Source organism: Anomaloglossus baeobatrachus, chromosome 2 (genome assembly GCF_048569485.1).
Source record: "Anomaloglossus baeobatrachus isolate aAnoBae1 chromosome 2, aAnoBae1.hap1, whole genome shotgun sequence".
Taxonomy (NCBI): domain Eukaryota; kingdom Metazoa; phylum Chordata; class Amphibia; order Anura; family Aromobatidae; genus Anomaloglossus; species Anomaloglossus baeobatrachus.
In genome coordinates, this window is record NC_134354.1 from 189,988,877 (window position 1) to 190,114,908 (window position 126,032).

Consider the following 126,032-nt stretch of genomic DNA (forward strand, 5'->3'; position numbering starts at 1 on the left):
CCGATACTGCTGTGTACGCTCTATACACAGTGCTATACAGAATAGGGATAGAAGTTTCTATTAGTGCTTGTAAAGGCTAATACCGGCAGGGTCAGAGCCATAGGTGACAGTCAGGTCCGTGAAAACAGATTTTAACAGCTACACAAGATGACAGCGTCTGTGTAGCTAAGGTCAGGGATTTCCTCGCTGCATTTCCCCATTAGGAGGGATAGAAAGGGAGGCTTCCTTTCCTCTACCCAGACCCACAACCCTGCCACTGTACCCTCCTGCCCTTTGCACACTCAAACTCATTGTTACTAAGCCATTATACTAGCAAACACTGAGGAAACTTGGTCGCATACAAAAAGTGGCTGTTGGACTTCCATTAGTATCCCACTGGTGCAAAGCTATTTGCAGCATCACTGCATTGCACACTCAAGCTCATTGTTACTATGCCATTATACTAGCAAACATTGAGGAAACTTAGTGGCATCCTAAAAGTGGCTGTTGGACTTCCATTAGTGCCCCACTGGTGAAAAGCTATTTGCAGCACCTCTGCACGACACCCTCATGCACATTTTGCTACGCTAATTTTATAGCAAACTCAGGGAATTCCTTGCTGCATTTGATCATTCGGAGGGATAAAAAGTGAGGCTTCCTTTACTGTCCTGGTACCCACAGAACACGGCCACTGTACCCACCTGTCCACTTTTGCCACGCTATTTAATTTGCCCAAAGAGCTGACTCTTTTTCTGCCTTACTAAAATTGTTTGTAATACTAAGTTAGTGTTCCTTTGCTGCCAAGCAAGGTACAACACATGTGCATTCTACACTCCTTTCCATTTCTGGAATGCAATTATTAACTGCAGGTAGTCCAGCCAATCTGTGACGAAGGTGCAGGTGTGGATATAATGTAGCCTGCATCCAATGTTGGTTTTCTCGATGTCTGACAGCTCAACAATACCATCTGTTTCCACTTCCAAAACAAGTGATGACCTGCCAATCACACTCCCTGTTGCGTGTAAAGGGGTGGAAGTTCAGTGTGAAAAACCATGTGAGACTGCTGTCCCCACAGTCACAGAGGATGAAGAGCACGCAGATGCACTTGATGGGGCAGGCGGTGGTTGCACAGGCACGCTAGGCCGCATTGTAGCACAGTGAAATTCACATTGCGACTTATGCTTCATTTTAAGTCGTATACAGGGTGGGCTCCCCAGTATGCAGCAAAACCAGGCAAAAGGAAAAGGACACTAGTCAGTTGGGTTGATAAATGATTGTTTAACTTTACCAAAACAAACAATAAGAACCATGCATACAATTTAAATAATTGAACAATCTATTCTGTTGCCTACTACCTGCTAATCCCTCTGCGTAGCAGTAATTGTGTGTGTGTGTGTGTGTGCGAACACGACTTACCAGTGGCACATCACAAGAGCTTCCCAGTTATCTACCTAAACATAGACAAAACACATTACCCCCCCTGAATACCCTTGTTAGCTGAAGCCTCACAGATAAGGCAGATAACAGTGTGAATGCAAACCACACAGCTCTGCAAAACAGTCATGGAAATCTTGAAAAGCAACAGTCAATGCAAACATGTGTCGCTATCCCTCTATGATTTAAACTGTACGTGACAATTTGACAGTGCAGAGGCAGCAAGTCTTATTGTCTGTAAATAGTCGGCCTACCCAGAACAGATATGTGTTTTGCTAATAAAACAAAGTGTTGCGTGCCCGTATTATTGTCTGGGCACAGCCTACCATACCTGGGTACTGTGATGTCCAGTTGCCAGAAATACAGACTTTACGCTCCTCTTACGGTAAGCAGTATAGACAGCACCGTAAGAATGTTGGTCTGTGGCACAGGATGCTGCTCACTGCCGTTACGGTACTCCTCACCAAACTCCAAAATAACTCCCCTCACAATTGAACGAAGTGTTTCCGTGGTGGCTCCTTGCTGTAACACACACCTTTAGCTTTTCCTTCTGTTCATAGACAGCATCTCCAAGTCCACACCCGAAGAGCAATTTCTCCTCCACGTCTAAGTGTGGAGAGGCAGCTAGTGCGCATGCGTGTGCCGATTTACCCCAGCCGCAGCCTAACTACAGTGTTTCGCCTAGTGAGTATGCTCAGCCTGACTGTGCCATTCCTGAGGCTAAGTCTTAATTTCGGGATACAGCGCATGCTCCCACACTTAGTGCGAAAAGCCTCTTTGCACAAGTACTTGCACTCCGTGCCGGGTCTAAGTCCTGTGTTGTGCCTAGACACCATGCTAAAGCTGATAGTCTTTTTTCAGAGACTGTATTTCATGCTACTGAGCATGCTCAGGCACTTACTGCATCAGAGACTAGGTCCGGTAATGAACTCTTTGGCCCTGCCCCTGATGTGGGGGGCCCATATAGACCACAGGGCATCAGGTGTCCTGACGATGTGGCCAGGCCACTCCCAAATGGCTTGCAGAGGCCCGCCCCTATGACTTGTCACCTCATTATTGATGGTCAGACGATGACTGGTGAGGTGTTTGTGTCGTGGCAGCCATGAGGTCATTATTGAAGTTGCGGTTCCAAATAGGACGCTAGTTATGCCACTCATGACGTGTCACTCTGCTTTTGTCTCCAGGAGGTGCATTGTGGTCCACCCTGGTTTGGGGCGGACCCAGGTTATAAAACGGGCTGGAGCCAACAAGGAGGTGCGCAGTCTTCTATTATGCTCCGAAAGAGCACACCTCCATGTGTTGAACCCATTGCGGCTTTAGGCCAGAGGTAGGCAGGGATAGGGCGTCGATGCAGGCTGCCACCACAGTTGGTAACGCAGAACGGTTAAGACCAGCTCCTGTCCTACCAGTCCTGCTTGTGCAGCCCAGTGGCATTAACAGGCCTGCTGCTGCTGATGCGCCTGCTGTTCACAGGTGTGGCCCCAATGCACATGGTCAGCGTACTCAATGGTCCCTGTGATGTTAACAGGGAGTTCCTGGGCTGGGTGGGCGTGTGGACCCTGTGATGGTAACAGGGCTCCCAGTCTCCAGATCCGAGTGGCGTCTAACTCGGTTCAGGCTACTATTAGTTTCATAGCCACACAGCTCTGTATCCTCCACCTAACCTTCCAGTTGCCAACCTCTCCTTTTCCATCTGGGAGCACGGTGGACACTGACTGCTGATGGGGATAAATACCTTTCTCTTTCTTTTCTTATTAATTTTCATTATATAGCGGTAACATAGTATATACCACCTTATCCAAATCTGCCAGTCCCACCGTAACAGATGGTGTTTCTTCAGCAAATGTTACTTTTGCTTAACCACCAAACCCACGGACAAAAACTTTTTTCCCCTTTCCAACACACCTGTTCCCCTTTCCACCAGCATCTGTACTTTTTCAACTCATTTTGTATATGACCAAAAGTGCAACTCTGCAGGGACACCGTACTCAATGCCATCTCAGCACAGCAGCCAGCCCTCGGTCCCTCAGATGTGGACACGTAAAAGACCATTTCCTCCTATCCATGACAAGGCGTTGAGATTCACTCTGTGCAGCACTGGTGTTTAGTGGAAAAGCAGATCTAAGATTGCGTACCACCTTCTGCAGATACTCCTGTATACGTGCGTCCCTTTCTATGGCAGGAATTATTTCGCCAAATTTTGTCTTGTACCGGGGATCTGACAGTGTGACAACCCAGTAGATAGCATTAATTCGAATTCGTACAATCCGAGGGTCATGTTGTAGGTAGTGCAGCAAGAACGCGCTCATGTGTCTTGTGCATCCAGGAGGACCAAGTCCTTGGTGTGCTTGTGGCAGAGAGGTGAGAATCGTGCCTCCTTCCTCTGCCCTCTCCCCCCAACCTCACACAACCGAAATGTGAGCAAGCTCTCACTCATCTGCTGAGTCTTCCATGCCCATCGCCAGTTTGTCCTCCATTTCTTCATGGGCTCCTGCACCTTCCTCAACACTTTTTGCTGATACTATGCGCCCTTGTTAATCCCTCGCCCCCACCATGGCTGCCGCCTAGGTGCCGCTGACCATCTGGACCTCGTAGGTCTTGTTATCCCTTCTGCATATGACTCCTCCTGTACTTCCTCCCCTTCCTCTTGTCCCAACACCTGACTCCGAATAATGCTTACAGTGTGCTCCATCATGTAGATGACCAGAATTGTCACGCTGAGAATAGCATTGCCAGTGCTAAACATCTTCGTCGACATTTGTAAACTGTGTAGAACAGTGCATAGGTCCTTGATCTGACACCACTCCAGCAGCGTGATCTGCACCACCTCTGGATCAAGTTAGGCCAGGCTATATGTCATAACGTATTGCAGCAGGGTTCGGCGGTGCTGCCACAAACGCTGCAACATGTGCAGATTCAAATTCCTGCGTGTCGGCACATTGCATTTCAGGCGTTTAACTGTGGCGCCCTGGGCAAGCCAGGACGTCACAAGCACAACACCTACACACCCCACACTCCCGGTCAGGCACACCGAAGTCAGACAAAAACCCTTGTTGCCTTCCTCCAGTGGCTGATGTCCACACCAGGGGGTGGGCCAGGCGGTTGGCCCCGCCCACCGAGGAGTTCACAGTCCTGGAGGCGGGAAAAGCAGGCAGATGAGTTGAGGAGTGGAGAGAGATTAGTTTTGGAAGTGGAAGTAGGAAAGTGGCATTTAAGCAGCCTGAAGTTGGTCCGGGTGTGTGGCCCAGACAGATCAGCAAGGTTGGCAGACGGTGGTGACCGTCTGCAGGAGTGGCCTATTGGAGCTAGCCGTAAGGACCGTGGACGGGCGGTGGCCCGGTGGTACCGGACCGGTACGCAAAGAGAAGCCAGCACCACTTGGCAGGGGCTTACGGACCCCGGCAAGGCTAGGAGTCACCGTGAATTTGCCAAATCCATTAGCGAAGGTGACCTCCTGGGTTTCCCAGCAGCCAAGTCCCGTCAGAAGGCAACCGTCCAACCGAGAGAGGGAAACACAGTCACCGCCAAGGCTAAACTTCCCAGGGCCAGAGCCTGCGGGCAAAAGGGGCTCCTTCAGCACTCATCCAAGCTGGGGAGCGGGTTACCGGTGGGAACCCATTGGAACCGTTACACTACATAGGTGCAGGGAAAGGCAGTCACCATCAACCTGCCGGGAGGAGAAACACCGCAGCCGTCTGTGGGACCCATCCATCCAGTCGTGTGTTTTACCGAGAACTGTGTCCTCCTCATTGGCTGAGTGAGTACCACCGTGCCGTGCGGCACAGCGCTGCCCCCACGACCCTGCACCTCGCCAGGCCCCGTAACCCGCCTGCCATCCATCCCTACCCCATCACCGGGCCCCGGGACAACCAACCCCCCTACCCACGGAGGGAAGAACTAACAACCAGGCTGCTCCCAGTCATCGCTCCCGGGATCCCCGTCCAGAGCAGCGGTGGTGTCACCAATATCACCACAACCGTGGGTGGCGTCACGGACAATAACCAAATCCCCACAATCCAATCCCCACCCTTTTCACTCACGGGCAAGGAGCTCCGCTCAAGTCCCCGGGATCCGGCCCACTGCTCGAGCCACCACCGAGCAGAAGCAGCCGCAGCAGCAGCGGCCGGACCCGAGCAGTGGGAGAGCGCAGTGTCCCCTTCTCCGCCCGCGACAACTTGGCGTCACGAACAGGATCTTACCACTCTGCCATCTGGTAGAGGTGCGCCTTGTTACCGCCGGAGGTGTCCGGCCGGAAAATTTGAGAAGCCGCCATCTTGGGCGCGAAAAATTCCCGCTCGAGCGTCTCCTCGAGTAGTGGAGGTGCGAAGGACAAAACCCCGCCCCTGTAGAGGAGGAGCCGGAAAGAGACTAAGGGGGACTGATGGCGTCTGGCCGCATGTAGCTCGCGGCTATACAAGCAAGGACGCCGGGACCCCGCGACCTGCTGAGCCCTGCAAAAGATGTCTGCCCCACCTAGCTATGCAGAGGTTACCGAGCCAGTGCCTGGAACAGCGGCATGGCTGAGGGCCCGAACGGCAGGGATCTGACGACACTACCGGAGTCAGCTATGTAGGCTGATGGAGCAGTGGACCGCGGAGGTGGAGGAGGAAGCTGCAGTCGCCCGGGTGTATGGAATGGAGGCCATGATGGAGGAGCTGGTGAGTGACCCATGCCCCTGTGTCCCCGAGGGACCAGCCGTTGCGGCTGAGGGACCCGGTCTACCCCTGGCCCCCATGCCGCCTCCGTCTTCCTTGCCCGTGCACTGTGCTGTGCCTGGTCCGTCTGGCGTACACCCCTTTGTGGCAGTGGCTGAGAGAGTGGCGAGCCCAGAAGCTGCGGCAGCTGGCGGCGGCCCGACTGGTTCAGGAACGGATGATAGCGACTCCGGACCGGAAACAGAGACTGTTTCCGAGGAAGACGAAGGGGTCGTTGCCCTGTGTGACATGGAGGCCACTTACATCCCCCGGAGCGGAAATAATGGGTACCGTGCGGCCCTTCCCCGTTGCGCCTGCTATGCACTGGAGGGTCTGATCCCCATGTTCCTCCACCCGGAACCGGCTGAGGATGATGAAAGCGAGCAGTGAAGTCGGCGGTCCTTCGCCTAAAAGTTGTCCCCGTTGGGACCACCAATGTGTGTGTTAAAAGTACCGTTTAAATGTTTTGAAAGAATGATAAGTAAATAATTGATGAGAAGTTACCTGATTTGAAGCCTTGATTTAAACCGGTCGTTGTCGGCAACTGGTCCCCGTTGGGACCCCTCACAAACCACTGCGTAGAAACTGCTATGGACAAGCCTGAGAACTTGCAGGGCAACCACGAACTTGTATCTTGTAAATAATTATGTTTGTGGCTTTCACTGTTGCCGCCTCCGGAGAGGCAGATTGGAGGAAGGGCCCGCAGTGGAGCAGGCTGGGGCCCAGCCACCACTGGAACCGGTGGCGATCCTCTGGGGGTTTCAGGGGTTCCCCATGGACGTGGGTCCCCTGAAAAGGACAGAACCCGCTCGGGTAACTTGTGCTGGACTGGGGTCAAGGGGTGCTGCCTGTTTGCTTAGGGGCAGCATCAGGGCCAGATTACTTGGGTGGGCGAGAGCGGAAGCCGTAACTGTTTTAGCAACGTTTAAGTAAGAGTACTTCCCGATGTGGGAAGATGTTATTATACTTGTAATATGTTTACCGTTTTATCTTTTCCAGTTTGTGAAAATAAAACTGGTGATGGACGGGCAGCCCGCGGACGGTCTGCATTTTACTAAGGGGGAATGTGGCGCCCTGGGCAAGCCAGGACATCACAAGCACAACACCTACACACCCCACACTCCCGGTCAGGCACACCGAAGTCAGACAAAAACCCTTGTTGCCTTCATCCAGGGGCTGATGTCCACACCAGGGGGTGGGCCAGGCAGTTGGTCCCGCCCACCGAGGAGTTCACAGTCTTGGAGGCGGGAAAAGCAGGCAGATGAGTTGAGGAGTGGAGAGAGATTAGTTTTGGAAGTGGAAGTGGAAGGAGGAAAGTGGCAGTTAGGCAGCCTGAAGTTGGTCCGGGTGTGTGGCCCGGACAGATCAGCAAGGTTGGCAGACGGTGGTGACCGTCTGCAGGAGTGGCCTATTGGAGCTAGCCGTAAGGACCATGGATGGGCGGTGGCCCGGCGGTACCGGACCGGTACGCAAAGAGAAGCCAGCACCACCCGGCAGGGGCTTACGGACCCCGGCAAGGCTAGGAGTCGCCGTGAATTTGCGAACTCCGTTAGCGAAGGGAACCTCCTGGGTTTCCCAGCAGCCAAGTCCCGTCAGAAGGCAACCGTCCAACCGAGAGAGGGAAACACAGTCACCGCCAAGGCTAAAGTTCCCAGGGCCAGAGCCTGTGGGCAAAAGGGGTTCCTTCAGCACTCATCCAAGCTGGGGAGCGGGTTACCGGTGGGAACCCATTGGAACCATTACACTACATAGGTGCAGGGAAAGGCAGTCACCATAAACCTGCCGGGAGGAGAAACACCGCAGCCGTCTGTGGGACCCATCCATCCAGCCGTGTGTTTTACCGAGAACTGTGTCCTCATCATTGGCTGAGTGAGTACCACCGTGCCATGCGGCACTGCGCTGCCCCCGTGACCCTGCACCTCGTCAGGCCCCGTAATCCGCCTGCCATCTATCCCTACCCCATCACCGGGCCCCGGGACAACCAACCCCCTTACCCACGGAGGGGAGAACTAACAACCAGGCTGCTCCCAGTCATCGCTCCCGGGATCCCCGTCCAGAGCAGCGGTGGTGTCACCAATATCACCACAACCGTGGGTGGCGTCACGGACAATAACCAAATCCCCACAATCCAATCCCCACCCTTTTCACTCACGGGTAAGGAGCGCCGCTCGAGTCCCCGGGATCCGGCCCACCGCTCGAGCCACCACCGAGCAGCAGCAGCAGCAGCGGCCGGACCCAAGCAGTGGGAGAGCGCAGCGTCCCCTCCTCCGCCCGCGACATAACCACCAGACCTAAAGACTTCTGTAGCGACGAAAGTTGTTGAGCTGCTGTGTGCGAACGATGGAAGTGAGCACATAGCGAGCGTGCCCGCTGCACAAGGCCATGTAGGCCGGGATGGTGTTTTAAAAATTGCTGGAGAATTAGATTCAAAACGTGAGCCATACAAGGCACGTGTGTCACATTGCTCTGACGATGGCCCGCAGCCAGGTTTGCATCATTGCCGCACACTGCGGTTAAGTCATCAACGGAGTACGCTCCGTCAATTTGTACTCCGGTCGCCAGGTGACAACGTGTTCCTTTCATGCATAGTGCTGATGATGGGAGAGAAGTTGATGCCAGCGGCGCAGGTGGACGCAGGTTATGCTCACCCACAGGGCTGCATTACCTTTACAGATGCAGAATCTCTGGCTGAATGTAGGTGGTGGGTATCTCACAGATGAAGTACAATCATTCAGCTACAACCAATGGGAAGACACCACACCCTTTTTTATGCCCATCCTGTCTGCAGACCACTGCCAGACATAGCTAGAACCTCTGGTTACTTTTACCCCCAGTTCAGTTTTATGATTTTGTGTGCTTGTTACCTGACTACTTTTCCTGCTTGCTGTTTATGTACCTTGTTGGCCGATCCGCATTTCACCTCTGCTTGTTTTCTGATTAAGTCCTGGCCGTCCCATTCTGTTCCTGTTCCTCAATTAATGTTTTGTCCCTGCCTGACTACTATTCTCTGGAACTGCAGCCTTCCACAGGTATTGATCACCTTGGGTCCTGTGTAATTCCTAATCCCTGTATAGGGGTTAAAGGGTTTCAGGGTTCTGGAGGTCCTGCTTGGTGAGTGGCTTCCCTCTAGCCTATCCTTTACAGCCCATCTGAGTGTGTGGATTAAGGAAGGCGTTACACCGTGCCCTCTGCAGAAGGCAATGTAGGCCAGGATAGTGCTTTAAAAATTGCTGGACAACCAGGTTCAACACTTGAGCCACACAAGGCACGTGTGTCACATTGTCACGGCGAAGGGCCGCACCCATGTTTGCATCATTGTCACACCCGGCCTTCCCTGGCTGCTGGTTGAGTGGAGACAACCGTTGATGAAACTTGGTCTCCAGAGCTAACCGTCCACAACTTCTCAGCGGTGTGACTCACATTTCCCATACATTTCAAAGTAAACATTTGACCGCATGATGGCATTGAGCTCTGCTGCCAGCATAGTAAGGAGGTGTGTGGTATTCCTTGTGCACAGTTACAAGGAAGGGTGCCCTGACCACACAGGGTTTGGGCCGAGGTTAAGGACCCACACGAGGTTGAGGAGGCAGAAGCAGTGTATTAACTTCTACATACAGAGGAAGGATTGATACAACTCGTGGGGACAGCAAGACTTGTACAGCAGACCCTTCTCCATCTCTCCCCATAGTAACCCATTGCCCAGACAGCGACATGTAACGCCCCTGTCCATGCTTACTGGGCCAAGTATCTGTGGTGAAATGCACCCTGTCACCCAGAAACTTTTTTTCAAAGAAGCGGTGATGTTTGGTGCGACATGCTGGTGTAGCGCGTGCACGCCTTTGTTGGAGAAGGAGTGGCGCCTGGGCATCGGCTCTTGGGGCACTGCGATGGGCATAAGGTCTCGAAAAGCCTCGGTTAAAAAGGTTGGAAAGGAAGCATTTTGGTAGCCAACAGTTTGCAGATGCTGAAAGTCAAGCTCTAAGCCATGTCATGCCCTTCTAAAAGCATGTAAAACACAGCAAGGGGACTCCAACCACAGTCTCCCTTGTTTCCAAAAATTGGTTCACACACACCCCACTTGATTGGCATCAGTTGACTCCCATTTTCAAGATGAAAAAGATGCTTTGCATGAAGCACTCTCAAAAATACACGTGCCTTTCACCTCCCCTGGATGACCCAGGGGAAGAAAAGTCCTCTGAGAGCCATGACTTGTTCATCTTGGTTCTTTTTTCAAAAGCGAGGGGACTCCAACCACAGTCTCCCTCGTTTCCACTAATTGGGCCACACACACCCCACTTGACTGGCATCAGTTGACCCCCATTTTCAAGATGAAAAAGATGCTTTGCATGAAGCACTCTCAAAAATACATGTGCCTTTCGCCTCCCCTGGCTGAGCCAGGGGAAGAAAAGTCCTCTGAGAGCCATGACTTGTTCATCTTGGTGAACGTTAGTCTGTCCACATTGTCAGTGGACAGATGCGTGTGCTTAGCTGTCAGCACACCCCCAGCAGCACTGAGGACACGTTCCGAGAAAACGCATTCTGCGTGGACACAACAAGATCCCCAAGGCATATGTGGTGAGCTCAGGCAATTTATCCAGATTGGAAGCCTAAAATGAGCAGGGCTCAAGTTGCACAGTAATGGCATCGACGTTCCCTTGCATATACTCATATCTGTGTCTCCTCCTCTTTTTCCTTGTCCAGCTCCTTTGTTTTCGCATGAGTATATGTCCTTGTCACTTTCCCATGTGTTTGTGTTGTGTTGTGAGTTGTTTGTCACCTTTTGGACAGCTTTGAGGGTGTTTTCTAGGTGTTTTTATGTGTTTGTGATTGCCTGCCATTGTTTCCTATGCGGTTCGAGTGGTTCGTCGAACATTTGCCGAACCGAACTCGAACGGGACCTCCGTTCGACGAACCGAACTCGAGCCGAACCACGGCCGGTTCGCTCATCTCTAGTTAGGAGTTAACTCCTATCCTGAAAAATAAGCAACAGCTCATACTCAGCTAGGGTCAGGATTAAGATCTTCTTGGGAACAAGCTGTACACTATATACTGTAAGATAAAATCTCTCATATCAGGAAAACCAGAGCAGATAGAAAAAGCAAGTAAAGGGAAAAACTTCTTATTTTCAAACTATTTATCTAACTAAAGCAATTTAATACATGATAACATCCCTTTATTGCAAATGGTAGTAGGACTCCCATGAGGCCTTGAGAAAGCATATGTCCAAAACTGTATTTGCCAGGTGGATGTGCCAGTCCTCTCATTCTCAACACTGGAAAGTACAATGAAGATCAAAATTAAAGAACAACACACAATTTCTTAAATGTTAAGGACATTGTGTAGTCCTATGTGGTTATCACCTAACATGAGTAAACTAGCAGTATTTTAAGCTTATTTCATAAATTGAGTTTTTTAAAAAAACCACATAATACAAATGTAAATGAGATAACTGTAAAAGAACACTGATCAAAATTAGAGAACACTTTCAGATACCTGCAAGTTAGCAGCCTAACTTTCCAGTTTGCACTGACTGCAAAAATGGTGTGTTGTTCCAAAGTGACTGAAACTCTCCGGCAGCAGGCTGTCCAGATGAAGGCCAAAGGGGTCACCCTATTAGTCATAGCAAGAGAAGTTGGTCATTCCAAGTCTGTGATTTTGAAAATATTGTATCTTTACAACATCACAAAGTCTTTCAAGTCCCTCAAGAAGGCTGGTCACCCTCGAAAGACAAATGCAAGAGAACACAGGATAATGTGGAGAATCTCCATAGGTAATCGTTTCAACACTGCAGCTGGAATTTCTCACCAGTTCAGCATTGAACAAGGTAAGGATCTGTCTCGTCATACAGCTTCACAACATTTAAGAGCATTTGGACTGAAAGCCACTCTGCAATGACCAAACCTCTCATTAGCAAGAAGAATCAAAAGGCTAGACTCACCTTTGGTGAGAAGCATGCTTTGTGGACAGAGGAGAAGTGCTCCACAGTTCAGTTTAGTGATAAAAGATTATTAAGAAAAGATAATTTTTTTTGGGTCTGATGGTAAACATTATATTCATCGACAAACTGGGGAAAGACTGAACCTAAAGTGTATTAAGAAGTCAGTGAAAGGTGGTGGAGGAAGTGTTATGCGTTGGCAATGTTTTGTGCAGCAGGAGTTGGACCTCTCATACAGCTACATGGCAAAGTGAATGCAAGTGTGTATCAGAATCTTCTTCAACAACACATGGTTGCTTACTTGTATTCACCACTCATATCAGAATCTTCTTCAACAACACATGGTTCCTTACTTGTATTCACCACTCAATCAGCTAGCAATTTTCATGCAGGACAATGCCCCCTGTCACACAGCAAAACGGGTATGTCACGCTGTATAAAGGCTAGTAAGACGCAATACAGCATAATCCCCACTAGGTGGCAGCAGAGTAGTGCAGGAGAGACAAAGAAACACTGTACCGGAAAGGCAGCTGAAGTATAGCAGAGTAACTTCAGCAATATTAACAGGTGAATCACCAGGGGGCAAAAGAGTAGTCAAACAATCAGTGTCTAGCCAGGAAAGTCGAGTCACTGCAAAGTGAGGATCAATATCAAAGTCAGAAAACAGAACTGAGTCAGAAGCCGGGAGATCAGGTACGCAGAGGAAAACACAAACAACAGACAGGAGAGGGAAGTCAGGGGCTAGGACAGGCAGACAAACGGGGGAGGGTCAAAGTTAGGACACAGTAGCAGGGAAGCAGAACAGATCAGGAACACTCATCAGAGCCAGTATACACACTGCAAGACAGAAATATCACTGATACTGAGCCATAGGTAGAGAGGCAATATATAGCGTCCTGGGATCCAGAACGAGGCAAGGGAAGTTAACCCATGACATGACCAGGCCAGGGCTGGGTGTAACCAGCAGCAGGGAATAGCCGGCCTAGATCATGACAGGGTAGAGAAGTTCCTTGAAACAGAAAATATTGAAACAATGAAATGACCAGCCTAGAGTCTTGATCTAAACCCAATAGAAAACCTCTGGAAAGTACTTGGTGACAAAGTTAAGAAACCCACAGCAGTCACTGTGGAAGAGACTGGAAAAGAGTGGACAAAATTACACCAGAGCAGTGTGAGAGACTAGTGATGTCCTTTGGCCGCAGATGTGCTGAACACATTCAAAGAAAAGGCCTGTACACTACCTACTGAGTGATGCCTGTTGTTACCTTCAGAAATTTTACTTATAACCTTTCTCTGTGCTACAATCATTGCTATTCTCTAATTATGAAGATAACATTTTAGGCCAAATAAAGGTTTTATGTTGATAAACTTTGGATCTTTTGTAAAACCATGTTCGAGTGGCATGGTGTACCTCTTACAAAAAAACCTTCAAATGTTTATCAATGTAGATTACATCATTTCTGAAAAAAGCAAGTGATCGTACGTTGTTCTCTAATTTTGATCTCCGGTGTATTTGTACTAGCTCTTGAGCTGAGCACTATCTTTTTTCAAAGGAACTAGCCAACAAAATTAATGTACAGATCGTTACGAAAAACGATACCATACCATTATATACCAATTAAGACTGTGGAACAGAAGTGCCAGTGACTTTTTTTCCTTATCTTAAGACTTTATATTTGTGTTCATCATCATGCTATTGGTTCAAGCTAGAGTAATAATCATCTTATTAGACCCACAAATTTCCTAGTCACTGGCATTTTTTCAATCAGGTGCCCAAAGAGAATAGTGAAAAAGAAATATCAATTCTTTAACCCTTGAATCTAATTGAGCCTAGATTTCCAAACAACAACTAGTGATAGGACTACGAAAAAAGATAACTATGTGGTGATATTATTTATTATCAAATATTGCCAACATTAGCATATTGTAACCAAGAGGACTATGCCTGCATAGGAACACAAATTTTGCATTATCACTTTGTACGGCTACACAGAGGACGCTTACTTTGTGGGAACATAGCGGGGGTACTATTACTGTTGAAGCACAACGTGGACATACTCGTGGTGGGCATTATTACTTTCTGGAGGTTAAAAGATTTTGCTGTCACTATGTAAAACACGGGTGGGGTATTATTACTGTGTAGGACATTATGGATAGCTATATCACTATGGAGATTGTGTACAATTGTGGAAATTGTGAGGATGCTGGAAAAGGAATCACTCAAAAATGTATGTGAATTAAATTCTTGAATATGGACATGCATTACTGCTAAGGGAATACATTTAAAAAATTGACACACTTAGTACATAACAAAGGCCAGTTTTATGTGTGTCCAGCAGCCAGTGTCAAGGCGTATCTCAATTTGCCGGGCCGCTACCTAAATGCCTCTACTCGGGCTGAACAGCCTACAATTTTATGGGCGTGCAGGAATCTGCTGATAGAAAATTAAAAATTGCATTAAGCTGGAGGGCTCAGTTAGAAGGCATAACCCTCTAATCTAAAATAGGAAAAATGACAGCACTTCTTAACAGACAAATTTGAACAGGTGCAAACTGAACATGAAATATACTCTAACAAATATACAGCCACACTCTGAGGCGCTAAGGTATGCAAACATTGAATATAGAAATCTGAACATGCATTACTGCTAAGGAAATACATTTAAAAAATTGAGACATTTAGCACATAAACAAGGCCAGTTTTATGTGAGCCCAGCAACCAGCATCAAGGTGTATCTCACTTTGCCTGTCCCTACCTAAATGCCTCTACCCGGGCTGAACATCCTAAAATTTTATGGGAAGGCAGGAACCTGCTGATAGAAAATTAAAAATCACCTTAAGATGATCGAAAGGAGTGCTCAGTCAAAAGGCATAACCCCCTAATCTAAAATAAGAAAAATGACAGCACTTCCTCACAGATAAATGTAACACTTATCGCTTAAAGTCAGTTTTACGTGAGCCCAGCATCCAGGGTCAAAGGCATATCTCACTTTGCTGGGTCCATACCTTAAATTCTGAAAAGACAAGTAGTGGCAATAAATGGCAATCATGATGTTCTTATCCAGATGTAAATAAAATGGGGACATCATCAAATATTACAATTACAAAGCATGTTAGCAGTGAGACCTTGGCTTTATCTGTTCTGTATGCACCTGCACAGCATGCTAATTGCCTGTGTACAACTAGAAATAGTATACTGATAAGTGGAGTCTCTAGTGTTTTTTGACGATATATGGTTTTTGGTAATTTCAGAATTGGTATACCAGGCTGGTATACTGGCTTTTGTTCAATTAGGTGATAATATTTGTTAACTGTATGATTTTATCATTTAGGAGTATATGATCATAACTTATTAAATCAACTTTCTGTTACATTTTCTGTAAAATTTATAAATTATACTTGTATCTTTTTTTGAAGCGTTGGTCGTATATCTTTATAGACCCAAGCAATACTACTATGAATCCATATATTCAAGTGTCCTGCTAGTTGAGCGGGGAGGGGGGCAGGTTCACAGCTTGTCTGGGGCCTATAGGCTCATAGGGCTCTAGTTACAAACTTGTCTAAATTCTATTGAAAAGAACCCCGTAAGGTGAGGATGATATAGGCACTAATATGTGGACCTAAAATAGTCGTTACTTAAAATGTTGAGGTCTTTAATATGCCATAAAGCTCAATAGAACCACTTAGGCAGCAGGGCTATGGGGCAACTTCTACCTCTACACTTTTATAACTATCCCCCTAAACACTTTTATAATTTGCCTTTTCTCCTTCATGTCTAAATTCTAGATTTTTGAGGTGTGGGTAGCAGCAAATGGTGCCATTTGTTTCTACACATTAGTGAAAGACCTCTGTGGTCCCAGTAATGTGTTCAGGCGCCTTCTGATGTGCCTGTTCATTGGCTGAGGTACTGCCTAGATATTATAAAATTATTTAGTAAGAGGTCTGTGGCAATATTCTCTTTTCCAGTTGTAAATGGCACAAGATTGCTGAGGCCAGCACTAAAGCAGAAGATCGTTGAGCCCATCACTAGAACACAAGATCGCTGAACCCAGCAATAGAGCACAAGATCGCTGAGCCCAGCACTAGAGCACAAGATCGCTGAACCCAGCAATAGAGCACAAGATCGCTGAGCCCAGCACTAGAGCACAAGATCGCTGAACCCAGCAATAGAGCACAAGATCGCTGAGCCCAGCAATAGAGCACAAGATTGCTGAGAGCAGCACTAGAGCACAAGATCGCTGAACCCAGCAATAGAGCACAAGATCGCTGAACCCAGCAATAGAGCACAAGATCGCTGAACCCAGCAATAGAGCACAAGATCGCTGAGCCCAGCACTAGAGCACAAGATCGCTGAACCCAGCAATAGAGCACAAGATCGCTGAGCCCAGCACTAGAGCACAAGATCGCTGAACCCAGCAATAGAGCACAAGATCGCTGAGCCCAGCAATAGAGCACAAGATCGCTGAGCGCAGCACTAGAGCACAAGATCGCTGAACCCAGCAATAGAGCACAAGATCGCTGAACCCAGCAATAGAGCACAAGATCGCTGAGCGCAGCACTAGAGCACAAGATCGCTGAACCCTGCAATAGAGCACAAGATCGCTGAACCCAGCAATAGAACACAAGATCGCTGAGCACAGCACTAGAACACAAGATCACTGAACTGAGTAATAGAGCACAAGATTTCTGAGCCCAGCACTAGAACACAAGATCGCTGAGCCCATCACTAGAGCACAAGATTGCTGAACCCAGCAATAGAGCACAAGACCGCTGACGCAGCACTAGAACACAAGATCGCTGAACCAAGTAATAGAGCACAAGATCTCTAAGCCCAGCACTAGAACACAAGATCGCTGAACCCAGTAATAGAGCACAAGATCTGAGCCCAGCACTAGAACACAAGATCGCTGAGACCAGCACTAGAGCACAAGATTGCTGAGCTCAGCACTAGAGCAAATGAAAGCTGATAGCAGCACTAGAGCACAAGGTCGCTGAGCCCAGCATTAGAGCAGAAGATCGCGGAGCCCAACAGTAGTGCAAAAGATCCCTGAGACCAGCACTAGAGCTCAAGATCACTGAGACCAGCACTAGAGCTCAAGATCACTGAGACCAGCACTAGAGCAGAAGATCTCTGAGATCAACACTAGAGCTCAAGATTGCTAAGGCCAGGACTAGAGCAAAAGATGGCTGAGACCAGCACTAACTATAGCAATGTTAACAAAGACCAGTGGCAGTGATAACAAATCAGCACTGGGACAGAGAGGGTTGATTTTCCTATTTTTAGAGCTTGAAAGCCTTTTTTTGAAGCACTTAAACTTGAAAAACTCCTATAAGTCACTGCTCGGGTCTTTGCTTAGAAATCAGCATATATGTTGGCATTAGCAAACAATATGCATCGCTAAATAAAAATATTAGTTCCACCAATTAATATCCAGCATTTACATTAAAACATTTAATGCCTAATGATAATGAGTTTTCAATATTAATGTATTACAGTAGTTTGCAAGTTTGCAGGCTTATAGCTGTGCAGAGTTTATTGGATGGATACAGTATCACGGTTGTATCCTCTTTAGTTTCATGCAGTAACTGGGTTTAGGGAGTATTTAGGATGCTAGTTAAGAAAGAATGATATGGAATATTTGTGGCATTGCCACGTAAAGCCATAAGTATGGCAGCACTGGCATCTAGAGATGCTGTCCAGTGCCTTTGTATATTATTGAAGAAGCTGACTTGAACATGTCAACTTCAGGGTAAAGGCCCAGTCACACTAAACAACTTACCAGCGATCCCAACAACGATACAACCTGATAGGGATCGCTGGTAAGTTGCTAGGAGGTCGCTGGTGAGATGTCACACTAAGCGACGCTCCAGCGATCTCACCAGCAACCTGACCTGGCAGGGATCGCTGGAGCGTCGCTACACATGGAAGCATGCTGCGCTTGGTAACTAAGGTAAATATCGGGTAACCAACCCGATATTTACCTTGGTTACCAGCGCACACCACTTAGCGCTGGCTCCCTGCACTCCTAGCCAGAGTACACATCGGGTTAATTACCCGATGTGTAGTCTTGCTATGTGTGCAGGGAGCCGGCACTGACAGCGTGAGAGCAGCGTACGCTGGTAACGAAGGTAAATATCGGGTAACCAAGGAAAGGGCTTCTTGATTACCCGATATTTACATTGGTTACCAGTGTCCGCAGAAGCCGGCTCACTGCACATTTAGTTGTTGCTGTCTCGCTGTCACACACAGCGATGTGTGCTTCACAGCGGGAGAGCAACAACTAAAAAATGGTCCAGGACATTCAGCAACAACCAGCGACCTCACAGCAGGGGCCAGGTTGTTGCTGGATGTCACACACAGCAACATCGCTAGCAAGTTGTGCCTCAGCAGCGATATTGCTAGCGATGTTGCTTAGTGTGACGGTACCTTAAGGGTGGCTATACATGCTGCGATATCCGGCCCGATATCGCTAGCATGACACCCGCCCCCATCGTTTGTGCGCGACTGGCATATCGCTGCCTGTCGCGCACAAAATCGCGCACCCCCGTCACACATACCTGTCCTTCGACGTCGCTGTGACCGGCGAACCGCCTCCTTTCTAAGGGGTGGTCCGTTTGGCATCACAGTGACGTCACTAAGCGGCCGGCCAATGTAAGCGGAGGGGCGGAGATGACAAAACCACAGTTTTCCACCAATTTGAGTGAAAGTTTGCCTGACCCGTCCTTAACACCAGACTAAAAATACTGCGAACATTAAAACTCAAAATCTCCCCCCATTCAGGAGATTTGGCCCCCTGAACTTAGGCTCTATAGAAATAAAGGAGAAAATTGGTGTCTGTGTGTTGAATGCAAAACCACAGGTTTTCCCTAAAGGGTCTTAAAAAATTCAAGCGACGGCGCCCAAAGAAACGCTCCTAAAGGTGCAGCAACCATATAGTCGCTAAGGTGGGGAAACCTGATAACTTGCTCTAAAGTCTGTAACCATAGCAATGGATGTCAACAACCAGTGCACAAGTAACTGGGGACTCATTTATGAGAATTACCTCACAGTAAAATCATTCTCATTGACTATAGACACTGCAGAAATAGTTGAGGTCTCATTTATGAGAATTGCGTCACAGTAAGATCATTCTGGTTGCCAATAGTAACTAAAGTGCAGTTTTCAGCATTGAAGGTGCTGACCTAGTTTTTGCCCAAAGGGTCTTAAAGAATTAAGGCCAGGGTGCCCAAATAGTTGCTCTTAAAGAGGTAACAACTACATAGTTGCTAAGGTTGTGCAACCTGATATGTCACTCTAAAGTCTTTAATTAAAGCATTGGCTGTCAACAATCAGTGCAGAAGTAACTGGGGCCTCATTTTTGAGAATTGCCTCACAGTAAAATTGTTCTGGCTGCCTATAGCCACTGCAGAAGTAACTGGGGCCTCATTTATGAAAATTGCCTTACAGTAAGATTGTTCTGGTTGCCTATAGCCACTGCAGAAGTAACTGGGGCCTCATTTATAAAAAATTGCCTCATAGTAAGATCATTCTGGTTGCCTATAGCAACAAGAGTGCAATTTTCAGCATTGAAACTGCTGAGGGTAAAGTGAAAGCTGAGCTCTGATTGGTTGCAATGGACAGCTAGAACAGTCTGACTGTGAGGCAGTTTTCATAACTAAGATTTGAGATCCTTCAGGACGCACATTTTCTGTTTATATATAGATTTGCCTACTAGATCTCTGATCAGTGTGAGGTGATGATCACTAAGGGTCTTAATGCTAATAACTGGTTTCTGTTTGTCTCAGTCTTACGACAAATTTGTAAAAGTAAAAAAGGAGAGTTGAAAAAAGTTTTAAACGATGAAGATGTCAATGTCAGGGTGAAACTGAAAATTTAACCTTAGCAAATGTACCCAAATAAATTAACATATAATTTTCCGTGAGCGAAGTTATCAAAGGTACTCTTTCTGTCATCGGTGATGTGTGTTGTTTAATACTAAAGGCCCCGTTACACGCAACGACATCGCTAACGAAATGTCGTTGGGGTCACGGAATTCGTGACGCACATCTGGCCTCGTTAGCGACGTCGTTGGGTGTAAAGCCCCCTTAATTCTTGCCTCAAAGAGACTGTTTCATTTAGACCACCTGTTTTCATATATAATTTAAAGGCCTTGTGAAGGTAATATGAGGGTTCCCAGCTCCAGATTTTCACCATTTTCTGAGCAGAGAATTTTTTATGGGCACCATGTAATACTTTAGTGTGGGACCCAGTGGTCCAAGCTGAGCAACTTGAAATGAAAGTAAAATGTAGAATAATTTTCATTTTTTTCACGAGACCATTTAAGTGTTTAAAAATGTAAACCAATGTTCCTTTTATATTAGACAATAAAAATATGTAAAAATGTAAGACAATATTCGTAAAATGTAAAACAATTTTCTTGCATATTATTAGTCTGGGAATTTAACAAAACAATAATTTTCAATCTTGCAGTATACAACATTGCTTGAACGTAAAAAATTCAACATGTTTTGAAATTCAGCCAAGATATTACTAGAAGCCATCTGGAGAACTCAACTTTATAGTCGAAAAATATATTGAGTACATATTTCTTTGCTCAGGCAACAATTTTATGATGCTGACAAAATAAGTGAATTCCATTTAACCCCTTTGCAACCTATAATGTACCCATACGTCATGATTTGGAAGGAGATTTTGACCCATGACGTATAGGGTACGTACGTCATGGCGATTGCCTGGGCACAGGACCTGTGCACTTGTGATTGCTGCCAGGAACTCGGCTTGTATGACAGACGTGCCCTGTCTCTTACAGCCAAAAGCAGTCTCCGTGTCATCCCTGGATGTTCAGCCCCCTAAATTCTATGATCAGTAGCGATTGCAGCATTTAGGAGGCTGGGAGATTGAGGCAGGTATTCTCCAAAGAGATAGGGACCTCAGCAAAGGGATCACATGGGCCTGATCATTGTTATGGCAACCCAAGGTCATCATGACAATGTCATGATGACCTCCCAGTCACGTAGCTACGGCAAGCCTATTAGACCATGCCAGAAATGTGGTCTAAGAGGCTTGTGTCAGTGTAAAACTGACTGGCGCATTGCCATGGATTATTCCATTGACCACAGGAAAAAAATTAAATGTTTAATTAATGTTAATTAAAATTTAAAGGGACAAAATAAAAAAGTAATAAAATTATAAAAATATTTTTTTAAACACAAAATAAAGAGCAAAAAAATGAAGAAAAAAAATGCTACCAATATATGTATATTTATGTAAAAAAACAAACAAACAAAAATGTACACATATTTGATATCACCGTGTCCAGAATGAACCGATCTATAAAACTGTCTATTTAATTTAATTGTCTATTTAACCCCTACAGTGAACACCTTAAAAATAAAAATGCAGCACAAGAAACTATGCCTTTCCTCATACTGCCAAAAAAAGTGGAATAAAACGCAATCAAAAAGTCGCATGTAAATAAAAATGGTATAGCTGACAACGACCCTGCCCGCAAGGGCTGACAGTCTACAGGGGATGTTTGAGGGTACAGTAGGTGAGGACAGAGCTGGTTGCACAGTGGTGTACTGGTCTTAGAATTAGTACAGGTTGTTGACTTGTCGGAAGAGCTGGGTCTTCAGGTTCCGTTTGAAGCTTTTCACGGTAGGTAAGAGTCTGAAATGATGGGGTAGGGCGTCCCAGAGTATGGGGGAAGCGTGAAAAAAATCTTGTATGTGATTGTGGGAAGAGGCGATAAGAGAGGAGGAGAGAAGGAGGTCTTGTGAGGATCTGAGGTTGCCTGCAGGTAGATACCTGGAGACTAGTTCACAGATGTATGGTACAATATTGTTGCAAGACAGCAGAGCTGTGATAGCTACAGCAAATGTGTTTATAAGTAGACATAAGGTTCAGTCTACCGTTCTGTGTTAATTACATGTCTCACATCAGTTATGGCCAATTTTATTTAAAATAAGCCCTAGAGGAAAATTCTCAGAGAGATCAGTACCTGGCCTACAGCCTGTAATAGCTCATATTTACATATATGTAAAAAGTAGATTTCGCTAGAATAAGACATTGGATCTCAGATATCAAGGAATTATTTTATTCAACTTCCTATGGCCTGCATGCCCATATAGATGGTTTAGGAGGGTTAATCCTACTTATCAAGTGTATGTAAATCCAAACTAAATATGCACTGCTCCCCACACCCAAATCACCTGATAGATTCCCTTTAAACAAGAGGTTAACTATAATGACACATTTAAAGGGTATTTAGCTCTTACAAGCTGCCCGATCCACGCTGGCTGCATGATATCTAATATGTAAAGCTGAATGTGTGTGTGTGTGTGTATGTGTGTATGTCCGGGATTGGCATCTGCACCGTCGCAGCTACAGCCACAAAATTTTGCACACTCACACGTCTTGACCCCGAGAGCATCATAGGCTATGTTTTGAGGGGAAATTTTAACCCCGCGCTTTAGTTATTCGCCAAAAACCTGCCTCCATTAAAGCGAATGGAGCTGGGAGCCACAGTGCAGCCAGAACTTCAGAAGAATGCGCAGCCACGCCCTTATATGGAATGTTGGTGTGTCACAATGCAGCCAGGGAAAGAGACAGACACAGACGGGGAAAGAGGCAGACACAGACAGGGCAAGAAACAGACATAGACAGGGTAAGAGACAGACACAAAGAGACAGGCACAGACAAAGAGACAGACTGACAGGGAAAGAGACAGACACAGACAAAGAGACAGACACAGGGAAACAGACAGACAGAGAAAGAAAGGGAAAGAGACAGACAGGGTAAGAGACAGACAAAAACAGGTAAAAAGACACACAAAGAGACAGACACAGGGAAAGAGACAGACAGGGAAAGAGAGGGAAAGAGACAGACAGGGAAAGAGAGGGAAAGAGACAGACAGGGAGAGTGACAGAGATAGACAGACAGGGAAAGAGAGACAGACAGGGAAAGAGATTGAGACATACGGAGAAAGAGACAGAGACAGTCAGAGACAGACAGGGAAAGAGACAGACAAAGAGATAGAGAGAGAGACAGAGAGATATATACAGAGGGGGAGACAGACAGAAAATGGGAGAGAAACAGAGAGACAGTTACTATCCCGGGCGTTAATACATTCTATCTATACATTCTATCCCAGGAATGTTAATACATTCTGTTTTGTTAACAATAGTTATTAACCCGGGCAAAGCCGGGAAGTACAGCTAGTCAGCTATATATGTCTTTCTCTGAGACACTGAAGCATTAAAGAACAACATAGTGTGCCGCCCCTGTGGCAGCAGCTGGTACTGCTCAGATCCGAATCCACAGTGGCTCGAGGGGTTCTCCGGACCCGAGGGTCCTGCGGCCACTCAAAACAAAAAGGGGGGTATTTATAGGGGACTGTATATTGAAAGTTCGTGATGCCACCCACAGTGTGTGGTAAGGTGGAGTACCACTGCTGCCGTTGGGAGCACCCGGTGGTGGTGGGATGGCAGCCAGGTGTTTAACCCCTCCGTGGGTAGGGGGATGCCACGGGGCTCGGTGATGCTGGCAGAGGGATACCATTAGGGCGGTAAGGGTCACTGCGTACTCACTCAGTCCAATAACGCTGACACCGACAACTTGTAAACCAAAGTTCTGAGCACCACTGCAGCAGGGAGGGAGCACGCCTGGATCCCGTGCCCTTTGGTGTTGCTTGTGTGCCTGTGACCTTTTCCTTGGCACCTTTCTACTGATTGGCCCCTGTAGTGTAAAACTAGTCAGGTCCCGCTCACCAATGTAGCTAACTGGGTGAGCTTGCTCTCAGGGTTCACACTTGGGATTTTCTAGACTGCGGATTGGGAAAGTTCTATCCCCCTCGTTGTGCTAGTACCCCGATTTTGGAGCGGGTGGAGAACGGATCTTGAAGACTCCGTCTTCCTCGGGTGAATTACCAGGATGCCTGAAGCTACTTCCCGGCCTAGGGTGCACGTACCCCGTCGTGCCCTAGCCCCAGCCCAGAGATGGCACAAGGCCGCCGGCTGCTCTCCTCGGCAGTTCCGTGCCGCTTGTCACGATCCCCTGCGACCGGGGTTACAGCTCCTACCAGGCCCAGACCAACATCTGCCACCTAGTAGTCTCCAGGAGCCCTGCTCCCAACCTCCTCCAACGCTACACCTCTCTCAACAGACTCTCTTACCAACCCCCCAAATGGGCGGCCCTATTCCCTTCAGGCTGCCCATAGGTGTGTGTGGTGGGTGTGGTGCAGAGTGTTTCTAGGATTTTGATTAGCTTGTTCTTAGCAACACCAAAGGTCAGGGACCCGTAACCAAGGAGGATGTGGATACTGTGCAGGAGGGCAGATTGCACAATACCCTGTGACGACCTGATAGGCCAGGGCGTCTGTTACGGGGGGCTGTCTGATAACCTAAAGGAGTATCAGACAGTCAGGGTCCACCGTGCAAAGACTCTGCTGCAGACTATGGCAGAGTGCAATACCTCTGTTAACTCACAGAAGGATATAATAAGTAAGTAAAGCAATTACTCCCTTACTTGGAGGGTGTGTGGAATGATCTCTGTTAATAATCACAGAGACAAAGGCAATGTGTGCGAAATGGCACCTACCTAGGTCCGCTCTTCTAGTGGTGCAAAAGAGACGAACAGCAGCGTAAGCCACACAAAGCTCCTACCTGCGTTCGCTCCACTAGTGTGCGAGGACACGAACCACTAGATATGGCACCTGCCTAGGTCCGCTCTTCTAGTGGTGCAAAAGAGACGAACAGCAGCGTAAGCCGCACAAAGCTCCTACCTCTGTTCGCTCCCCTAGTGTGCGAGGATACGAACAACTGCCAGACGCAGTATAAGGAACGTTACCCTAGCGGCAACGTCCACCTACGAGTCGAACCACAAGGCCCAGCCAGACCATGTGCCTCAGGCACCTGCCTATGTCCGCTCCCCTAAGAGGTAAGGATACGGACAGCAGCCGAAGCTGTAAGGTATAAGAACGCTACCCTGCCGGTAGCGCTCACCTAGCATAGACAGAGGAATGCCTAGAGGAACGCGCACAGAGCGTCTACTCTTATGCATGAACCAAGAGGACTGAGCGCCATGCGGCGTGTGTCAGGGTCTTATATAGACTCTGTGCCTCATCCAAGATGGCGGACACCAGAGCCAATCCGCTGCCAGAACGACAGGAGTGACGTCATGCTGGCCTATCACCGAGCAAGGCATCACAAGCACATGACCAGCGACCAATCGGCATAGAAGGTGTCAGAGACATGTAACCTCGTGTCAGCGATGATGTCACCCGCACATGTGCAATGGCTCCAAGATAGGACTTAGTCTCCGGCGCTCGCACATGTGCAGTAGCAAGAAATCTGGACTTAGTCTCCAGCGCTCGCACATGTGCAGTAGCAAGAAATCTGGACTTAGTCTCCAGTGCTCGCAGCAACCGTAACAGCGTCACAATAGTTTAACAGTGACAGATCTTTGCCTACGTGCGTAAATAGTGAGAGGCCTATCATTCAAGGACAGAGGGCAGGGAGAAGGCACCAGGGACCCTCCTTACTGACTAGTCTGATGTAGCCAGTGGCTATTTAACTATGTTTTTCCTCAGCATTTCAGAACTAAGCATACATGGCTGAACTCATGCAGTGCATCAGGCAGCCTGTATCAGCTATCAGGTTTCCTTTAAGATGTGATACTTATTATAACACTAGAAGGTGGCCCGATTCTACGCATCGGGTATTCTAGAATTTATGTATTGTGTAGTTCATGTATGATTTTTGTTATATATATATAGATGTTGTTGTGTGTAGTTACCAAGTGTTTGTGTACGGCGCTGTACATGTTCTGGGTGTTGTCTGGGTGTGGCGGGGGGTGAGAGCGGTGTTGTTTGTGTGTTGCGTTGTGTGTTGCGTGTGTTGAGTTGTTTGTGGAGCGCTGTGTGTCTGTAGCATTGTGTGTGTGTTGCGTGGTTTGTGTGTGTTTTGGGGGGAGGTATGTTTTGTGCAGTGTGTGTGTTGCGCGGTATGTGCGTATATTTATGTATGCCGCGGTGTTTGTGTATTGGGTGTTGTGTGTGTGCAGCGTTGTCTGTGTGTGGGGGTGTCTGTGTAGGGCGGTGTTTGTGTTTCCCAGTGTGTGTGTGTTGTGCAGTGCGCGTGTGTGTGTGTGTTGGGGGGAGGTGTGCACCTCCCATCGTGCTCCATCCCCCATGCTGCGCATCCCCCATCGTGCTCAATCCCCCAAGCTGCGCACCCCCCATCGTGCTTCATCCCCTAAGCTGCGCACCCCCCATCGTGCTCCATCCCCCATGCTGCGCACCCCCCATCGTGCTCCATCTCCCATGCTGCGCACCCCCCATCGTGCTCCATCTCCCATGCTGCGCACTCCCCATCGTGCTCCATCCGCCATGCTGCGCACTCCCAAACGTGCTCCATCTCCCATGCTGCGCACTCCCCATCGTGCTCCATCCGCCATGCTGCGCACTCCCAAACGTGCTCCATCCGCCATGCTGCGCACTCCCAAACGTGCTCCATCCGCCATGCTGCGCACTCCCAAACGTGCTCCATCCGCCATGCTGCGCACTCCCAAACGTGCTCCATCCGCCATGCTGCGCACTCCCAAACGTGCTCCATCCGCCATGCTGCGCACTCCCAAACGTGCTCCATCCGCCATGCTGCGCACTCCCAAACGTGCTCCATCCGCCATGCTGCGCACTCCCAAACGTGGTCCATCCGCCATGCTGCGCACTCCCAAACGTGGTCCATCTGCCATGCTGCGCACTCCCAAACGTGGTCCATCCGCCATGCTGCGCACTCCCAAACGTGCTCCATCCGCCATGCTGCGTACTCCCAAACGTGCTCCATCCCCCATGCTGGCCGCAGCATCAGCCTCTGTGGCCGCAGCATCAGCCTCTGTGCCCGCAGCATCAGCCTCTGTGCCCGCAGCATCAGCCTCTATGCCCGCAGCATCAGCCTCTATGCCCGCAGCATCAGCCTCTCTGCCCGCAGCATCAGCCTCTGTGCCCGCAGCATCAGCCTCTCTGCCCGCAGCATCAGCCTCTGTGCCCGCAGCATCAGCCTCTGTGCCCGCAGCATCAGCCTCTGTGCCCGCAGCATCAGCCTCTCTGCCCGCAGCATCAGCCTCTGTGCCCGCAGCATCAGCCTCTCTGCCCGTAGCATCAGCCTCTGTGCCCGCAGCATCAGCCTCTCTGCCTGCAGCATCAGCCTCTATGCCTGGAGCATCAGCCTTTTCTGTCCCCAGCATCAGCCTCTCTCCTCCCAGCCTACCCCAGCCTCAGCCTCCCCCAACATCAGCCTCTCTTTTCTCAGCCTCCACCCTCCCAGCCTTTCCCAGGATCAGCCTCTCTCCTCCCAGCCTCCTCCAGCACGCCGTGCTCCTCTGCCGACACTCACAGATCCGATCGTATACACTCACACACACCCACCCGATCGCATACACTCACACCCACCCGATCGCATACACTCACGCACACACACACTGACGATATTACACATACGCGCTCATACTCACAACATCCGGAGATACCACATGCTTCTGGCCATGTGATCCTCCGGCAGGTCCTGAAAGCTCACAGCACAGTATCGCGGCCGAGAAGCAAGCGATATCCCAGGATGTTGTGAGTGTGTGGATGTGATGTGTGTGTGAGGTGTGTGTGAGAGTGAGTGTGATGTGTGTGTGTGTGTACTCACCTGGGGCTCCGTGTCAGTTGGGGGAATGCGTGCGGGGGGCGGGGCCAGAGCGAGCGTGCATTGCGTGAGGGGGGCGGGGCCTGCAGAGAGCCGGGGCGACAGGCCAATCCGTGGGGGGGCGGGGCCATGGCGAACCCAGCGGCCAATCAGCTTTGTGTCACCGTAAGGACACAATTTTGGAGCATGACAGACAGACAGACAGAATAAGGCAATTATATATATATAGATTTCTATTTAAAGGGAATTTGTCACCACAGAAAATGATAGTTAATTGCAGATATATCGTTAATCTGCAGGTAAATTGTGTAACAATGGTACCTGCTCAACTTCCTGGAATCACAGTTACTGGAAGAAAATAAAGTTACTTCCTACCATGAGCTGCAAGCTTTTTGACATAAGTGTGGGCACGTTGCTCACAGCAATGCTCACTATATTGTGAGTGGCAGCTGTAAGACCAAAGCACTCTGATTGTCAGCTGGCTCTGCAGCGCAGCTATGTAGAATGAGCTGTCAATCAAAGTTCTGGGGTGTGCTTACAGTCACTGTTCACAGTATAGTACAGTCACTGTTTCACTTGTAAAGCGCCATAGAATAAATGGCACTATAATACTAATTATTAATAATAATGTAATCGCTCCAGCATGCCACAAAAAGCCAGCGGCTACGTAGAAGAAATAATCTCATTTTCTCCTGGTAACCGCACTGACAGTAGGCGGCAAGGCAGCATTGTAATGCTATTTTCCTGAAAAATAACCCGATATCTGAAGGTAAACAGATTTTTCCGAGGTGACTGGCTTCCTTTAAAAAAGTGATTGTGGTGTGTGTGTGTGTGTGTGTGTGTGTGTGCTTGGGCCTATGTTAGACTGTAGCAGGTGAGAGATGTCAAGTGGTAATATCTAGTGACAGAGCACTGGAATAAATTAAGAATTGTTTACTGTGTACAGTCATTTCTGATGTGATGTTTAAAAGGCGAGCCATGAACAGCATAGCAATGTACCTTCAGTAGCAATTTTCATAGCAATACATACAACTACAGACACATGACTCCAGGGCAAATATATGAAATAGAGTAAAGGGCTGTAATATGGGATTGGATGCAAATTGTTGAGTTGGCAGGAGTTAATGCAGGTTACGTGAATCGAACATGTGGAACTGGTCTGTGCGTTTTATGTCTTTTGATCTTAAGTCGCTTTGGGTTATGCGCGGAATTAACTACAAATGCAGAACAAGATAAAAGTATAAATATGGTTGTGATATGTTTCTTATAAGGAAACTCTATCAAAATAATCTGAGTTTAAACATGTAAGTTCTTTCAATAGGTTTTCTTATTTATTTAATTTTTATTGCTTTACTGCCTATTACACTAAAGCAAAGTAAGAAAATGGGAAAAGTCAGACTTCCCCACTCACCAAACCTGGGAAATACATATTCACAACAGAACACTATTATAAACATTTTATATACTACTACATGTGTCGCGCCCAAGGAAGGGGGTACTTGGTCCCGAGCGGTTGCAAATGGGAATGTCACTCTGGTGGCCGTTGCCCGGTCCCATGCCCTGGGGCTTCTTTTGTAAAAGGGGCATTTACAGGGGAGATAAGAGTTAATGTTTGTGACGCCACCTGCGAGTTGCAGTTAATGATGGAGAACCGCCGCTGCTAAATGTGGGTACTCCCAGAGCTGGTGGTGGTTGCAGCAATGGTTTTAGGCCCTCCACAGGTAGGGCCGTGCCTGGGAGATGTGATGGAGTAATAATAGAGACCCACACCAGGTTATCTTGAACAGTCTCTACTCACTCAGGCCCTTGGATTACTGGTTCAGGTCCCTTGGAGTATTAGTGCCAATGTAGTGACCCAGGTTGCTCTGTCCCCGACACTCTCTGTTGGTTGGGTAGCCATAGCGTGAAGCATTTGGGGCCCGACTATCCCTTTTGGGGTACAGTCTCCTCCATATGGCAGGCAATGCAGACCCTGTGGGGAGGTAAGTGTCTGAACCCCGAACCTAGTTTACTGCTGATGCCCCCAGATTATTTGGTTCGGTGAAGTCCATGAAGGTGTCCTCACCGGGCAGGTATTTATCAAGCCGTGTAGGAATGGCGCCTGATCTAGGGCCCTGTGCCCCGTGCGTGCTCCGGTCCCAACGATATCTCCGGTACCCGACCTGGTGACCTCTCTCCCGTACTCTGCACGGACCCAGCTCCAGCACGTCTGCACACCTCTCCGTGCGCCTCGCTTCCCTAGACTGACTGCTGACCCCTCCCACCAGGCTGGCTAATCCTGGGACTTGTTCCTTTCCATGGCGACCATCCCCTTACATGGTTAGCCCTCTATGCCCGGTGTGGAGTGGAGAACTAGGATTTTGGTTATGCTTTGGTGGTATTGGCACTGGTACTCCAGGTCTCAGGGGGTAGGTCCTGCATCCCCAAGAGGATGCAGTTCCTTGTAGTACCCTGAGTGGCTCAGGGGCGCTATACATGGACCAGTATCTATTAGAGATTGGGATTGGGAACTTGACGCTCCCTAGGGCTATGAGGTACTTGGTCCTGGGCCTGGTTACGTTGAGACAGTTCACTGGGTGGCCATTGCCCGATTCCGTGACCCTAGGGGTCACTTTAAAAAGGCGGTTATATACAGGGGAATTGTAATAAAGGTTTTTGTCGTGATGCCACTTGCGGGTTGCGGCTATTTTAGTGGAGCCGCCGCTGCACAGTTCTCACTATTGGGGCTGGTGTTAGGGCGGCGTTACGCTGTACGATATATCGTGCGATCGCATGAGAGATCGCACCCGCCACCATCATTTGTGCTTCACGGGCAATTTGTTGCCCGTGGTGAACAAAGTCGTTTACCCCCGTCACGGGTACTTACCTCCTGAATGACCTCGCTGTGGGCGGCAAACATTCTCTTCCTGAAGGGGGAGGGACGTTTTGCATCACAGCGACGTCACACAGCGGCCGCCCAATAGAAGCGGAGAGGTGGAGATGAGCGGGGCGTAACATCCTGCCCACCTCCATCCTTCCACATTGCCGGCGGGACGCAGGTAAGCTGTGTTCATCGTTCCCGGGGTGTCACATGGAGCGATGTGCGCTGCCTCGGGAATGACGAATAACCGGCGCGTAGAAAGAGGAACGACTTTATGAAAATGAACGACGTGTCAACGAGCAACAATAAGGTGAGTATTTTTGTTCTTTCACAGTCGTTCGTAGCTGTCACATGCTACAATATCTCTAACAATGCCGGCTGTGCGTCACGGAATCTGTGACCCCGAGGACATATCGCCCTATATATCGTAGCGTGTGACGCCGCCCTTAGTGGCAGCCTGGATGTTGGACCCTCCACAAGTAGGGCCAGGCCCCAGGGGATAGATGATGCTGTTGGGCACGGAAAGAATGTAGGCCACACAATATATTGCAGTGTAACTGGTTCCTTTTACTCACAGCGTTGTTATGGCTGGCAAACCGATGAAGGCTGGTCCTCACCACTGGTCCCCTTACTTCCACTGTCGGTGTGACGACCTGGTGGATGTCTTCCCCTGCACCTGTCTCTGGTTGGTGGGTCCCCGTGGCTTGAAGCATCTGGGGGTCCCCTCCTGGTTCTCTTTCAGTCTTAGTCCGTATAACTGGTAGCTTGAACCCTGTGGGGTCAGTTCCTGTGGTCCAGTTCCCAGGTTCCCCCGTTGCTACTTTGTCCTGAACTTTACGGTTAATGAGGTCCTGGATGGTCCCCTCACTGTGCAGATTTTATCAGGTCTGCCTGGAGCGTTTGCCTGACGTAGGATTCTGTACCCCGTTGGTGCTATGGGCCCTCAGGTCACCGTTATACTCTCCTGTTAGTGCAGTTACGTCCGTCTTCTCTCACTTCCACTTACTGACTGTCTGACTCCTCCCCTCTGGTAGTAGTCTAGTGGACTGGATTGGCTCCACCTCTAGGTGACCATCCATTTGGTCCAACCCTAGTCTGTCACCAGTCTTTGGAAATGGGGAAAAACAGGGATTAAAATGAATATTTTTTTATTTTGCTGTTACCGGCACTGGTCTTCTGGATATCTAAGGGTTTGCCCTGCATCATTGACAGGATGCAGTACCTTGTAGCTCCTGATGGCTTCAGGGGCGCTACAAACTCAATACAAGATATGAGGAATGCAATAGTGGCTGCACATGCACAGCTCTATCTGTTCTCTTACATGGGAGCCTCTAAAACTGCTGAGCTCTTTTGCACAGTTATTTTCAAGATAGAATTCTTATCTCTCAACGTGGATATGCCATAAACGTTCATGATATTATAATATTGGTGGTGAAGATTCTACTTTATATTTGCATCTAAATAAAGATCATAAATGGATATATTTAATAACATACTATTGTATAAACAGTCTAAAAATGACTCCTTTTGGTGGAGGCATTGCGGTTATTTAGAGTCAGGGTGCCAGCAGAAGAAGCCTTCACTTATTCCCATTTTTTAGTACAAAAGTTATCCCTGTTTGTAGTGAATAAAGAGTTTTATGTTTAGCTAAATTTGTCATCAGCTGACTCCTGGCTGTCATGACAATCCATTGGCGCCCTGTGATCGCGATCCCTGCCAGTGTGTGTTTGACAGCACAATCTAACTCGCTAACTGGCACAGGTGGAATTCCGATCTACCCGTGCCTGTTAGGCTGCTTTCACACTACGTCTTTTTAACATGCGTCCTGAACGTTTTTTTAACGCAGAAACGGATCCAGTGCAAATGCGTTTTTGATTTCAATGCATTTGCAATGGACTCGCGTTAACATGCGTTCACATGCGTTTGCGTGTGTTATAGTGAGGATCCAGCGACTTGCAGTTTTTTTAACATCTCTCAAAAACGCTACTTGTAGCGTTTTTGAGCTGCGTCCAACTTCTGCAAATTGCTGGATCCTGACTAAACAGCATGCAAACGCATGTGAACGCTGGCATGCTGATAGACAGGATCCTGCTTGCTCTACTGAGCATGCCCAGAAGCCAGCCTCCGTGATCAGTCTGTGGCGCCCTAGGACCTGGTCGCCACAACGGCATTGCCCTCCTGAGGGTTAATGCTGAGCCTGGAGGTAATGGGGAAATCTACTGGCCAGTAAGTTAACATCCACCGCAGTTTCTCCCTCAGGCCAGTAGGGGGAGCTCTGAACCTGAAGTTTCAGGGAGCTTCCTTAAGCCTGACCTGGGGGAGGAGTTAGTTAGTCTGTAGGGAGCAGCAGAAGTGAACAGACACAGAGTGAGCTGTCCTGTGAATCTGGGGCCTAGAGCTGGAGCAGTTTGGCCCAGAGAAGCAGGAGTAGCTGAGAGGCAGCAGAGAGACTCGGACATCGGAGTCTGTGGTTGCCAGGGTATAAAATCCGTCCCTGGTAGCCGAATCCGAAGGGCAGGGGAGCTGCAAGCCCCTGGCCCAGACACATCCAAGGTACAGCTGCAGCATCAGGGCCCGGTGTGGACCCCAGCAGAGAAGCGCCAGGGAGTGGGCCTGCGCAGCCACCTACAGAGGGAAGGGACGTGCTATTGGTCCCAGCAGCGAAGAGGGCCATTGCTGGATTCAGAGAAGCAGGGTCCTATCATCACCAAGAAAGGTACAGGAGTAGGCCTCATACTCAGCTGGCCAGAAAGATCACCCCAAGTACTTCCAGGCCGACCGGATCCCCATCACCACCTGTAACGGTCTCCCAGGACTGGACTGTTCCCAGAGTAAAAGAGGAAAAGGTAAAGAGACTGTTGTTTGTGCCTGGTTCTTTCCTCGCCTGTCGGCCCTGCACCGTGTTAGTCACACAGCACCATAGACTTTCACAAGCACCAACTGTGCCCCGGGCATTGCTCCACCTGTGGGGAGCAGTACTACCATAGCTGCTATATCATCATCCCGGAGGCCTCACACAGCAGCGGCGGCTTAATAGCCGCATGCCACAGGTGGCGTCACGAACGCAACCATTAACAAGCAAGCCACATATTCAACTGACACCCACCAGGGCCACGGAGCCGGGCCCAGCCACCACTGACTACCACCGGACTAGTCCGGTCCGGCACCGGGTGTCCCATAGCCCTGGGGTGGGCGAGTCAATTTTGGCGTCACGAACAGGATTTCGTGCCCGGTCCCACCGGGTACTGTGCGCCTGCCGGAATTGTGCTTAAAAGACTGTGTACTGGCTGCAGACCACCGCCGCCATTAGCCTCGCCGAGCGCAGGAAGAAGGGGGGCGTGCCTGACAAAGAGCGCGAAGGGAGCGCGCCATCAGAGCAGAGCGCTGTTAACCCCGCGCGACCCGGAAGAAAATTTGAAAAGTGAACGGAGCCTGGTAAGGTTCACTAAGGGGGAGGAAGATGTCCGACTCAGAGGGAGGGCAGGTGGCTGCCATAGCCCGAGACGCCGCAGCACCAGCAGAAGCAATCCCAGTCGCCGTCGCCCCGGCCCCCACTGTAGCGCCGGTAATGCCGATCACCATGCCATACATACCGGGAGCAGAATGGCTGCCGCAATACTCCGGGGAGTCCCATACCTTGAGTGACTTCAGAGAAAGCCTGCACAGCTTATTCCGGGTGTATCCGCTGACTGAGAGCCAGAAGGTGGGCATATTAATGGGACAGCTAGCCGGCGCAGCCCAGCGTGAAGCGAAGTCATGGCCTGATACAGATAAAGGGACAGCAGCCCAGATACTGGCCAAGCTAAAGAGTACGTTTGACACTCGCACCGCAGCAGAGATAAAGATGAGATTCTTTGGGTGCAAGCAGCGGGCCACAGACAGCATAAGGGACTATGCCCTAAACCTGCAAGAGGCCCTGAAAGCAGTTAAACAGGTGGACCCAGAGAGTGTACGTGAAGAAGACAAACTCCTAACTGAGCAGTTCATAGAGGGGCTCCTGTCAGATGCCCACAGGACCCAGCTGCGTATCCTGGTCCTGCAGAACCCTGCTCTGGACTTTGCCAAGTTTAAGGACCAGGCCATCAGGGTACTGAGAGAATCTACGCCGAATGACCCAGTACCCCTCCGGCCTCCTGCTATCACGTACCCCGGGGTGGTGCCTGCAACACGAGCCACTGCAGGGGCTGAGGCGCAGTCCCTGGATAAGGATCCCACTGCGGAGCTCAGACAACAGGTCCAGGAGCTGACCAAGACTGTGGCTGCCCTTGCCAAGACCGTGCAGTCTCTACAAATGACCCCCTCGCCTGCGAAAATAGAGTTGGCCTCCAGCCCAGAGGACGTCCCATGGATGCGACAGAGAAGAATTCCGCCGACCCGAGGCAGAGACACAGACTGGTACGATTCAACAGGACAACCGATCTGCCGCAACTGCAACCAGGCGGGCCACATTGCACGACGCTGTCCTTTAAATGGGCCGAGCCTGGGGCCAGGAGCCGACCCCCAGGTGTAAGGAAGCCCGGCTCAACCCCCAGCCGCAGCAAGTATGTGGGAGGACGACCGGTCCTTCCTATTGTGCTGGATGGGATCCCTTTGAATGCCCTCCTGGATACGGGGTCCCAGGTAACAACCATCCCCCACAAACTGTACAAAAGATATTGGGCCGATTCAGACATTGACCATGGCCCAGATGATGATTTAACAATTGTGGCCAGTAATGGTCAGCCCTTACCTCAGATTGGGTACAAAGAAGTAACCATTAAAGTGGGGCGGGTGGAATTGCCATGTCAGGGGATGATAATTGTAGATATTGATCGCAAAGAATCTGACCCACTGCTAACTCTTGGTACAAATGTGATAGAAAATTGTATTGCCGAAGTGATAATTTTGTTACAACAGGCGTCTGAAACTGCCAGCTCCGGGCAGCAGCGTGTCCTACAGAGGAAGATCAGAGCCCTGATGAGGAGGCAGCAGGTAGAGCTGGCCGGAGGAGAAATTGGCAGTGTGAGGGTAAGTGACCCCCTCCCCATTGTAATACCCCCAAGAAGTGAAATGTTGATATGGTGTCGGGCAGCAATAGGCCTCAAGGGTCAGGATTACCATGCCTTGGTAGAACCAATGTATTCAGACAGTAGGCCTGGAGTCCTGATAGCCAGAGGGGTAGCGGACGTCCGCAAGGGGAGAGTGCCCGTCCGTGTCCTGAATTGTGGGGAGGAGGAGGCCAAATTGCCCCGGTATGCCACTGTGGCAAAATTGTACACTGTCAGCAACAATACCATTAAAGCAGTGGAACCCTTGATCCCGTCCGACCAGGCGGAAGACAATGGCTCCATGGGGCAGCCGGAAGACTGGTGCCAAAAATTACATGTGGGCACCGACTCCACCCCCTCACACCAAAAGCATGGGGTTTACCGGGTGGTACAGGAGTACGAGCGGGTCTTCAGCAAACACCCCCTAGATTTTGGGCAGGTGAAAGGGGTTCAACATCAAATCCCCACGGGTGATCATCATCCCATTAAAGAAAGATACCGCCCTGTACCCCCCGCACAGTATCAGTGTGCCAAGGAAATGTTACGGGAAATGAAGGAGGCTGGGGTTATCAGAGATAGTTGTAGCCCCTGGGCAGCTCCACTAGTGCTCGTAAAGAAAAAAGATGGTACAATGAGAATGTGTGTCGATTACAGGCAAATTAACCGCATTACACATAAAGATGCCTATCCACTACCCAGAATAGAGGAGTCACTAACAGCCTTAAAGTCAGCTAACTATTTCTCCACCTTGGATCTCACCAGTGGGTATTGGCAGGTTCCCGTGGCAGAGGCGGACAAGGAGAAGACTGCATTCACGACACCAATGGGTCTCTGTGAGTTCAATTGTATGCCATTCGGGCTCTGCAACGCCCCAGGGACATTCCAAAGGTTGATGGAGTGCTGCTTGGGCCACCACAACTTCGAAACCGTGCTGCTGTACCTGGATGACGTAATAGTCTACTCCAAGACTTATGAGGACCACCTGAAGCACTTAGCAGAAGTGTTTGAGTCCTTGTCGAAATATGGCCTGAAGATCAAGCCGTCCAAATGTCACCTCTTGAAGCCAAAGGTACAGTACCTGGGTCATGTGGTCAGCGCAGAAGGCGTGGCACCTGATCCGGAGAAAGTCACGGTAATTAAGGACTGGCCAAGACCCACCACGGTGAAGGAGGTGCGGCAGTTCCTTGGACTGGTGGGCTACTACCGAAGGTTCATTGATGGGTTCACCAAGATAGCAGCGCCCCTTCAAGATCTCCTGGTGGGCCAGCCGAAGCAGGCTAAGAAGCAGAGCCCTCCATTTGAATGGGGCAGCCAACTGGAAACATCCTTTGTCCGGCTGAAAGGGGCTCTCACGGGAGAAGAAATTCTGGCCTACCCTGACTACAGCCAACCGTTTATACTGTACACAGACGCCAGCAACGTGGGACTGGGAGCAGTTCTGTCCCAGGTACAGGGAGGCAGAGAGAGGGTAATAGCGTACGCCAGTAGGAAGCTTCGGCCCACGGAAAGGAATCCAGAAAACTACAGTTCCTTCAAGCTGGAGTTCCTCGCTATTGTGTGGGCAGTGACTGAACGCTTCAAGCACTATCTGGCATCGGCCAAGTTTACCATCTTCACGGACAACAATGCGTTGACACACCTGGCAACAGCCAAGTTAGGTGCGATGGAACAGCGATGGATGGCCCGGCTGTCTAACTTTGACTTTACCATCAAGTATCGGGCTGGCAAGAAGAATAACAATGCTGATGCGCTGTCCAGAATGCCTCACTTACCCGAGTCTGGAGAAGACCTGGATGAACTCGAAGAGATAGAGTTACCGGCTTTCCATCACCAGGGTGTTTCACAGTGTGAGCATGCTGTGGGAGTGAAGCGCTTAAACCAGCACGAGGTCTCGGTCAATCCATTACTCCACCATAATTGGGAAGAAACACAGAATGGTGACCCGGCCGTGCGATTGGTCAAAGAGAAGCTAGCGCAAGCTGAGACCCATCTTGGCCCAGACGCTCCAGAGGAAGCCCAGCAGCTGTGGAAGGAGAGGGGACGACTGTTCACCTACCAGGGCAAGCTCTGTAAGAGATATGTCAACTATCGAACAAATGAACTTGTCTGGCAGATAGTGGTTCCGCAGAGGGATGCTCCAATGGTCCTAGCAGCGTATCATGATAACGCAGGGCACTTCGGGTGGAAGAAGTTGGAGGCCTTACTCCGTGATCGGTTCTACTGGGTGCACATGAGAAAGATGATCGAGAAATGGTGCCGAGACTGTGGCCCGTGTAACTTGAGGCGGAAGGATGATGCCAGCCAAAGGTCTCCCCTACAGCCAATTGTCACGAAGCAGCCCCTGGAGTTGGTGGCCCTGGACCACGTGAAGTTAACACCAAGCCGGTCAGGCTATGTGTACGCCCTCACCATTGTGGACCATTACTCTCGTTTCCTGGTAGTAGTGCCTGTGAAGGACCAGACAGCCAGGACGGCAGCTAGAGCGTTCCAGGCATCCTTTTGTCGACCGCACGGCTATCCGGAAAGGGTACTGACGGATCAGGGTCCTGCATTCGAGGCTGAAGTGTTCCAAGAGTTCTGTAACATGTACGGTTGTAAGAAAATTCGAACCACACCGTACCACCCCCAGACCAATGGACTGTGCGAGAAAATGAACCATGTGGTTATTGATATGCTGAAGACCCTACCGCTGGAAGAGAGGAACCAATGGCCAGAAAAGTTGCCAGATCTGGTAGACTTGTACAACCACATCCCAGTGAATTCGACCAACTGCAGCCCCGCTTACCTGATGCGAGCCAGACCAGGCAAGTTGCCTGTAGACTTTGAGATGGGGACTGTGTCGCCTGAGGCGGTTCAAGAAATAGAGGATTGGGATGCAGAACGGCAGCAGCGGTACCGTAAGGTCCAGGAGTGCGTGGAAAGGAGCCTGTCTCAAGCAAGAACGAGACAAGAACAGCATTACAATCAAACAGCCCCAGCAACTCCCTTAGCACCTGGAGAACAAGTCCTCAAGAAGAAGCGGAAGACGCATAAGTTGGATGATCAGTGGGAAAACGAGCCCTACACCATTATCCCCTCCAACTTTGACAATAGTAAGGTATGCCTCATAAGCAAAGATGAAGGCAAGACCTGTCAAGCAATTTCCCGAGACCGCCTGAAAGCGTGCCCTGAACGGTGCCGAATCCAAAGAGAAATGGAAGGAGTACAAGGAAGTCCCCAAAGTCAAGAGAAAGAAGGGGAGATGATTCAAACCATCCTTGGGAAGTTCCCCAAAACTTGGACCCGAATCAACAATGCCATAGTGGTACCAGTTTTGGCGTTTCCGCAGTTGGTCGAGCCAGAAACAGAAAAGGTTCCGGATCCACCTAAAGAATCGTCCGCTCCAGCACGAGATGACACGCCAGCAGTGGAACAGGAGGATCAACCCCCTGTCAGTGGTGAACCTGTCATACCCTTGGCGACTCCTAGACCACAAAGGCAACCATCACGCTTACCTATTGGGGTTAGGCCCACCTGTAGTGCTGAGATAGAAGACGCACCACGTAGTCAGGGGCAAACACCAGAGCTACGTAGGTCCCAGCGCAGCACTCGGGGACAACCCCCTCTAAGGTATAGGGAGTCTACTGTATAAAGTAAAGAGTACTTATTAGAGTGTAAATAGTTATGCAAAATGTCTGTCATGTTGTGCACAAAATGTTTTCTTTTTCTTTGATTGCGAAAATGGACAATTGGGCCACTGGACTATGGGTGGCCAACACCTAAATTGTTCATAGTTAGCACCAGTGTGCTCAATCACCCCTGAAGAAAAACCCGTCCGGCGTGCATAGAGTGGGGTCATCAATGCTCTGACGCACGCCCAGAGCCTACGTTGGGGGTTTGAACGCGGCGGGTCCCCCATGGAGCAGTGTAATGGACCCCGGCAGGGAGCCACACTGGACTCTTATAGAAATGTTTAAGATTGTAACGTTAAAGAGAATGTGCCTCCCATATTGGGATGAAATGTATGACATGTTATGTTTTGTTTCTACAGTCCGGGAGTACTGAATTTAACTAAGGGGGAGTGTGGCGCCCTAGGACCTGGTCGCCACAACGGCATTGCCCTCCTGAGGGTTAATGCTGAGCCTGGAGGTAATGGGGAAATCTACTGGCCAGTAAGTTAACATCCACCGCAGTTTCTCCCTCAGGCCAGTAGGGGGAGCTCTGAACCTGAAGTTTCAGGGAGCTTCCTTAAGCCTGACCTGGGGGAGGAGTTAGTTAGTCTGTAGGGAGCAGCAGAAGTGAACAGACACAGAGTGAGCTGTCCTGTGAATCTGGGGCCTAGAGCTGGAGCAGTTTGGCCCAGAGAAGCAGGAGTAGCTGAGAGGCAGCAGAGAGACTCGGACATCGGAGTCTGTGGTTGCCAGGGTATAAAATCCGTCCCTGGTAGCCGAATCCGAAGGGCAGGGGAGCTGCAAGCCCCTGGCCCAGACACATCCAAGGTACAGCTGCAGCATCAGGGCCCGGTGTGGACCCCAGCAGAGAAGCGCCAGGGAGTGGGCCTGCGCAGCCACCTACAGAGGGAAGGGACGTGCTATTGGTCCCAGCAGCGAAGAGGGCCATTGCTGGATTCAGAGAAGCAGGGTCCTATCATCACCAAGAAAGGTACAGGAGTAGGCCTCATACTCAGCTGGCCAGAAAGATCACCCCAAGTACTTCCAGGCCGACCGGATCCCCATCACCACCTGTAACGGTCTCCCAGGACTGGACTGTTCCCAGAGTAAAAGAGGAAAAGGTAAAGAGACTGTTGTTTGTGCCTGGTTCTTTCCTCGCCTGTCGGCCCTGCACCGTGTTAGTCACACAGCACCATAGACTTTCACAAGCACCAACTGTGCCCCGGGTATTGCTCCACCTGTGGGGAGCAGTACTACCATAGCTGCTATATCATCATCCCGGAGGCCTCACACAGCAGCGGCGGCTTAATAGCCGCATGCCACAGGTGGCGTCACGAACGCAACCATTAACAAGCAAGCCACATATTCAACTGACACCCACCAGGGCCACGGAGCCGGGCCCAGCCACCACTGACTACCACCGGACTAGTCCGGTCCGGCACCGGGTGTCCCATAGCCCTGGGGTGGGCGAGTCAAGTCTCTCCCTCTCTATCCCTCCCTCTCTCTCCTCTCTCTCTGTCTCTCCCCCTCCCTCTCCTGTCTCTCTCTCCCACCTGAGAGCTGCGGACACTCGTAACCAAGGTAAATATCGGGTAACCACTTCTCTTAGTTACCCGATGTTTACGTTGGTAACGTGTGCAGGGAGCCCGGCTCCTAGCAGCTGCAGACGCTTGTAACCAAAGTAAATATCGGGTATCCAAGCAAGTATACCCGATGTTTACCTTGGTTACGAGCCTCGCAGCTGTCAGATGCCGGCTCCCAGTCTGGCACGTTTAGTTACCATCACTCCCGATCACATGACTCCAATGCCCGCCCCTAAACATCCAGTGACAGGATCCTGCAAAGTAACACATGCGTTTGCATGCATTTTTTGCTGTAAAAGCAGGATCCGCTTTTGCAGCAAAAAAACGTTCAGGACGCATGTTAAAAAGACGTAGTGTGAAAGCAGCCTTAGCTGCACATGTCGACTGATCAGATCAGACTACTTGGTGTATTTTTATATATTCCTTGTTTTCTGTACTATATACAGTCATGGCCAAAAGTTTTGAGAATGACACCAAAATTATATTTTCACATGATCTGTTGCCCTCTGGTTTTTAATTGTGTTTGTCTGATGTTTACATTACATACAGAAATATAATTGCAATCATATTATGAGCACCAAAAGGTTATATTGACAGTTAGAATGAGTTAATGCAGCAAGTCAATATTTGCAGTGTTGACCCTTCTTCTTCAGGACCTCTGCAATTCTCCCTGGCATGCTCTCAATCAACTTCTGGATCAAATCCTGACTGATAGCTGTCCATTCTTGCATAAGCAATGCTTGCATTTTGCCAGAATTTGTTGGTTTTTGTTTGTCCACCCGTCTCTTGATGATTGCCCACAAGTTCTCAATGGGATTAAGATCTGGGGAGTTTCCAGGCCATGGACCCAAAATCTCTATGTTTTGCTCCATGAGCCATTTAGTGATCACCTTTGCTTTATGGCAAGGTGCTCCATCATGCTGGAAAAGGCATTGTTGGGCGCCAAACTGCTCTTGGACGGTTAGGAAAAGTTGTTCTTGGAGGACATTCAGGTACCATTCTTTATTCATGGCTGTGTTTTTAGGCAAGACTGTGAGTGAGCCGATTCCCTTGGCTGAGAAGCAACCCCACACATGAATCGTTTCAGGATGCTTAACAGTTGGCATGAGACAAGACTGGTGGTAGCGCTCACCTCTTCTTCTAATAAGCTGTGTTCCAGATGTCCCAAACAATCGAAAAGGGGATTCATCTGAGAAAATGACTTTACCCCAATCCTCAGCAGTCCACTCCCTGTACCTTTTGCAGAATATCAGTCAGTCCCTGATGTTTTTTCTGGAGAGAAGTGGCTTCTTTGCTGCCCTCCTTGAAACCAGGCCTTGCTCAAGCAGTCTCCGCCTCACAGTGCGTGCAGAAGCACTCACACCAGCCTGCTGCCATTGCTGAGCTAGCTTGGCACTGCTGGTAGTCCGATCCCGCAGCTGAAACAGTTTTAAGATACGGTCCTGGCATTTGCTGGTCCTTCTTGGGCGCCCTGGAGCCTTTTTGGCAACAATGGAAGCTCTCTCCTTGAAGTTCTTGATGATGCGATAGATTGTTGACTGAGGTGCAATCTTTGTAGCTACGATACTCTTCCCTGTTAGGCCATTTTTGTGCAGAGCAATGATGGCTGCACGTGTTTCTTTAGAGATAACCATGGTTAACTGAAGAGAAACAATGATACCAAGCACCAGCCTCCTTTTAAAGTGTCCAGTGGTGTCATTCTTACTTAATCATGACTGATTGATCTCCAGCCCTGTCCTCATCAACACCCACACCTGTGTTAATGGAACAATCACTAAAACAATGTTAGCTGCTCCTTTTAAGGCAGGAATGCAATGATGTTGAAATGTGTTTTGGGGGTTGAAGTTCATTTTCTTAGCCAATATTGACTTTGCAAGTAATTGCTGTTAAGCTGATCACTCTTTATGACATTCTGGAGTATATGCAAATTGCCATTAGAAAAACTTAAGCAATAGACTTTGTAAAAATTAATATTTGTAGCATTCTCAAAACTTTTGGCCATGACTGTATATAGCAATAATTATAATGCTGAACTGTGTATAACCCCACCTACACCACTAATTGGCAGCTTTCTGGTAACACTGTACATTGTCATCAAGCTGACAATCAGTGGTGAGGGCAGGGTTACACAGATGGACAGGACTGGCTTGCATAAGACACCAAGTCCTCTGATAACAATATCTTCTGTTTTAAAACTACAGCACACAGCTTGATAAGTGATACATCCCTGGAATCAGGGTCTCTGCCCCTACACTGTGCTACTTAGATTATATAGCAAATGACTACTGATAGATTCCCTTTAATATATTTGGTCACCTTGTTTACATGAGCTATAGGTTATAAACTGGAGAATGAAACATCAGTCTTGGTAAAGTTTCTCCCATTAATGTCTTTGTCCCATGATATGTTTTATTATAAGCAGTGTATTTTGAGAGAAAACATTGGAGAAGACAATATGTGTTTGTTAGAGGGTCTGTGCAGAGGAACATCTGCGGCAGAATCCGCAGTGGCCTAGTGTGACATGCTGTGAATGTCAGATCCAAAGCATTGGAGAATGTGAATGGAGAAATCTGCTGTATTTATGCCCCGTTTACACATACAGAAATTTATATTGGAGGTTTGTTTTCTTGTGAGAAATATTGAATAAATCTTCTTCAATTCCCAGACTAGGTGAATGGATGGATGGGGTGGTGTTTTCTCATGTTCTTGCTTTGCTTTATTTCTGTAATATAAATAGAAGTTTTTAAAAAACAAATCATTAAAAATGGAATAAATGAGATAAAACTTATCGAAAGAACTTTTTAAACTTTTTGAGTTAAATAGAACCTGCTATCATGTTTTTATACCTGACATTAATGCCATCAATGTAATGTTGATTACATCCATATCTTTATTTTAGAAAACTAAGTTTGTTTCATAGATAAATGTAATGGTGAATTATTATGCAAATGAGCTGCAAGTGCAGTGGGCGGGGTTAGCTGCCTCTATCCTCTATTGCCTGTGTGGCGCCCTTGACAAGCCAGGTCGTCACAGGTACTGCAACAACACACCCCACACCCCGGCTAGGCACATCGAGGTCAAACAAAAATCCTTGTTGCCTCCCTCCAGGGGCTGATGTCCACACAAGGGGGTGGAGCCAGGCGGTTGGCCCCACCCACCGAGGAGTACACAGTCCTGGAGGCGGGAAAAGGAAGGGAGTCGAGAGAACAGTTTTGGAGTTTGAGGAGTGAAGTGGTAGTGGAGGAGACTGACCGTGTCCGGGTGCGTGGCCCGGGCACTTGACAGAAACGTTGGCAGACGGTGGTGACCGTCTGCAGGAGAGGCTGATTGACGTGAACTGTAAGGACCGGGGACAGGCAGTGGCCCGCCGGTACCGGATCGGGGAGCGAAGAGAAGCCAGCACCATTCGGCAGGGCCTAAGGACCCCGACCAGGCTTGGAGTCGCCATAAAACCGGTCAAATCCGTTAGCGAAGGGAACCTCCGGGGTTTCCCAGCAGTCAAGACCCGATTGAAGGCAACAGCTCAAACTGTGAAGGGAAATACAGTCACCGCCAAGGCTACAGTTCCCAGGGCCAGAGCCTGCGGGCAAAAGGGGCTCCCTCAGCATCCATCCAAGCTGGGGAGCGGGTTACCGGTGGGAAGCCACCAGAACCGAGAACATAACACAGGTGCAGGGAAAGGCAGTCACTGCCAACCTACCGGGAGAAGAATCACCGCAGCCGTCTGTGGGACCCGTCCATCCAGCCATTTGTTTTACCGGAGACTTTGCATTCATCATTGGCTGAGTGAGTACCACTGTGCCGTGCGGCACCGCGCTGCCCCCGCGACCCTGCACCTCACCAGGCCTCGTAACCCACCTGCCATTCCTCCCTCACCGGGCCCCGGGACAACCAACCCCCCTACCCACGGAGGGGAAAAACAACATCCAAGCTGCTCCCTGTCATCGCTCCCGGGATCCCCTTCCAGAGCAGCGGTGGTGTCACAACCTCACCACAACCGTGGGTGGTGTCACGGACAATAAATCCCCAAAACCATTCCCCTTTTCACTCACGGGTGAGGAGCGCCGCTCGAGTCCCCGGATCCGTCCCACCGCTCGAGCCACCGAACAGCAAGCGAAGCAGCAGCAGTGCCGGACCCGAGCGTGGTGAGCGCAGCGTCGCCTCCCCACCCGCGACACCTGCACACCACCTGTCTCCTGTCAGTGATTGACATGTCACTCTCGTTTCAGTGATGCGTCCCTCCTGCCTGAGATCTACTGCAAGTGTCATCATTCACAGGGACAGTTTCATTACAGTCACACATGTTGTTGGTGGCGGAGGCTCTACAGCACATGAAATGTCTGGTCGCGGTGGTGGCGAGTCATACATGGAGGCTTCTCGTTTGTCGCAATTGTCTTGAATATTGCCACAAGATGATTCTTTAGCACTCTGCAGGCTCTGCAAAAGGGAAAAATCTCAATCAAGTCACTGCTCATATAGACTAGGAACTATGGCTCTCCATCAGCATATGAAGCAATATCATCTATTCATTTGGCAAAGTCAAGCTGGCCATCAAAGCTCAAGTCATCTTCCTCTACCTTCTCGGCGCGCTTGTCTTTCCATGAGCTAAGTCATACCCTAAAGCCCGCTTTACACGCTACAATATATCTTACGATGTGTCGGCGGGGTCACGACGTAAATGACGCACATCCGGCATTGTAAGGTACATTGTAGTGTGTGACAGGTACGTGCGATTGCGATTGAACGTTAAAACGTTCATCGCATACACGTCGTTGAATCCTGATGACTTGCACGTCAGGTTGTTCAATGTTCCCGAGGCAGCACACATCGCAGTGTGTGACACCCTGGGAACATTGAACAGATCTTACCTGCATCCCGCGGCTCCCGCCGACAATGCGGAGGGGCGCTCATATCCGCCCCTCCGCTTCTATTGGTCGGCTGCCACATGACGTCAATGTGACGCCGAACGTCCCTCTCACTCCAGGAAGTGGACATTCGCCGCCCACATCGAGGTCGTATGGACGGGTAAGTACGTGTGACGGGGGTTAATCGTTTGTGTGGCACGTTCAACAAATTGAACATACCACACATACGATGGGGGCATTGCAAATCGCATACGATATCGTATGAGAAATTGCAACGTGTAAAGCAGGCTTTAGATATAATGTGTTTGATGATATCACCACCATCATCATTGTCACCGTCCTTTACAATACGTCATACTTACAGTATGCCTGCTCCTCCGAATGAGTAGGAGAATGTATGCCACTCTCTGAACTTGTCATTGAACTCCAATGTGCATTACACTTTATATACCTAGAACAACAATTAAGGCCCGTTTCACATGTCAGTGAAAAACACAGACGTTTTTTACTGGCGTGTAAAACACGCACATGTCCCTGCGTGTGCCGAAAATTATGGCACACGTGGGTTGTCTAAGTGCAATCCGGGCTCCGTTCTTCGTGGCCCGTGATTGCACTTAGAGATTCACTCACCTGCGCCCGCTCCCGCTGTCCGTGGTGCTGAATCCTCCCGCGACGCAGCATCCGGCCGGCGGTGACCCCTGCAGGAGCTGCTTCCGGGTCGGCTGTGTCGCGCATAATGAATATGCGCGACAGTAATCAGCCGGCTTAGAAGGAGCAGGGAGGACGGGCTGCAGAGGACATCGCTGGACGCCGGGTGAGTTAAAATGTTTATTATTTTAAAAGCACGTTTTTTTCTGGCACGTGTTTCACGGACCACACCACTGCGTGGTCTGTGGAACATCAGTGATGCCAGAAAAAAATGGACATGTCTCCGTGCAGCAATCACGCACACGCGGGTACGCCGCACGGAGACACGTGCAGTGAAAAATCACTGACGTGTGAGCAGACCCATTCATTAGAATGGGTCTGCGTATGTCAGTGATTTCAGTTACTGGGAGCTATGTCTGTTTCCAAAGCCAGGTTGTCTGTTTCCTCCTAGAATTCCTCCGAATCCTGCTCAACTGCCATGATGACCTTATCTCCAACAAGCAAAAGACAAACCGTTGATGTAACACTCCATCCTTCTTTTTGTTAAGCAAGGCTTAGCACTGCCAAGCAGTTTATAGCTTGAAATCGTGGGGTAGAAAAGCCACCTGGTGGTGGAGTTGCTAATGTGCATTAAGAGGCAACTCATCCCTCTGGCTAACTCTATGTGAACTTGAACTTGGAATTGTCATGAGCAATAATTCCCGAAACGTTCTGGCACACTTCAGCAAACACAGGCACACCATCTGAGCAGCCAGGCTTAGTCATGCCTAAATTATGTCCTTTCTCAGGCAGATACAATGAGCTCCAATCCCGTGGATTTCTGGGTCAACAAATTGGACCAGTGGCAAGACCTGACCCAGCTTGCTATGGTATATTGTTGTGTCCAGCCTCCAGTGTCTTGTTGAGGATATTCAGCGTGGCCAGTGGATTTGTCACACCAAAGCAGACAAGATTATCTGCCACAAGAATGGAATACCGAAAATTTGTCAATGAATCAGCATTGATCAGTGCAGCCTTTCATTCACCGATGTCTGATGTAACTTTTGAAATCTGCCATACCATCCATCTGTCTGCCTGTCCATTGACTGTTGTCTACACCGTTCTGTTGCTGCCAGTGCTATTGGACCACACTTTACCTGTCATCTACTCCCTGTCCATTGTGTTTTCTATCCTCTAGTACTTCTGCTGCCAAGCTGCTGTTGTTGGCCCTAGACTTCCAAGCATGTCCTTTCCTGCCCCTTTTTAACTTTCTACCATGGAACAGCCACAACAAATCCACACCAGCCACACACCTCCTGGCTACCAGCTGTGTTTGGGGTACATTTTTAACAGCTTGATAAAAAGATTTTGTAATTACCTAATCATTTTGGGATTAGCAATCCAGTTGTGGACCCCAAAAGGGGTATTTTTTTAACTTCCATTTGAAAGCCCAGTTTTTTGTTCCCATTTAAAACAGTATAGCTCACCTGTTTTGTGTCACAAATTAAATGGATAATTTTTGGATGTCTTATTAAAAGACTATAGCGGGCTTCACACGCTGCGATTTTGCTAGTGAGATCGCAAGCAATCGTACCCGCCCCCGTCGGTTGTGCGACACAGGCATACCGCTGCCCGTGTCGCTCAACCTCGCTTGCCCCCGTCACACGGACTTACCTGCCCTGCGACATCGCTCTGACCGGCGATCCGCCTCCTTTCTAAGGGGGTGGGTCATGCGGCGTCACAGCAAAGTCACATGGCAGGCGTCCAAGAGAAGTGGAGGGGCGGAGATGAGCGGGACGTAAACATCCCACCCACCTCCTTCCTTCCGCATTGCCGATGGAGGCAGGTAAGGAGATGTACTCGCTCCTGCGGTGTCATACACAGCGATCTGTGCTGCCGTAGGAACGAGGAACAACATCGCTAACATCCTGAAAACTATATTTTGCTTCAGGACAATCTCTCCACGAAAACGATTTTGCCCTCTTTTGCGATCGTTTAAGATCGCTCTTAAGTGTTACACGCTGCGATAATCTCATTAATGACGCTGGGTGTGCGTCACAAACAATGTGACCCTGACGATAATTCATTAACGATATCGTAGTGTGTAAAGCCCGCTTATCACTTCTAAATTTATGAATGTGATAATCAATAACCTAGGTAAACAAATAGTGCGACTTTATAGAATTAGGTAGTGGGGTGTGTTTCCAAAAGGGTTAATGTTTGAAATGTTGTTAATTATCACATTCAGGTGTGTTTTGTATTAGGCTGGTTTTATGCATGGATTTGTTTTTATTCATCTATATACAGTGCCTACAAGTAGTATTCAACCCCCTGCAGATTTAGCAGATTTACACATTCGGAATTAACTTGGCATTGTGACATTTGGACTGTAGATCAGCCTGGAAGTGTGAAATGCACTGCAGCAAAAAAGAATGTTATTTCTTTTTTTTTTTTTTTTTTTTAAATTGTGAAAAGTTTATTCAGAGGGTCATTTATTATTCAACCCCTCAAACCACCAGAATTCTGTTTGGTTCCCCTAAAGTATTAAGAAGTATTTCAGGCACAAAGAACAATGAGCTTCACATGTTTGGATTAATTATCTCTTTTTCCAGCCTTTTCTGACTAATTAAGACCCTCCCCAAACTTGTGAACAGCACTCATACTTGGTCAACATGGGAAAGACAAAGGAGCTTCCAAGGCCATCAGAGACAAGATCGTGGAGGGTCACAAGGCTGGCAAGGGGTACAAAACCCTTTCCAAGGAGTTGGGCCTACCTGTCTCCACTGTTGGGAGCATCATCCGGAAGTGGAAGGCTTATGGAACTACTGTTAGCCTTCCACGGCCTGGACAGCCTTTGAAAGTTTCCACCTGTGCTGAGGCCAGGCTTGTCAAAGAGTCAAGGCTAACCCAAGGACAACAAGGAAGGAGCTCCGGGAAGATCTCATGGCAGTGGGGACATTGGTTTCAGTCAATACCATAAGTAACGTACTCCACCGCAATAGTCTCTGTTCCAGACGAGCCCGTAAGGTACCTTTCTACAGTTTGCTCATGATCACTTGGAGGACTCTGAGACAGACTGGTTCAAGGTTCTCTGGTCTGATGAGACCAAGATCGAGATCTTTGGTGCCAACCACACACGTGACGTTTGGAGACTGGATGGCACTGCATACGACCCCAAGAATACCATCCCTACAGTCAAGCATGGTGGTGGCAGCATCATGCTGTGAGTCTGTTTCTCAGCCAAGGAGCCTGGCCATCTGGTCCGCATCCATGGGAAGATGGATAGCACGGCCTACCTGGAGATTTTGGCCAAGAACCTCCGCTCCTCCATCAAGGATCTTAAGATGGGTCGTCATTTCATCTTCCAACAAGACAACGACCCAAAGCACACAGCCAAGAAAACCAAGGCCTGGTTCAAGAGGGAAAAAAAATCAAGGTGTTGCAGTGGCCTAGTCAGTCTCCTGACCTTAACCCAATTGAAAACTTGTGGAAGGAGCTCAAGATTAAAGTCCACATGAGACACCCAAAGAACCTAGATAACTTGGAGAAGATTGAAATGGAGGAGTGGGCCAAGATAACTCCAGAGACCTGTGCCGGCCTGATCAGGTCTTATAAAAGACAATTATTAGCTGTAATTGCAAACAAGGGTTATTCCACAAAATATTAAACCTAGGGGTTGAATAATAATTGACCCACACTTTTATGTTGAAAATTTATTAAAATTTAACTGAGCAACATACCTTGTTGGTTTGTAAGATTTATGCATCTGTTAATAAATCCTGCTCTTGTTTGAAGTTTGCAGACTCTAACTTATTTGCATCTTATCAAACCTGCTAAATCTGCAGGGGGTTGAATACTACTTGTAGGCACTGTATGCCTGTGATTAGGAGTCATCCCCAAAACGCATAAGGTGGGGGCCTTATTAGGTCCATATCATGGGACATTTTTTATTTTATCATGAATGTGATTTCTCAATAAAGCAGACAGATCTTTTATGGTAAATTCTGGTGCTGGACTTTTCCTTTTTTTTCTAATCAAAAGAAGAGCTGCGAATGGCAGGAAGTAAAGAGTCACAGGCCTCCCGTCTATTGGAGTCCTGAGACTATATTCTCCCCTCTTTCCCAATAAGTAAACATTTAATGGGGTATTTATATTTTTATTAGTATACATTTTATATGGAAAAATGGAAATATGACAAACATAGAGTCAATGCGGGATGTGTTACTAATTTTCCATTATGCAACAAAATACGAAATTTTCCATACTTCGATCATTGTATATGTTCTGTTTTATACTTAAGCTAATTTCACACATCAGTTTTTTGGCATCAGGCACAATCCGGCGTGTGCCTGATGCAACGGATCCGGCGCAGAATATGCAAAAACTGATGTGCCTGATTCTTTTATTTGACGGTTCCAATATACCTGATCCGTCAAAAAAAGGATCCGTTTTTGCGTCCTTTTCATCCGTTTTTTTTTTTGCTGGATCCGTTTTTTTAAATACATTGGAGCATGCTCAGTTTACAAAAACGGATCCAGCGGCCACATCCGTTTTTTACCGCATTACGCCGGATCCGGTGTCCATAGGCTTCCATTGTAAAACACGCCGTATTGCGCCGGATTCGGCGCGGTGCGTTTTTTTGCCGGACAAAAAAACGTTACAAGATACGTTCCCTCCGGCCGCCGCTTTAAGCAATTATGACGGATCCGGCAAAAGCCGGATGCAACGCAAGGCCATCAGGCACAATCCGGCGCTAATACAAATCAATGGGGATAAAACGGATCCGGTGCCGGATCCGTTTTACCCGTTTTTTTCTGGATTGTGCCTGATGGAAAAAAACTGATGTGTGAAATTAGCCTTACAGTTGCAGACCCAGTGCATACATAGCAACAGCTTACTCCATATATATAAGTTTTAAACCATGAATATACAGTGATGAGATTGTAAAAAAAAAAGTGTATTTTTTTGTGATGGGAAATTAGTATTAAATAATAGAATTACTACCCCACGCCCTCCTGAGGGTCTTTTCTCTCACATGTGTGATGTGCACCTAACTGTACAACAGCTGTGAATAGTGATAATAATGGAAAACAGACAGGTCTCTAGCTTCAATTAGTGCCACATCAGCAATAAGCCATGAAAAGGCAGCACTTCACCACTGCAGAAAAGCATCTTCTGTATCACCTTACGTCAAATAAAATCACTGCACACATACATACGTACTTCAACTGGCTTTTTAGTACACAGCACCACACCTGTACATAGGATGTATCAGGTACTGCAGCTCAGCTTAATTCAAAGGAATAAAACATTTTTCATTTCATTTTACAAGTCATAAAGAAGCAATCAATGTAGTGCAAAAGGTGCAGTTATTACTGTTATATATATATATATATACCATATATATATATATATGCTGTGTGTATTTATATTTATAGTATATAGGGATGCAATGTGAGAAAATATTGCATTGCACTCGGACCAATGTTATTCAATGAAGCAGAGCAGATCTCCAATTTGTTCTCTCATGCCAAATCAGCATCGGCATGAGAAAAAAAAGAGCGGCATTCTGCATTTGGCAGCGTATCTCAGATCACTCACACCCATGCAAGTCTATGGGTGCATGTAAAACATTGTGCTGCACTCAGATTTCATTTGAGTACAGCTTGTTATACCACTGGCAGACACAGATGGTAGACGGCCCCTGGACAAGGACAGCATATGGGCCCTTTTTAGTCCAACAACTCATCAAAATTCACAATTCCACCTGTTTTGGAAGTTGATATGGGCCCCCCAACCTCTTGGGCCCCTGTGTGGCTGCACAGGTTGCACCAATGATATGTCCGTCCCTACGATATACGCCAACACAGGCAATGCAGAAGATGAAGAGAATAATCTCTCCTACTTCTTATCACATGTGCTCCGATTCTCGCATGACAGTCGTCTCACACTGGTAGCACAGATTGAATCGAGCATATCACATTGGATGATGTACGCTAATGAACCTGGCTTAAGTTTCATTCTCAGCTCTGCTCCACCTTACCCCCAAGTGTGACTAACAGACAGACTGACAGTGTGTACTGACCAGTGGGTGATTTTAGCAGCAGCATGGTGGACAGATATTGAAGGTCTTGTCAATCAGGCTAGGTAGGCATTGAGTTTAGCTTAACACTACACTCATGGGCTCTCGTAAAGGGAGTCTGTCAGCAGGTTGTTTTTTTTTTTTGCTTTGCTATCTGTAGACAGCATACTGTAGGGATTAACACATAGATTTAAGCTATGCATCTCTTTTTACATTGTGTGTAGTTTACCTGCAATGTTTGTTTTAACTTCAGGAGATTATGATTGCTGGACTGGGTCAGCTAGAGGTCAGCTAGTTCAGCACGCCCATGCTGTGATTAGCACCTCATTTACTACATTTACTATGCACATTGTATACCGAGAATCTGGTGTGGGTGGGGACAGCTTTCTGTGCTCTGCTACATACTAAATCTAAAAACTCTAAATGTGTCAAAACACTACAGTCAGTAAACTAAGTGATACATCTTTTGATTTAGGGTCTTTTTGCCTATATACACATGCTGAAAACCTTAACGCTAACCCAATGGCAGACCCAATTTGAGTTGACATTCAAATGCCTAAAGTCATGGGGTATATACATATTAAGGAGAAGCTGCATGTGAAAGAAACAGACCCGACTTGCATTTCACCATGCTTCTTCAGGGGTGTATGTTTGGGGTAAGGAGACTCCTTGTGACTATTTATAGCCAATGGGATGAAGTGGTAAGAAGACATGTTGGTATCCACACCACCTCTGCTGCTTCTGGCAAGTTTTCAGATCACATATGAGACTCTTAAAATACTCCTTTCATTGTTTGTCAGGAAAACTGTAAAAAAAAGTTGACATAACTATTCTAACATGGATTTTCAAAGTAAATACACAAATCTCATAAGGTCTAAGAGATCTTTTTAATATTGTGTATAGTTTGTATTGTGCAATACATTTCCATTAATTCTCTTGTTGGAGTGGTTTCTTCCTGTTTATTTCATTTACAGATTTACACGTGATGACCTCCACATTTTTGGTCTTTTGGCCATTCTTGAACGGTATACTATTCTCCTGTGAATTAAAGTGATGCCCCACCCCATGACTTAAAAGTGACTATACATTTCTTATATATAGTCACCATAATTGAGATGCATCATGGGCCTCCTGTTGCCTCCTTTGCTCAGAAAAATATTAATTTCCTTCTGCTTCCAAGATGGCCCCCAAAACGTCACGGCCAGTGCAGAGATAAGTCTAAGCCACTGCTTCCCTACCTTTCCTGTGAGATGGGAAGGACAGGGGAGGCGTGGTTTAGACTTATCACTGCACTCCCCATGTCAAAGCAAGCAGTGACCACTATATACACACGCTGAAAACCTTAACGCTAACCCAATGGCAGACCCAATTTGAGTTGACATTCAAATACCTAAAGTCATGGGGTATATACATATTAAGGAGAAGCTGCATGTGAAAGAAACAGACCCAACTCGCATTTCACCATGCTTCTTCAGGGGTGTATGTTTGGGGTAAGGAGACTCCTTGTGACTATTTATAGCCAATGGGATGAAGTGGTAAGAAGACATGTTGGTATCCACACCACCTCTGCTGCTTCAGCAGGAGGAATGGGACACCAAGAAGAGGAGGTAACAGGTGGGCAGCAGGTGAGGTTAATATACATGTAGACACTTTCAAGTACAAAGATAAAGATTCGCAACCTTTAATTATGCTGAACCCACTGAAATCAGCAGGATCATCCAATTGTGAATATATGTCTCAACAGTCAACCAATGGCCAATATCAGGGAAAAGAAAGGTTGGACATTGGATTTCAACATGTCCTATCATTTGTTCTTGTAGATAAATCATTGGCAGAGGTGTCCGGTATCTACTTATTCACCTGTCTCCACTGAAAATATATGCACTCCCACTTAGTTCAGTGTATGGTGAATTCAGAACTCTCCACGTCTTCTCTTGCTTCTGCTGTCTTGTATGATCCTGGTAACACTATCCAAAGAATTAAGCCTCAGAGAAGCCCTTTTCCTGGTGCCACCAGAGTGCTGAGATCCAACCAAATCTGAGGGAAAAAAGTTCTATAAAAGACCTTGCTCAGATTCTTTCTCGGTATATCAGTAGGAACTGAAGGGATTTCTAAAGGGAATTCAGAGGCAGAAGTTATTTGCTGAGCAAGAAGCTAATTTCCATGTAAAAGAAACTTAACATCTTCTCTTGCTTCTGCTGTCCTGTATGTTCCTGGTAACATTCTGCGAAGAATTAAGCCTCAGAGAAGCCCTTTTCCTGATGCCACCAGTGCTAAGATCCAACGAAAGTTGAGGGAAAAAAGTTCTATAACATACTTTGTGTCATCTGTTTGGATTCTTTCTCGGAATATCAGTAGGAACTAAAGGGTTTTCTACAGGGAATTCAGAAGGAGAAGCTATTTGCTGAGCAAGAAGCTAATTTCCATGTACAAAAAGCTTAACTCTCCAGTCTTCTTGCTTCTGCTGTCTTGTATGATCCTGGTAACATTCTGCAAAGAATGAAGCCTCAGAGAAGCCCTTTCCCTGATGCCACCAAAGAGCTGACACTAGAGTTGATCGAACCCGCCAAAAACCGGGACCGGTGGATCACTGACAGATTTTAAAAAGTGTCCGATCCGCTCCGAAATCCGGTGCCCATATAAGACAATGGGGACCGGAATCCGGAGATTAAAAATGTTTGTGGAGGGGATAGGGGTATGTGAGCGAGTCCAGCATACTCACAGAGGCGCTGTCATGGTGGCAAACTCCTTCCGGGTCACGCTATTCTCTTCTGGAGCCGACAATTCAATATTCACTATTTTGCCCATTGACCGGCGCGTGTAATTGGTTGCAGTTAGATGCGCCCCCACCCTGAGTGTCAGCGTGTCAGCTGAATGCAACCAATCACAGGCGCCAGGATGGCCGGTGTGTGGAGAAAGCAGTGTATCCCTTGCAAGTGTGACTCCGACTTTTTTTTTTTTAATTTAATAATTAAAAAAAACGATGTGCGGTCCTCCCTAATTTTGATCCCCAGAATAATAACACCGGCTGGAGGCTGGTAGTCTCAGCCCACAGTCGCCCGGTATTGCCGCATGTATTAGATGTGACAATCCCACTGCATTACCAACCCTTCCCGTTGGCCTGATGCGGCAAATGGCAATTGTGGTAATAAGGGGTTAATAGCAGCGCACAGCTGCTACTAAGCCTTAGGTTGTAATGGCACAGGCGTCTATCAGATACCTGCATCACAAACCTGTAAGTGAATGTAAATAATCACACACACAGAGAAAAATCCTTTATTTGGAATAAAGAACAAAACGCACCCTCCTTCATCACGTTATTAACCCCCAACACCCTGCAGCTACGGCGTAATCCACACGAGGTCCCACGATGACACATCCAGCTCTGCTACATCTCACAGCTAGCAGCCATAGACAAGACTGCAGCTACAAGTGTAGCTTATTACGGAGCCACGATGAGCGATGACTGCAGCAGAGACTGTCACAGGTTGCAACCAATCACAGACTAGAGGACGGCCAGTGGGCAGGGAAAGTAGTGCAAGTGTCTGCAGGTCAGTATGGTGAGTGTGCATGTAAACAGAAACACATTGCACGCTCCTGTCAGAAGTGTACAGCTGTGCCGCTGATGTCAGACTCGTGTGGATTCTGACATGACATCACCTGGCACAGCCTGCCACTGTCTGAACATGAGCGTACATGTACCTAAAAACACATGCACGCTAGTCCTGTCAGAAGTGTGTGGCTGTGCCGGTGATGCGCTCTCAGACTCTTTCGGGTCTGCCATGACATCACCCGGCACAGCCTGCCACTGTCTGAACATGAGCGTGCATGTACCTAGAAATGCATGCACGCTCCTGTCAGAAGTGCGCAGCTGTGCTGCAATGTCAGACTTGTGTGGGTCTGCCATGACATCACCTGGCACAGCCTGCTGCTGTCTGAGCATGAGCGTGTATGTACCTAGAAACACATGCATGCACCTGTCAGAAGTGTGCGCGGCTGTGCTGCGATGTCAGACTCGCGGGAGTCCCTCGCAAGTGTGACTGCAACCTAAAAAAAACTGCATGCGGCTTTTTTTTTTATTATTTAAATAAATAATTAAAAAAGAACGGATGTGCGGTCCCCCCCAATTTTCATCCCCAGCCATGATAACGCCAGCTGGGGGCTGGTATATTCTCAGCCCGCAGCCACCCGGTATTGCTGCATCTATTAGATGTGACAATCCCGGTGCGATACCAGCCCTTCCCATTGCCTTAGTGTGGTGGCAATTGGCGTAATAAGGGGTTAATAGCAGCGCACAGCTGCTACTAAGCCCTAGGTTTGTGATGGCACAGGTGTCTATGAGATACCTGCATCACACAAACCTGTAAGTGAATGTAAATAAGCAAAGACACAGAGAAAAATCCTTTATTTGGAATAAAGTACGAAACACACCCTCCTTCACCTGTTTATTAAGCCCAAACACAGCCCTCTAGCTCTGACGTAATCCACACGAGGTCTCATGACGAAACATCCAGCTCTGCTACATCTCAGAGTGAGCAGCCATAGAGAAGACTGCCAGCTCTGAGTGTAGCCTATTTCTGAGCCGCTATGAGCTATGACTGCAGCAGTCACAGGCTGGGGGCGCGTCAGCCTGTAACCAATCACAGACGAGAGGACAGCCAGTGGGTGGGGACAACACGGAAAGCTGTGTGTATGCGATGGACAGTACAGGAAGTGAATGCGCGACCTGGAAGCAGTGTGCAGCCATGACACTGAGTCTCGGTAAGTATGAACCTCTCACTTATTTCTTCTTTTGTTTATTTTTACTTGAATTGCCAAATCCGGATCATGCACCCGGAATCCCGGGTCCTGGTCTGGCACCCAAATATCGTTGAAACCGCATGGATCCGGACTTTTACAATCCGGATCCGCTCAGCCCTAGCTGACACCCAACCAAAGTTGAGGGAAAAAGTTCTATAAAATAATTTGTGTCATCTGTTTGGGTTCTTTCTATCAGTATATCAGAATATCAGTAGGAACTAAAGGGATTACAGATACACTATTAGAAAATATGCACCAGTGAGAGCTAGATATGAAAAGAGATGATTTTTATTCTTCTAAAACAATATTCCTAGTTTTGATGCTAACCAAAGATTTTGGCCAATATAGTCAGAATCTCTTCACGTTTGTGAATTATAAAACTATTTGACTATATATATAAATATATGTTTCAACTTTCCACCTTAAAAACCTAACATCCATTTAGAGTTCGCTTACATTTTTTCCCTCTGTTAAGCTATGACATACTGCACTTGGCTCAAGACACCAAACATCTGGAAACCAAATGTTCTTTTGTATAAAAAAGAGCAAGATCAGAAAGCGAGTCCCATAGTCTGTTCCAGGATCACAGGCAGCATGATGCGGATCCTGCTTGGTGTGCTGCTACAGATAGTGGTCTCAACCTGGGCACAATATGATTATTATTACCCCCAACACGATTACGGAAATAGCGACCAATGGGTTAATCTTTTTAGGCAAGGATTTAATTTCCAGTGTCCACCTGGACAAGTAGTGGTTGCCATAAGAAGCACATTCAGCAAAAAAGAAGGCTCAGACAGAAGATGGAATTACGGATGTATGCCAACAGCTCATGAACTTGGAGAAGCTACAGAATGTTGGTGGGAAGACATCAACAGAGCTGGACTGGAATGGTAAGGAATCATCATACGGTACATATTCTAGGATTTATTTTGTAGGGTTTATTACATTTAGGGGCAAACTTAATGGTAACGAGAAATCTGCTTTCATTGTCCATCCAGTAAGAAGGTAGTCATTAATAGGTATATATATAAAAAAAAACAAATACAAAACCGCAGAAAAAAAACACACATTTACACTATAGAGCATGGAGCAAATGGCATATCATCACCAAAACACACAATTAAGCAGTGTAGCCTATCTACAATAACAATAATCCATGTTTTATGGTGGAATTTGAAAGTATTTCTTTTGTCCATATTAGTTAGATATTAAGAAATGGGCAAGATGATTTACATACTATGCTCAGGATTCTTACAGAGGTTTTATAGTACAGAATACATAACATTTTAGATTAACACTGATAAATCCAATAATTTAAATAGATGTTTGTGACTTACAACGTGATATTAACAACATATACAAATGATATATGCTTAATTGTGCCTCGCTCAGCTATACAGTCACAGAAGAGAGCAAGCTCCATATAAATCTTTAACCCTAAAACGCGCAACCATAGAAATCAACCATAGAAAACATGTAACTTAGCAGGCCTGCGAGGCCCAAGGTATGCATTGTAGGGTTAAAATGGACCTCCTATTATGGTCCAGTATATCTCCGCCAAGGACAGAAGGGCCTGCTGTTCTTCTCCACCATAGTCTGTATTCTAATCCCAAAACCTTCCTAGCAATGCATTATTACTACTGTGTGGGGGCATAATGGGGGGCAGGGTTGCCAACTTGACATTTTATTTTTTTCTGGAAAAAGTCACGGACAAACTATATTTTTCACGGACACATTGGAAAACTATAATAAATCATTATGGCTATAGGCGATCCATATCTACAGCTCAGAATTCTGATATGAAAACATCAGCTGCATTCACTAAAAACTGTAAATTATGATAATTACAGTCAAAATAATCCATATAAGTTCCTTCAGGTTAAAAAAAAAATGTGGACACCTTACAATTTTTAAGGACAAGGCAAAAAAGTGCCCTATTTTTTTTGGACTGTCCTGGAATTTCTGGACTGTTGGCTGCCCAGATGGGGGGCGCTATAACACTGTAAAGGGCATCAGAGAAGCCTTCTTATAGCAGCAGCATGGGGAAATGAATGACTCGTGGCTAGAAGAAATAGTGTGCTTGTCATGAATAGAGAAGAAAAGGGAAAGTAGACCACTACAATCAGAGAGGACTGGATGGAACTGTATAGTATTCACTTTTCCTTGAGTACAACCGGTATTTGAGCATTACTTGATGACTCCATTATTTATTTGGTGTAACTAAGCCATGTTGTAAAAAATGTGTTACATATAGTATATGTTGTATCCAATATACCGTATATACTTTTATTGAATTGTAAAGCACTGCGGAATATGTTGGTGCTATAGAAATAAAAATTATTATTATTTAAGGGGGAAATGTTGCCAAAACATATATCTTGCATTTTGCACTGCTTATACTTTAAATCGGGACTTTTTAAACTATTTTTTTCACTGAAGCCTCACCAGACTGATTAAGATAACGCCGGGACCCTACCAAACAGACCAAGATGACAAATGGACTTCATAAGCGGTACTAGAAGTTCATGCTTAAATTTAAAATGTTCTTAGTTTTACTTTTATTGTCTTATGAATTTAGTATAACGTTAAATTGGTTGTCAGCTACTTTGATATTGCTGACCTATTCTCAGGATAGGTCATTAAGCCCTTTACAATATCCGCCGTATATGCAAGGCTGCTATCAGCATGACTGCCCTTACTGGTATATGGGGCCCGGAGAACAAAAGCAAAGAGGGGGGCCAGGCCACTCACAGAGAGCTGCCCTCTCCCTCCTGCTCTTCTCTGATCTATGTGATTGGTGCAGTGCAGGAGAAGAAGCTTACCAGACTGGAGGCTGTAGGAGCCGTGCAGCTGAAGGACCTTCTGCACTAGGAATTTCAGGACCTTTCAGGTCATGTGACTGATCATGTGCCTGATGACATGACTGGAAATGTGAATTGGAAGGTCCTGCAGCTGCTCAACTGCTGCAGCCTTGGTACAGGTCCCAGTGGCTTCTCTCATGTTCTGTACCAATCAGGAACTGCACTGATGTGATCATACATGGTGTCTGTGTATAAGTAAATGTGTCTGAAGCAGAGCTGTGTGTATCTATATATGCATGCAGTGCGCATGTAGCAGAACTCTGTGTCTATACAGTTGAAAGAAGAAGCTTACATACACTATCTAAAAAGACACATATCCATGTTTCTCATGATCGGACATTAAATCAGAATAAACCTTTCCCGTTTTAGGTCAATTATTACCAAAATTATTTATATTTGTCAGATGCCAACAACTGTCTCACTGGTTGTTAAAACTGACTTGACTGCAAATAATAATAGAATAATTTTTGCTTAATATTATATCACATTTTCTTGACAAATAATAGTAACAATTTTTTTGTGCTGTCTGGAATTATTTAACATTCACTATTTTGGACTTGCCTAGTCCCATAGTAGCAACGTTTATAGGAACACGGCCTACATCTGATCGGTTTACCACTCTTCTCTTGTACTGGTTGCTTCCAATGTGTCCACGACAATGAACAACAAGTAAACAATTAGCATAAAGGTCATGCTCCCCATGACCTATAGGTTATGTCATTTTAATTGTGGTCGGAGGGGCGGGAAAAAATCAGCAGTGTAAAACAGTACCAGGGAAGCGAGAAAGATTTTACCAAATCTCATACACTAATGGGATAAAAAAAATAGCTTGGAGTCTGCATGCAAATTGCCATGCAGTACTGCTTTTACATCAGGTGTATTGTAATTCATGCTGCAAATATGCATCCAAAATTTCAAAGACTTCTATGCATAGTCACAAGTGTGTCATGGCCTGATGTGATCTCAGGGGGATCTGGGATAATTAGGTCACAGCATATTGTTGATCACAGATCATTTTTAGTGCCCACTCGCTTAACCTGAATTGGAGCTTATATAAGTCCATCCAGTGCTGAAAGAGTTAATGTTCTTTTTTATCCTGCTGAAATTCTAACAGGTAGTTGTAATCTCAGCTCCAGCTATTCCTTTCTGCTATAAATCTGTCCTCACCTATTGTACCATCACCCATTCCCTGTAGACTGTGAGCCCTCGCGGGCAGGGTCCTCTCTCCTTCTATACCAGTCTGTTTTGTACTGTTAATGATTGTTGTACGTATACCCTCTTTCACTTGTAAAGCGCCATGGAATAAATGGCGCTATAATAATAAATAATAATAATAAATAATATAAATATCTGCTCTTCACTCCTCCCTATGCCAGCTATAGCTTAATCTATGCTGTGCACTTTGAAGGAGCCAGTTTCTTTAGAAGCTGATGTGTTGCTCTTGTTGCTGTGGAGAAGTTTCCTGCCTATGGCCGTCCATGGCAGGTTGGCTCTCACCAAATCCCTCTTCCACCAGCTGCGACTTAAGATCTCGTACACACATAGGCACAAATCCGCCTTAAAGAGATTAAGGCCCAGATCTTCTATCAAACCTTCCTAGGGGAGGGAGGGCGGGAGATGCTCACCCTGAGGGCAGTATGATAAGAGGGAGGATGGATTCCGGGCGCTGCTTATAATGCCCGGGGGAGGGCCTTCGGAGTACCCCTGGGAGGTGGCCTAAGGGACAGGGAAGGGGGGCAGCGGGGACACTGCACGGCAGGGGGAGAGGGGAACATGGGAGGCTGTCTCAGGAGCAGAGTCTCCGCAGTCAGAGGTAGCATCATCTGCCGCAGTGCTCTGCATAAGATCAGATGACCAAATGGATTTGGATCAGGAGACAGAAGCCAGTGGTTTTGAAGACCTGCAGTCACATGATAAGCCCTTTGGTCACCTGATGTGATGACATAATGACACAAAAAAGAGGGAGAGCAGTGGCTAAAATATCGGCTTAAAAAACACAGGAAAAAAGTAATAGATCAAAATGCGTTATGGATAGAGTATACACGTATATTTCACAACGAACATTCTACATTATACAAACATTTTGTTTCAAGCTGGTCAATTCCTTTAATTAAAGCAAAGTGCATTGAAAATGCTACTTTTCGCTATGAGCTTTACTCCACTTTACATTATTTACTTTTTCTTGTTTTTACATCCTCTTTTTGCCACTTTTTTGCCTCCGGATTCACAGTAATAACATTATTTGCGCCTCCTTTGTTATAGTACTTATATCTCTGACTTCACTGCTAATGCTGTTTACACAAATAGCAAACATTTTACAACAGGCATCACATTATGAGCCATTGCCGATAATTTAATGTATGATAAATTATACATTCTGTCAACGCTGAAGAGTTCGCTTTCCGCCACTCACCCCATTATACATAAATTATGGATGCCAATCAAACCATGCATTATTATACTGACATCTTTTTGTATATCGTGTGCTTATATAAACCTTTGTAGCTGCAGCTATTGATTAATACAGGATTTTGTTCCATTTATCACTATATCAACTACCGTATTTTTTCCGATTAATGTCAGATTATTTTAATTTCATGGTTGTAGATTGTTATAGAGATTAATCTCTGTGTACAAATGCATTTTATGCCTTGATACTATTTTCACCAGCTTCTTTTTTCTTAAGTGTTTTGTATTCAGGCTGCTGGAGAGATGTAGAGAAAGATTACAAGGGTATGATGGAATCTACAAGAACTCACAGCAGTATTATCAGGCATATCAAATATGCAATTTTTTCAGGAGATCTTCAGACCTCCCTCTGTGATTGAAAGGCATGGCAGTCTCTAAAATATTCTTGGGGCCACTGTGCAAGAGAAGATATAGTGAGACATGAGTATATAATTTTTTTTGTGCAAGTCTTTTGGGTACTGACATAAGCTATTACCCCTGAAAGTATGCTGGGCATATTGCTGTAGGAGGTGGTCTATCCCCCCTATTATTTTATACTAAAGGCTGCTTTACACGCAGTGACATTGCGAAAGCGATGTCGTTGGGGTCCCGGAATTCGTGACGCACATCCGGGACCCCAACAAAAATACTTACCTTATCGTTGCTCGTTGACATGGTGCTCCATTCCCAATTATCGTTGCTGTTGCAGGACGCAGGTTGTTCGTCGTTCCTGCGGCAGCACACATCGCTATGTGTGACACCGCAGGAACCTCACCTTAACTGCGGCCGCCGGCAATGAGGAAGGAAGGAGGTGGGCGGGATGTTCGTCCCGCTCATCTCCGCCCCTCCGCTTCGATTGGGCGGCCGCTTAGTGACGTCGCTGTGATGCCGAACGAACCACCCCCTTAGAAAGGAGGCGGTTCGCCGGTCACAGAGACGTCGCTAGGCAGGTAAATAGTGGGACGGGTCCGAGCGATGTTGTGCACCACGGAAAGCGATTTGCCCGTGATGCACAACCGACGGGGGCGGGTAAACTCGCTAGCGATCTCGCTAGCGAGATCGCAGCGTGTAAAGTGGCCTTTAATGTCTGTCTTGTAAAGATAATGTATTTGATAAAATGACTACTGCTGCTAGTGAAGTGTGGGTCCCTGATGTAGCAAAGCTTGGATCATGTAGCGGGTAGAACCACCTAGCAGTAGGGCAAGAGCAGCGGTGGATTGGATGTTAGATAAGAGAGAGGAGGAGTGACAGATGGCCAGTGAGTTGGTTAGAGAGATGGGCCTCATGAAAAGAGTTCTGCAGAAGGGTCCAAGGAGTAAAGACATGGCACAATGACAGGAGCCAGTTAGGGAACTCTGAGGTAACCTCTTAAAGGTCCGGAGCCTACACCTACCCCGGCGGGCTCAGGGAAGCCTTATGTCTATACAGCCATTGATGCCCAGAAGTGGACAGCAGTGAGAAAAACTGTGGGTTAATAGAGACGCAGATGCCCAGCAGCTTGGAGACTGGATCCAAGCGGGGATAGGTTGAGTGAGAGTACCCCAAAAACACAGTAATGGCAGAACAATCAAGAGTCAGGCCATGTCTGTCATAGTGTGGAAAGAATAAACTGTTCAAGTTTTGGTTTAACAAGAGTACGTCGGTGTCACATGTTTGTCTACTGTGTCTACGACGAGGATCGGCTGCGGGGTGATGATCACCAGCCCGAAGAGGATAGTAAGTGTCACACACTCGGCCTGAAGTCATACACACACACACACTGAGTCTCCCTGGTGAAGGAGTGTGGAGCCCCCATGACCCGGCGTTCGTACCATCCTTCATTGCCACTGTGCTTTTTTATTTGTCATGATTTTGCAAGAAAACCTCTCTTTCAGCCCCAAACCTTTGCAAGATGATATTGACGTTTGTTTTCTACCAAAATTAAATGGCCACTTAATAATCAATAAAAGCTTCAGTAGTTGCATGCCATTGTGTTTTGTTTTTTTTTTGTTTTTGACCACATGACTGCTACATCATTTCTGACCCATGTGGACCTAACCTTAGGTATTCTCAAGGAAGCCTTTCAACAGAACAGATACTCTTTTAATTAGATGTAGAAACTTAGCACTCAAGATCAATGTGCATAGTATTTTTTTTATTGTGAAGAACCTGTAGGACCAGCACAGCACACAGTTTCATCAAAGACCTTCATCAGTGTGCGTGCAGAGGGTCCTCAGAAAGTATAGCACCTTGGCAAACAGCGTATCTGGGTATGACGCAGTGTCTACTGCTGTCTGGCAGTTCTTCACAATAAAAACCACTATTCACATTGATCTTGAGTGCCAAGTTTCTACATCTACTTGAGATGGTTTTGGACCCTACTTGAGCACCACCCCAGAAGTGCCGTGTGTATCAACTCCTTTAATTAGGGCATCAGAGATTTTTTTTTTAGACAAGTTGACTCAGTGACATAATATTGCGATTGCTAAATAGACCCTGCCCAATCCCCAGACCAGTGCTGATGAAAGAGTAAGGGGCACTTTGCACACTACGACATCGCAAGCCGATGCTTGCGATGCCGAGCGCGATAGTCCCCGCCCCCATCGCAGCTGCGATATTATGGTGATAGCTGCCGTAGCGAACATTATCGCTACGGCAGCTTCACATGCACTCACCTGCCCTGCGACGTCGCTCTGGCCGGCGAACCGCCTCCTTATTAAGGGGGCGGGTCGTGCGTCGTCATAGCGACGTCACACGGCAGGCAGCCAATAGAAGCGGAGGGGCGGAGCTGAGCGGGACGTAAATATCCCGCCCACCTCCATCCTTCCGCATAGCCGGCGTGAGCCGCAGGACGCAGGTAAGGTAATGTTCCTCGCTCCTGCGGCTTCACACACAGCGATGCGTGCTGCCACAGGAATAAGGAACAACATCGTAACATCGGTCCTTCCGAAATTATGGAAATGACCGACGCTACACCGGTGATACGATTTGGACGTTTTTGCGCTCCTTAATCGTATCAAAAAGGATTTACACACTACGATATCGACTGCGACGACGGATGTGTGTCACTTTCAATTTGACCCCACTGACATCGCAGCTGCGATGTCGCAGTGTGCAAAGTGCCCCTAACTGTCGTAATTTTTAGTTCATAAATCAATAGCATGTGTATAAAAGCAACTTTGTAATATATCTGCTCAGAGAAATTGTTTCTCCTACTGGATTGATCTCTCCCTCTTTCTTCAGTGAATACAGATTTTCACATTACCAAGAAATTAAATGACAGTTAGTGCTTATAACATTCTATGGAGAAGGGAGGAGCCAGAGACAGACACAGACATTCTGCTGCAAGTTTTCCCAAAATGACAGATACACTTTAAATAGCTTGTGCTGCTCAGGTAACCATTCCCCCAGTTATTGGGGAGCAGTTTTAATAGAAGTGAACACAAGTCTTTCTCTGTATAGTTAAATATCCTGAATAAATCACTATATTAACGTAGAAGTCAGATGGACAGCTGTTTACAAAAAACATTTAGTGAATCACTCCATAGCTATGTCTGAGCTATCTTTGACCTCCAATAAGTTGTCTAGCTTTTTACTGGTCTAAGAAAAATCCATGTAACACAATCCCCATTACATCAGCTTATTTCAATAATGCAGAGGATATAATGCACGCACTCCTATACGAATCATAGCTATATATAGAGACTGCATTGATAGCAGCTTCTTACTGTCCTTTTCTTTTAAAACATCTGAATAAATTACTCAACACAAGAGTTAAGCTTGTTAAATGCACCTCTGTAAAGATAATTGCCGCACATCATTCCTGACTTGACTTAATTAATGCTGTCAGGTCCCTGTACAACTGTAGAAATTATTTTTTCAATGTAGGTAGGAGTGAATTGAGAACAGTCTGGGCCCCTGGCTATAAGGATCTCAAGACGTTGATCCTGAGTCATGATATATTTTATTTGATTCTCTATAAACCCATTTTTTTATTTGACTTTAAGCTTTGGATTTTGTTTACTTACTGTATATGATTTATATGTGTTTCTTTATATTGTCATTTCTTTACACCTGGAATTTGAAATGTTACAGATGTACACAGCCTCTGAAACTTGTTGCTTTTGTTGCTTGTTGTTCTTCCTTTAATTGTCTGTCATCACTCTGATCAATAGGATCCTAAAGGGGGCTTTACGCGCTACGACATCGCTAGCAATTGCTAGCGATGTCAAGCGCGATAGCACCCGCCCCCGTCGTTGTAACGATATGTGGTGATCGCTGCCGTAGCGAACATTATCGCTACGGCAGCATCACACGCTTATACCTGCTCTGCGACATCGCTGTGACTGCCGAAAAATCCCTCCCTCGAGGGAGAGGTGTGTTCAGCATCACCGTGACGTCACAGCGATGTCACTAAGCGGCCGCCCAATCAAAGCGGAGGGGCGGAGATGAGCAGCATGTAACATCCCGCCCACCTCCTTCCTTCCTCATTGCCGGTGGACGCAGGTAAGGAGAGGTTCCTCGTTCCTGTGGTGTCACACGTAGCGATGTGTGCTGCTGCAGGAACGACGAACAACATCGTTACTGCAGCAGCAACGATAATTGGGAATAGCGGGGGCATGTTACCGATTAGCGATTTTGAACGTTTTTGCAACGATTCAAAATCGCTAATAGGTGTCACACGCAACGACATCGCTAACGCGGCCGGATGTGCGCCACAAATTCCATGACCCCAACGACATCGCTTTAGCGATATCGTAGCGTGTAAAGCCACCTTTAGGGTTCTTGTTGTTTGGGAAGGTGTTCCTGTTACCAATCAGCTTAGATATTTGACTATGTCTTCCTATCGGTTGCCCATCTTTACCTTTGCCTGTCTACTGCTTGTAAATATACTCTGTCTTCCTTCACCTGTTCGTCACCTACAATTCTTGCCTTCTGTTTTGTTATTGTGACTTGGTTTCTACAGTCCATCCCAATGCCAGAGAACCTGGCAACCTTGATATTCTCTGTGGCAAAGTCACAACTTCTTAAAGAGAATTGATAACCCCTTAACTTACATTCTCTTTAAAAATGAGTAGAACGCTTCACGCAACCTCGGTACTGAATCCAGGTCAATGCTCTATGGCCATGGAGAGGAGCTCCACAAATTTCCTTACCCTCTGGGATACCAAGCATGGCCTATAATTAGCTGAGCTGATAAGCGCCCAGAAACCCAGAAGCTCAGGAAATTCGTGCTGCTCCTGTCCATTGCCAGAGATCACTAACATGGACCATGCCCACATGAAGCAGTCCATTCATCTCGAATTCTTCTCTCTTTTTTAAGAGCCAAATGCGTTAGCACTTCTTATATTTTTTTTACAGGATCAAGACTACAGCACACATCACCGCTGCAGTCAATCAATGTGCTCAGTGAATCCGACTAGACTGCTGAGCACAGTTATTGGTTACAGCGGTCATGTGCAATAGTGACATCACCGATGCAACCTATGAACAAGATGTCAAAAAGGACACAGTTAAAAATCATTCCCCTTAAAAACACAGAAAGAACAATCCTGGGACAGTGTGGTACAAAGTTGGTATCGTTTCAGTGGTCAAAAGGAGTTTGGGATATGTACATACACCCTAAAGTACATCAAGGCTGATTTGCACAAAAACACCAATCTAATGTGCTTCAGCAGTCATAAGAAGGTGTATGATTATACCCCTAATCCATCAAAAATACTAGTACTGACAGTCCAGCAGATGTAGTCAGAAATTGATACACAGGGTTAATACAACATGCAGATGCAGGCATCCTAAACATATAAATAACCATCATGAATTACAGAGATCAAGGCATGCATTACTGCAGTTGTGTTATTAATCATTACTCATATGATGATTAACCAACCTTCAGGTCAAGATATATAATACCAAATGCATACCATGCCAGCCTACCACCCAAAAAGGGAGGGGGGAGAGGTAAGCAAGGGGTTTGACCATAAAGGGGTTAGTAATCTGCTGGAGGCAGATTAAGGATAAAAGGAGACCACTACCTATCAGACCACACTGCCCAGCACCTCTACGCGCGTTTCACACTCGCTTCGAGTGTGAAACGCGCGTAGAGGTGCTGGGCAGTGTGGTCTGATAGGTAGTGGTCTCCTTTTATCCTTAATCTGCCTCCAGCAGATTACTAACCCCTTTATGGTCAAACCCCTTGCTTACCTCTCCCCCCTCCCTTTTTGGGTGGTAGGCTGGCATGGTATGCATTTGGTATTATATATCTTGACCTGAAGGTTGGTTAATCATCATATGAGTAATGATTAATAACACAACTGCAGTAATGCATGCCTTGATCTCTGTAATTCATGATGGTTATTTATATGTTTAGGATGCCTGCATCTGCATGTTGTATTAACCCTGTGTATCAATTTCTGACTACATCTGCTGGACTGTCAGTACTAGTATTTTTGATGGATTAGGGGTATAATCATACACCTTCTTATGACTGCTGAAGCACATTAGATTGGTGTTTTTGTGCAAATCAGCCTTGATGTACTTTAGGGTGTATGTACATATCCCAAACTCCTTTTGACCACTGAAACGATACCAACTTTGTACCACACTGTCCCAGGATTGTTCTTTCTGTGTTTTTAAGGGGAATGATTTTTAACTGTGTCCTTTTTGACATCCGTCTCTAACCATGTGATACTTTATGCTGTTTAAATCATGTTAATAAAATTTGTATACTTTTTGAAATTTTGTGTATTTCCTCTAATGCACCATACAATCATGCAGGTCTAATTGTAGGTTTATATATTTTGCTCGGTAGACATGCATATGTAAATATGGATCTCTATTTCCGTTTTTGGATTTATAACCTATGAACAAGGACTGTGGGTGGATAGATAGCGCTGGAGCCATGGTGGGTAAGTCTTATTTTCGTTTTGTTATAGTGAACAAGCCTATGCAATAATAACAATCCTAGAAATCCGTTTAAGCATCTCTCTATATATAGATGTATATGTGTCTTTGTGTGTTCAGCGTATATACAAATAAAAGTATATTAGGTCAAAATGTTAATTTAGCAAAAGCAATGACTCACGTAATATAAGGGTGGTTCCGCATAATCCATGTCAAAATCATATTCAAGCTTAAACATGTTTTAAACATTGTGCTATATGTACTACCAAACCGAATAACAGCTGCTACTGGGTAAAAGAAGAAGGAGTCTTAAAGCACCGCTCCAGTGTGTGTGTGTGGGGGGGGGGGTTTAGTGCTAGAATGATACCTTAAATCTAAACCCCCTGTCATATACTCACCTTCTGGCGTCTTCACCTTTTCCTGGCACTGCTTTAGTCCCATGGCGCCATCTTGTGACTATGACTTCTGACTGGCAGACTCACAAGTACTCAATGAGAGCCTATGAGTGCCCAAACGAGACTCTAATAGAGTTGTATTAATTTGTGACCTCATTTAAGTTTTAATATGATTTAAATAAATGGCAAGTTCATTTCAATTTAAACAAAAACGTCAAAGACATTAAATCAGCAACTGGATTCTGTCCACTTATTTTCTTGGGCGAGGTTCTTCCTGACCTTGATGTATACACTGGCAGCAGGGTTGTCATTTTGATTTTTTTACTAAACAGTTTATAAAAAAAAATCATGGACAGATATTTTTCACTGACATATTGTAAAACTATATTAAATCACAGAAAAAAAGTCTAGTGCTGATAACTGCCAGTGTTCATACCATTCTGGATTTTGCATTTATATGAGGGGCTGCTGATAAGTCTTTGGCTTTGTGATTTTTTTTCTTTCTATGGTAACGAATGTTACATCACATGAAAACCTTATGTGCCTAATATATATTTTCAAAATATGCTGCTGTTGCCTATGGCAACAGTGTTCTACGTACGCGGGAAAACAAAATGGCGGAGTCTAATGTGATATTCTGCCAGCAACTGAGAGCAGGGGAGTGATAAAGTTCTTGTTTCTGCAAGGAAAGTCCACAAAGGATATTCATGGCGATATGTCGCAGACATTGGAGGATCAATGCCCTTCGTATTCCACAGTTAAGAACTGGGCTGCTAAATTTAAAATGGGTCACTTCAGCACCAATGAGAGGAACGACCTGAACGACCAAGAGTGGTTATTATTCCAGAGATCGTCGATGCTGTGCACACCCTCATACTAGAGAATTGACAAATTTCAGTTAAAGCAATAGCAGACATCATGGGAGTTTCCCGTGAATGTGTTTGTGTCATTATTAGGGATGATCGAATACCCTATTATTCGCTTCAATGGATATCTGACGAATACCTCGCAGCTATTCGAGCATTCGTGAATATCCGACGCCCAATATAAGTCTATGGGGAACCAGAATAATTTTATGTTGGACCCGTCGGTGACCTGTGGTGACTAAGGAAAAGGCTGAAATGCATGGGAAAAGGCAGAAACAGTATGGGCACAGCCTGTAGAAGGTGCCTCACTGCATTTCTGCCCCCTCCCGATTTATCCAAGATGACAGGATGCACACTAACACACTGCCCACATTCACCCTCTTCCTTTGATTTCTGTCGCATGTGCCATGACACATGCGACAGAAAACTACTCCCCGAGTCCAGCTAAGTCTCCCCCCATAACCCCCGATGTCTCCCGGTGTTCCCCCGCTGTTTTTACCTTTTTGCAGCGCTGACCCCTGCATCCCTCCTCCTTCACAATGAATGCTGGACGCATGCGCAGAGCACGGCTGTCAGACTCAGCTCAGCTTCCTGGGTTCAGTGTGAGGTGTGGAGCTGTGCTGGCTGCATACACTCTGCTGCTGTGACCCAGGGAGGGTAGGTGCAGATTCTTTGCACCCACACTCCTCACATGGAGGGTCTGCACTCCTAGAAAATGGGGTACACGTTCCCTGAGCGTTCCCCTCATATTCTAGAAGGTCCAGAGTCGTTGTTGGACTTCCAAAATGGATTACAGGAGATTTTTTTTTTCTTTACAATAAATTGGTGAAAGAGGGAATGTTTTGGGGAGTGTTTTTTCAAATAAATTTTTTTCTACTTTTATTACTCACAGTTGGTGATGTTGGGTATCTGATGGACACCATAACTTCACAAACTGCTGGGCTTGATGTCAGGTGACATTACACATCTGGTGGCGCATCTAACGGATGCACCACTTCTGGAGCAGCTGTGGCCTGCTATTTTTAGGCTGGGTAGGGCCAATAACTATGGACCTTCCCACCCTGAGAATACCAGACCACAGCTGTCCGCTTTACCTTGGCTGGTGAATCAATTTGGGGGGAACCCCATTTTTTTTCATTATTTATTTAAAAAATAAAAAAGAGCCTGGGGGCCCTCCAAATTGGATCCCCAACCAAGGTAAAGCTGCCAGCTGTGGTCTACAGGCAGCAGCCATCTTCTTTACCCTAGCTGGCTATCAAAAATGGGGGGGAACCCACGTCGCTTTTTTTTTAATTATTTATTTTTTTGGCTAAATACAAGGTTAGGCACCCTTTAGTGCCACATGAAAGTCACTAAAGAGTGCCAGCTTAGAATATGCAGGGAGTTGTTTGACATCGGTCTGCCTGTCTATCTATCCATCTATCCTTTTTTATCTATCTATCCATTATCTATCTATCTATCTCTCTATCCCTCTATATATGCATTATCTATCTATCTATCCATCTATCTATCTATCCATTATCTATCTATCCATCTATTTATCCCTCTATCTATCTATCTATCCATCTATTTATCCCTCTATCTATCATCTATCTATCTATCTGTCTATCCCTCTGTCTATCTGTCTATCCCTCTATCTATCTATCTGTCTATCTATCCCTCTATCTATCTATCTATCTATCTATCTATCCCTCTATCTATCTATCCCTCTATATATCCATTATCTAGCTATCTATCTATCCCTCTATCTATCCATCTATCTATCCATCCATTATCTATCTATCCATCTATCTATCCCTCTATCTATCCCTCTATCTATCCCTCTATCTATCCCTCTATCTATCTATCTATCTATCCATCTATCTGTCTATCCCTCTATCTATCCCTCTATTTATATATCCCTCTATCTACCTATCTATCTATCTATCTATCTATCTATCTATCCATCCCTCTATCCCTCTATCTATTCCTCTATCTATCTATCTATCCCTCTATCTATCTATCTATCAGCTTTGCAGCTGAATAATCTGTTTCTGGTTTCTCTACTGCAATACAGAGGTCAAGATTACCAAATCTTCCTATGTTTTTCATTACAGGCAGTGGCTCAATGGGTAGAGCTGCTGCCTATAGACAATTAGCTCATGAGTTTGAGTCCTGGCCGTCCTGGTAAAGAATTTAATTTATTTATAAATTATAATTATTATTTATTTATAATTATAATTTAATTTAATTATGCACTGAGGGGAGGAGCCGGACATCAGCTGTGAGCCACGGGACACACCTCTAAAATCGGGGCAGTTCACGGAATGAGGCTGCATTGAGCACACGCTCACAGACGTCACCGAGTTTGGATTACACCGGACCTGGATATTTGGGGGGTTAATAAAATGGTGACAGAGGGGGTTTTTTGGTGTTTTATTTCAAATAAAGGATTTTTCGGTGTTGTGTTTATTTACTTTACTTACAGATTAGTGATGGCGTGTCATAGATGCTGCCATTACTAATCTTAGACTTAGTAGCAGCAATGCGCTGCCATTAACTCCTTAGTTATTACCCTGATGGCCATCGCATCATGGCAATCAGGAAGGGCCGGTGACACGCCGGGACTGTCGCATCTAATGGATGTGACATTCTTGGGGCAGCAGCGGGCTGATATTCTCGGCTGTGAGAGGGGGGGCCGTAACCATGGCCCTCGCCCTCCCCAGCCTGAGAATACCGGCCCGCTGCTGTGTGCTTACTTCAGCTGGGTATCATTTGGGGGGGACCGAACGTCATTGTTTTACATTATTTATTTATTTATTTTACTACACGATATAGACCCGCCCACCGGTGGCTGTGATTGGTTGCAGTAAGACAGCTGTCACTCAGCATGGGGGCGTTTCTGACTGCAACCAATCATAGGCTCCGGTGGGCGGGGGAAGCAGGGAATACGAGATGGATTAATGTGCGGCCGGCATTTTCAAAAGCTGGAGAACCCACCACAGCGTGAACACCGTGCAGCGCCGCGCCCGTGATCGGTGAGTAAGAAAGAGAGAGGGAGAGACCGACTGACCATAATGGCTGCTGGCTTATATAGCCCCCCATGACGCCGTGCGGCCAAGCCAATCACAGTAACACCACAAAAAAGAAGGCTGCGGCGTTACTGTGAGGGCAACCAACGTCAGATGTGTTTATTGACTGGAAAAAGGTGTCAGGAAGTCCAGAAATGAAAATGAAAGTACCAGAGCGAATACCATATTAGCCGTCAGATAGCGAATACCTCGAATACCCCATTATCCGTCGGATACCGAATAGTGGCCAATACATTCGCTCATCCCTAGTCATTATCCATGAACATTTGGACATGAGGAAGCTATCTGCAAAGTGGGTCCCCAAATGTTTGACAACAGATCAGAGAAGTATGTGAGTGAAAACTTCCCGATCCATTTGTCAGCTGATACGACTGATACGAACTTCCTGGATTGACTGGTTACTATGGATGAGATCTGGATTTATTTTTATGACCCTGAAAAGAAGAAAGTCAAAAGAGTGGCGGCACAGTGGTTCTCCTCGTCCAAAGAAGTTCAGGGTGCAAAAATCAGCCACTAAGGTGATGGCATCTGTGTTCTGGGATAAGGATGGCCTGGTGCTAGTGGACTACCTTAAAAAAGGTTCTACAATCAATGCAAGGAATTACATTGAACTTTTGCACTAATTGAAGGCAGCTCTGAAGGCCAAAAGGCACAGCAAGCTGTCCAAAGGAATCTTTTTCCTGCAAGACAACGTCTCCGCTCACACTGCATAAGCGACCATGGCAAAACTGGCAGAGCTGGGCTTCCACCTGGTTCACCACCCACCTTATTCACCAGATGTAGCTCCCTCTGACTATCATCTGTTTCCAAACCTGAAAAAACACCGCAAGGATACCGAATTTCACACCATTTCCGATGCCATGGCTGCTACGGATGCCTGGTTTGAGGCACAACCAAAATCCTTCTTTTTGCTATGATTACAGAATTTGGAATACCGATATAAGAAGTGTGTTGACAGTAGTGGAGAGTATGTGGAATAAAAGTAAAGTTTCATCATCCTCGTTTTTTTCTGGGTAAAGCCAAAGACTTATCAGCAGCCCCTCGTAGAAAAAAAGTTATATTTTACCTACTTCGAGATACTTGTCCATCGCTGAATTTCCTCCTTCCTCTATATTAAATCACAATCCATAATTGTGATACTAAGACATTAGTTGCTTTCACTGTGCTCTGTTTAACATCATAGTTACAGTCCTAATATTCTGGACAAATTTCTCCAACTTTACAAAAAATTCAAAAGGTGCATCAATTTATTTATGGGCAGGAGAAAAAAAGTGGCCTATTTTTACGGTCTGTCCAGGAACTTCTGGACTCAGATTGGATGACTGGGCTGTCACTCACCACACTGACAGCCCAGCATGACCCAGATCCTAAAGGGCGGCTGAGCTGTCACTCACAGCGTCCATTGGATACCATGATTGGTGGAATCATGACAAAATGGAAGCAAGAATACTGGTCTTCAAAGACATCACATGGACTCAAGGACCTTGATAAAGTGTCAGACCTTATTTTTGTCCAGCAGAACAGTAGGTGAGAATAAAGTCAAACAATGAGAAGAGTGACAATCAAGCTTCATGGAGATACAGTCTATGGACTGACTGAAAACATTACAGATTTTTAGGCTCTCCATAGATGGTCACTAGGAACTTAGCTCCTTCAAGTAGATGTTGCTAGTCTTACTAATTTTATGACCCAAAGCTTATGAGTACCAATTGAATGATTCTAGAGAGACTTTCTTGCAGAAGAAACCATGGAGTTGATTTCTTTATTTAGAGCAATATTGTGACACAACCACTCCTACACCAACAACAAAGTCAATCACTTCAAGGAGATTGGTTTGTTCCATCTGGGTGGTGTACGATTGGAGAAATGGAAAAACATAATTTACATTCCTTTAAGGCTTGAACAGTAGAATCTGACTAATTTTAAGAATTAGTGCCCATCCAAGTGAGGGCCATAAGAAGAGGACCTATCGCTTGAGAGTGGCTTTTAATGAATGGGCTGTGACACCCTCCTCAACTGTAAAATTGCAATACCAAATAGGAAAAGTAGTGGAATTATGAAAACCACAGGATCGATAGATATGTTAATGATATGCAATTAAATGACAAATGAAAACATTTTCAAAATATCAGTATCAAGTATGAATGCCACGCGCAGAAATAAACTCACTTACACATCTTGGCTACAATGAGGATATTAATGGTTGTCTTAAGAATGTTCCATGGAGATTAATTTCAGGGGTGTCCATAAAGAAACAAAGGAACTTTCAGTCTCATGGCTAATGACAAGTCAATAAAGTTCTTTGCAGCTATAAAATCACTAAGGGATTGTCCTGTAAAGTCAGATGAACTTAAAAAAGTCGACAGTGAACGCTCATATTTTTTCTTACCTTTCATGCAGAGAAGAGTTTGTAGTTTGCTATGCTTACAGCACACAAATGGTTAACCAGAGGTCTGAGTTAGGAAGTACATGCTCATAGTAATTAAAGGCAACTTGTCAGGTCGAATATGCACCCAGAATCATGCTAATGAACGCACCACAGGGGCATACTAACATGCTAATGGGGCCGACTAGCAAGGGAAGCAACACCCAGGGGACTAGTCCCCTCACTCGTTAGCATACGATAAAAGATCTTTAGAAATACTTTTTCTAAAGATCCTTTTATCTATGCTAGTGTATACAGGGACGGGTAGGCAGGGATTAGCAATATGCACCCAGATCTGCTTGTGGTTCTGGGTGCATATTGCACCTGGCAGGTTCCCTTTAAATAAGTAGGAGTTCTCAGATATGATGATCAGCCAGGTGAGAGAAGTGGATAGTGGATGGTCAGGCAATCTTCTGAAATATTCCTGGCAAGTGAATGCTATGTTCACTGAATACTCAAACTGCACATAACTGTATGATTCTAGGCCTTGGGCAGGGCCGCCATCAGGGCATTTACAAATGGAACTGGTGTTCCGGGCCCTGTGAAGATGTGGGGCCCAGCCGTGCCTGGGATAATTACTTAGAAGGCTATTATACAGAGGCGTAATGTGTGTGTGGGATGATAGTATACAGAGAAGCAGTGTACTTGAGGGATATTTTACAGAGAGGCAGTGTGTGTGGGATATTATACAGAGAAGCAGTGTGTGTAGGGGGATATTATACAGAGGAGCAGTGTGTGGGGGATATTTTACAGAGGAACAGTGTGTGTAAGGGGAATATTATACAGAGGAGCAGTGTGTATGGGGGGATATTATACAGAGGGGCAGTGTGTGGGGATATTATACAGAGGAGCAGTGTGTCTGGGGGAGATATTATACAGAAGAGCTGTGTGCATGTGGGGAATATTTATACAAAGGAGCTGTGTGCGGGGGGGATATTATACAGTGGAGCAGTGGGTGGGGGGGATATAATACAGTGGAGCAGTGTGCATGTGGGGATATTATACACTGGGCATTGTGTGTAGGATTGCTATACAGAGAGGCAGTGTGTTTGGGAGGATATTATACATGGGGCAATGTGGGCTAGATACTATGGAGAGGCAGTGTAGAGGATGTATTATGGACAGGGGCAGTGTAGAGCAGGGGTCTCAAACTCAGCTGGGTGTATGGGCCGCATATAGAAAAAAATTTGAGAGGGGCCGCATTCTTTGCATGACAAAGTGACATTTTTAATGAATTCATGTTTTTTTTTCTATACACATTTGGATCACTTTTTTTGAACATTTTTTGCTTCTTTATAATAACAAACCTGCACTTTTTTGTTTAGTTAAGTTTATATATAAAAAAGCATTTTTAATGGCAAAAAAATAAATAAATGAATGCTTTATTTTGAATTTTATCACCCTCTTGTAATATTGTTTTAAATTTAGCAGAATCATATCGTAAACTTAGCCAACATCCTTGTAGTAAAGTCGCCATCTGTGTGCCCTGTAGTAATGTTCCCCATCCTTGCAGTATTATGCTCATCCTTGTGATATTGTGCCCAGTAGTATTGTACCCATCCTTTTAGTGTTGTGCCCATCCTTTTAATATTATGCCCATCCTTTTAATATTGTACCCATCCTTGTGGTATTGTGCCCAGTAGTATTGTGCCCTTCCTTGTGCCCTGTAGTATTGTACCCAGTAGTATTATTCTCATCCTTGTGGTATTGTGCCCAGTAGTATTATGCTCATCCTTGTAGTATTGTGCCCTGTAGTTATGTGCTCATCCTTGTGGTATTGTGCTCATCCTTATAATATTGTGCCCATCCTTGTTGTATTGTGCCCAGTAGTATTGAGCTCATCCTTGTAATATTGTGCCCTGTAGTATTGTGCTCATCCCTGTAGTATTGTGCCCATCCTTGCAGTATTGTGCCCATCCTTAGTATTGTGCCCATCCTTGTAATATTGTGCCCAGTAGTATTCTGCCCATCCTTCTGGTATTGTGCCCATCCTTGTAGCATTGTGCCCAGTAGTATTGTGCCCATCCTTGTAGTATTGTGCCCAGTAGCATTGTGCCCATCCTTGTAGTATTGTGCCCAGTAGTATTGTGCCCATCCTTGTAGCATTATGCCCATCCTTAGTATTGTGCCCATCCTTGTAATATTGTGCCCAGTAGTATTGTGTCCATCCTTCTGGTATTGTGCTCATCCTTGTAGTATTGTGCCCATCCTTGTAGCATTGTGCCCAGTAGTATTGTGCCCATCCTTGTAGTATTGTGCCCAGTAGCATTGTGCTCAGCCTTGTAGTATTGTGCCCAGTAGTATTGTGCCCATCCTTGTAGTATTATGCCCATCCTTAGTATTGTGCCCATCCTTGTAATATTGTGTAATATTGTGCCCAGTAGTATTGTGTCCATCCTTCTGGTATTGTGCTCCAGCATCTGGTTGCCACAAGAGTGTTGCCCCTCCAAAGGGTTAATGCTGAGCCTGGAGGTAATTGGGGAAGTCTATTGGCCAGTAAGTACCAACATTCAACACCGTTTCTCCCTCAGGCCAGCAGAGGGAGCTCTAAACCTGGAGTTCCAGGGAGCACTTCCTTAAGCTCTGACCTGAGGGAGGAGTTAGGTAGTCTGTGAGGGAAGCTCAAGGAGAGAGGAGCTGAGTAGTGCGGTCTTGTGAGCTGGGGTGTGGAGCTAGGGAGCTCAACCCAGGAAAGCAGGAGCCGTAGTGAGGCATGGAGAGAAGACGCTAGAGGAGGACGGGTCAGAACTTGTTCACCTCAGAAGAGCACGCAACAAAACATCAGACGTCGGAGTCTGTGATTGCCAGGGTGCAAAACCCATCCCCGGTAGCCGAATACGACGGGCAGGAGGGCTGCAGGTCCCCTGGCCCCATAAAGAACCCCAAGGTCCAGCTGCGTCACAGGGGCCCGGTGTGGACTCCAGCACAGAAGCACCAGAGAGGGCCTGCGCAGCCTACCACACGGGGAAAGGGATGTACCACAAGTCCCAGCAGCAAGAGGGCCACTGCTAAACCAAGATTGCAGGGTCCTGAAGAAGCAAAGAAAGAGCAGAGAGTAGGCCTCATTACTCGACTGGCCAAGGAGATCACCCCAGGTACTTCCAGGCCGACCGGATCATCTTTACCACCTGTGACAGTCTCCCAGGACTAAACTGTTGCCAAGTAAAAGAAAAGAAGGTAAAGAGACTGTTGTTTGTGTCAGTTCTTTATACTACCTGATTGGCCCTGCACCGCTCCCACCATTGCATAGACTTTCATAAGCATCAACGGTTGCCCCGGGGTATTGCTCCACCTGTGGGGAGCAGAACCACCATAGCTGCCATTACATCAGCCCCGGAGGCCCTATCTAGCAGCGGCGGCTCCATAGCCGCAATCCACAGGTGGCGTCACGAATCTTCCATAAACTTAGTTATAATCACCATCCCCAGCAGTCGTCATATTAGTTGAACCCGGTCACGGAGCTGGGCCCTGCCACCGCTGACTACCCTCGGACCAGTCCGGCCCGACACCGGGTGTCCCAAAGCCCTGGGGTGGGCAAGTTACCCATACTTGTAGTATTGTGCCCAGTAGTATTGTGCCCATCCTTGTGCCTTGCAGTATTGTGCCTTGCAGTATTGTGCCCATGCTTGTTCCCTGCAGTATTGTGCCCTGCAGTATTGTGTCCTTTAGTATTGTGCCCATCCTTGTGTCCTTTAGTATTGTGCCCTGCAGTATTGTGCCCATACTTGTGTCCTGTAGTATTGTGCCCTGTGGTATTTTGCCCATCCTTTAGTAATACGCAAAAAATCTCCTACCTTTCCTCCATTCCCTGCGTGCCCACGATCAGTGTATGCAGCGTTTTAAATGCAACATATTTCAGCTGCGTCCAAAACACTGCAATGTACAGTACAAGGATAGTGGATGAGATTTCTAAAAATCCCATGCCCACTGTGCTTGTGCGGCCCACAGTGAAAACTAACCTGCGGTGCGGCTTGCAGAAGCCGCAGCATGTGAATTTATGCTGCGGAATCACATGCCCTCCCTAGGGAGAACACAGCGAGGAGACAGCAGCGCTCCGAACCCTGATCGCGGGCACCGGCTGCTGTGGTCTCCTGCAGAGGAGATATGTGGCCCCGCAGGTCAGGACCCACCACATCGAGGACTCAGCAGGTCCTGATCATAAGCACGTACCTGCTTGTTGCGGCCCATGACAGTCACAGTTCTATGCCTGGGGCGGACTTTACTTCAATTGAATTATTTGCGGTGCCGCGCTGAGGAGCTGTCTGCACTATACCAATGGCTACCGCTGGCCAATCAGATGCAAGGAGGTGACGTCATACAGCGACGTCACTTCCTTGCATCTGATTGGTGGGTAGCAGCCATTGGTATAGTGCAGACAGCTACTCAGCGCAGCACCGCAAATTATTCAATTGTAGTAAAGTCCTGTCGGCGCTAACCCGCGGCATAGAGCTGCAATCGTCACGGGGGCCGCGTGTTTGAGACCTCTGGTGTAGAGGGTGTATTATTAATTTTCTGAGGAAAATATTTCATTTTCTGGAATGACTTCAAGGGTGCTAACACTTTTGGCCTTGGCTGTGTGTGTTTGTGTGTGTGTATATATGCACATTTTTCCAAACATGGCGGTGAGAGTGTGGAAGGTTTGAGATGTGGAGGCGAAGTTGGGGTGTAGACTGGACGGAGTCTCAACGGGGCCCAAAATTTTTGCCAGTATGGAGCACTGAAATTCCTAGTGGTGGCCCTGGCCTTGGATGATGATGTCAGAGGAGGTTACCACAGTAATCCACCATGGAAAAAATTTCCTTGACAAAACAAGAGGGATTTGCTAATTAAAGCTTTTAACAGTAATTATTTATAATGGTGTATTCCTTCAGTTATTTTTCTTTTCCATTCCTGCAGAGCCCCTTCAAAGTTGCCCATACCCCTTAGATAATTGTCAGCAAAATGAGTATGTGAAAGAGAGTTATCTCTTCCGACTCCACCATGCAAGCTGGTTTTGCAAGTGTTCTACACAAGACGTGAGGACTAAGCTGCTGCCAGACCGCTGTGCTAGAAAAGAATGGAGAAACCGATATAAAAATGTTCAAGTGTAAACTGAACCTTACTATAATAATGTTTTTTAAAAAATATTCACATTAAATAAATATTACTTTTTTTTTAGAATTGTTATGCTTCAATTAATTTGCTTTGTCTCATATTGGATAACCCAGTGGATGATCCGGAAGAAGAGAAACATGATTTCCGATAAATCATGAAATGTGTATTTGTTTGAAGCAGAATATGCTCAGTTACCAGTCATGTGAATGCGCTTCATGCTGTCAGAAAACAATGGCTGCAGATTACTTTATGCATTGTAATAAAAAATAATGTATCAAATTGCAGTGTGCTTTGACAATATATCATGTCGGTATGATAGATATGATTCTCGGATGAATTCATACTGAATAAATATAATGACCCTCAGATGGCAGCTCAATAAGAGAAAGCGAGCAAAGTGTTCTGTCTGAGTTTGTTCAGAGTACAGGAAATACAAGTTCTGACATTCCTATAATAATTCATAATAATGTAAATTACCTGGGATTATGACGTTATGGAACATTCTCACTCAAAGTAATTATACACATATCTGTAGAATAACTTCATTCAGTAAGATGTTTGTTCACTACATAAGCAACTTTTTTGTAATGCATTGCTGTTGTTACACGTATCTGGCTCAAAAGTCAGCAAGTGTCAGGGCCACTTCTGATGCTGTTCACACGGCAGAGTCAGACACTCCACATGATGCTGCTTTTGAGTTGCATAGACAAGCTTGGGCGTTGACCAGCTGTGCTCTTGTTTGTAATCAGGCTTGCAGGAGTTAATTTCTGCTAGCCTGTGGATTATTGCTTGAGTCACATGTTGAAGGAGACCTATCACAGTCACCTCTGCCCTTTTTATGATGGTGAAGCCTGGTCTCCCATGCCAGAGATAGCTTTTGCAATCCCGGTCCTTGGGCTTTGATATCCAGTTGTTGGTGAACTTCTGTGTGCTGTTTGGTGTGTTTTAGAAATACTCTTGTTGTCTGATTATTTCCTCCCTTCCTTTACTTTCCTCCTGAGCACATATTGTCTATACCTCTGTGAGTGATTAATTTAAGTTTGAGTTTTGTTTTTTCCCCCATCTGTTTATTTGAGTGGGGTTAATTACTCCTGTCACTCCTTTGTGGAGGCAGGGGAGCCACTAGACCAATGTTGTTCAGAAGCTAGGTTTAGGAAGGCGGCCCAAATATTGTCACTTTCAGATTTAACTTTTGATCAGGGTAAGCCAGGGTTCCTCTAGCCTAAGGGCCAGTTTAGGTTCTCCTGTTCCTAATGATCCTGTCACACTCTGTGACAGCTGTTTATTGTCTTGTGCTGGGTTTGTTTTTTTTTTTGTTTTTTTTACATCATTGTGCATTTGGTAGGCGGCTGTGTGGGGACATCATTGTACATGAGGGCTGTGTGGGGACATCATACTGTGTAAAGGGGCTCAAAGAAGAGGGGAGCCAGCACTGCTCATGAATGGCATGCAACAATGAAACAATAAAAAGTGTAAAATTCACAAATTCATTCCTACTGTAACAATTCAATGAGATTTTTTGCAAATTATTGATCAATGATTTGAGCCCCCCTGCCCCGTCACAGCAAATCTCTATAGGGGGGTCCCTACACTATGTTATAAATTAATATCGTACCATAAGGTCTCATATAATGACTTGAACAGGACCATATAAGAACACCACTTACCTGGGGAATGTCAGAACCGCTCCCATGCTGCAAGGACTGACAACTGCGAGGGGGGCTCAAATCATTGATCAATAATTTGCAAAAAATCTCATTGAATTGTTACAGTAGGAATGAATTTGTGAATTTTACACTTTTTATTTTTTCATTGTTGCATGCCATTCATGAGCAGTGCTGGCTCCCCTCTTCTTTGTGTAAAGGGGCTGTGTGGTGGCATCATTCTGCATAGGGGCTGTGTGGGGGTCATATAATTATGTAAGGGGACTGACTGAAGATCTTTCTGAGTGGGAGGTTATGTGGGGACATAATATTGTGTAGTGAGGCTGGGTGAAAGCAACATACTGCATGGGGGGCTTTCTGAAAACATTATACTGCATGAGGGACAATATACTGTGTGGGGGCTTTATGGGGACATCATACTATGTGTGGGGTACATTGTGGGGACATCATGTTGTGTGGGGTGCATTGTGGTGACATCTTACTGTGTTGGAAGTTGTGTGGGGGCCATCATACTGTGTGTGGTGCTTTGTGGGGACATCCTACTGTGTGGGAAGTTGTGTGGGGCCATCATACTGTGTGTGGGGTGCTTTGTGGGGACATTATACTGTGTGGGAAGTTGTGTGGGGACCATCATTCTGTGTGTGGGGTGCTTTGTGGGGACATCATACTATGTGTGGAAGCATCCTATTGTGTGGGGGGAGCTGTTGATTAAGATATAAGGGCTGAATAAAAGGAGCAGTATGATTTCTAAATTTTATAAAAAGCAGTAAATTATATGGTTTTCATTAGTTGCTACTAATAAGAATACATTTTAGAATAAGCCCTGCTGTAACATGTATTAACAGTAGCAGCGAGTCAACATTCTTAATTCTGCTCAATAATAGGTGATAGAAAGCAATAATAATAATAATAATAAGCAGAATTATGTTTGTTCGGTTGGTTCGGCCCTGTTCAACAGTCACAGTCACAGTGGCCCCTTGAAAAAATGAATTTCCCATCCATGCAGCAGACTGATATTGAAAAAACACACTTTTCTTCTCTGTTATGGAGGCTTAGCTGCCAGATGTGTGACGCTGAATTTGCGCTGACGATTTCCAATGGCAGATGGCGGCAATGTAAATGCAGTAAGGGGGTTGTAATACAGGGTGTAATTTAGGCTCATTAAAAGTTAGAGTAAGTAATGTAACCTATAATGTAACATTATACTCTATAGCAGGGGTCTCAAACTCAGCTGGGTATATGAGCCGCATATAGAAAAAAAAATAATTTGGTGGGCCGCATTCTTTGCAGGACCAAGTGACGTTTTCAGTGGTACCATTTATTTCTCTTTACAACTTTAGATTACGGTTTTTGAACAGATTTTGTTTGTTTATTATAACAAAAATGCACTTTTTGTTGTTTATATATAAAAAAAGCACTTTTAATGGTGAAAAAAATCATGCTTTATCTTTATTTTTTTGTTTTGGTTTACATGTTGTTCCCTTTTTGTAAGTAATATTACAATTAGTACCATGCAGTAATTTTGGCCAACATCTTGTAGTAATTTTTCCATCCTGGTCCTCATCTTTTAGTAATGTACCCCATCCTGTTCCCCTTCTTGTAGAAAAGTGCCCCATCCTGTAGTAATGTGCCCCATCCTGTTGTAAAGTGCCCATCCTTGTCCCCTGGTAGTAATGTGCTTCATCCTTGTCCCCATCCTGTAGTAATGTGCTCATCATTGTCCCCTTTTACAAATGTGCTAACGCTGGTGCTCTTCTTGTATTAATGTCCCCTTACCTGGTCCTCTTCTTGTAGCAATGTCCTGTAGTAGTCTCGCCTATTGTGCCATTTTTCACACATACACACACACACCCACACACCATTCATACAGCTCTGGGGGTATACAGCACTGAGGTGGGGGAGATACAGCTCTGGGAGTATACAGCACTGGGGTGGGGGGGGGTAGACAGTTCTGAATGGGTATACAGCACTGAAGTCAGGCAACAGAGTTCCAGAGTTCTGGGAAAGTATACATCACTGAGGTTGGGGGGACAGACAGTTCTGGGAGTGCATACAACACACAGAACACACAATTCTGAGGGTATATAGGCAGCACTGGGGTTGGAGGGACAGACAGTTCTTTGGGGTATACAGTTCTGGGGGTATACAGGCAGCACTGGGGTTGCACATACAGTTCTAGAGAGGTATACAGGCATTGGGGTGTTGGTACAGACAGTTCTGGGGGGTACACCGGCAGCGCTGAGGTTGGGGGGACCAACAGTTCTGGGGGGTATACAGACAGCACTGGAGTTGGGGGAACATGCAGCTCGGCAAGATGTTGGTGCTTCAGCTCTCGTTTTCATCAGTGGGACGGGAGCTCTGCACACGGTGCGCTAGCTCCGTCCACAGATGAACTTGCCCTAGACGCAGCACTCAGCAGAGAACGCTATGTGCAGGTGTGGATTTAACTGCCGGTAGCCAGGAAGTGCGGTTGCCAGCCCGAGCACTGTCCCCGGCTCTCGGCCCCAGGGCCGCAGGATGCATCACCGCCCTTCTCAACTGAATGGCCTTCATTCCCTTGTGTCCTCTTCTTGCAGCCTGCAGCACCCTTGATGATCGTGTCCCTAGTCCAGCAGTCACTCAGCACTTTACTTCAGATGCTCTGCGTCGAGTCAAGCTCTGTGCACAAGTACGGCAGCCGCCGGCCGATCAGAGGCAGTGGGTGACGTCATACATTTCAGCTACAGGCCTCTTGATTGACTGGCGGCTGCGATAGCTGTGCACAGCGCTTGGCAAATCATCAGAAATAAAGCGCTGACAGCTGCAGCCTCTCCACGAGCCGCGATCATCAAGGGGACCACGTGCCGCAAGAAACAGCCTCAGGGGCCGCGTGTTTGAGACCTTTGCTCTATAGTGAAATGCTATTCAGCAGAACAATTGAGAGCAGTTCCGATGGTCTATGCTTTCTGGATACTGTGGGAATGTACGTTCTTCAGTACAAAACCAGTCACTCATATATAAAGTCTTATTATAACAAATGCACAGAATAGTGATGACATGGAGAAGCATAGAGAGACATGTTTATATACCGTACGTATACCACACATTCCTGCCACGTGCACTCAGATGCTCAAGATTACGAGCGGCTGCTTTGTCTTAACATTTGAGTGTTTAATAAAGCAATATCACAGACAAGGACTATTAAAGCCATAAAATCACTCTGATTTTTTGTGTTTTATACACCTTCATTCTTCGGGTTGATGTCATTGTGTTTGTAGACATACTGTACCATATTTACACTGTTGTATCATTGTGTTATTTTAGTGTTACGCAGATACTGATAAAAACTGCCCTATTGAGTTATTCCCATCATCACTGGTTTTACGTATGTTTTAAGTCTGTTTTTCCTATACTTCTGTTTTAGTAAATAATTGTATTTCCATGAAGTGACGACGCGGGATATTTTCTTAAAGCTCTAAATTGTGCTGTCTCTATATTATTCCTAAAAGAAATTAATGGCTTTATTTTAAAATGTCTAAGTCACCCAATGTAATTAGTTGAGAGCTTGTAGCCACCACAGATAGATACATAAGATCAGCGCACAGCCATGCAGGCTCCATAGACAAACATAAGTGGTAGTATTGGTTGTACAGAACTGCTCAACAGCTACAAACATGGCAATGCCACCTTTATTCCACCTTTGCTACAAGTCAATCTGTGTAACGGCTAATCATTCTGTTCACCGCTAAATGCTATTATTTTTAAGACCAAGCATCTAAAAGTGGCAACAGTACAGGATTTGTGTATGAGGAACATTAACAAAAGAGTTTTCATGGTCAAGAAACTATACATAAGTCTAAGATCTCCAACTGCAATACTATCACATTCATGAATTATATTCTACTATATATCATACTGTTGTACAAATCTGGTCTTGGTGGATGCCAAAAATAGTAAACTACTATAAAAAAAAAGTTTGTTTAAAAGAACTGAGAGTCCTCAGTGGTTGATGCCTTTTAATGGCTAACTGAAAAGATGGTAATAGCAAGCTTTCCAGACTACTCAGGTGTCTTCATCAGGCTCAGTATAATACAAAATCTGAAGAGTCACATATTTATACACAACAGGACATAGAATGGAGCCATAAAGAAGACAAGTTATGTGAAGCAGAATCGATTTTTCCAGACCCCCCCACTTCTGTGTTTTAGGCAGCCCCTGAATCTAAGAAGCATCATTGTCAGAAGCTCCCTGTCCTCTCCAACACCAATAGGAACATTTCCCTGCAACCAGAAAAAAATGTAAGACCTGTCCATTTATTTTGACACTGGACAAGATCAAAATTCCCAGATCACATCAGGAGTACAAGATCCCAGGTACCTTCAGCTGCACCACAACCAATGTGGTGTACTTAATTATATGTACCAAATGTCCATCTGGGGATCTGTATGTAGGGGAGACAGGACAACAGCTCAGGACAAGGATGAATTCTCACCGCCACACAAGTAAGGAAAAAAGGATGGATCTACCTGTGGCCAAACATTTTTGTAACCCAGATCACAGCATCATGGATATGAAATTGCTGGTATTGAAAGTAAATTTCAAGTCCCAAAGAGACAGGATACTATGGGAGTACAAACTTATGATGACCTTTGACACATTCAGAGCAGGAATGAATGTGCCACATGGATTAATGTCTTTTCCCATCAATTAAAAAATGTGTTCCTCAGAGCATCTGAGGGCATCACAGCCTGGACCAGACCTCAATCAGAGGACAATAAAACTTTCACACTGCTTATCTATGAACTACAGCAATATTTATGGCCACAACAGTTTGCCCCCCTTGCCATAGTGATAGTTCTGCTTCACATAACTTGTCTTCTTTACTGCTCCATTCTATGTCCTGTTGTGTATAAATATGTGACTCTTCAGATTTTGTGTTATACCATGCCTGATGAAGAGACCTGAGTAGTCTGGAAAGCTTGCTATTATTACCATCTTTTCAGTTAGCCATTAAAAGGTATCAACCGCTGAGGACTCTCAGTTCTTTTAAACAAACTTTTTTTTATCTCTACTGGCTAACACGATACAAAGATTATATTTTACCTGAACTACTATAGTATGACTATTATAAAACTTAATTATAGGACGCATATTGATATGGAACTGTCTTTTAGACATTTTAAAAAATTGAGAGCTTTACGGTATCTGTTTGGAGAAGGCCCTTTTCTTGTACCAGCATGACTGTCCCCAGCGCACAAAGCAAGAATCATGAAGATATTAGGCAAGTTTAATATGGAAAAAATAAAGTAGCTGCATCTATGCTTAACCACAATGCCATCAGTCACCTTTCTGATGAATTGGGATGCCAAAAAAGACTAGTGGAGACTATAGTAGCTACAATAGAGGCCCCAACTCCATATTGTCATCCATGGTTTTGGAATGTGATATCTACTAAGGAGGTAATGAAATACTTTGGGCACTTTTCACATTTTCTACAATTTTGCTGCTGCAAATTGTATGCCAACACCATACATAGTAAGACTTAGCTTAGGCACCACGATGAGGCATTTAAGAAGGACCTTCCTAGAAGTGGACAACTTGTTTAATTTGAAGTGGATAGACTTGGAGTTTGCACCACAAACCTTGATGCATTTTTCCAATCTTTAGGATTGGTCAACAATATCAGATCTGTCGGGGTTTGACAGACAAAACTCCTAGTGATTGGCTGCTTTCAGCACTGGCAGTGACCGATTGTAAACGGTGAACTAAGCCAAAAAGCCCAGCTCCATTCATAGTGCATTGGAAGAGAATAGGAACTGACGTGTGGTACCTGGGAAGGGTTGACTACTCAACGTTTTTGAACTGTGCTAATCCAACGCCACTCCCTGAATATGCAGCCATCTAAGCTGAAAACAGCTGATTGGTGTGGATGACATGTCGAACCCCCATTAATCTGATATTAAAATTTACTATACTAAAGTTGTCAATCTCTTAAGCCTGGATAACCCCTTTAAGAATTCATCAAGGGAGATTTTGGGATCTAAAACAAACATAGTTTTAAAATTCCCAACCAAAACTATATTGTTTCATGCAGTAAGCATGAAAATCAATTTTTGTATAAAAAAGGTTGCCATGCTGGTATAAATCTTTTTTAACGTTCGGAACAATTTGTTTAGGTATTTCTATTATATTGTTTCCAGCTTTTGTCCTTATTTAGCATTATTGAGGAATAGGGGATATTAACTGTAATTATGTGCCAGGAAGGTTTGAAGAACCAATGAACAGTAAAGAATTATGTGACAGACCTTCCTAAGGCAGAAGAAAATTTGGCCACTGCTTAAAAAGTTTTCTTAATTTCCAATGAGTAAGTCACATAATATGGATATACTTATCAAAATGTCACCTACTTTAAAAAAAAATGACTTGTATAAAATACAGAACTCCTTGGAATTCATCCCAATGCAACTCATCATGATGCTAAATGTACAAAACACAAGACATTGTTATGGCGCGAATACGGTATATAATAACTCATCCAGCCTCAGCACAGCTGTGCTAGACATTGTGTAACCATGGGCTACTTATCAACACATTTTCTTACAAATGACAGTCCATAAGAATCTCACATGTACAGGGAAATAAGGGAGTACATACAGTAAGGCTGTTGTAAGCTACAGGGGCAAAGTTAGGGCGGCGTCACATGCTACGATATATCGGGCGATATGTCGTCAGGGGCACGGATTCCGTGACGCACATCCAGCATCGTTAGAGATATCGTAGAGTGTGACAGCTACGAACAACTGTGAACGAGCAAAAATACTCACCTTCATGTTTCTCGTTGACACGTCGTTCACTTTCATAAAGTCGTTCCTCCTTCTGCGCGCCGGTTGTTTGTCGTTCCCATGGCAGCACACATCGCTCCGTGTGACACCCCGGGAATGACGAACACAGCTTACCTGCGGCTGCCGGCAATGCGGAAGGAAGGAGGTAGGCGGGATGTTTACGTCTCGCTCATCTCCGCCCCTTCTATTTTATTGGGCGGCCGCTGTGTGACGCTGTGTGACGTCGCTGTGACGTCGAACGTCCCTCAACCTTCAGGAAGAGGATGTTCCCCGCCCACAGCGACGTCGTTCGGGAGGTAAGTACGTGTGACCGGGGTTTAACGAATTTGTGGGACACGCGCAATAAATTGCCTGTGACGCACAAACGACGGGACGGGTGTAATCGCTCTTGCGATCGCACGATAAATCGGTGCGTGTAACGCCGTCCTTAGGGTTAATGTTCATGCTTATGGTCATAATATCAATCGGTACAAGTAGTGAGCTATAAACTGCTTTATTATGGAACCCGTAAAGGACTATAGGTCTATTATGTCATTTCATATATAATCTAATGGAATAAAAACTTGAAAGTCGCCTATACACATTAGATTAATGCAGACTGAACATGCCGATATCGATGCTTTCGGTCAACTGATGGTCAGGGAAGATGTTGATCAGGCATGTCTGATATTGGACTGTTGACCGCGTTGTTTTCTTGGGAATAAGCTCTGCCAGACGACGTGTCAGACATTGGTTCTCTCATAAGGAAGACAGGAGCACTAGGTCAAACAAGTGGTCGTGTATATGGGTCCAGCTGGGATGGCTGCCGGTTGAGTGATCAGCCAAAACATCATTTAGCAGACAGACATGTAATGTGTATTGGGGTCTTAAAGAGGTTTTCTAACGAACAAACTTAATTTTAGTCAATTGATCTAGGAATGTTCCTGCGAAATAATCTTATAAATGTTCTCCTGGTATTTACTGAGGTTGTTTCTGATCATGCAATGAAATGATAGAGATCATTTCATCTTCAACTTGATTAACTGTTCACAATAACAGTAATTTTGACCAGGGGTGCCCAAAATTTTACATGCCACTGTATATAAGATTATATCAGCACAGGAATATTTTTCTTAAACACATCAAATTTTGAAATTGTTATTATTTCAAGATCTATTAATTAAAATTAACTTTAAGAGTACAACAATACATAGATTTTGTAGAAGAAAAAATCTGAAGAGTTTTCTATAAAAATACACCAAGAAAATCAGCATTTTTTTTGTTTGTTTTTTTGGAAGCATTTTTTAAGGTGGGTGTAAAGACGTTTTTGCTGCATTTTTTCACACAGTGTTTTGAAGCTGTTTGTCTTGACAGTGTCATGCTTGGACATGACATTTTCTTCACATATTGAGGCTTTCAAAACACTGAAAAATCAGCCACATTAACAGCATAGGGGATTTTCTATTTAAATTAATTTGAAGCAGTTTTTCATTCGGATTTTAGAATGGATCTGCTTCAAAATGTTCCTCAAAAATTCTGTGTGAACTCTAAAGGCCACTTTACACGCTGCAATATCGCTAGCGATGTCGCTGGTGAAAGTACCCGCCCCTACTAAGTACTTGGTTGTGCGTCACTGGCAAATCGCTACCCGTGGCGGACAATATCGCTAGGACCCATCACACGTACTTATCTGCGTAGCGACGTCGCTGTGGCCGGCGAACCACCTCCTTTCTAAGGGGGTGGTTCGTGCAGCGTCACAGCGATGTCACATGGCAGCCGTCCAATCGAAGCGGAGGGGCGGAGAGCAGCCGAAAGAAAGTGACACCAACCTCGTTGCCGGAGGACGCAGGTACGGTGCTGTTCGTCGTTCCTGGGGTGTCACATGTAGCAATGTGTGCTGCCTCAGGAACGACGAACAACCTGCGTCCAGCAACAGCAACGATATTTGGGATTAGAACGATGTGTGAACGATCAACGATTAGGTGAGTAATTTTGATCGTTAGCGGTCGCTCGTGCGTGTCACACGCAACGACGTCGCTAACGAGGCCGGATGTGCATCACAAATTCCGTGAACCCAACGACATCTCGTTAGCGATGTTGTTGCGTGCAAAGCCCCCTTAAGGGTATGTGCACACATCTTTTTCAGGTGTTTGGAAGCATCCTGAATAAGCGCCACAAAAACCCAAGTTAAAAATCAACATAATGCACAGCTATCTAAGAACGACATTGCTGTGTACATTGTCTTTTGTTACTTAAGATGTTGCATGTTAATGCATGTTAAATTATCGGACAGCTTCAGCTAGGAAGATGCTCACTAGTTAAGGTTTAAATTACAGAAAAAACTACGCTGCTGTAAAAACGACAGCAAAACTGTCAGCGATGCTGTTTCAAGAAAAGGGCTGCCAGCTTTATCCTTAGGCGGCTTTGCCTAGGAAAACCTTGGTGGGTGTGCCGGCATCTTAAAGACATTGTGTGTACATACCCTAAGGGTATTTTCACACATAGGTATATTTTATGAATTTTTGGAGCGGAAACTCATCAGAAAGTCCTAGAGGCTGATTCATCTTTACATTTCTGCCAGTTTATTTGTGTGAATACTTATATGACTTTTTGATTTGTGACAAATTCATTAATAGATTTGTGCCTTTTGCTGAGTTGTCTTTTTTGATTTAAAGGGAACCTGCCACCAGATTTGTCCCTTATAAACTGCGGCCACCACCAGTGAGCCCTTATATATAGCATTCTACAATACTGTATATAAGAGCCCAGACCTATCTGTATAATGTAAAAACAACTTTTATTATAATTTCCTGCGGTGTGGTTGTGTCCAATTAGGCGGGCTTTGCACACTACGACATCGCAGGTGCGATGTTGGTGGGGTCAAATTAAAAGTGACGCACATCCGGCATCACATGCGACATCACAGTGTGTAAAGCCTGGATGATACGATTAACGAGCGCAAAAGCGTTGTAATCGTATCATCGGTGTAGCGTCGGCTAAATCCATAATTACGCTGACGCGACGGTCCGATGTTGTTCCTCGCTCCTGCGGCAGCACACATCGCTATGTGTGAAGCCGCAGGAGCGAGGAACATCACCTACCGGCGTCACCACGGCTTCCGTAGCTTATGCGGAAGGAAGGAGGTGGGCGGGATGTTTACATCCCGCTCATCTCCGCCCCTCCGCTCCTATTGGTCGCCTGCCGTGTGACGTCGCAGTGACACCGCACGACCCGCCCCCTTAATAAGGAGGCGGGTCGCCGGCCAGAGCGACGGTCGCAGGGCAGGTGAGTGCATGTGAAGCCGGCGTAGCGATAATTTTCGCTACGCCAGCTTTCACAAGATATTGTACCTGCGACGGGGGCGGGGACTATCGTGTGCGATATTGCAGCATCGGCTTGCGATGTCGCAACGTGCAAAGCCCGCCTTAGCGACGCTGGTCTCAGTACGGCACCTCCTATCTTCTTGTGATCGCGCCATCTTCCTTCCCGACTCCGTGTGGATGATGCATTCTACATCATCCACACAGAAGCCTCTATTGCATTCCTACTCATGTGAACTTCCCTCTACCCTGCTGTAGGCAGAGCAAAGTACTGTAATGCGCAGGTGCAGGGAAAGGTCAAAGACCGCCCATGCATGCACACTACAATGCTTTGATCTGCCCTCTGCAGGGTAGAGAGAAGTGGGCATTCTCAGGAGCTCAATGGAGGTTTCTGTGTGGATGACGTAGGACATGTCATCCACACAAAAGAAGGAGGCCGGCGACTGAAAGAATATAGGAAGTGCCAGGTCAGGACCAGCAATGCCCATTGGACCCAACCGCCAACAGGTGAGTATAATAAAAGCTTTGTTTATGCTATAAAGAATGGTCTGGGCTCTTATATACAGCATTCTTGAAAACTGTATATAAAAGCTCAGTGGTGGTGGCTGCAGCTTATAAGGGACAAATTTGGTGACAAGTTCCTTTTAATTAGTTTCCTAATTATTACATCAATTTTCCAGTTGTTTTAGACAGATTCATTATATGTGACTTTAAAAAAAAAAAAAAACTCTAAATTTACACAACTCTACTCCAGTCCTGCCAGGAGGGATTGTATTTGGCGTATTTTTGAGACATTTTGCAAAACGTGCAACTTTGCCAGGGATACCAGTTAAAGACAGAAAAAAAGATAAGCTTGGCATCTGTGCAAAAGTTAGGACTCACATGTGCCATTTTGATGAGTTTGGCACAAAAACATAAATCACAAGTAGTCAAACAAGAAAAGTGGCTTAAAAAACCCCACAAATAATGAATCAAGCCCCGTGTTTTTAAAAAATCTTTGGAGGATTGGAGAATTTCTGCTCTGTTTGTGTTCCAAAACTCCTAAAAAAAACCTTGCCCTTAGAATACATTCACACTGAGATTGTCATGTGAACTTTTCTAGTAGTTTTCAGCACAGTTTTTTTTTACTTGATCTTTATGTATACTAGTTTTTCCCACTTCAAATTATTTTACTGGCGGATGTGGGGAGTTTTCCATTAAATTTCTTTTTGACACAAAAAAACATGGAAACATTTACAATGTGCATTTTCACATTGGAAAAAATTTAACCTCATTTGAACAGTATCTAAAGTGTTTGTTTTTCTATGCTGAAAGGGTGCCAAATGTATGGAAAAAACCCTGTATGAACATTGCACACCGTTTATATCCTGCTCCAAAGGTCTCGCAGTAGTAGAGTGCCATAGAGAGGTCTCCATAGCCTGCCCATTACAAGGTGACACATTTTAGTCAATCATGAGAAATAAGACAATCAATGAGCCAGTACACATCAAGGGAGATTTTTCTTTTATTCCTTGGCCGAAACGTTTCGTAGAAAAGCTTGAAATAATTTATAAATGGATGTTAATGGTTGGAATCAAATTCCCTGAATGGAAATGTATATACTACGTAACTACCGTGTTTTTCCAAAAATAAGACACTGTCTTATATCTTTGCCCCCCAAAAAAGCACTAGGGCTTATTTTTGGAGGAGGTCTTATTCTTGGAGAAACACGGTTGGGGGTAAGTTTACCCCCAAAAAAAGCAGACCCCCCCCCACTTCCCAGGAGACTCATACTCACCAGACCCGGACGTCTGCGTGGTTCCAAGGTCCTCCTGTGATCTCCGGTCGGTGCTGCACGCCATCCTACCCTGCTGCTAGCTGACACGCTGACACACACAGCAGATCGCAGGCACACACACACAGCAGATCACACACACACACACACACACACACACACACAGCAGATCACACACACACACAGCAGATCACACACACACACAGCAGATCTCAGATATACACAGCAGATCACACACAGCAGATCGCAGGCACACACAGCAGATCGCAGGCACACACAGCCAATCACAGATACACACAGCCGATCACAGATACACACAGCCGATTGCAGGCACACACAGCAGATTGCAGATATACACAGCAGATCACACACAGCCGATCGCAGGCACACACAGCTGATCACAGATACACACATCCGATCGCAGGCAGACACAGCCAATCACAGATACACACATTCGATCACAGGCACACACAGCCGATCACAGATACACACATCCGATCACAGGCACACACAGCCGATCACAGATACACACATCCGATCACAGGCACACACAGCTGATCACAGGCACACACAGCCGATCACAGGCACACACAGCCGATCACAGGCACACACAGCCAATCACAGATACACACAGCCGAACACAGGCACACACAGCCGATCACAGGCACACACAGACGATCACAGGCACACACAGCCAATCACAGATACACACAGCCGAACACAGGCACACACAGCCGATCACAGATACACACATCCGATCATAGGCACACACAGCCGATCACAGATACACACAGCCGAACGCAGCCAGACACAAACAGCCGATCGCAGAAAAACACAGCCGATTGCAGACACACACACAGCCGATTGCGGCCACACACAGCAGATCACACACACATCACATCACATCCAGCACTTACGGCAGCAGGTAATGAGAGCAAGTCACGTGTCCGGCCGCAGGTCCTGTTCGTTGCGCTCCACTGCACTGCCTCTCAGGATTCTCCCGGCGAGAAGAGATCGGTGTCGATGGATGAGGTGAGTGTGTATGCGATCCGATGTGTGTGCGATCCGATGTTTGTGTGTGTGTGTGATTTGATGTTTGCGTGTGATCCGATGTTTGTGTGTGCGATCTGATTATGTGTGCGATCTAACTGTGTGCGATCCGATGTGTGTGTGTGAGATCTGATTATGTGTATGTGTGTGTGAGAGCTGATGTGTGTGTGAGAGAGCTGATGTGTGCGGGTGTGTGATCACTGCAGGTCCTGCCGCTCAGTGTCGGGTGTAATTGCCGGGTGCCGCTGTCTATAATGAAGTGTCCTGTAGTATCTGTATCTTTTTTAGCTGCACGGACACTTCATTATAGATCCGCGACTAGGGCTTATTTTCGGGGGAGGGCTTATATTTTAGCCTTTCTCCGAAAATGCTGAAAATCCCTGCTAGGGCTTATTTTTGGGGGAGGTCTTATTTTTGGAAAAACACGGTATGTGTCCTACCATAACAATGTCTGACCTTTGTTTATATTGCCTATATCATCACAGAGCTCCTCTCCTGGAAATCTTCTGGCGGTGCAATCATATTAAATGAATGAGGTCAGCTTTCCGCTCTTGAATTTGTCTTAGAATCTCTTACAAGCTCTGTTATCAAAGTAAGCTGGTAAGATTACATTACTGACAGAGGGACATTGTCTCTGAGTTATAAAGCGTGTCCTCCTGCCAGATCAGTGGTGAAATTCCAATATCCTAAAGCAAATAGCCTTAATACCCATTTAGAGATGAAATTGTAAAGTTGAATGCAGGTTTAATTACAAGTTCGCCTTTCTATAAAAAGCCTCAAGAAGGTGAACCATCCGTTCAAGCCTCTCTATAGGAAAACATTATATGTATACATTAGCGGGTGATGTCGCAAATATAAAAACTGCATTAATAAATAAGATCTGGGAAGTTTGTTGGTGCATTGTGTATATTCAAAATTAAATATATTTTTCTTATACATAAAGTAAAACAGAACACCAAGAGTTGAGTATGTGTTCTACGTGCTATAACTGCAACATAGAAAGCTGCCCTGACAGCCAGATACTGAGCACATAAAGGAAGCTGGAGACCTAGTAAGGCTGTGTGTCCACGATGAGGTTTTGATGAGTTCATGATGCTGTGGATTTTCACTGTTTCAAAAACGTAGAGTCCGACAATTCCAGCAAAGTGGATGGGATTTATAGAAATCTACTGCCCACTGTGCTTCTGTTTTACTCAGCATAAACTGACTAGGGTCGAGAGAGTACCTAACTATTCGTACTCGCTATACTCATAACGAATACTGTCTAATGCTCATGTATTCATTCCAAATAGCGTGTGCAATGCAAGTCAATGGGGAAAAACTCGCAAAGTAACAAGTAACCCGAATGCCATTCTATTCGTGCAAGTACCGAATAGTGCAGAATTCAGGGTTACTCTTTACATTGCGAGTTTTCCCCATTGACTTATGCAATTCAGAACGAATACGTGAGTATTAGACAGTATGCGTTATGAGTATAGCATGTACGAATAGTTAGGTACTCGCTCAACTCTAAAACTGACCTTCAGTGCGTATTTCAAATCCACAGCATGGCAATTTCACTTGCAGTACACTAAGTTTACCAGATAGTGTCTTCAAGGATAGATTTTTCATAGATGCCAGCTCTGCTGGTTCAAAAAGACAGTTCTGCAAGATCTTCAATACCAAGGCCAGATTCCAGGAGAGTACAAAACCCAGAATGGAAATCTGAGGTTTTTAATAGCTTTGGAGAGTATATACATATAAGGTGGTCACCTAAAAATGAGCCCCACTGTTATGCATTGATGGCTGAGAATTGAGACTTAAGAATTTTAAGTTTTTAGAACGTCTGAAATTCCGATTGCAGGAACTGTGGAATGAAAGCTAAAGCTCTCTGATTCCGCTGTTCAGAAGAACACCAGGTAGAATAGATCCTCTATATCCCAAAATAGGCTATGTGTAGCTGTGGTCTTCTGGCTGCAGACAAGGTAGCCTTCACTTGATCTACTTGAGTTGCTAGATTTTTGCAAACAATCTCCATGCCATCAAATGTAGCCGTGCTGGATATAGATAATAGTTGTTTTGTTGTATCAGTAGATACAGTAGGAGAGGTGGCTTCCAATATCTGCCTTTTGCCAGATGCCATATCACCAGAAACCAGGTTCTTCAAAGCCAAAAGGTAGGATTGCTATTGACTTTTAATCCTCCATTCTGATCTTGTTCAGCACTTTCATGATCAATGGAATTGAATGAAATGCATAAATCAGCATGCCTTTTCAAGTAAAGAAGAGACCGTCTATCTTCCATGAATGGTTGAGAGACCTGAGAGAGGAAAACCGGTGGCTCTTCACATTCTGAAATGTTACCATCACATGTAGATCAGGGAGATCCATCTTGCGGATGACCTGTAGGAAAAGCTTGTGGTTCAGACTTCACTCTCCTGGATGAATCTTGTTGCGGCTCAACCAGTCTGCCTTGACACTGGATATCCCCTGACTGTGGACAGCTAAAAAGATGAAAAGATTCTTTTCTGTCCAGTTAAATAGTTGCTGACATTCTGACACCAAAGATAGACTCTTGGTTCCCCCTTGCTTGTTGATATAAAAACAAAGGCCAGATTTTCAGACTGAACTAACACCATTTGCTCAAATAGAATAAATAGAAAGCGACTCAGGCCTGTTTTGCTCTTAGCTCCCTGTTGTTAGATTAAAGCTGGAACTCCTGACTCGACAAGACCCCTTGGATACATTTATTGCCGATATATGCACTCCAACCCAAGTTTGATGTATCTCAAATAAGGGTCATCATTTGTTGAAGTTTCAGAGATATGCACTCTAAGGGCTGGTTCACACTAAGCGACAGCGACAACGAGGTCGCTGTTACGTCACCATTTTCTGTGACGTAACAGCGACCTTGTAAGTCGCTGTTATGATCGCTGCTTAGCTGTTAAGCACAGCAGCCAAAGCAGCGATCATAACCGCGAGAGCAGGGAGCCACGCACACTGCTTAGCGCTGGCTCCTTGCTCTCCTAGCTACAGTACACATCGGGTTAATTAACGCGATGTGTACTGCAGCTACATGTGCAGAGAGCAGGGAGCCGCGCACACTGCTTAGCGCTGGCTCCTTGCTCTCCTAGCTACAGTACACATCGGGTTAATTAACCCGATGTGTACTGCAGCTACATGTGCAGAGAGCCGGAGCCGGCAGCACAGGCAGCGTGAGAGCTGCGGAGGCTGGTAACTAAGGTAAATATCGGGTAACCACCTTGGTTACCCGATGTTTACCCTGGTTACAGCTTACCGCAGCTGCCAGATGCCGGCTCCTACTCCCTGCTCACTTCATTTCGTCGCTCTCTCGCTGTCACACACAGCGATCTGTGTGTCACAGCGGGAGAGTGCCTTTGAAGAAAACGAACCAGGGCTGTGTGTAACGAGCAGCGATCTCGCAGCAGGGGCCAGATCGCTGCTCAGTGTCACACACAGCGAGATCGCTAATGAGGTCACTGTTGCGTCACCAAAACCGTGCCGTAGCAGCGATTTCGGTAGCGATCTCGCTATGTGTGAAGCACCCCTAACAGACAGCTTGGAGATAACAACCATAGAAGATCCTGTTTGGTGGTCTGTTGAAGAACTATCTTGGAGTCTAAATAAGCAAGACTTCTGTTCCAGTTGCAAAGAGCCTTTCATTGGAGAGAGCAGAAATAAACATGAGCCTATGGTAGAGGTTAAAGTCGCTAAAATGCTGATTGCTGAACTGATGGTGTCTAGGGATGAATAAATCCGAATTGTACAGTTTGGGGTCTGTAATGGACACCTTGCGTCCGGTGCTGAACCCCAAGCATAATAATAAGGAATAACGTTTGGAACACCATTCTAAGTCTGAACTGGGTGCAAAAACCTAAAAAAACATCACTATGGGGAGATAAGGTATGCACACCAGTGACTATGTAAGGGGAATACATAGAACCCCAAGCATAGACTTTTTACTTTATGTCCGGTTCCTCTTTGGGTTTGTCACTGAATAAAGCTTGTTGAAAGGTTGCAAAGCAGCCAATCAGAAAGCTTTTAGGCTGTGGTCACTTTTCCAAGAATTTCCATGGTTGTACCTTGCCAAGTATTGCCAAGGCTGTGCCATGCCGAGTATTGGCATCACTGTGATTGGCCAGGGAAATCACTATAAAAAAAAAAAGACTTGGGGGCTAGAACCGGACTCGCGTCTCTTGAAGAGGAAGTCGAAGCAGTCGTTGGGTGCATGTGCAGATTACCTGCCTTGCGTCCTGACCTCATACTCTCTATGCATATATGTGACTACTGACCCCGGCTCCTGAAGAGGAAGAGATCAGACTGGTCTGTAGTAGTGATGGGCGAACCCCCCGATGATTGGGATCAGGAGACTCGTTCGAGCTTTTTGTAAACTCCGGAGATAACGCGAATTTGAGTCTGAACCCCGAGCTTGGACTTTACAGTTATGGGAAGGGGCAGGGGGGACTGTAAAATAAAGAATATAGTTAATGATAAATATTGTCATTATACTTATTGGTCCCATGACGCTTCCTGCAGACCCGCTGTCTCCCGGATGCTTCTGCTTCCGGGTCCGATCATTAACTTCCAGCGGTATTCACTGCACTGCTTCGGCTTTTTTGGCTGTGTACACGGTGGCTTAGCCATGGACTCGATTGAACTTTGAATGTCATTGTCAGCGTCAGCCTGCTTCTCGCTCTGTAGAGAGGCTTGTCTTTACAGAGCGATAAAGCAGAGCTGACATTGCTCTCCCTGTGGACTTTGTCGGACTAAGGATTTTTATATAATAAAGTTGGAGTCTCTAATTTTTTTTTGTTTTATTTCTAATATAATATATATTTTATATATATATATATATATATATATTATTTCTAAGAAAGAAAATGTTTCTATGTGTTGTGTTTTTTTTACTGTTTACTAGAAATTCATGGTGGCCATGTCTAATTTGGCGTGGCACCATGAATTTCGGGCTTAGTACCAGCTGAGAGTACAAAGCTGGAATTAACCCCTTTATTACCCAGCGCGCCACCGCCATCAGAGCCGCTGGTGGAGCCAGGTAAAGCGCCTGGAAATGGCGCTAAAAAACTGCTCCATTTCTTGGGGTGGCTGCAGACTACAGTTTTTAGTGTGGGGGACCCAGAATGCTTGGGCCTTACTACGCTCAGAATCCCAGCCCCAGGCTGCTTGGTTTTACATGACTGGAAATCAAAATATGGCGGGAGCCCACACATTTTTTTTAATTATTTTTTTAAATAAGTAAAAAAAAGATCAACGGGCTTCCCTGTATTTTGATTGCCAGCCAAGGAAATTACATCATACCTGGAAAGAGACCATACATTCTGGCATCTTCTTTGTTCACGCCCAGAGTGTATGATCTGCCTCCTGGTTAGTGGGTGTGACCAGCTGAGCAAGACTACATGGCTGTCCCCTCCTCTATAAGCTTTATAGCTGTGTGCAGTTACTGCCACATACAAATGTATGAGCTGTGTCCGGTTACTCCAACAGGCAATCACAGATGCCCATTCTCTGTGCTGGTGTAGGCTGATAAGATTATCAGACATGTGTGGATATTACAGAGGGTTCGCTGCCAGAGTCCGCGGAAACCGGAGGGAGGCGACCAAGGACGTGTTCAGCACTGAATATATAGTGATTGGGAAGGCACTGACGGTAACGGCCAACTCTGACTTCTCTTTAGGAAGTCCAGCTGTGTCTGACAATAAACTGCCACCTCCAGCAGCTGCCCAATGGCGTGCATGTAATTTTCTATGCCATGAAAGATTGTGAAAGTGTAGATCACCGACTGCCTAGATGTTTATCATCTATTGGTGGTCCAAAAGTAGTTAATCACTATTGGTAAAGTCATAAAATTGCTCATAATATTGATTGGAGGCCCAGCTTTCAGCTATCCCTAATGACAAGCAGTTTTAAGATAACACAATGGCCTTTTCATTTTTTACATTGCTTTGTCTATCTGCACACTGTACAGAAAATATGAATGAGAAAATGCTCCAATACTCAGCACCTACTAAGTCACTCCTAAGGATGGGCCATTAATAGTGTGATCCCAGAAAATAACTGCAGGTCATGTTTCCAATTAGCATAAACGCTACATATTTTCCTACAGATAGTTGATAATCTGCTGCTTAAAAATTCAAGCAAAGTGGAAATAACTTTATTAGCAGTTTATTTACTTTTAGGGAAGTGGAATTTGCAGGTTTTTGTCTAACTGATTATAGCCCTATCCAGTGCAGGATTAAGAAAGAGATGTTCTTTAATGTACAGGTCTTTTAAAATGTATTATGTAATACCAATTATGTATACATTATTATTCAGTGGTCCAGAAATGTTTGGGCACACAAGTTTTGGCATTTTAGCTGTATACCAAAACAAATGGCTCAGGATTCAAAGCACACCTCATCCACTGTAAAACATGCTGGAGGCAATGTGATGTCATGGACATGTATGGCTTCCAATAGCACTGGGTCACTATTATTGATGATGTGACTGAAGACAGAAGCAGCCAGATGAATTCTTAAGTGTACATTGCGATACATTCTGCTCAGATTCAACCAAATGTAGCAAGGTTGATTTTTAAGGCAAATGAGTGGAAACATTCTGCAATGGTCGAATCAATCACTAGATGTCAACCCCGTCAAGCTGCAATTCACATGCTTAAGACAAAACCTAAGGCAGAAAGACCCACAAGCAATAACTGATACTAGCTGCCGTAAAGGCTGGCAAAGTATTACAAAACAAGAACCCAGCGTTTGGTGACATCCATGGCTTCCAAAGTTCAGGCAGTCATTGCCTGTAAAGGATTCTCTACAAAGTCATGAACATTTTATTTATGGTAAAGTAAATTTCTCCAATTACTTTTGAGCCCCTGAAATGAGGAGATTTTGTAGAAAAATGGCTGCAGTTCCTAAATGTGTTATAGGATGTGTCTATTCAACCCCTTTAATTAAACCTGGAAATCTTCACTTCAATTCCATCTCTGTTGTTTCCTGTTAAATAAAAAAAAGTGGCCTTCAGAGCTGAAATCATGAAGATTTGTTCTATTTCCAAGTATTTCTGAACCTAACTGTATATATTTTATATACAGTAGTTTTAAAGAATTTTGTAAGTAATGAAAAATGTGATTTATTTTCTTCTATTATTTTTTTTCTAATTGGTGACTAGAACTTAAAAAACTCTTATTTCTATTATCGTTAATTTTGTCTGCCAGTGACAACCTTCTGTAAATGCTTCTGTACATGGTAGAACATTGTTTTAGGGGTGATAGTTGTATAAAACTGCTGGCACCTGCATATCATCGTATGGGCACAACTTTTCAATCTGCACCATCACTGCGCTGTAATAAAATAGAGGAGTCTTTAATTAAAGACAAAAAATTGGTTAAGTACAGCGCCCTGTAGTGATGACACACTATACATGCATGTGCCAGTGGTAGACAGGCTCACCCGCCGATGATTAACAGTTTTCTTCTATCATTGTGCTTGGGAAGAAAAGTGTCAATCATTAGCAGTTGGGTGGAGTGAGCCTCCATATCTATAATCTCATATGATTGCACAATGATAGAAAAAAAAGCTGTCAACCAGGGGGAGGTAGGCAAGGGGAGCCTGGATATCATGAATACTTCAGACTCCTCACAATATCGGCATCATGCTGCATTGAATAGGTTCTTTATAACCAAAATATCATCCTGCGTAGATGAACATCTGAAATCAGTATTTCTGTCACTACATTACGAAAGGGCAACATAAAGAAGCAGATAGGTTCACTCTTAGGGGTACTTTACACATTGCGACATCGCTAGCATCGGCTAGCGATGCCAAGCACGATAGTACCTGACCCCGTCACACATGCGATATGTGGTGATTGCTGCCGTAGCGAACATTATCGCTACGGTAGCTTCACACGCACATACCCGCTCAGCGACGTCGCTGTGACTGCCGAACTATCCTCCTTCAAGGGGGAAGTTCGTTCGGCGTGACCGCGACGTCACTAATCGGCCGGCCAATACAAGCGGAGGGGAGGAGATAAGTGGGACATAACATCCCGCCCACCTTCTCTCTTCCGCATTGCCGTCGGGACGCAGGTAAGGAGATGTTTGTCGCTCCTGCGGGTTTACACACAGCGATGTGTGGAGCTGCAGGAACGACAAACAACATCGTACCTGCGGTCGACCCGACATTATGAAAATGAACGACGCTACACAGATCAGCGATTTTCGATGCTTTTGCGATAGTTTATCATCGCACCTAGGATTTACACTTTGCGATGTTGCTACCGGCGCCGGATGTGCGGCACTAACAACATGACCCCGACGATATTTTGGAAGTGATGTCGCAACGTGTAAAGCCCCCCTTAGACTTTGATCACAAAAATGTGCCTATTTATATAGAAAAACACATAATATTTCATCCATATATTCACCCGTATGCCATCTATATAACTATTTTTGACCTCTGTATGGAAACCATTTTTATATACCAATAATTTAGATATTATGGAAGGTCAGATACAGTTTCCTATTTTAATAATTGCAATGGATCCGTTAAAAAAGGTGCCAAATGGATGGTTCCCATATTGCTTAAATGTTTTAGGCGCACCTGTTGAAATCTATAGACGAATTTTGCACATGCTGCAACTTTATTCACAGAGACTATTGTTCTGTGTCACATTGAGTAACACTGGTCCCTGTGCGGTCAGTTAATGTGGCATACTAATGTGGTTTGTGTTCAGATGGAGCCATGGGTCAGACTGGATCATGGTACCAGAAAGAGCAAAATAAAACTATTTCTGGATCTCAGCCATGGAGAAAAGAAAATAAGTTATAACCAGAAATTGGGCGGCTTAAGGCAGAAAAGAGTTACAGAAGGACATACAAAACTGGAACAGGATCTTTGTGCATGACTAAGGAGGCATTTGCCAGTCAAAAAAGAGCACTGGGATTGAGTAATGTTGGTTCCTGTGTCAATCAGGCGGCATCTTACCAGTGACATCAACGGCACATGCAGATGGTCTGGCATGCCACACTTTTTTTTTTCTCATAATTTATAGTATGGATTCCAAATGCTGATTATTTACAGGCCCAAATAGATTTTCATGTGTCTCAGATGGTCCTGTATTTCTTTTTCTAATTGTAAAGCCCAGCTGCAAACTTAAAGGGAACCTGTCATCAGAAATTTAGCTTGAAACCTAAAAGTTTCCCCCTCTGCAGCTCCTGGGCTGCATTCTAGCAAGGTTCCTGTACTTTTTGTGGTCCCTTTTAAACCAAATTAAATACTTTATAAACTTGTACCTTTTGCTATGTAAATTTTGTAAATCGTCCATGGGGGTGGGCTCTCTGCTGACCGTTGCTGTTCCTCCAGCACATTGACGCCGTCCCCCCACGCTCCATTTCATTTATCAGGATGCCGCCCACTGCGCCCGAGGTGCCGCCCACGCCAGGATCGCTGGTGACGTGTGTCACAAGCACGAGATTATGGGCGGCGTTGTAATTGCATCGCAAGTGCCCGCCCATAATCTCGTGGACACGCTTTCCCCCACTGCCTCCAGCGTGCTGCGCAACCGCTCGCCAGCCAAATGACCCGACATCACCTCCTTTCCATCTTACCCTGCAGCAGAGCAAGATGGGAAAGAGGTGACATCGGGTCATCTGGCCAGCAAGCGCTTGCGCAGAACGCTGGAGGAAGAGGGGAAAGTGCGGTCATGAGGTTATGGGCGGCACTTGCTGATGACACTCACAGCGCCGCTCATAACCTCGTGCCTGTTCAAAATGTCACCAGCGGTCACACGTGCACACAGTGCACAGTACCGCTACAGTCGCACAGCGCATGCGCGGGACTACGGGCGCCCAGGGGCGGCGTCCTGAGATATGAAATTCAGTGTTGGGGGCGGCGTAAATCTGCTGGAGGAACAGCAATGGTCAGCAGAGAGCCCGCCCCCATGGACGATTTACAAAATTTACATAGCAAAAGGTACAAGTTTATAAAGTATTTAATTTGGTTTAAAAGGGGCCACAAAAAGTACAGGAACCTGCTAGAATGCAGCCCAGGAGCTGCAGAGGGGGACACTTTTAGGTTTCAAGCTAAATTTCTGATGACAGGTTCCCTTTAATAATTCAGAATCTATTTTACAATGAAAAATGTTTTTCTGCACTTTATAGGCTGATGTCATCCTATTCTATGATAATTATGGTAATTAGTCATTAGTTTCAATAGAGATTTTTATAGATAAACAGTAATGGGAGGTTATTTCCTTTTATTGTATACAGACTTAACAAAAAAATAAAATAAATAATAATTATTATATATATAGGGGGGGGAGTATTTAGTCAGCCACCAATTGTGGAAGTTCTCCCACTTAAAAATATGACAGAGGCCTGAGGCCTGTAATTGACATCATATGTAGACCACAACTATGAGAGACAAAATGAGAAAACAAATCCAAAAATTCACATTCTCTGATTTGGCAAGATTTTATTTGCAAAATTATGGTGGAAAATAAGTATTTAGTCATCTAAAAACATGCAAGATTTCTGGCTTTCACAGATCTGTAACTTCTTCTTTAAGAGGCTCCTCTGTCCTCCACTCATTACCTGTAATAATGGCATCTGTTTGAACTTATCAGTATAAAAGACACCTGTCCACAACCTCAAACAGTCACACTCCAAACTCCACTATGGTGAAGACCAAAGAAGGACACCAGAAACAAAATTGTAGCCCTGCACCAGGCTGGGAAGACTGAATCTGCAATAGGCAAGTAGCTTGTTGTGATGAAATAAGAAATAATAAGAAAATGAAAGACATACAAGACCACTGATAATCTCTGGAAACTGGAGCTCCACACAAGATCTCACCCCATGGGGTCAAAATGATCACAAGAATGGTGAGCAATAATCCCAGAACCACACGGGGGACCTAGTGAATGACTTGCATAGAGCTGGGACAACCGTAGCACATTCTACCATCAATAACACACTACGCTGCCAGGGACTCAGATCCTGCAGTGCCAGATGTGTTCCCCTGCTTAAGCCAGTACATGTCCGGGCCCATCCGAAGCATGATATTGAGCATTTGGATTGTCCAGAAGAGTATTGGGAGAATGTCATATGGTCTGACGAAACCAAAGTAGAACTGTTTGGTAGAAACACAACTCGTCATGTTTGGAGGAGACAGAATGCTGAGTTGCATCCAAAGAACACCTTATCTACTGTGAAGCATGGGGTAGGCAACATCATGCTTTGGGGCTGTTTCTCTGCAAAGGGACCAGGACGACTGATCCGTTTACATGAAAGTATGAATGGGGCCATGTAATGTGAGATTTTGAGTGCAAACCTCCTTCCATCAGCAAGAGCATTGAAGATGAAACGTAGCTGGGTCATTCTGCATGATAATGATCCAAAGTACACCGGCAGGGCAATGAAGGAGTGGCTTCATAAGAAGGAGTGGCCTGGAGTGGCCTGGAGTGGCCTGGAGTGGCCTAGCCAGTCTCTAGATCTCAACCCAATTGAAAACCTTTGGAGGGAGTTGAAAGTCCGTGTTACCCAGCGACAGGCCCAAAACATCACTGCTCTAGAGGAGATCTGCATGGAGGAAAGGGCCAACATACCACCAACAGTGTTTGCCAGCCTTATGAAGACTTATGAAGACTTACAGAAAACGTTTGACCTCTCTCATTGCCAACAAAGGATATATAACAAATATTGAGATAAACGTTTGTTATAGAACAAATACTTATTTTCCACCATAATTTGCAAAATAAAAAACTTGCCAAATCAGAGAAAGTGATTTTCTCAATTTGTTCTCTCATTTTGTCTCTCATACTTGTGGTCTGACTATGATGTCAATTACAGGCCTCTCTCATCTTTTTAAGTGGGAGAACTTGCAGAATTGGTGTCTGACCAAATACTTTTTTTCCCCCACTGTGTTTGTATATATGTATATATACAGTACAGACCAAAAGTTTGGACACACCTTCTCATTCAAAGGGTTTTCTTTATTTTCATGACTCTAAAAATTATAGATTCACATTGAAGACATCAAAACTATGAATGAAAACATGTGGAATTAAATACTTAAAAACGTGTGAAACAACTGAAAATATGTCTTATATTCTAGGTTCTTCAAAGTAGCCACCTTTTGCTTTGATTATTGCTTTGCACACTCTTGGCATTCTCTTGATGAGCTTCAAGAGGTAGTCACCGGAAATGGTTTTCCAACAGTCTTGAAGGAGTTCCCAGAAATGCTTAGCACTTGTTGGCCCTTTTGCCTTCACTCTGCGGTCCAGCTCACCCCAAACCATCTCGATTGGGTTCAGGTCTGGTGACTGTGGAGGCCAGGTCATCTGGCGTAGCATTCCATCACTCTCCTTCTTAGTCAAATAGCCCTTACACAGCCTGGAGGTGTGTTTGGGGTCATTGTCCTGTTGAGAAATAAATGATGGTCCAACTAAACGCAAACCGGATGGAATAGCATGCCGCTGCAAGATGCTGTGGTAGCCATGCTGGTTTAATATGCCTTCAATTTTGAATAAATCCCCAACAGTGTCACCAGCAAAGCACCCCCACACTGTCACACCTCCTCCTCATGGTATGGGGGTGCTTTGCTGGTGACACTGGAGGTATGGGACAAGAAAATAAATGACGATGTCATCCATGAAGAATGATGAATTTGGTTGTGGTCATCTAGTGAGAAAATTAGAACACTTCTTCTGACTTTGTGAAAATTAAGCATATATCTTAAATACGAGGGGCTGCTGATGATAAGTCTTTGGCTTTGTGATCTTTTTTTGTTTCTATGGTAACGAATGTTACATCAGATGAAAGCCTTATGTGTCTAATATATGTTTTCAAAATTTTGTGTTTGTTGCTTATGGCAACAGTTTTCTATGCACGCGGGAAAACAAAATGGTGGAGTCTAATGTGATATTCACAGCAACTGAGAACAGAGGAGTGATAAAATTCTTGTTTCTGCAAGGAAAGTCCACAAAGGATATTCATGGTGAAATGTTGCAGACATTGGGGGATCAATGCCCTTCTTATTCCACAGTTAAGAACTGGGTTGCCAAATTTTAAATGGGTCACTTCAGCACCAATCATAAGGAAGTCCTGAACGACCGAGAGAGGTTGTTGTTCCGGAGATCGTCGATGCTGTGCACAACCTCATACTGGAGAATTGACGAATTTCAGCTAAAGCAATAACAGACATCATGGGCATTTCCCGCGAACGTGTTTGTTTCATTATCCATGAACATTTGGACATGAGGAAATTAACTGCAAAGTGGGTCCCCAAACGTTTGACAACAGATCGGGAAGCATGTGAGTGAAAAGGTCCCAGTCCATTTGTCAGCATTTCCCGACTGATAAGAACTTCCTGGATCGACTGGTCACTATGGATAAGACCAGGATTTATTTGTATGACCCTGAAAACAAGGAGCAGTCAAAAGAGAGTGAAGGCACAGTGGTTCTCCTCATCCAAAGAAGTTCAGGGTTCAATAATGAGTCACTAGGGTGATGGCGTCTGTGGTCTGCGATAAGGAGGGCGTGCTGCTAGTGGACTACCTTCAAAAGGGTTCCACAATCAATGCAAGGTATTACATTGAACTTTTGGACCAATTGAAGGCAGCTCTGAAGGCAAAAAGGTGCGGCAAGCTGTCCAAAGGAATCTTGTTCCTGCAAGACAACGTCTCCACTCGCACTGCACAAGCGACCATGGCAGGGCTAAGGTTCCAGTTGGTTCACCACCCACCTTATTCACCAGATCTAGCTCCCTCCGACTATCAACTGTTTCCAAACCTGAAGAATCACCTCAAAGGTACCAAATTTAACACCATTTCTGATGCCATGGCTGCTACGGATGCCTGATTGGAGGCACAACCAAAATCCTTCTTTTTGCTAGGCTTACAGAATTTGGAATACCGATGTAAGAAGTGTGTTAAAATCAGTGGAGAGTATGTGAAATAAATGTAAAGTTTCATCCTCCTATCTCGTTTCTTTCTGAGTAAAGCCAAAAACGTATCAGTAGCCCCTCGTAAACAGGTATTTAGGGGCTGATACATTGAGACCAGCGTTGTTCCCGCCAGTCCTGATGAAGGGGCATGCTTGAGTAAAACCCTTCTGATTCAGGAGCCATGGACGAGTGATGCTTTGCCACAAATACTACTGCATTCCATTCTGGAGTAAGATTTCTCATGTAGTGAATGTAATGTGACGTGTCATGAATTTGATGAGAGGTGGTCGTCATGCCCCTGCTCCACCCACTCTGTCACAGCTGGGCGAAAATGGTGTAATTATAACACAGTGCCGTGTTGCACCAAATTTATGCGCCTTTTGAAATCTTTTTATGCCAGAATACTGATGTGGAAACTTTGATGTATCGGAGCCATAATCTCCAGCAAGTTTATTGTATGTGCCAAATGAAAAAATAAACTAGTAATTCAGCAGTGGAATTTTATCCAACATGTCAGAAAATTGTATGTAATGAACAAGCAACAGCGTGCAAGCTGTGATATGCCTGAGTACAGGAGTGATTATTAACAATTATTAATTAAGCAATCAAGAAACCATTGTTACAACTTGCCTGCTACTAGTTGCTGTTTTTGAGGGGAAAATCAATTTTAAATCCACCAGCGCCATCTGGTGGAGAAGAAATCAACTCACAGAGGTGTAGATTTCCTTACAATGCTCCACTGAAGAAGGCTATGGCTACAGGCGACGTTGCAGTGTTGCATTACATCATTGGATCTAATGATTTTCTAAGAGGTGCATTGTGACCTACAATCTATCGTGACTGCGACAGTGTTGCATTTTCTTTCGCTGGGCACATGCTATTGAAACATAAGGGACTTGTCTGCAATTTGACTTTTTTACAGCAAAACTGAAGCTCTAAAATAATCATGCGACAACATGTCATAGAGAAGCTACAAAAATTGCCCTAGCCCAGGGGCAACCCGCTACTGAAGCTGTATTGGGGGCTGGTAAGACACTGGGCCTAGTTAATAATTTTTATTTTTAAGTCACTTTTTTTTTTTCCCGATATTCATTGACATTTTTTGTGTCAAATGTTCAAATCTCTTTTGTGCGAAGTTAAAAATGATTTTTATTTCTGTCTTTCCTCTTTTTTAATCTTTTTAGAGCAAAAAGTCACTTGTTCTGCTAAAATCTTGCACTATTTTCTCAAAAATTTCAAGCTTACATAATATCACTCCAGGAGTGAGATTCTCATATTTGGGCAATAAAATATGAGACTTTTCAAATGTCGAAATAAATGAATCAATCCCAAACAAGTGGAAAAAAAAACTACAACCACAAATAGTGAACATTAAAAATAAACACAAGCAGACAAATGAAAAGCAATAAAAAGGAATAATAAGCCACAAATTAAAAACAGTCAAAAAATGACTGATACATGGAGGTCCCACTGCTAGGGCTGAAATCTACACCTGCACCAAGCCCTTACAAATTTGGGGGCTACTAACAAAAATAATAGAGATGGGCATTAGTATGCCATAAATATTCCATATAGGACAAACCATAGGCTCCTATACAGCCCGATACAAGAGCTGGATGGCTAAAGGGCCTGTTACACGCGTCGATTAATCGTGCGTTTGCATGTGCGATAGCACCTGCCCCCATCGTTTGTGCGGCACGGGCAATTAGTTGCCCGTGTCGCACAATGTTGTAACCCCCGTCACACGTACTTACCTTCCAAACATCCTCTTCCTGAAGGGGGAGGCACGTTCGGCGTCACATCGACGTCACACAGCGGCCGGCCAATAGAAGCGGAGGGGCGGAGATGGGCGGGACATAACATCCCACCCACCTTCTTCCTTCCGCATTGCCGGCGGGACGCAGGTAAGCTGCAGTTCATCATTCCCGGGGTGTCACACGGAGCGATGTGTGCTGCCTCGGGAACAATGAACAACCGGCAAGCAGAAGGACGATCGATTTTTTCAAAATGTGTGACGTGTCAACGAGCAACGATAAGGTGAGTATTTTTGCTCGATCACAGTCGCTCGTAGCTGTCACACGCTACGATATGTCAAATGATGCCGGATGTGCGTCTATTACGACGTGACCCCGACGACATATCGTTAGATATATTGTAGCGTGTAACGGGGCCTTTAGACCACTGTAACTTACAACCATTCTCTTTCAATGACACTAATGTGGGAGAAAATCTTAATTTAACTCAATTACACTACAATTATACACATCTGTAGTTTCTAGATTGTTCCTTACACTCATTAACTTTGAGGTTCAAATTTGTGGAATTTGGAAACACAGGGATACGTATATAGCCATAACTGCCCATATTCACTGTTGCTCTCTCATTTGCAGGTATCAGACATGTTCCAATAACGGACTGGTAGCTGGATTTCAGAGTCAATACTTTGATGCCGTGTTGGATAGAGAATGGCAATTTTACTGCTGCCGTTACAGTCGAAGATGCTCCTATAGTTGCTGGTAAGTTCATAATGATATGTATCATGGGCTTTATAGGGTTAATTAGGCAAATAATACTAAACTTATAGTAAATATGTAATGTTCTTTTTATTTTATATACCTAATAATAGGGAAAATGTATTTACTGATGAATTTACTGATGAATGATGGGCATTGACACATCCTAAGTTCCTATTTCTATTCTTAAAAAGGTTGTCCACTATTTTAATATTTTAATAATGATGGCCTAACCTAGGGATAGGTCATCAATGTCTGATCAGCCAGGGTCCGACTCACCGCACCTCCGCTGATCAGCTGTTATCAATTTGGTGCCGGCAGCAGTTGGCCGGAAATGCTCAATTCTTTAGCTGCCCCATCAATTGATGGTGACCTGGTACTGTATATCTGCCTCCCATTGCTTTGTATGGGAGGCAAATGTGCAGTACCTGGACACGGACTCTATCAGTTGGTGGAGCTGAGCATTTCTGGCTACCTGCTGCCGTCATCGGTACCTAGAGCAGCTGATCGGCGGGGTGCCAGGTGTCAAACCCTGGATGATAAAACATTGATGACCTATCCTAAGGGTAGGCCATCAATGTAAAAGTAGTGGCCAACCTCTTTAACCACATACGAGATCTAGGCTTACTGTGAATGGTTAAAAACATTCTTGATCGCATAGTCCTTGTAGTTAAGATTTGGACATTTTCCTTTTTCCCCTGTGTAGATATTGGTCTGTGGAGCATTATGGGGAATAATGATGCTTATTTCTAATTAATGTATTGGAAATGTTCTTTTTTTCAATGTGTCTACAGGTTGACCCAAGACTATCCCGGACATCATGGGGAGGAAGTAGACATGGTTATGTATTCCTATGGATATTACATAAGAGGAGCAACCACAACCTTTTCCGGAGTGGAAAGGTTAGTTTAATTAATATTCCTCTTCTTCAAGTTCAGTAAACAAAATAAATCCACTAGGGGCATTTTTTTAAAAAGTATTAATTCAGCCATTGGATCTGAAAATAAGCTCATAAAATGAGGGTGGACATTTCAGCAAGATAATGATCCCAAACACATAGAAAAGCATAATGTCAATTGTTTTCAGAGAAAAAAAAATAAAGCTGCTATAATGGCCCAGCCAATCACCTGACCTGAATCCAATAGACAATTTATGAAAACAATTAAAGCTCTGAGTTCTGCCGCTGCTGTCACTTACTTTCGACCGCCGCTCATTATGCTCATTGCATATTCACTCCACTGCGGGCCAGAAGCAGCAGCAGTGGGGAGTCGGCAGGGCCGGAGACCCTAGATCAGCATCACGGACAGCAACGCCAGGGACAGGTGAGCAGAAAGTTCCCGTTCTCCATGTGTTATCACGGATAACACATGGAGAACACACGTGTGCCATAAACACGGCACATGGAGGGCGATACGCACCTTTGACACATCCGTGAAAAACGTGCGTGATTTTCTCGGACGTGTGAAGAAGGCCTAAGGAGTAGGGATGGGCGGACCCGGACTATAAAATTATAGTCCATAGCGGACTATATCCGCATGGTTTGAAACGTGCCCCGGTGTTTGATCCAGATCCAGCACTCGGCAAATTAAAAAAAAATTTAAAAAATAAAGAAAATAAGAATGAAGCGAGCAGTTCATACTTACCGAGGCTCCGTTGCGGCTGTACACTGCTCCTGCGGCCTCTCTGGACCGATCATCATTGGTAATCCATATGCACAGCTTTCCCCACCCACCGGCCATCCTGGGGTCTGAGATTGGTTGCAGTCAGACGTGCCCCCAGCCTGTGTCTGTCTGTCTGTCTGTCTTGCTCCAAAATGAGATCATTACAGTGACAACCGTCGCATTGGCCGCTCGGCTCGGCCTGGCCCCGCCCCCCGCACACATTGCCCGCTCGGCCCTGCCCCTCGTACACATTGGCCGCTTGGCCCCGCCCCCGCACACATTCTCGGCTCGGCCCCGCACCCTGCACACATTGGCCACTCGGCCCCGCCCTCCGCACACATTGCCCGCTCGGTCCCACCCCCCGCACACATTGGGCACCTATACACCTCCCCCCAGGACTACTCCACCTATTAGACAAGTCCTCCCCAGGACTACTCCACCTACTAGACTCCTCTCCTCCCAGGACTACTCCTATTATACTCCTCTCCCCCCAGGACTACTCCTCCTATTACACTTTTCACCCCCCAGGACTACTCCTCCTATTATACTCCTCTCCCCCCAGGACTACTCCTCCAATTATACTCCTCTCCCCCCAGGACTACTCCCCCTATTATCCAACTCTCTCCCCAGGACTACTCCTCCTATTATACTCCTCTCCCCCCAGGACTACTCCTCCTATTATACTCCTCTCCCCCCAGGACTACTCCTCCTATTATACTCCTCTCCCCCCAGGACTACTACTCCTATTATACTCCTCTCCCCCCAGGACTACTCCTCCTATTATACTCCTATCCCCCCAGGACTACTCCTCCTATTATCCTCCTCTCCCCCCAGGACTACTCCCCCTATTATCCTCCTCTCCCCCAGGACTACTCCTCCTATTATACTCCTCTCCCCCCAGGACTACTCCTCCTATTATACTCCTCTCTCCCCAGGACTACTCCTCCTATTATACTCCGCTCCCCCCAGGACCACTGCTCCTATTCTACTCCTCTCCCCCCAAGACTATTCCTCCTATTATACTCCTCACCTCCAGGACTACTCCTCCTATTATACTCCTCACCTCCAGGACTACTCCTCCTATTATACGCCTCTCCCCTCAGGACTACTCCTCCTATTATACTCCTCTCTCCCCAGGACTGCTCCTCCTATTATACTCCTCCTATTATAGTCCTCCTATTATACTCCTCTCTGAGGGGTGCGCAGCATGGGGGGGATGAAGCACGATGAGGGGTGCGCAGCATGGGGGGATGAAGCACAATGGTGGGTACGCAGCATGGGGGGATGAAGCACGATATGGTTGTGCAGGATGGGGTATGGAGCATGATGGGGGTGCACAGCATGGAGGATGGAGCACGATGGGGGTGCGCAGCATGGGGGATGGAGCATGATGGGGGTGCGCAGCATGGGGGATGGAGCACGATGGGGGGTGCACAGCATGGGGGATGGAGCACGATGGGGGGTGCGCAGCATGGGAAATGGAGCACGATGGAGGTGCACACCTCCCCCCAAAGCACACACACATACACCACCACACACATACCGCACAACACACCACACACACTGGGAACCACAAACACAGCCCTACACAGACACCCACACACACAGACAACGCCGCACACACACAACACCCAACACACAAACAACGCGGCATACACAAATATATGCACACACCGTGCAACACACACACACTGCACAAAACATACCTCCCCCAAAACACACACACGCACCCCACACACATACACCCACACAAACCGCGCAACACACACAGCACCACACACACACACAACGTTGCAGACACACAGCGCTCCACAAACAACGCAACACACACAACGCAACACACAAACAACACCGCTCTCACACACCCCCACCCAGACAACACCCAGATCATTTACAGCATCCTACACAAACACTTGGCAACTACACACAACAACGTCTATATATATAACAAAAATCATACATTAACTACACAATAAATTCTAGAATACCCGTTGCGTTAGAATCGGGCCACCTTCTAGTAAATAAATAAAACTATTGGAGTAGGGTCTCCCCAGATTATGATACCCAGCACAGATAAAGCCCATGGATACAGGGTGGAGCACCCAGCCATGCGCTCATCTTGGCTGTGTATCAAAATAAGAGGAACCGCATGCGTTTTTTTCTTTTTTAACTATTTAAATCATTTTCAAAAATGGCATGGGGTCCCTCCCAATTTTGAAACCCAGTCAAGATAAATCAAATAAATCACAAAAAGTCCTAACAGTAGGCAGGGTATTGGGCATTTCAACCCAACATAACATAACCACATTCAATCAAAATAATGATTGAAATAACAGAAGTGACAATACCATTAATGAAAATAAAATCTATTTTTATTGAAATAAAATTTAAAATAATATATTAAAACATCAAAACAGTTCTTTCAAATGTATATCTTAAAAGGGGGGAAACAGGCATAATAATAAAAATACTGCAAGAATAACAATTTTGCAGCTAATTCAAGCAGGAATAGTTAGTTAATTCTAAAATTGGAGCAAAAGAAAATGACCAAAGGTACAAAACCATAAAATAAATCTATGCCATCATGATAACTAGTGTGGTTTTGCTAATGGGATGTATGCCAAACACAGTAGATACATATAAATCCCTATTCACCAACCACTGGCAAGCATGGTATTAGAGAATCATGAAAAAGTATTGCAAATACTCCTAATTACCTTATTTGATGCCTGCTGGACCAAACAACCTGAGCCCCCTCACCCCGACACGTGTTTCGCCCAAGCTTCGTCAGTGGGTGGTAGTCCAGCCACGATAAAGCATGACAGGTGGGGCTGATATTCTCAGACTGGGGAGGCCTATGGTTATTTTCCGGCTTTTCCCGGTTGCCCTGATGGGTTAATAACAGCCCACAACTGCTACTAAGCCCTAGCTTAGTGATGGTAGGTGACTATGACATCCCCATAACTAATTTGTAAGTGAAAATAAATAAACAGAAAAAAAAATCCTTTATTTGGAATAAAATACAAAACAGCACCCTCTTTCACCACTTTATTAACCCCAACACACCCCTGGAGTTCCAACGTAATCCACAGGTCTCATGATGGTCCTGGCTCTGCTACATCCGAGCCTGGAGAGAACGAAAACATGTCCAATCTCTCCAGGCTCTGAGAAACACTGACAAGAAGGACCTGGTTGGCAGCAGTGACGTCACTCAGTTCACCAGAAGTCATACCGGTATGACCTCTGGTGACCTGAAGCACTCTGGATTAAAGTACGGGGTTGTGTCCTGCTCCCCGCCAGCCCTTTAACACTGACAGTGCCGCCTGGGTGTGCGGTGATGTCACTCAGGGAAGGAAGACCATAGGAACCTTTCTGCTGTGACTGCAAGTTACCTGAATGATGTCATGGCTGATCGCAACTCATACTCTGCCTGCAGTTAAAGCGTGCGGACATATTCCATGATCGCGCTCTGTAATTTCAGATATATAGTAGAGCCAGGACCATTGTTGGACCTCATGTGGATTACATCGGTACTGCAGGGGTCTGTTGGGGTTAATAAAGTGGTGAAAGAGGGTGCTTTTGTATTTGATTCTGAAAAAGGATTTTTTTTGCCAGGATGTGTAGATTTAGTGCATGTATATGGTGTAAAAATTCCATTACCAAATTTGCATCTCTTCGCCCAAAAATGCAAAAAAAAACGTTTTTTTTTTTCAGCTAGGAGGTGCAAATTTGGTGCTGAAATCTGGTGCACAGAATTTCAGCACCAAAGATGCTCCTCCTGGCAGAAAACAGTGGCAAAAACCTGCGCCCAAAAAAAAAAAATGCTTAAAAAAATGGGTAAAAAAAAGTGGGGTTTTTTTTTGCCAGGAGGTGTAGATTGGGTGTAGGAATGTGGTGTAATATTTTATCACCAAATCTGCATCTCTTGGCATAAAAACTGCGGTTTTCTGCCAGGAGATGCAGGTCTGTGAACTCCAGGACCTCCACCTGAGGTTAGGTTACCTGCAATCAGAGGTAAAGGACTGTGGGAACCTCCAGCTGGGACCACAAATGACCTGAGTAATGTCACCACTCATTGCACAGCTCACTCATTCTCTGCACTCACAGCGGACAGTAATACTCTATGGCTGCTCGCTATGACTTGGATGTAGCAGAGCTGAATCATTGTGGGACATCGAGTGGATTACATCAGACCTGCAGGGGTGTTTAGGTGGTTAATAAAGTAGTGAAAGAGGGTGAGTTTTGTATTTTATTCCAAATAAAGGATTTTTTCAGTGTTTGTGTTTGTTTACTTTCACTTATAGATTAGTGATGGGGGTGTCATAGATGCCTGACATTATTTTCTTTGGACTTATTGACAGCTGTGTGCTATTAACCCCTTATTACCCTGATTGCCACCACATCAGGGTAATCAGGAAGAGCTGGGTAAAACGCCGGGCTTGTCGCATCTAATGGATGCGATAATTCGGGCAGCTGGAGGCTGATATTTTTAGGCTGGATCTCCCCAGCCTGAGAATACCAGCCCCCAGTTGTTGGGCTGTATCTTGTCTGGGTATCAAAATTGAAGGGGACATCGTTTTCTTAAATTATTTATTTAAATAATTAAAAAAAGTTGCATGCTGTTCCTCTTCTTTTGATACACAGCCAAGTTAAGCGCAGGACTAGGGCTGCAGACTGCAGCAATGGGCTTTATCTGTGCTGGGTATCAGAATACGGGGGGGACCCTGCGCCATTTGTTTCATTTATTTATTTTTATACCATGATACTGACGGTAGATGCTAGAGGGTACACGGGCTCCTTCCAGGTATAAATAAGAGATGTAGATATACAATGCATAATGGCTAGAGTGGTCTACAATAGTGCCAGTCATAGGGGTAGCCACATTGCACCCAGCGTGAGCCAACCATGTCAGCTACACTGCTGCATTTGTTCCTATTAGTGATGAGCGAGCACTACCATGCTCGGTTGCGCCGTACACGTAACGAGCAGTTGGTGCTGGGATTGGCGCGACTCAAGTATCCAAGTATAATGGAAATCAATGGGGAACTGGAGCATTTTTCTAGAAGATTTTCTAGAAAAATGCTCACGTTTCCCATTGTCTTCCATTATACTCGGTTATTCGAGTCGTGCCCATCCGAGCACCAAAGTGTAGCCTGAGACAGAATTATATAAGGCAGGATATTTACATACAATATACACAGGGCTGACAATCAATACTTCATAATGCAATTGCTATTAATTAATACTTTTAATAGCTTTTATTTCACCAGTTTAAATGAGTTGTTTGGTCAAATCAACTTATCATCTTTCCATTACAGAGGTAATACCTTCTTCATTGATGGTGGTTTCACCACTTGTGCCTTAACTGAATGGCAGAAGGGGAACCTTTATTTTAGCAAGAATGGAACAGCATGCTCAAGCGTTGCTCCATTCATTCCCTGTGGCGCTGCCAAGTGTTGTGCTTGACTTTTTATGTCAGCCATATAGGGAATGCAATGAGCGGCATTCAGGTATCCGACCTTTTTGTATTTTGTAATAGAGATAAAAATTCTCTGATCAGCCGATCAGTGCTGGACTGAGTGTTGGGGCATCCACTGATTAGTAAGTTATCTCCTCTGTGTTGGCTACGTAGACAATCGCTTTAATAGATGACAGGTGAACTCTATCAGTTTGAGGGTTTTTTAGATTTTTTGGGGAGAAATGGGGCCTATGGGTTTATAAAAATGTCTTAACTTGAAAATAGCTATCATGCACACCACAGCTGTGCTGTGATTGGTTCGTGTGGGTAACACCGATGGGCATAAATCTGGTGAAATCAGGTATAAGGAGATATTTGCTTCTTGCTATGTTTCATATTCAAGTACCATATAGTGTGTAATTGTTTTTTATGGTTGTTTTCCTAATTGTATTACCAAATAAAGAGTTAAGCCTGCTTTACACCTTTCAATTCTGCATACGATATCGTATGCGATGTGACACCCCCCATCGAACGTGCGTCACGTTCAGTTTGTTGACCGTGTCGCACAAACGATTAATTGCTGTCACACGTACTTACCTTCCATACGACCTCGATGTGGGCGACGAACATCCATTTCCTGGAGTGGGAGGGACGTTCGGCGTCACATTGACGTCACGCGGTAGCCGGCGAATAGAAGCGGAGGGGCGGAGATGAGCGGGACGTTAACATCCCGCCCACCTTCTTCCTTCCGCATTGCCGACGGGAGCCGCGGGACGCAGGTAAGATCTGTTCATCGTTCCCGGGGTGTCACACACTGTGATGTGTGGTACCTCGGGAACATTAAACAACCCGACGTGCAATTTTATGGAAATTAACGACGTGTATGCGATGAACGGTTTTTCGTTCAATCGCAATCGCACGTAGCTGTCACACGCTACAACAACACTAACGATGCCGGATGTGCGTCACTTACGACGTGACCCCGCCGACACATCATTACATTTGTTGTAGCGTGTAAAGCCCGCATTAAATGAAACAAAAAGTGTGATTCCATCAGTTAGTGGTGCAGCCTGTCACTTACAATTAGTTCCCATTTTCTTGTTGGTATGCTTCCTTCAAACTTCAACATCTTACCTAAATCCTCTTTTCTAGGGACCGTCAATGGAAATACATTGTTTGCAGAATGACGGATTTTGACTGCGAATTTGAAAACTTCTAGAGAAAGCGCTGACCTCGAGTACTGTTTTTTATCTTAGTTTCTGCTTTCGCTTGTATGATCGTTTTGCAGAAGTTCTCATATCCGTCCCTCATGGCTACATTCTTAGGTGCTATTATATCCGCAATGGCCATCATCACAGCAGCTGCCTATAGCTTCACTGTGACAAAATAAGAAACATTCTTACGCCAAAAGTACAGATAAAAATATATCTTTTCAACTCCTGGCAATGTCTGCTTACCATGCTAATCATATTCAAGCTCAATATCAAATGCTATTAATATTTTCAGACTTAAGTTTTCTCATGTCTTAAGTAAATGCCAGAATGTAGACACATTACTACTAGGGATGATCGAATACCTCAAATATTCGGCTTTGCGAATATTTGCCAAATAGGTCGCCACTATTCGACTATTCGCGAATATTCGATGCGCAATGTTAGTCTATGTGAAACCCCGAATAACAACTATTCTGAACTATTCGGGCTTCCCATAGACTCACATTGCGCATCGAATATTCGCATAACAGCGACCTATTCGGAAAATATTCGTGAAGCCGAATATTTGAGGTATTCGATCATCCATAGTTACTACCATTTACATCTTTACAGTCAAGTGGTATTAAGAAACCAGACTCCGCAGTTTAGATTTCCATTTAGTAGACACAATATGAAAGCAGCGATTTGTTAGATGGCTTTTTCACTGTTTCTTTTTTACTGTATTTTTAGGGTTTTTTTTAGTGTATGTAAAAACAATGATTTTCTTGCCTATTCCTTTTTACGTTATTTTGTTTTATCTGCGATATGTAAGATATACAATTTATGAATGCACACAACTGTATTATCTGAAATAAAATGCTACGTATGGCCTTTTCATGTTTTTTTTTTTTCTTAATTTGTTCCTGTTATAAGATAACAAATAAACCTAAAGCTACTTTCTAACTTCTGGCAGTATCCTTTACCCTCTAACCTAGTAGTCTACAGCCTATGGCTCTCCAGCTGGTTCCAAACTAAAACCACTCCATGTGCTGGGACATGTCGGAGATAAAGGGAAACTTTCTTGTCCAATAATGCTATTGACCTGCAGATAATGGGTTAATCTGGAGGTTATTCGTGAAAAGAAGGTGCCTTCAAGCAGTAGTGAAATTGCGGCACACGGAGAAAATGAACATATATGTATATGAGTATTACATGGCATATAAGCCTCCTCACACTGGTATGTCACTCTCCACAAGGATGAAGTAGATGGATGAAAAGGGTTAATCCGCGCTGCCAGAAGATGGTCACTGAAGATCGATGGAGGTTAAAACATCTGATTTTATTGTTCTAAACATTTCAGAGTTGTATGACTCCTTCTTCAGAAACAAAATCAATAATGTACATCCTCTTCTTTGTCCTTTCAGTGTACCTAATCGTTGATCGTTGACGCGTCGTTCCTTTCCCCATTATCGTTGATGTTGCAGGACGCAGGTTGTTCGTCGTTCCTGCGGCAGCACACATTGCTATGTGTGACACCGCAGGAATGAGGAACATCACCTTACCTGAGGCCACCCGCAATGAGGAAGGAAGGAGGTGGGCGGGATGTTCGTCCCACTCATCTCTGCCCCTCCACTTCTATTGGGTGGCCGCTTAGTGACGCCGCATGAACCCCCCCCTTAGAAAGGAGGCGGTTCGTCGGCCACAGTGACGTCGCTAGGCAGGTAAGTCTGTGTGACGGGTGTAAGCGATGTGTGCGCAACGGGCAGCGATTTGCCCGTGACGCACAACCGACGGGGGCGGGTACGCTCGCTAGCGATATCGATAGCGATATCGCTGCGTGTAAAGTACCCTTAAGTCTTATGGCAAGGCTTGTTAAAGGGTTGATATTGACTTTTAGGATTGCTACTTAAAATATGTGGCACTAGAGTTCAAGTCCTCTTCCGCTATAAAGAGTCAACTTGCATATTTAGTTTCCCAGAGGAGCACTTAATGGCTTTTAAGCCTCCTTACACTGGCATGTCACACTCCACAATGAAAAACATTATCTCTTAGACCTTCATCCATCTCTCCAGTCCAGGGAGAATAGCCAATATTCATTTAAGTTGGAACTTGTGAATTCTAGCTCCAACTGTATCTCTAGCAACATGCAATGCCTTTTCTATCATTCTGGACTTTTTGGACCAGTCACTTGATAATACAAGAAAATTAATGAACTGGAGGCCATTGCCCAGGAAGAACACATTAATATTCCTTGAAGTACATTGCCAGAATCTGGTATCTGGCTATGTATCATGTTTGCAACAGGTCATAACAGCCAAAGAGGCTCTACTAAGTACTAAAGACGCTTGTCCTGAAGGGTATGGATAATTCACACACTGCAATAGTCATTAACAGTGGCATTTTTGTGGAATTTAGAAAAACTACTTGTTCTATTAGTTTGTTAAGGTATTTTAATTTCCCTCTATCTCTGGTTTATTGCAAATGGCAGAAAGTTTGTATTGATAATAACCCAAATTTGTAATGGATGTTAAATAATTGAGATTGCAGCTGTATATAACAGCTAAAAAATGTGAGAATAATGATCTAACCCAACCTTAATATTGGGTTACTCACCACCATTTAAAGGGAATCTGTCAGCAGGTTTTTGCTGTGTAATCTGAGGACAGCATGAGGCAGGGGATAAGACACAGAAAAGATACGTGCTGTTTAATTGCAATAATTGTATTAGCATCAGCACCTTATTATTGCTCAGACTATATCAGTTACAGTAGCATTTGAGCCCTGGTCTGAAAAAGCCTCTTCTGTGATAAACAGCTCACAGTCTATAGATATTGTACAGCGAGAGCCTGGTGTGGGTGGAGTTAGCTTTCTCAGCTGTGCTGCATTGGTAAATCTAAAAACTGTGTCAGAAATGCTTCACCCAGTAAATTAAGTGATACATAGTTGGACTCAAGGTCTTTTTGCTACATTATGCTGCTTTCAGATGAGGTAGCAAAAACCTGTTGACAGATTCTCTTTAATTTGTTCTTAGTTGTTTGATATTCCTTGGGAGCAACCATCTTCCAAGCACAGAGACATCATTCTAATGAACCATTTTAACAAAGAACTGTTTATTCTTTTTCCTTTAGTTATATTGATTCATGAAATATACATAGCCCCAATGTTGCATTCTGGTGGCAATACTCTGGAAACAGCAGTGCAGCTATCAGTCATAATTAGGAGAATCAGTCCCGTGATTCATACTGCTTGTACGGCAATCAGAATGAATGATGAACTCCCTACTGCAAAGATCTGTGTTTCAGAGAAAAAAACACTGTAAACAAGTGACATGAATGAGAAGACTAGTCATGGAGGCGGGCCGTGTGTGATTCTGCCTCAAATCTCTACCTTTGTGCATCAATTGACAGGTTCTCAAAAAAAAATGGGTAAAGGAAGGCTCATGCAGGTGTCTGTGAAACTTGGTCCACCGATGTCTAAATGAGCCTATATGTCCTCTTCTTTATTGAGTGTGTGTGTGTGTGTGTGTGTGTGGTGTGTGTGTGTTCTTGTGTGTGTTTTTGTGTGCGTGTGTGTGTGTGTGTGTGTGGTTCCAATTTCTGGTAAGTTAGAGGAAAGAAAGCATGACAGTATTCTTGTAACTCAATTTGGCTTCAGTTTTCTCATTTATGCTGAGCTCTGTACATCTCCTTTTAAAAATAACATTTTAATCAATATCTCACTGAACACAATAACGATTTCCAATATACTGATAAGACTGTTTCATAGAACTTTTTTTTTACCCAAAACAGGAAGGTAGTGTCGATAGTATATCTTTCATTACAAAATCTTCAGTTTTGCATAAATTAGTTGATGGAAGAATGAATACACCTTCCATCAACAACTAAATCTAGTATTTTATAATGATCTCCATATATTTTAAGCTCAGCACCAAGTCTTCTATGCATGGAATAAACAGGTTGGCGACACATTATAACGTGTTGAGCAGATCCGAACTGTAAAAGTCCGGATACGCGTGGTTTCAGCGTCCGATCCGGACGCGGGAATCCGGTTGCACGATCTGGATCCGGGATATTTTTTTTCTCTCTCTCTCTCTCTTCGCCATTCACATATATCGGATCCGGACTTCTTTTCCACTTGCGTACTGCTTCATATGCAAGAGCATCGGAAGCGATATGCTAATGGACCTCTGCTGCAATGTCAGCCGAGGGCCATGCGACTGTGATGCGATCACAGGAGCGGAGAAGATGGAGGGAACACTTTCTCCCCAACCCCCTCCGATGTCTGTCTCTGCGTGCACCGCACTGCAGTCGCATAACATGCGAGTGCAGTGCGATGTTTCACACACTCTGTTAGGCTTGTAAGAGGGTGCGTGAGCTGATACTCGCTGCAAAACGCAGCATGCTGCGAATGCACTGAGAGCACGATTCGTGTGGAGAAATAACAGGAAAGAGGAAACTGGTTCATTGATTAACACTGGTGCGAGTGCAATCCGATTTTTTAATCGGATTGCACTCGCACATGCAAATCACAGGTGGAAAAGAGCCTTATAAAGGGCTTAGAGGAAGCTTCAGGAATCAGCAGTAGCTGGGGCTTAAGGCTTCTAAATCCACTTTAGCTACAGTAGGTGGATCAGGGAGGCCATTTCTGTAGCTTATACAGCTAGTGGTAAAGAAGTGTCTGCAGGTCTGAAAGCTCACTCCACAAGGGCGATGGCATCTTCCTGGCCTGAAAGATCGGAGGTCTCCATCAAGCAGATCTGTAAGGCGGCCTCGTGGTTTTCTCCGTCCACGTTCTACAAACACTATAGGTTGTACTTATCCTTCACCATCCTCACCTTTGGGAGAAGGGTTCTGCAGACTGTAGTCCCCCCTAAAGTATTTTCTGTCTATGTAATTCTCGTGGTGCTGTCATGGGTGCTGGAAAAATATAAAATTACTTAGCAGTAATGTGTTTTTTCTGATCCCATGACAGCACCCTTACATTCCCTCCCTGCACCTGGGTGAATTACCAGTATTTTGTTCTTCACTCCTATTCATGTGGATAAATGATTGTGGTTCATGTCATGACAATGTTCCTTCCATCGGAGGTCCTTTCATGCTCTGTAATCCAACTGATGCAGGGAGACGTACTGCCCATTTTATCTTGTAGGTTTCCTGTCCTTGAAGCGCGGATCCCCTCTCTAATTGTGCTGTCATGGGTTTAGAAAAAATACATTACCAGTAAGTAATTTTGCATTTTTCCATTCTTTAAGAACGACCTCTTGTAGAGCCTGGTGCTGAATGGAAAGCAATAACAACTTGTCTCTTCACAGTTCCCCATACGTTTTTCAGTTGGCTTCAGATCAGGAGACATTCATGGCTACTGAATTACTTTCATCCTGTGCT

At 45.5% G+C, this 126,032-nt stretch overlaps 1 protein-coding gene and 1 long non-coding RNA gene across 2 annotated transcripts; one reads left to right on the forward strand and one right to left on the reverse strand.

Annotated features, from left to right (window-relative positions):
- Positions 1-43,166: 43,166 nt before the first annotated feature.
- On the reverse strand, positions 43,167-95,740 carry LOC142291204 (uncharacterized). Its single transcript, XR_012750446.1, has 3 exons — positions 94,826-95,740; positions 44,901-45,285; positions 43,167-43,570 (listed from the first exon to the last, which is right to left on the reverse strand). It is a non-coding gene; the product is annotated as an uncharacterized LOC142291204 (long non-coding RNA).
- Positions 57,793-121,611, forward strand: DPT (dermatopontin). The gene is made up of 4 exons (XM_075335555.1): positions 57,793-58,112; positions 112,214-112,339; positions 113,131-113,238; positions 120,608-121,611. Exons 1-4 carry the CDS (start codon positions 57,817-57,819, stop codon positions 120,672-120,674), a joined length of 597 nt encoding a protein of 198 aa, XP_075191670.1. The 5' UTR covers positions 57,793-57,816; the 3' UTR covers positions 120,675-121,611.
- Positions 121,612-126,032: the final 4,421 nt, after the last annotated feature.

Bases quoted from the DNA above. Each gene is read 5' to 3' on its own strand.
- DPT (XM_075335555.1), top strand. From the start codon at position 57,817: ATGATGCGGATCCTGCTTGGTGTGCTGCTACAGATAGTGGTCTCAACC. The intron at 112,340-113,130 runs GTAAGTTCATAA...ATGTGTCTACAG, and splicing joins AGATGCTCCTATAGTTGCTG to GTTGACCCAAGACTATCCCG. The intron at 113,239-120,607 runs GTTAGTTTAATT...CCTCTTTTCTAG, and splicing joins ACCTTTTCCGGAGTGGAAAG to GGACCGTCAATGGAAATACA.